This window comes from Maylandia zebra, linkage group LG14 (genome assembly GCF_041146795.1).
Source record: "Maylandia zebra isolate NMK-2024a linkage group LG14, Mzebra_GT3a, whole genome shotgun sequence".
NCBI classification, from domain to species: Eukaryota; Metazoa; Chordata; class Actinopteri; order Cichliformes; family Cichlidae; genus Maylandia; species Maylandia zebra.
Window position 1 is genome coordinate 14,375,916 of NC_135180.1, and position 144,179 is coordinate 14,520,094.

Here is a 144,179-nt window from a genome sequence, read left to right on the forward strand (position 1 = left end):
GTTTTTAGAGGTTTTTTGGCTTGTATATAGAGTTCAAAAGCATATTTATTCCACTCTGGATTGGGATTAACTGTTTTACGGAAGAGTGCTTCATTGGCATTATTTAAACATTTTAAAATATAGATCATTATTATGGCTGGTTCTTACCATTAAAGTTTTCACACATAATATCTAATATCTATCTAATATCTAATGGTATATTGCTATTACTTAAGCTCTTATCAATCAGTAAATTGTAAAGCCATAGATCATTTTCTTGTAGAGATTTAATCTCTGGATGCCTTCATATTCTCTGTCTTTTTCTCTTTGCATGTACATATGTGCATGTGTGTGCCATCTGCCCTAAGGAGTTACACTCAAAGAAGGAATTTCATGTTTCCATCCTTTCTCAAAGCACCCGCTCACACTTGGTTGACAGTTGCTTTGAGGTATTTGCCGCTTCACACAAGCTCACAAGCCAGACCAGACCGATTTCCAGACCTCACACACATGAACACACGAATACACAAATGCACACAAATAGATGCCAACACACACTAATCCTAGCTGGGATGTTGAAATTGCAGTAATACAATTCTATAGAATTGCTCAAGATGGCAAAATTGCATAAATGCAACTTGGGAGAAAACCTTTTCACCGTTCCGGGGATTAAATCTTCCCTCTAAGCCCAGATCAAATATCTGATTGTTCAGCCTGCTGCTGCTTCAAGGTGAAGCCCAATACACATACACACATAAATGCATACACACATTTTGATGATATAGATTAATCCATTAGATTTTTTTTGGCCTCATATTCCATATTCTCAACTTCCATTGCAATATATTTCTCTCACTGCAACAAGAAAGCTTTAATTGCACCTGCAATTAAACGTAAGCCAATATCTCTGAACAAAATCCTCTTTAGTTGGTATAATACAGGTATCTTAATGCCTGTATAGAGGAGGAGGAGGAGGTGGAGAAAAGTAGGATTTAATGAGGCAGAGATGATTAGAGTTATTTCTCATGAAAAAACCTCATAGATTTAACACTTGTCTCTTTGTCCGTCTCTCCAAGTCTCCCTTTGGCAGCAGTCTTCCTGTTCCATATTTTATTACCCTGAGAAGTTAATGCACTAACATACATGTGCCCTCCATAATAATGTTAAGTGTTCAGTTAATTCTACAAGACTAAGAAGAAGAAGAGTTCTGGCTAAGAAGGCTAGACAGCAATTTCCAATTCTGTAACTCTCATTATTCAGGCTTAATAGAAATATATATATATTTTTCCCATTTTCATATCAGCACCAAGCTAAATTACACCACAGATTAAACCCAGAACAGAGTATGAGGTCATAAGAAATAGGTCAGCTCTGTTTACCCTATTAAACCAATAGGCAATTGCATCATTGATTTTAGATTTTTAACTTCTGCTGGGGGGGATGTGACTGTCACAGGGCAATAAACTACTGTACTCAAAAAGGGACTAAATTAAATATTAGACAAAAATAACGCAAGTAAACACACAAAAAAAAAAACAGTTTCTAAGTGAAGGTGTTTTTCTTATTAAGGGGGAAAAATCCAACCCTACATGTCCCTGTGTGAAAAAGCAATTGCCCTCTGGACCAACTGACTGGTTGGACCACCCTTAGCAGCAACAACTGCAATCAAGTATTTGCAATAACTGGCAATGATAAAAAATAAAAAAAAATAAAAAAACAGCAGTACTGGAAGAGATTCAGGGTCCAGTAAAGCAGAAATTGGTGAAATGTAAATTAGTTACATGCAGAGGCGGAGCCAGACATTTGAAACACCCGGGGCTTAGCCCTAAAGGGTAGTATGCATGTGGGATTTTTTTTTCTTTTTTTTTGGGGGGGGGGGGGGGGGGGGGGGGGGGTAGTAGAAATGACTGAAAGATTAATAGGCTCTGTTTTGAGTTTTGTTCAAAAAAGAGTAACTTCATATAGGGAAAAATATATATCACATGTGCAGGACACCTTAAACTAGTTTTTTAATTAAGCGGCAAGGCAGAACAAAACCGGGGCTGTATCAAGACATGAGGACTAAGCCCCAATTCAACCAGACCCTCTGTTCTGTCCTCATTCTCCATCTCCCTCTCTGTTCCTCTCTCTCCCTCTCTGTGCTGACAATCATCAAATATACAGTTGAAACCAGATATTTACAAACTCTTCAGATCAAAACACAAACACTTTTTTAATTGTAACATCAAATCAGACTAAATGTTTATTTTTTTAGATTGATAAATATAAAAAACATATTTGTTAACTCTAAGAGTAAAGAGAGAAACTATCTGTATTTCTTAATTGCAAATGGCACCAAATTGTATTCAAAATTGAGCCACACTTATGGAGCTCCACGATTCTTTTCCTGGTGTTTTGGTTGATGTCTCTTGATTTTCCCATATTTTCAATATTTATCTAAAACAAAAGTTTACTCTAAATTGATGTCGTAGAGTAAAAATGTTTTATGTTTTCTCCCTAAAGTGTATGTAAATATCTGGTTACAAATGTGAATATCCTGCTGTGTACTGAAATCCCTCTTGTTTTGCATAGAAATATACTGAACAACATACAAAGCATAATATATAAAATAACATTTACCTGAGTTTTTTCTTTGAAAGAACCCTCTAATGTCCATTCTTATATTTCAGTACATAACTGAAACCGATTTAGTCGGGGAGGGTAAGAACTGAAAATATGAAATAAACACACGTAAGCTAAGATTCTAAAAAAAATAGCATTTGTTCGGCTTTTCATTTCGCCATTTGTTGATTCACTTGAAGAGCAAGTAAGGTAATATTGGTCAAGTGATCAGTTTGATATCAATCTTTCGTGATGCACCGTCATATTTACATTATTTGTACGGTGTGAATGATTTGCTTTGGTACCTGGTCAAACTTAAGCTCTCCTTAGTATGGCTGGCTCCGTTTCTCCAACAGCGCACTCACAGGCAGCAGCTGCCCCGCCCCCTCGCTCAGTCGCTTAGTGCCTGAGCTCGGATCATACCAATATCAGGGGGGATTCACGCACAGTCCTAAATTCCCACAGTGTGCACTATGTGCTTCGAATATTGTGTGTACTTTTTGTTTTATACAGTTGTCAGCCAGGCATCTAACTATGAAAAAATTACACTCCAAAAGACCCCGGGCTTCTGACAAAACAACCCGGGCTTAAGCCCAGTAAGCCACCCCCACGCTCCGCCCCTGGTTACATGTAGTTACAATATGGGTGTCTAAAGGAGTCTATGCATTCAAAATCAATACAACTAAGTCTTACTAACAGCACGTATCCTCTAAGGTACACTTGTACTTGCACATATTTTTTCAAGTCATTAGCAGTTAGGTTTTTCAGAAATCTAAGAGAAGTTGCCTCTTTCTCTTTTTTTCTACAGGACTGAATTTGTCTCAGTCTTAATGTAAATCCACATCAATTTAGGTGAAGTCAAGTCTTTTTTTTTATCTCTTTCTAGACTAGTAATTCTCTTTTTCTCTGAAGATAGTTCTTCGAGTCCCTAGTTATATGTTTTGGGTCGGTGACTTTTTTGGGGAATGACTGGACATCATCTGCTTGTCAAACGATGCCATGTTGATAAGCTCCTATAGTGTGCATTAATCCTGTTGTATTTTTAAAGTGTCACATTGCTGTGTATCTTGTTTTATTTCATATAAACAATCCCCTAAAATCCCCTAAAACTGATCATTATTGTATTCTCTATCTTTTTATTACCACTATTCCTCTGCAGCACACCTTTAAGCTTAGTTCTTAAATTCTTACAGTGTAGCTACAGCCCATGGGTTCATGGTTTGCCAGAAACCAAATATTTGAAAGGTTTAGAAAAGAGTCACTCCAAGGCTAACTAAGATCTCAATGGTAACATGAAGCTTGGGATCTGGAATTTCTTAAATTGAGTCATCCAAACCACAAAGCAGCATATTAATGACTAACCTTGTGTTTTGGATGAATCATCTCAGATTTCTCTTGATTGATGTTAAGTCCGTTGTCAGTGTCCTTTCCCTGCCATATGACTACATTTGTTTCTGCCCAGTCTCGTGTTGACTTTTATTAAGAGGAAAAAAGTTTATCCTTATCCTCCATCTTCGCTCTGCTAAAGTCTTTATATTAACCTAACCATAGCTCTGTAGGTAGCCATGGGGTTCCACACCATTATATGCCTACTGATCGTCTTTACCATGTTTCATTATTGTCCACAGACCACTTATTGTTGTTAATACATTACCTTCCTTAAAGGGCAACCTGGATTTTATTCTGTTTTTTTTTTTTATTCATATATAATATATATATAATATTTCTTGGAAATGAATGTTTGAAAAGCTGATGGATGATTTATGTTTAAGAGAAGAAGGCTAAAATTCAGATGACAAATTGAATTGCGACTCTCTTAAAAACACAATACACATCACACTGTGTTAAGTAACTGAGAAGACTCTATGCTCTGTCTCTGTCCAGTAGTAGATGGTAGTGAGTTTGAGTCCTGTTTTCTTTTTTTTTCAAGTATCTGTAAGTAATTGTGAGTAATAATTCATCACAATGAATTACTGTGTGTCCCAGTAGCACAAACTTGGGCCTTACAGAGCATTAAGTCTACAGCTTTTCATGACAGGAAGAAGAAGTTTTTTTTTTCATGCCCGGGTGAATTTTGTGCATGTGAGGTGATGGGACACTGTTGCATCTGCCACAAACAAAACATGCGTGGTGCTCATTTTAGAAAGAAGGATTATGTTAGAGATATGATTGAGTTCTGGATGGGATCTCGGAGCAAGGACTGTGCAGCATTGATAGCTGGTGCTGTTTCTTCTCCTTCACTCATAATTGTAAAGCTGTGTGTCGTATGCATACTGATTTTTCAATCATCTTCAAGGTCAAAGCTACTGTTTGCCTCTATATTTCTACTATGTAACATTGACCTTGCACAGTTTCACTTTCTTTATGTAACCAGGTTCTAGGTTTTTGAGCAGGGGCTTTAACTTTGTCAGAAATACAGCTTTTATCTTGTTTAGATTAGATTAAAAAGAAAAACTTAATTGAGGAAAATTCACTTAGGATCTAACTAACTAAGATCTAAATAACTCCAGATTTTGAATTTTCAGTCCAAAGCAGCTGGTCCCATTTTCCACAACACGATTTGTGTGTGTTTCTTGGTTTTGCTGCCGTTGGTTATTAGGCTGCACAAAAGTCCTTTGTTAACCTCACTTCTCCAGACTTTATATAGTCCTAAATTGGATTTCCACAATTTACCCAACTCCAAGGACCGCTATCTAGCAAGTGGCCTGTTATCTTGCTGCTTCTTCAACAACAGAGCATATTTCACGATTTGCAAACAACAGTGCAATCCAAAATATTTTTGCTTACTGACAGAAAAGGTATGCAAATAACACACATATAGCAACAAATTTAAATACATCTACACAGCCATGATGCACAGTACGAATGTGGGTGTAACAACATGGAGAGTGGCAGGAAACTAAGTTCCCTACTGAGAGAAATAATGAACAGGTGTCCAGTGTACAAGCTTCAATTAGTGTGTGTGCATGCGTGTTGGCATGTCTGCTTGTGTCTCTTCATATGGATGCTTTTTTAGTGTCCCAGCATTTGCTAACAAATTCTCCTCTCAAGTCTGAGGGAGTGCAGGCCTGTTGTATTGTTCTTGACAATGAGGCAGGGTGACCTAAACTTCCCATTCACATTCCAAACATGATTAGTATGCAGTCAAAACAAAGGCAAATAGACTATAAAGACTGTCACAGAGTCAGAATTAACAACCAGTATGACAGAGCAGTCACCTAACAGTGGAAAGATTGACAGCCTTTGATTACATTATTATGCATCAATCACATATTCATCTCCATACACAACTTATTCCAATGAAAAAGAGAGATATACATTCATACAAACACAAATGCTACACAACCTGGCACATGCACATACAATAAAAAGGACACTAAGCATCCACGTAACGTCAAATGCAAACACAATTATGCAGACTCAGTTGCTTTCATACTTCTGTGTCTCTGCCTTCTGCCTCTTGTACCTCCACCTATATTCTGTGATCAGCTAAGTTCTGATGCCAGAGTACTAGTAGTGGATTGGCAAAGTTCCCCAGTGCATCAGGCTAGAATTTAGCCAAATACTGACACCTGACAAATTGTTGTTGGCACTGGTACCAAGAGACTAAAAGAGAAAACTAATAGTGTCTGTAAATCAGTTTTTTGTGGGCCATTTTTGTGTATACACTTCAGTTTCTGTTAAATCTGCCAATATATGGTCTTTGAGTTTATATCTAAAGGTAAAAAACATGGAGGTGTATTTATGTAAGCCGTATAGGATGCAGGCATCATTATTACTGCTTCAGTCTGTATCTCTATAGCAATACATTTTTAATACCTATCCAGCTCTCAACAGGGATAAGATATGTAGGAAAGAGGATTATGAAATGGTGGTAAATTATAAATCAGGGATGTTCAAAGTCATCACATTACATTTTGTAATTACCTCTTTAATTATTTATTAAATCCAAGATTGTCCACACACACATGGACGAAACTGAACATGGGGGCGTTTTTGAAGTACTTAGCAAAGGGACAAATTGAGGTGACACGTTTTAAAAACACACTCAAACAGGCACATGGAGGCTCCTCTGGTCAAATTGAGATGTTGAACTATCTTGACAGAGAAAATAAATTGAAGAAGACTCAGAAATTATTTTGGAAAAAGTTTGTTGCAGGTCTCCATTTAATTACTCTCCCTTGGGATAATCTTGATAACCCATAACAAAATTAAATTACTTTTTCCAATTGACTTTGCCAGTTTGGATCTGGGGACTGATGTCCAGCAGTGAAAATGCATATTTAGTACAGAGTCTATTCAGTACCAGCTTAGGGGACTTCCTTGGTCTTGCTAAACTCCTGCAGTCGGCAGGTCTTCTTATATTAAAGGAAAGTTAATGTATGACTCTTTGCAACTGTGTGAACAGCTGTTCAGAGAGATTGCTTTTTTTGGCCTATATTGGACCTCGTGAAAAAATTCACTGAATTCCGATATAAAATGTATTATGATCCAAGTTACCGTGTACTCTGTGTCTGCTTCCCATTAAACCCACAAGTTTTATTCTTTTAACCACCAGGATCCGACATTTTACACATTTCACTGGTTTACTCCTCTCATTAAGTTTTATAGCAATCATTTCAGTTAATAAGCTGTAAATCATGAAGCAATTTTCTGCTCCAATAGAAGAAAAAACAGAAAAAGGAGTGTGTTCCTCTCGTATCACAATGACGTTATGGGTGATGTCAAATTATCCGCATTATGTAGGTGTGTTGGAACAGACTTGATGGACTTTCATGAACTTTTGATTAAGAGCTTGAAAGTTCAGGTTACTGTATCTCCTTTTCTGAGCTATAGAGCATATCACTAATTCAGATTTTCCAGATACATATAAGGCATGGAATAAATTAAGACATGGGTCGTTAAAGAGGTGGATGTACTGTAGTTGGAAAGAGTCAAAGGTTTAATGGGTAAAGCGCTTAAGAAATGATAAAGTAAACCCAGGCTGGCTTTAATACATCCCAAAATGGAAGGCATCAAAAATGATAAAAATGTCACTTAATCAAGGTTTTCAGATGTTGCTCACCTTTAAGTTTTTCTTAAATCTTACTCCATTTATGGGGAATTAAAGAGTAAAAGTAACTGAGTATGTTAAAAGAGAAAAAAAAACTGTATGAAACCATTTGGATTTCTAAAGGAAGCTGCACAAATTCCAACAAATTGCCGGCCCCTAGGGAGTCACGGTTGGTTGAGACTGAAGAATACAAGTTGAAAAATGAATGAGAAATTTGGATGTGGAGTGAGAAAGAGGTGAGCTTACAAGCACACTCCAGCCTACTCCTCGTCTCTGCTTGAGGCCAACAGCTTCAGGCAACATTAGCCGCTACAAGCAGAAAAGCCCCAAATCTCTGACTCAAGTAGGATTGTGGGTAATGTACGTGGGATGTTTAGACAAGAAAAAATAATTAATGGTATGAAAAGAATTTTTATTTTATTTTGTCAGTCAGTTTTGATTTTTTATGCACAGTGTCACTGCTTCTTACACTACATCTGGCACTGATATAGAGCAATGCAAAATATTTTGTAATACACTGAATGAAATAGTTACAAAAGCACAATACAAAAACAATTCTGATTTCCAGTCTACTTAGTAAAGGTCTATATCTCCTATTTATTGATAACAACAGCATCACTAGTAGATGTACATTTACGTTTAAATAAAAAACAGGCATTACTTCTGCACACACAAAATAGTACTTTTGTTGTTGGAGGGCAAATAGAGAAAAAACCCTAATAAGGAAAAAATACTATATGTTTTGCTATTGCAGCTAAAGTAGAATTACTAAAACAAGTCCAGAAGGACTTGAACAGCACTTTTCTTTTTTGTTGTTTTTAATACCAATTCCTAATGCAGTGCAGTACATTATTAGTTGGGCTATCATATTATCATGTTATGGGCGATCTGGCAGCATCCAAAATCCCATTTAATTTAATGAATTATGAGACAGATAACAACGTAACCAGTAGCTTCAAAACATCGTTAAAAATACCCTCAAATCAGTTATTATTCAAAACAGTCTCTAACATATTTATTCATCTTCCTCTCTTGCCTCCTTTTTTACTGTCAATTTCTAGGAGTGAAATTATCTTTCCCATGTTGCTGTCTGTGTTTATTGTGCTATGGTGTGTTGATATCTGTGCATTCCCGTATTATCCTTCTGTGTTACACATTTCGATGTTTGTTTTTTTTCCTCGCTAGCCTGACCTGTCTCCCCAATGTGATGTTTGTGTATTGTATGTACGGTCGGCAAGGTCTGTCATCTCGGTTGTGGGCAAAAGACCTGCAACTGACAAATAAAGGCTATCTCATCTCATCTCATCTCATCATCCATTAACACATTCAATAATATACTCTACAGAAATACTGTACTTTGAAATGGCATCAGGTAAGCAGAAGTGTAGCACATGTTGGCACATGAAACCTAAACAAGAGCGTGAAGAATCTGCAACCGATGTCTCGAAGCATTCACTTCCAGAGAATAGACCCAGTTATTACTATCTTACAGTCTGAGGCTCATTTTCACCTCATTTTGTTTCAGCTTGTCACTCCACATGTACAGTCAAAACATAGGGTTTTCGGAGCTCATAATTTGTGGCAGATAACAGCTAGTGGCAGGTGGCTATTAGTCCTAATAAATTATGAATCAGCTTTATCACACTTACTGTCTGTCTCCCGCAGGAAATATTTCATTCTTGGGTGGCTGCGCCTTTAGACTGTACACATTTGTGTATGTAAAAGGTAATTTTTTATTCACTGAGTGATGGTATAATTGTGCATGTTTTTCCTGTCTGTTTGAATTCCTTTAAATCTTAAAGTGTGTTTGAAAAGTTGTCATTGTGAATGTTGGTGTTACACGTGTCATGAATCTAAACTGAAGGTTGCAGCTCGACCCGGCTGAAATTGCACGTGTATATCTGCATGCCTTTGTTAGGCTGAGAACCTAGACGGCAATGGCTGTCTCCTTGAGGGAAATTCTGATTGTGTATGATAAAGACAAATGAGCTGACAGCAAAGAGCTTTTCTCAAACCACTAGACAATATACACGCCTCCATCTATTCTCTAATACAGACACACACATTATATATACACAAACACACACAAATGACACATTTACCTTGTGCTAACCAGAGTCCATGAGAGAAGAGCAAGGTGGGCTCATATAAAGGTCTAATTAGAAGACACAGTTAAAAGCACGGGGGGAAAGTACTAGCACTGAATGTTAAACTTGTTTTCCACTGAGACCTTACTCCGTTTACTTTGTTTTTTTCCCTCAATGCCATTTTCATTTTTAATCAAAGTCAAAACAATATTTGTGGCATTGTAAATGCAGTGAAATGGTCTGTACAGATGTTTGTGCCTGCTGCATTTAATCTCAGAGACCTGACTTTGATATGTTCCATCAAATTTCATTTCGATGATCTGATACTTGCTCACATTCAGAAAACCACAGATGAACACACAGGACAAGAAATATAATAACCAAAATGGGCATCAGCATGTTGGCATACACAGTGGAATTGCTGTATTATTAGAACAAAGTCAAAAGCATTAGTCAGATTCAAACACTGGCATAGGTGCCTCTACCTTTTTCTCCTCGATTCTACAATTTAATTTTTGAATAGATGTATTCTTTTCACCATCAAAGGTATTCTGGGGGTCCACAGGCCCACAGCTGTATTTTCACAGCTACAGTAGTTGGATAGAGGCTATTATGAGCTGAGAAAGAGGCAAATGGGAATTATGGAGATACATAAGAGTTCCCTCATGTAGGATGGAGCACATATGATGGCAGCAACAAAAAAAAGGCAATAGTGAAAGAGAGACAATGGCATCCCAGTCTTCTAAATATGCAGTCAGATTTTCTCTGGTACTGACTACGCTCAGCAGCGCTCAAACCTATGTCCATCACTCCTCTGTCCATTTGCCCGTTTGCCATTCTGTTTATTTTCTGATACACTGTGGGGAAAAATGTAGGTATCGAGTGGCATCAGATGATAATTCTACAGTTCAATGGCAAATGCTATCTGTCGGCTAAATTGATATCATCACTGGGGGGAAATTGCTATGGGAAGGTAGATACAGCTGCACAAAAATCGCCTCACAGAAATACGCACACACACATGGATTGAAGTGATTGCTCACTCAGCTCAACCCTGACCTCCGCAGTAATATCTGGTCCTCCTGCCGCCCACTTTCTCACCATGGAGACGTCAATCACAGGGTTGCATGGCGAGAAGGTTAGAGACTGTCTGTCAGTTCCACAACTTTAACTGCCTACAGGCACCAAGCGTGTACAGACATGCAATGTCGCTCACACCACCCAGCATGCTCACGTTGGCTTTTCCAGGGCCCAAATGCAAAATGTGCAGATTCCCAACTAAGACAGTGTATACAGTGCATGATTTTAACTCGCTACACCACCGTAGTGGCTTTCACATTAAACATTTATTGTATGGTTGAGTGCAGATTTTCAGCTTTAATTCAAGGGCTTTAACAAAAACATTTTATTTTGCTGTTTAGGAGTTAAAGCAGCAGGTTCAAAATTAATAAAACGAATAATATAATTTTATTGTATGGTTAAGTATGGTTTTTAATACATGGATGAAAATCCTTTGCAGTCAACGATTGCCTGAATATCACATTTCTTTATCTTGAGAAATTCTTGGGTTGCTTTTGCTGTATCCTTTGGGTCATTAACCCAATTGTGCAGCATTTGCCTGAATCTGAAAAGAGAGTATAGCCCTGTGTACATCAGATTTCTATCTGGAGCCACGTCATGAGTAAACACTAATGATTCAGTTCCTCAGGCTATTCATGCCACAACATTGTCTCCATTTTTGACAGATAATGTTTTGTCTGTCATGAGCTGTTCCTTTCTATCTCCCTATTTTGTTTCCCTCACCAATCTGTTAATCTTGTTACAGTTACTCTTTTCATCTATCCAAAAATTTTATTTTAAACTGGACACACTCCTTAGATGTTTTCTGACTTTTGGTAATGATATGCCTTCCTTCTTGAGAGTTTTCTTGACTTGGCTTTGTGTTGCGGAGGGTTTTTATTAAATACTTCTCAGTTATCCGTGCTAATTGTCTTGTATGGTCTTTGGTGCATTTTGGTGCTGCTGAGCTGCACAATGCATTGTTTCTTCTGACTTAAAAGAACTATATGTATACTTAGAACTAAGGATAATTAGTCTACCCGAGTATGAGCATTCTCATATTGCACGCTCTTCTGGTATAAATACCAGTTTATGTGTATAATGAATTCAGGCTTTTTGAGTGCACACATTATTTTTCTGTCTGGTGCTTGGTGTCCATGGTATGATTTTTCTGTCAGAAACAATTACAGAACTTCATAAAAAACTACATTACATACAAATAGCACTGAAACTACAAAACACTAAACTAAAGCTAAACATTTTCAAACTAAAAAAAAAGCTAAATTGAAACACGAAACTCCACTCTGGAAACCAACTGAAACTAAACTAAATTAACAACGTGCAAAAAAAGTCCAAAATAAAAAAAAAAAAATAATTACAAAATACAAAACTCTAAATACCCATACAAACAAATGGAGATATTTCCTAATGTACAGAAAACGTTTGGGGCATTAAAAACAATTTTTAACTTTGAGTAATAAAGATTTTTTGTTTTTGCTTATTAAAAAGACATTGCAGTAACAATAAATATCTCATATCACACTTTGGAGACAGTATGGGTTCTTCTAGGTACACTTGAGGTACTCTTGCACACAGGTTTTCAACTTAGTTTGGTAGGTGCTATAACCCCCCCCCCCCCCCCCCCCCCATATCCCTTTCTGGTATTAGGCCCTTGAGTTTACCTCTTTCCCTTCATAGAATCCCACACTGACTTCACAATGTTGAAATCAAGGCTTTTTGGAGACAGTATTTTACTTGTTTTGTTATGTTTTTTGCTGAACTCACTGACATGAGCTATATGACTCACCTCCCTCACTGTATTGCTGACTGATAAGAATTTAAACACCGACAAGGACAAATTCAACACAGCTGCATAAATACTTGAAATCATGCACACAGAGTTTTTTTAACCATTTTTTTTAAAAAACTATTAGCATTTCTCTCAACCCCTCTGATATTTACATGACTAACTAGTTATCCTCCCTCCACTTGTTCATTGTATCATGAGGATAATGGTGTTGTTATTATCTGCATCTTCACATCCTCTCATTTACTATGGACAGTCTTCTCTGTAGTTTGCACAGGAAAGTACTAAAATGGAAGAGAGCTTGCCAGAGGCAGTGTAGCTTTTGCAATTAACCCCCAGAACTGCAAAGTAAGTGAAATGAGACTTTACTTCAGCTTTAATTACAAAACAGCAGGAACTTCTGCATGCACGTGCTGATAATACACACATATTATACAAACAATGTGCACACATGGACAGGAAACACAAACGCTAATGCATTTATGCTGTGTTCATGTTGGCAAAAAAATAGTATGGCAAATATCCTATAAATAATTAAGCAGCTTTAATGCACAACATAGAAACACATTCCACCAAATCACTGTAATGTTTAATTTAAAATAATTTCTAATTTTTTTTTCAACAAATTACTCAAAAATGGTGCTTCGGTGTAATTTGTCAAGTCATAAGTCCCAGATAAATTTGCACAGATACATAATATATTCATTCTGAAATATTTCAGCTCCAAATGAGACACTGCAGTTTTAACAAATATTGGTATGCATATTTCATGTTTTGATTAAGGTCTTGGCAAGCTATATCTCAGCATCTTTCAAAGTCCTAAAATGCATAAATATTAATAAATGTAAGCCCACTGTCTTCGCTTTGCTCTTTTTGCATTGTGAATGACATCACATAACATTAGGTTGCTGGGTAATGATAAGAGAACAGCGGTGCTGGTTTGATGAGTTATGCATGAAAGGACTTCTTTCAACCCTCCCTAGTTTCAGTCTCAGCAAAGCTCGTTTGCTTAAAGCTATTTTGATGTGTGCCTTTGTGAGACCTTTGTGTGGGCCTTTTTGACTTTCCAAACTTCAATCTCACAAATTTGGAATGCATTTACTTAGAGCTTATTTTTGCTTGTGCCACGTCACTTCTGCTTAAGGATGCCATTCAGTGGTTTTGCATAGTACAGTGTTTTGCTTTGTTTGTTCGTTTGTTATGAATCTGTGAATTGGCACTCACTATCTTACTACTTTATATACGAATACATTCATATGGTAATGCTGAAGATGCTGAACACAAAGAATAGGACAATGTGGCTGTTTATACTAAAAGCACGTGGTGATGTGTGTGGTTGTTTGCCGACAGTTTTATTTTTGGCAGTGTGAAAAAGAAAGGGTCTGAGGAAGCATTCAGTTCACCACATAAACACTACAATTAAAGCCTTATGCCTAAATGCATTGGCAAACCCATCATATTATCAATCAATAAAACTAATTCTGATATAATGCCATGTTCTCTACATGACAGTGCAATGATTCAAATTTTCAAATATGAATATTTGTGCCAAGAAACTATGAATGCTAAAATCTTAGCACAGAAGGTCTATTACAGTCCCCGCATTTGCAAGGCTGGCATCAGTGATTACTACTACTAAATTAGTATCTAAACTCATGTGGAATCCATTCACAAGATATTTCTGAATAAAGGTCCAAATTACATTATAAAACATTATGATAGTGCAGTAAAGATCATTTTTAACCTTTTAAATATAATCATGAATTTATTCTGTTAGACATTTCCATGATTATAAGGGCCTAGCATGCCTGTAACATGTTTTTCTTACAGAGAAAACAGCTACCTCGACGCTTGACTGCATGTTTGAATCCATAGGTGAATGTTGGTTTCAGCTGTATTACAGTATATTACCTTCAATTACGAGGGTAATTGTACTGTCAAAGTGTCAGGAATACACAGTAAATTGCAAAGCAAATGCAATATCTATAATGGAAGAATAAGCAGAAATAAAATATTCATTCAATTTTAGTAATATTTTAGTCATTTAATCTGTTCTCTGATTTGCTTCCCCCTGCTGTGTGCCATGTCTGAATTTGTTCTTCTTCACTCCAAGTTAGTTAACTTCCTTTCAATACCCTAATTGATTTGATATACGCCACCATGAGTCATGAGGTAGTGATTCTGGATAAATGATATTCGTGGGGGAATCCATTTAAAGTGCCTGCATGTTTAGATAAATATTCTATCAATAACTGGTGCCAGTTTACCAATAATGTGTTACAAAAGGAAGCTCGCATGATATATTGTTGTGTTGATATTTCGCACCACCTGTAATCACAAAGAGTCGTTTCTCCAATTTCTTCATCAACAGAGGCCTTAATTCACATCCTTTTGACTAATTATTATGATAAAATTACTCTCCTGCGTTTATTAATTGAGTCACAAATTAGAAAACTGATGGCAGAGAAAAAAAGTGCCTGATCACAATGTAACAAAATGAACATGCAAACAAAGAACATCTAATAGTGTGTTAGAATGTTTTTGTCTTTTATATATTGACAAGGATTTGACAAAGTTCATTATTCTGAGACAAAAATGCCATATCCTGAATTTGACATATCCTTCTTTAACCCTGTTTTAATTAAATTTGTATTATTATTATAGCAGTAGTAGCAGTCGTAGTAATACCAGTAGTGGTATCCTAGTAAAATAGTAATAATAATGGAAAGGCGGACTTTCTTGTGTCTATGAAATGCTGGTCCTCAGTCTCATGACCTTTAGATCACAATTTATTTCTGCCACCACAATAAGGGTCAACGTAGAGATTCTCTGTCTTCTCTAATTCACTCCTCTCTGTCTTCCTTCCTTCATTTACTACGACCTCAAATCCCAGACAGCTTATTCTATCCCTTTCTCTCTGTGTGCATCCGTCTGTCCTTCTCTTCTTCAGCCTTTCTTTCTGACCTCTGACCCTGACTTCTCAAAAGTTGTTAGAAGTTTCAACTCTCCACTTCCCTTGTCTTGTCAAAGAGAAGGACTCGGTGTAATTTTCTCTTAATCTCTTCATCCCATCCTCTCCGGAAAAGAGCTCTGTTACCTGCAGACGAAGAAGGAGAGGGGATGGAGGGAGTAGGAGGGGTGGGGGACGCGGAGAAGAAGGCAGGTAGAGGGACAGGAGGGTGGCCTGTGACTGCCCCTAATCAGGTTTCCCTTTCCGTTCTGTCTTTATGTTCTTTTTTCCATCCTTTGCTCTTTTGCTCCATCTTTCTCTTTTTATCTTGTTCACTGGATTTGGAGACTTTGCTTGGTCTTTGATTTGAAGTGCAGGGAAGATGCATTAGACATAAGAAACAGAAATTAAATGACATAAAACAGCCGCGGTTCATTAACGAGAGTCCTAGAAAGATTGATCTTCACCTTTTTAACTACATGTCAAATTAACTCCACTCTTTTCTTCTTCTTTTAACTTCAGATTAGCAACACTACCAAGTCTGACGAGGAGAAAATGAATATATATATAAGAACTGAGAGAGAAGAGAGAGTCAATATGATGGACATTAGCTGAAAAGTCTGGCCTTTCAGTAATTGTGCCTGCTGCGGAGCAGAGGTTAGAGGTAAATGCCACACATGAGTATGTCCTACTATAATGAGTGGAAGAGGGTATGACACATTCACAAACACATTACAGACACACACTCACACACGTGTCATTTTGTAGAGGTATTAGCATGCAAATGTATTCAACTACAAGCGCACAAACATATTTTGCAACACACAGGACTGCCGAGGTTATTTTAGAGGTGCACACTATCACGGATACTAGTTACCTTATCAGGGCTGTAATCATTAATTTCCTCCAACACTGATAATATATTTTGATATCTGCCAGATATATATTGTGTATATTTGACTTTCTCTAATAAGTTCAAGTTATTGACTTACCTGAGCAATATGAAAGAGCAGTTTGTTATTAAAGACGGGATTTTTCTCAAATAGAGTAAACATGACAAAAGCAGGAATAGTTGTTCGTCTATGCGTATATGTTCTCATAAATTATCAGCACAGGTTCAAAAATGGAAAAAGAAAACAAAAAGTCGCAGGAATTATATCACTGGTTTACACAGAGCATTCATTTCTGCCAGATTTTCTAAATTGATCAGCTCATAAGCTTAAAGAATGAGTAATTCTTGGTTTTGTCTTTGTCTATCATTTTACTATGTTACTCCAGTCATTCTTAGTTGACCTTTATGTTGCAGAAATACATTGTACAGAAATAAAAGTCAATTTCTCTTCAAAATAAAGTATATATTGTGACTGTGCAGGTCTAGGATATGATAAAGCCCAAAATCAACATGTTGTATTGGATTTTTAAGTATGGGACCAACAGCATATGCTTTAAATGTTTTCTCTCACACACGTCATGTGTTTACACATGCAGATTTTTTTTTTTACTTCACATGATCACATTCCCAATTTCTCTGTATTTTTGTCTGTAATGATTAGAACAGAACACATTTTTTTTATTTGTTTGCTTTGCAGAACAAATAAATAAACATATAATGAAAAGCTGCATTCAGAGCACAGCAAGCATTACAGTGATGCAGAGTGATGCCTAATAATCTCTGACTTCCAAATGCAGCTGCACTTACTGCTACAGTATGTATATTATTCCATATTAATGAAGGTCAGATGAAAAAAATAATGCTGCTTACTGTCGATATTCATGCTGCACCACACATTCACCAACAATAAAGCTGGGAAATAACAGCAGACAAAATAAGGAAATTGTGTCTTTGACCACCAGACTGTTTAATAATGCATCCTGTCAATAGTAAGTCATATACATGCACTGATTCTTTATTTATGTGAGGAAGAATAATGTCAAAGAGGGTTAGCAGTGTTTATATACACACACACACACACACACACACACACACACACACACACACACACACACACACACACACACACACACACACACACTCGAGGGTGAAAAACAACTTTTTTGTATGAAAGTTAATCAAATAGAATATAGCAAGTGTTTATTTATTGTATTAATACCCCTGCCAGTGGAGAAGCAGTGTACATTTGCAGGTAAACATACTTTAAGTGTAAGTATCTAGGCAGCAAAAGGACACATGTTGGGTTATTCAATTCAGCTGAAAGACCCCAGAGACAAAGGCAGGTTTGCAAATTTTATTATCTGCAGCAAGGAACTCGAACACAAGAGCTTTGAGGCAGGCAAGTATTACTGTTGTAAGAGTGTCTTTTCAGGGACTGGGCAGCATTTCACCAGAGGACTGCCAGAGTGGAGAGGACAGGTTAGTAAAGAACTAATGTGATTTGCCGCTGTTATACAATTTGAGAGCAGATTTGTGTTCTTACTTGAATCTCTTCATGTAGCTGCTGATGGGGGAGACACGCAAGGATTTCCAGAGGGTGAGATTGGTGAAGAGTGGACTTGCAAGTAAGTAAAAGATTTCTTTGTTTGCAGGGTCCAACCAGGAATCAAGCCAGAAGAATAACTAGGAGATAGGCTGAGAGAACAGTCAGGGAACTGCAAAAGAGTGATGAGATCATAGTAACTGAGCCTGATTACTCCCACACAGGCGTCAACAATCTGGAGGAGAATGGAGGTTCCAGCCGGTCCTTAAATCCAGAGAAGTAATGAGTAGAGAGGAACAGGTGTACCCACTGGACCCATGAGGCAGGAGCAGCCTCACCCACTGTAAACCAGAGCCAGAGCCTCTCCCAAATGCCAACTGAAAAAAAGATAAAAAGTGAAAGAGACAGAGACAGAAAGATAAAAAAAACAAGCGCAAGAGGGAGAGAGAAGCAACATCTGCCAGGACCATGACATGCTGACACGTTTTTTGATGAGGAAAAGCTAAATCACATCAGCAGTCTCTCTAGCCATGACTTTATTTTCAATTCCTCCTAATGCAAAATAACCGTCTTACAGTTCCTGTCGTCAACTCTGGTTGATGTAAACACTACTAGTATACAAACACATAGATGTAAACACAAATACCAGTTTAAACTGCAGCTGCAAAAGTCAGTAAGCTTAATCAGCATTTTGTTAGCTTGTCTGGCAAGCCACTGGCTGTAACAGACATTTATTGATATTTTTAAAAATTTCTTCAGTGCAGCGTAATAAAAAAAAAGAACTCGCACAGCAGTGACATGAACTGTTTGTCCACCCTCCAACTCTGAGTTTTTAGCTGACAGTCAAAAGCCCTCTCACTCTCTTTTCATGCTTTCTGCCTTTTATTGTGAAAATGCCAACTAGACTCAGGAGGTAGAGGTTGATGGGTCGAGTGACCCCAGTGGAAATGGCAGTTTCACAGATGCCAATGTGTTGTGGCAGGTTTAAAAATATGCATATTAGCATGCATGCGTGCCTGTCCACAGCATGTTTAGGGTTGCTTTGCCCCATTTTTGTTGTACCTATATAACTTCATATACAAATTTTAAAATCAGGTGCCAACATGAGCATTCATCTGTGCTTGGACTTTGTGTGTGGTCCAAACCCCCTGTTATTTTGCCAGATGCTACCTCCTCTTTATCCAATATGTTTCCTCCTTGGTGTCTTTTTTGTCACTCAGCTGCTACTTGTCATTTTTGTCTTTATATATATATGAAGACATTTATGAAAGCGATATATATATATATAGGCAACCGTTCTACCCACTGAACATGATTGACATATAGTATGGTTATTTTCCGGGTTTGTTTTATTTGTGATGCTCCCTGCACATTGTGTAATGTAAAGGATGGATGGGTGTGTGCTATAATCAATCAATCCATGAACCATGGTTTATATTGCAAACCCTCCTGTTTCTGTGTGTTTTCATGTCAGAGCTCAGTGTTGCATATCCCGATGTTAGTAATTTAATTATACCCTGTGCACAGTTCATTCAGCAAATATTTAATTCAGCAGCAAGTATATAGAAGCTGAAAGATTCATTTATGCAGGTCACAGCAAGTATATGTCATCTTTCTTCCGTTTCTTCAAATTAACATTTAATTCCTAAATGTTGGTTCTAGTCTGTATAAAGTAATTATAATTTTGTCACACTTATATCTATAAAATGTAGACTTCTCAGCTTGTAAAATATGGGCACATATGCACACAGACACACCTCCGTTACAGACTTTGGTCAGAACAGCAATTATTGTCTCACCATACCATTTCATAGTTGTAATGATTATGTAGTACCAACTGTTCTCTGGCCCACACGGACTGAATCTTTGTTGCTATCAGACACAAAATGGCTACTCTCATATGGAGGTCAACTGATATGAGGGTAAGCATTCAGGCACAAAATGACCACTGTTGAAATGTGGATAAGTAGGCTGACCTTAGATAAATTTGCTCCCGGGCACTAGCTTTCTTAGAATATTTATCTGAGGATTGTGGAGGACACAAAACCATGGTACAAAAACTCAGAGGCACCCAGCATAAGTGAAAACATTCAAATACCCATCCTACTAAATGTGTATAGGATGTATTACAACTGCTATTGTTATTCTGCCTGGCTCAGTTGGTATTTTTCAGTCATCCGTGGCAGCAATAGTTGGGGTTGGTACCCCACTGAGGACAACCTCAGTTCTCCAACCTGAATGACAAAATAAGCTGTCATTTCCTTCCAAAATGACCCATATGACCCATAATAACCAGTGCTGTCAAGTTTATTGTGTCCTCACCTGGGGAGTTAAATTGTAACCTTACTAAACAAGTGTCAACAGCTGCAGTTTGACTCAGGGGGATTGCAAATAAGTGCACTGATATACACTGGCAGGGAATTTATCCCCAGAACTAACTTGATCTGAGTCTGCATTTTTGTGCTGGCACACTTTTCCTGAAGTACTTCTTAGATTATGGTCCCGGAAGTCCACTTTTACTGAAATGACCTGAAATATGATGTCTTATTAGATGCCAAACCACTGCGGAATAAAGTTCACGTTACAAATATAACACAAGTGGTAGTTATATTTGATTGACCAACACAGCATGTTGGCAGATTACAGTGAATTTTGCAATGCACTGCTGCATGACAGACCAGATTCTACACAGCCAATGTGGTGGCTAATGAGAGGGCTGTGTCATGCAGTGCTGTTGTGTGAATCTAGCAAAAAACTGTTTTATTTATTTGGGTGTCAAAATAGTTTTTCTTGCCCTGGTGACAACAGTAGCTGGAGACATGTTTTTAGTTGGGTTGAGTCAGTGCTTCGAAGATTTCAGATTTTACTTTGAAAGTTGGGCGCTTGTTCAGTCAGTATTGCTACAGCTACTTTTCTTTTGGTTCACTGATGAAAGGCGGAAGGATACTGTTTTGTGAAAGTATGGGAATGTTTTGGTAAGTGACCATGCAGACAGGTGATAAAATTATAATAGTCGGCCATTAATTGTCAGGATATGCTGAAGTTTAAGGGTAAAAGCTAAAATGCTGTGCACCAGTTTTACTGCCAAAGGAAATACAAGCCTGGTTCCTGCAAAGATAAGACTGTGTCTGTCTTTGGTTCACCTTCATTACTACATAGTGAACCTAAACAGTAAAGGTTACTAATGAGCTAATGAGCAAGGCTAAGGAAGATTATGCAGAATTATGAAGTGTTGAAGAATTTTAGAAAGGTTACTGTAAATGCAAACTCTGTGAAGAAGTAGTAGATTATGATTCAACAACAACAAATAACAAATATTGAAAATTACTGAAAATGTGTAAGTTGAACAAAAAGTTTTTGAGAATTGTACGAATCTCAGCTGATTTTTTAAAATTATTATTATATTATTTTTTAGCCTTTATCGAGAGAGGACAGTGTAGAAAGGAGAGTGAGAGAGAACAACAGGGGGAAGACATGCAGTAAAAAGCCTCAGGGCTGACTCAAACCCAGAACTTGTAATACAATATCCTACTCAATCCAGTACACTATACCATCACATTAGTGAAACTAACTTTCACATATATCAGCCCACATGCACTAAAGCGAGCCATGCTGTGTAGAGTTTGCATGTTCTCCCCATGTATGCATGGATTGTCTCCAGCTACTCCAGCTTCTTAACCCAGTCCAAATACATGCATGGGGTTAGATTAATAGCTGATTTTAAATTGGGTGTGAATTTGAGCATGAACCATTGTCACTTTGTGTTAGCACAATGATAGACTGGTAACCTGTCCAGGGTGGCCTGTGACTGATGGGATAGGTTCCAGCCCCCCTGCGACCTTGAGTTAGATAAGTGGATGAAGATGGTTGGATGAAAACGTGATATATGTGGTGTATACTACTGTATTGTGATCCACTGTGGAATTCCTACACCAGTTTATGAATTTGTTTCCCCCATGGTCATTAAAGTTGTTACATAAAGTGTAGAAATGAATCCTTGCTTTTTGAAATTTTTTTTAGATCTTACACTGATAATCTGTTAAACCTGTTTTACAACCTTTCATTCAGTTTCATCACTTAGTGAATGAGTCTTTCTGTATTCTCTCTTTTTGTTGGTTGGTTGATTGTTTGGCTGGTTTGCAGGAATGGAAAATAACTGGCATACATGTTGACGAAATGTGAGATAGATAGCATTTAATTTAATCTTCATCCGTTTTCTTCCGGTTAATTTTATCGATGCAATAAAATATCAGTTTCATCTAATTCCTAAGTTATCACTTGCGTCCAAATTAACCATTAAGCCTTATAAGTAAATATTTCATTTTTAGGCACGTGTATCGCCTTTGTTTGCAACATGATCAGATAAACTAACTGTGAAAAGAAGCAGACTTATTGATGTGAAAGAGTAATAAAGACTCTAAATGCCAATCATAGCTACAGATTACATCAACATCTGTTGTCTTTGGTCTGCTCTATAGTTGCACTCAATATAAGAAAAAACCTTCTGTTGCAACACTCTGAATGACCATTTCGTGTCATGTTCATAATCCAGTGAATTAGATTTAGCAAAAAGTATGTAAGATCAACCGGATAAAAGAGAAATATAAGATTAGAGTTTGGCTCAATAAATCAATTAAACAATAATAATAATAAATTGATCACTGATAAATCACAAATTGAATTTATAAATGTTACATGTTTTGTGTCACGTGTCAACAAATTTCCCACGTGTGGGACTAATAAAGGTTATCTTATCTTATCTTATCTTATCCACAACAGGACCTCACTGTCACTCATGTGTATAGGAAAATAACGTCTACAATATCATCAATCCCATGTGCATTTTTTTCCCCGTTACTTTCAAGAAAAACAAAAGGAAGCACGTCTCTGACTTTCAATCAAATCAACTTTTAATGAAACTGTAAAGTTCAAAAGAAACAAGGGATTTTTTTTAAAGAGCAACTACATATCCATATCGTCTCGGAGCCGACTTAAACTCTATGCATGACTGCTCTTCTAAAATCTCAGAGGAGATATGGGTGAATGGGAACAAGTCTGGCTGACAGAATGGCGCAGTGTAAAGGAAAAGTGAAGTGTGTGTGTGTGTGACAGGGTAATGTAATTTGCTTTTGTTTAACCCTGAGCTGTAGGGTCTCTTGTTTTAATAGAGTAGTAGATTAGTTTTGCAAACTCACATAATTAGGTAAGTGATAAAGCATACTCTGGTATTTCTGTTCTGCCATTATAGTGCTGTCTCCCTCTCTCTGTCTTTCTCTCTCTCCCTCTCTCTGGCAGAAACACACAGATATTCATACTCTCGAAACACGTATATATTATATATATTCAGGAGATTATGGGAATAAATATATATTGTTCTTGCTTTGAGCCAAAATATCATCCTTTATCTCCCCCAGTATCCCATGATAAAGGCTGGGTGTTGTTTCTTGCTCATTAGTTTTCTTTGCTTCTTCCTGTACGTCCTTCTGCTCCATTCCTACATCAGTAAACAGTCTGGGCATAAATCCATCGTCCACAATGTCTACCGTTCACAGGCAGACAAATTCACATCTGCTTTTTTTAAAAGGAAATTGCAATTCTGAGAACATGCAAGTCTGTCACACTTAAATTAAATACACATGCTATGCCTTGCATTAAATTCATTGAGGAGTAATGAGATTTGCCAAGTAATCAAATAAATGCTTATGTTGCAAATTTACCATAAGAAATGCACTCAAACAGACACAAATATGCTGTATGAGAGCGTTTAAGCATTTTATTCTACATTATTCATAGTACTGAAAAAGGTAATCACTTTAGAGAGAAAAGAAAATAAAAGAAAATGAAAGAGAGAGAGAAACAGAGATAACATTGCTATGGTTATTGCTGGTATTGCCCACAAGCACCATCTGCTAGAACACAGGGTCACAGCACACCTCCGCTTAGGTAGGCTCCCAAGGTGAAGTGTGTGTGTGTGTTCCCTTATATATTCACCTTGTGCATGTTTGGGCATCAGGGTTTACTTTACAAATCACTATGAAATTCATAAATATTGAGTTATTTAGTGCAGTGTTTCTCCATAATAAACAAAAATTAGCCAATGTAACTCTTCTAAAAAGAAGACAGGTTAAGGTAAGGTTAATTTCCCTAAATAGACCCAGATAGACATTAGTTTGATAACAATCAGGGATAACTTCAGAACTTACATTTACCAGTACCACAGAAGAAATTTCACTTGAATTTGTTTCAGATACCAGTATGGCAAGGTCATTTGCTAGTGTCATTGGCCATGTCATTTCCAGGCTTGCAATGTTGTCTGAAGTCCAACATAGTATTGGTAGTTATGTGGCTGCATCCATGTACGGAGAACGGGTACCGAGTAGGAACAGTTATGAGTAGCACAAACGGTTAATACCATAAGAGGCAGACAGTGAGAAAAGAAGAAAAAACAAAAGAACACAGTTTTGTCTTGTTAATACATAACTGACCTCTTTTCTTCCTGTTTGTGGCTCCATGCAGAACGAGGGTAGAGGGAAAATAACGGAAGAGAAGCAATGTATGATTAAAAATGGAAGTACGATTTTTTTTTTTAAAACAGTGAAAAAAAGAACTGAGTGTGAAAAAGGGAGACCAACCAGGCTGGCAATCAGATAAAATGATGCAGGCTGCAAAATGACCGGTTTCAGATATATTCATAGTTCATCCAGTATATGGCATGCTTTCCAAGTTAAGTATAAACACAGCTGCAGAGATACGTATGTGTGCGCTTGTGTCTACATTTTTATGTGTCTGCGTGTCGCGTCGATGTGACAAGGTAAGCTGGGACATGAGAGACATGAGAGTCAGCAAGCTCAGCGGGGGTGTGTCAAGACATCCCTTCTCAAAAATCAAACCTGTGTTTTAAAGGCATCAAGTACAAATGAGTTTGATGGAGGGGTCACAGCTGCATGAGCACATATGCATTCCTATACATGCCAGCACACAAAAACTGCACATTGATACAAACACACACATAGAGCTCATCTGCTGAAAGCTCGTGCAGCTGCACTCCAGACAGCAGTTTGCTGGAGAACAAGACTTTATCTTATGTAAGTTGTCTGTGTTACTACACATTCATGGGCACACAAACCCTCGAGCTGAACTTGAAAATCATAAAATGCACTTGAAATGCTGTCAGTGTTAACAAAACAACATAATATCATAAAAAAGTTGGCTTTGGAAATTTGGCTTCAGAAAATCCCTAATCCATACTCTGCTGGCATTCTTTTCAAGTCATTTTAGAAGAGATATGCACCAGTGTGCCATGCCAACACATAGAAACGCAAGGACTTGGGGAAAAAAGCAACAACAAAGGAAAACAACCAATCCTATTTCTCACCTCATTTCTCACTATAATGCACCATGAAGATAACCTTGCAAGTTGCAAGCAATTGATGTTCATGTGAATAAGAGTGCCGTTCAAAGAGCAATTAATTTTCTCATGAGAAAATGGTTCTTAATTAGACTAGCAGTGTGTAGGCTTGGGTTATATAAAATTAACTTCACAAATATATTTCACTTTGCTAAAATAAAGTACTTTTAGCTAAACTATTGCTGAAGTATACTAAAGTAGGCCAGTATTTCTTAGTCTACTTCTTGTCTCTTTTAGCCTCTAACTAGCTGTCTACCCATTTCTTATAAGGCTGTTATGTAGTTTTTCATTCTGGTTTCATTTCTTTCTCAGTTTGCTGAAGTAGCTAAAAAAAAGCACTTAAAGTTTTCACTGAGTGAAAATAGCCACTTATTGACAATTTCATCCAGCTAGCTGCTGCCTCGTGTCTTTCACATCCTTTTTAACAAATCCATGTTATTTTATTTCTGCTTCTCCTTAATGCATAGCCCCCAGTTGTCACTTTTAATTTTGTCTTTTATCCTACTTTTGTCTTTTTCTTTTCTTTCACCGTCCGCATTGAACAGGAAACATGACTGTCCAGTGTTTCCAGAATTTCTTTCACGGTATTACAAGAGCGGCGTACCCTGACTTCAGTGTTAAATCCAGCTGAAAAAGAAGCGTAATCATATCAGTGCTGAGCAGCAAAGTGGGTTATTTGACAGCAGAAAGAGAGACTGAAAGGGACAAGAGCCAGTCTCATTGCTGCTACAGGGAAAAGCTAATTCTGCTCTTTCAAAGGGCATGAAAAGAACGACACAGGAGAAGAGAAGAGAGTCGGTGAACAGATCTGTTCAATTCCATCTTACAGTCTACACCGGACATGTGCAAGAGGGATTAACCAGGATAATAAAGGGTTGTAATGGTGGAAATTTTAGAGAATCAAAGCATGGGGCTGAGTGTGCCACAGAGGACAAATAGACTGAAAGGACAGGGAAGACAGACGGTTAAGAGTTTGACTATCCAGCTCGATCTTCTCTGCAACTCTTATTAAAAAGCTTGAGTAGGAAAGATTCTGGAGAGTAGAGCCCATTCTTCATTTTGCTGCAGTCTCAACTGAACGGCCTTCAGTACAACTGTGCCTCTAAGCCCTGATCCTTTGGTGAATAGACTGAATTTACAACAGCAGACATAATTAATACCCAGTTGAACTGACAGGAAAAAAATATTCTTGAAAGAAAAATAATAAAGGTAAGTAGAACGACATGAAGGATATAAGGTTGAAAAGTTGCATTCCAGTATGTTCTGCTGAGTTGCACACAGTCAGTGCAGTCTATTGATGGAAGGAGGAACGCTAACTAGCTCCATATCATCACTTTTTTAAATTTGAGGTCAGATACCTAGAGTTTGGGAAAATTGAGAAAAAAAAGTTGAACTACTGATTAGTGAGTCATATGTATAATTGAAAAAAAAAAACATGAGAATCCCAGTTCTAATTAATAGCATTAGCTGAAAATGTAAATAGATAGAACTAATCAATGGACAGAAAAATAGTTTAAAACAGCCTTGCATTGCGAATTTGGGAGCACAGATTGTTTATAAAAAATGGATGTTGCCTCAGGGCTAGGGCTGGGCGATATGACCCAAAATTCATATCTCGATATTTTTTAGCTGGATGGCGATATAAGATATATATCTCGATTTTTCTTTTTAAAGCCATAAGTTAAGAACAAAAAGAGAGTTCTTAGTCACACTGTGTCCCAGATGTCACACGGGCACTTTTATTTACATACAGCGTAGATATTACTCAAAAATAAATTATCAGCATATATTAAATAATCATGGTCCATAAATAAAAGAAAATAATGTTGTTTTTGTGCATAACAAAAAGCTCACAATTGTGCAGTCAAAATGTAAACTAAAAGACGCTGAGCATAATAACAAAGAGACAGATTTCACAGCTGCTCCACGTCTCTGAACAGGTGCCATTTGTGGTCCTTATACACACACTGTACGTATCACTCCGCGAGGCTCCTCCTCTGTAGCCGTAATTCTCCGACAATCCATCAAGCGGTGCAGCTCCGTAGCTTAGCAAAGTCATATTAAAACATTTTTTGACAGATTGCTGAGCGCTGTGTACCACATAAAATCGGTTCGCGGTCAGTAAGCACAACCAGAATTCATACATAAGGCGCACTGTCGATTTTTGAGAAAAGGAAAGGATTTTAGGCCGTGCAGCCCCTCTGGGCTGCATGTCGTTAGCGTGGTTAGCTCGCTAACACGTTGACGCCATCCAGCCCCACGCACGGTAACTCGCTAACGGAGATTTTCCGCTTTCATCTTGTCATTGCCTGCAGGTGACGCTATGGGGGAGGCGGAGTTGTGTTCAGTGCAGGAGAGGCGAGGCCGAGTAACGTTGCGTAGAGACAAAAGTGGACGAAAGAGAGGCAAACCTGCGGCTCCACAAGTATAATTATAACGTAACATAGACTATATCGATATAAACGATATTGTCACATCTTATATCTCGTATGAAAATATATCGATATTTTTAAAAAACTCGATATATCGCCCAGCCCTACTCAGGGCCTTGGAAGTAAAGCCAATGTGAAAAGTGTTGAATTGTATAAAACCCTATGAGAAAATTACTCTACTATTCAATTGATCTATGGCCCAGGTAACTTTTTGCTGATAAGTTTCAATTTTTTGTTTACTAGTTTGAACACAACTTGATCCTTTGTTCACTTATAAATTATCCCAATTGGAGTAAATTAGATAACAAAGCAGGAAATGATTATGACTGACAACCTTTTGGCATCCTGTTGTAACAGTAAAACAGGTGACACTCCAGACCTGTCACACACAAACACTGTGTCAACAGATTTTTAAAAAATTAATATGCACCTTTTTTTCTGTTTTACTGTAGTAAGAAACACTACAAGAAGATATTTGACACCGTCAAAATTATTTTTTAATCACTTTTAACCTTTGTTTTAACAACATTTCACCAAATTTACCTGTAAAGTAAGCACTCCTTAGATAATATATATCGTGTAATTGGATTCAGCGCTGTTAAATTTTCTGCCCCAACAGAACCCCTGAGCTGGGAAGAACTTGATGGGAAAGGCTGGAAGGGTTTCAGGGTTTGATATAATAAATCTACCACAAATTATCATTAGGGCTGGAAGGTTTTGCTTCAACACATGTTTTATTTACAAACACAGATGATGTAAATGAGCACATCTGCCAATGAATTAATTTGACTGACTGCAGACTGCCAATTAAGTCCTGATGGTGGACTATGTAAAACATTGCACATGTCTGGAAAGCCAAAGACTTCTTGGGATATATATATTTTTTTACTTGTTTTGTGGTTCTGTGTAGCTAAACTGTAAAGAGCATGTTTAATTCTTGCTCTCTGTGGTTTTAGTGTCATAACACTACAGAGGTTTCTTAAATTTCAGTGCCTGAACTCTAACTCTTGCCTTCTCTGTCTTTTTGTCTGATATAATGAAACAGTTATGTATACACAAACAGCTCCCCCCCCACCCCCCACTAAAATCTCTTGGATTTCTGTCAGATAGTGTTGGCAACCCTAACTCCACCACACTAACAATGTCTGCTATGAATAGAAATAATTGCCATGCCTACAACAGTGCCACAAATTCTACACCTGCTTCTCCCACACCTTAAATCACAGATGCAATTACCTGTGCTACGGTGGTCGGTCAGCAAAGATATATCACTTTTAGCAGCCATGCATGCAAGTTTTGGTTTTCTTCTTCTATTTTTCACACAGGCACATCTAAAGCTAAAATGTTATGCATCTTTTGTTGGTTGTCTGTCATTTTTGGGTAATGTTTAACTTCACTATTAGGCTGCTATTTAATCAGATTTTATCATTTTATAGCTAGGCCTGAATCTACAGCAAAAAGAGATCAATAGATTTTTTTTTCATCTTCAAAGCAGGCAGGAGAATCTTTACAATGGTGTATCATCAACTTTTCAAAATATGACTATATGAAACTTGCATCATTTCATACTCATTACTGTTGAAAGAAGATATGAGAAGATGGATAGACTAAATTGTACAGGACACAAAGAAGATGTGATTTTTAACTATATTAGAAGTGACTTCAGAATAAATCTGAAACAAAAGGGGGAACTAATGCTATTTCTCAAAGAAGTCAACAGCGGGATGGATATTTCAGTAGTAATTATTTTACACATCTTTGCAGCTGATTCAGACACACAGAACAGAACACCATTACTGCACAAAATCTTTCACAAACCTGGGACAGAAGTTAATGACTTGCTTCTGGAAGAAGAGAGGGTTGGGTCTTTTCCTGAGACGGAGACATAAAGTGAGGAATGAGAATTATTAGGAAGGACAGATTGAGCGAAACTGAAATGGCAGCAAGAAGGTGAAGCAGGGACACGAAAAAAGAAGAGGAACAGTGATAAACACATGAATTGTGGGAAAGAGACAGGAGAGACAGTCAAAGAGAATGATTATATATAGATGCAGTGAAGGGGCAGACAGGTTGGCAAAGGAAAAGACAAGAAAAGGAGACACAGTGAATGAGCGGTATGCCTTCTCCATGACAGAAACAAATATGTGGTGAAGAAAGCAGATGAACAGCAGACATCAAAAAGCTAGTTATGCAGGTGAAGATCTCTACTAATCATTAGAGTGCAGTCACTCTCACACACACAAAACAGCATCTCTATAACAAGCCCTGTATCTACAAATCATTAGCATGTGTAAAATGGAAGAGAACGGGCGTTTAGGACAGAGAGAAAATACAGACGTGCATGTCAGGTCAGCTGTTTCATCATGCTCAGTGTTTAGTTTGAAAGCAAAAGAAACTAAAACTAAAACATTTGTTTTTATTACAGACAAAAGGACTGTACAGTAGCAGTCCCAATCTCACATGCTAGAACTTACTATTATTTATTTTTCATTTTGTTTTGTAGGCTTATATTTTCTTTGAATGTTGAACATTTAACTCGTAAAAAAATGACAAGGCTAATGCAGTGCTTATGTTATACTTTTGTGAGCTGTTTGCAATGTTGTCCTTTCTGTTCTATTAGGTTCTCTGTTAAGCTCACGTGGAAAGTGCCCCCTAGTGTTACCAGTCAGTTTTCAGAGAACCATTTTGAGGACGCTCCTCATTTGGTTAAATCAAATAAATGAATAGATGAATAAATAGGGTCTATAGAACAAACTATTTTATCTTTCCTATGGGATTGTTAAAAAAGAGTGGGACATAACTTTAATTTTAAGGAATGGAGGCAGTATGTTTTCATATTTATATCCTGTATATGATAGTTGATTAGCATTCTGCAGTTTAATTATCCATTATCATTTATGTAATACATCAGACATCAATTCAATTCAGTTCAGTTCAATTTTATTTATATAGCACCAAGTCACAACAACAGTTGCCAAAAAGTGCACATCAATACACACAGACATATTTGCCACAAGACAAATGAGTACAGCATGTCTCAAAGCCATATGAATCTTGTCTTTTGACCATGAGACAAGGCCTTGGCACTTGTTCACAAAAGTTAATGAGCTTTAACCCACACTTCGTCAGGGCTTCATCAGCTAAATTTGTCTGTATTTTCAGGCTGTTTTTCTTCTCTAGCACCAAGGCTGACCTGTTCAAATAATTACTTAAGTGGTCATAGCACACCGACAGTCCAAAGACAATTCCCTTTTCAATTGTAAGAACAAAAGCTACAGGGACACACCAGAAAAAGTGTACAGTCTGGAATAGCCAAGCAATATAATCTTGTGATTAGTTTGATAATGTACTGTAGATGAATGAATTTTAAACTTTCCTAACAGTCCAATTCTGCAACAGAAACATATGTGAAATAGAAATAATTTCATTTTATATTAAAAAACAAATGATTAAAATTTAACTAAAACAGTTCGCATGAAATTCTCTCCAGTACTTGTCAGAGTTAGTACATGCACTACTCTTGCGGATGTTTGCATCAGACTGTATATGACTGTTTAATCAACATATTCCTACTGGTTTGCTTTCTAGACATGAATCATAATGTTTTTAAGTGACCTGGATTAAGGATTTTAGTTAGAAGGAATGATTTTAATTAATGCTAGTAAGAACTTCTGAACTTCTATAACAAGTGATAAGATTGATGAAGATCCTAAAAGAGTATGAATGTTGAAAATCCGGTTGCAACTACAACTAAGGAGAAACAAATATACAAATAGCTCAAACTGAGTGTTCATTCCAGTACCACTATTTCAGCCTCACTGTCTTGCCTGATTGTAACTCCATGCTCTACTTACCCATACAATTAAATCAGGATCAGTTCTCACCATTAAAAGCAAATAAACCTAAACCTAATTTAGTTTATCCTGCACAGACAGTCTCCAGCAATTTAAATGTAACTGTACTGGACTGAAGCAGTGTGCAGGTTTAAAAATGTCACTGTAAAATATATCTACATTGTTAAGGCTCAAGGTCATTGCACAGACTCCCACGTGTCTATTTTGCAATCTAATTATTCTGTGTAACCTGTTGCCTCAATTGACGCCTGTACTTGTCCTTCACCCTGAATTTCACCCCTGGATTGCTCCTCCTTTGCCCCACCGTTAGATACAATCAGTTGGACACATCTCCAGTTGTTTGCACCAACCAGCGTGCAACATTTTTTACCACAGCTGTTATGGTGATGAATGTCAATTTATTATTTTTAGAATGACCAGCTCCCTGCTGTTTCTCTTCCTTGTGTTTTTCTGCCTAAAAGAAATAGCATTAATTGTGTTTGGCCTGTGACCTGGCTGGTTCACTCATGTTCATTTATTTAGACTTTGGTATTCTAATCGTGTAACAAACCTGTGACAAACAAGAGGTGCTTGTCTAAGTCTGGAGGCAAGTATAACTCACTGCACACACCGACTTTTGCAAAAACTTTAGGCTGTGACTAGATTAGTAGCGCTACTCTTCTTTTCTTTGTTTTCTTTTTTTCTTATTTTCATGAAACATCAAAAAGTAATATTTCTAACTCTAATGGCATGTTTTATGTAATGTGTTTACTGGCTATGACTTCCAAAAAATAATCAGCATCCGCCCTTGACATGTGAAGTAAAAGTTCTTGTATTTATAACATATTTATTAATGTGGTGTAGCTACAAATCCCCTGGGGGTTGCTTTAGGATGGACATTCATTGAAAAAAGCTACCAAATCAAACATACAGAGCTACCCACTGTGGGGACGCTTTTGGAATAAGTGACCAGCTAAAAGCACCTTACTTTTTTCATTTAAGTTTTGTTAAGTTTTACAATTGTTCAGTTTCTGTTATTTTACATGATTACTAACTAAATGCTTGCACGATCTATACTGTTTCAAAATAGTCAATTTACATGAAGTCAAAACGAGTGAGCTCTCCCATCTACTTTACATTTGTACAAACTACACATTAATTAGTATGAGGAACCAAACCCTTTAAATGCTTTTAGATTCTACATACAGGGGCTACATTCATTAAGTTTCATAAGAAACAGTAAATCATAATTAATGTCAGGCTTATTTTGACTGCTTTATAACATATTCCTTAGTTCTGTTGGCAATATGCTGCACTAGGGATGGCACAAACGGTAGTAACCAGACCGAAAAGCAGCGCACATTTCGGTGCTTTATTTCGGTGCTTTTTTTTCCTGAGCTGTGATACACTTTAGATTCTAGCCAATCATTTTACGTTTCCGAGGATAGTAGGCGGGTCCAGGTACGTACGTTCTTTTAGAGCAGAGCTACAGATTAAAATGCCCCAGGCGAAGCGGTCAAAAGTCTGGCTGTACTTCACAGCAAAATATGCAAACTCAGCAGCCTGCAACAAGTGCTTTAAGCTGATACTGTGATTGTCACGGTTTGCCGGGGCAAGCCGTGTGGAGGTGGAGAAAGGATCCAAAAGGCGGCAGCTCTGGTGCAGGTGAGTATTTATTTACAGGAGTGGGTACAAACAGCAACGGGGTGTGAACATGAAACCGAAAACCTAAACTGGGTAAACTAACAACACAAACCAGGAATGACGGTGCAGGGAGATCTGGGGAAATACACATGAAGAGACGCAGGGAGACCGAGGGGAAACAACACAGACGAACCAGCAACTACCATGACAGAAGACAAACTTAAATACACTCAGAGAACACAGGGAGATTACACACAGGTGAGGAACACAGCTGAGAGTGATTACGTGACGAGAGTAGGGAGACAAACTGAAAACACTCACATAAGACGCAGACCTTCACAATAAAACAGGAAACACATACTAGCAATGACATAACACACCAACTTAACACAGACTGGGGGACACAGAACATATGAACATGAACTATGAAACAGAAGAGTATAAACACCCAAGGTGACCAAAACCACAGAATACTAATAAACTAAACATAAACACGGAGTCGCAGACTCCGGATCATGACAGTGATACTGTCAAAGGAGGTAACACCTCAAATCCGATGAAACACCTGGCGACGTATAGCATTTTTTTTAAAAGCCAAGAAATGCGCCGTATTTGATAGCTTGCTGTGAGACCTCACACCGAGCGCATCTACTGCGGGTGGGTTGCCTGTTATCGGACAGGAAAGAAAAAGAAAAAGTGGAAAACAGTTAAACATGAGAGGTTTTTGGACAAAGTTTGTGTTTTTTCCATTGTTGTGTTTTTCCAGCCAAGAGTGATACCATATATGCCCCATAGCGGCAGAAAAGGCTAACATTGTTATCTTTTTACAAAAAAACAGCTGAACATGAGAGGTTTTTGGACCAATTTTGTGTTCTCCATTCTTTAATCACCGGTTTGAGCACCGTTTAAGCACCGGCACCGTTTCAAAAGTACCGGTTTGGCACCGGTATCGGATAAAACCTAAACGATACCCATCCCTATGCTGCACTGATTACAATGAGAGAAAAACTGAAACAGTATCCCAGTACTGTGCTTTAATCAGTGCTAACTGCTCCAAATCTGACCCTGTTGACACTAAAACAATTCATCAACTTATTAACAGATGTATTTATAACCAGTAAGAAGGAAAATACAGTTTTCTCACATGACCTTAAAAACATACCATTATACAATATATGCTACCTCTAGTCCTCCTTTAAAACTGATTGTCAGTTGATCCGTGATGGACTGGCGACCTGCTTAGTGTGTCCTCTGCCTTTGGCCCGCTGTCAGTCCCCATGTAACTTTAACTGGATAAGCAGAAAATCCAGTTCAGAAAAGAAATTGATGGATGGGCGACTACTACTCTCAATATATGTATAGTATGTGTGGGTGTGTGAAGGTTCATGTGCATACGGACGATTCTAGAAGTATTTTATGGGCTTCATCCAACACAGCGAGTTCACTGTATAGGTTACTGAGGTTCAAGCTTATATCCTTGTTAAATGTTTTATGAGAAAGGCCGAGAAGTCACGCGTATCACCTTCACAATTCTGTGAGTAAGAAAGACTGAGCCATCTATTCAGCTGAAGATGGGTTCCAGTTTCTCTGGCTGCTTCTTCATTAGCCAGAATAACCTAAAAGACTATGCATTATTTGACTTTGCTTGTATCCATATTTTTTCATGTTTCAATTAATTGATAGGTTTGATAAAAAAAACAAAACAATCTTTTTATACCATTTTATCTACAGTTTCTACCGTAACAGAAAATACTGCACAAATGCATCAGCTGTAATGTTGGTAGTCCATCCATCCAGCCATCGTCCAGTATTCTGAATGCATAAATATAATGAATGTACTTGTTACTTTTTTAATTTTTTTAATTTAATTTTTTGTAAAACTTTTTTTGGGTTAGGGTGCTTTCTGTTCCATTAGCCCTGTGGGAGCCTAAGAGTTCAAATGCTTCTTTTATGTCCTGAAGAGTATAAATTTATTTTATTTCAAATTAAGGAAAAGTTGGAAAAAAGAAATTTTATTTTGATATTTTATTTAAAATGTATGAATTTTACTTTATTGTTTACAGAGACCCCAAGGTCCAGCAGGAGTTATACTGATCATGCCTCAAGTCTGCTGCAATTAAAATACCACCAAACCATTTACACAGTGAACATCACATGACTGCCCGTGCGCTTCTGCTAGTGACTCTGCTTACTCTTAAAGCACAGTGAGTGTTTTAGTATGCCAGATGCAGCCTATAGTCAGGCCACAGCCCTACAAACCTTTAAAACAAGTGAATGGCAAAAGAGCAAAAAGGAAATGGTTTTGTGAACAGTGAAATAGACCCGTATGAACAGAGTACTTGTCCCTCTCCCTGAAAGCTAACAAACACTGGTGTTGCTGTGTACCCAAACAGAGTCGAGTATACAGACATCAGTGCTCTTTTCCAAATCAGAAGAAATGTGATGCATCTCTTTGTGCAATTTTGACAGAAACTTAGTGAATCCTGATGAAGTTGGATTAAATAGATATCAAACAGCATTTACTGACTGTAACTAACATTACTGCCTTGCATGAAACTGAAAAAAACATTCAGAACCAACTAAGTCTAAACAGAGAAAATGTACACAAAAAATTAAAGACTTGTACATATTATACTTCGTTTAGAAAAGAAATCAAGAATCAATATCCCTTGGATATATTGATTTGTGTGTTTTCACTGCATTCTGCTACCAAGCTGGCCATTTACACTTGTTGTGGTCTACAGTGCACCATTTAGTAACACTCCTGGAGAGGTGCACGTCAGGCTAATTTGATTGGCACAGAATCAAATACATCTGAGACTGATTGATCTGCCACCGGTCATGGCCAATCACCTGAAAGCTGTCGGAGTGCAGTCACAAGCCAATTGATCTATATATGTCAATTTTATTTATTTATTTATTAGCATGGCTTCAATCCAGCTAACCCCGCAAAACATAAGCTAAACGATTATAAACACAAAGTAACATTATATAAAATAAGAATAAAATGATGACAATAAAAGTTAATGTATATGGATACATCCACAATGAAATGGAGAAAATGATGTGAAACATTTAAAGCGGAACATAAGAGAGAGTGAGACGGCTAGATTTTTTTTTTTTTTTTTTGCAATAAGACCCATATGAGAAATTTCTTTTCTTGCCCTGTGTCCTTGGCTCATTAAAACATATCACTACTCTTGTCGTGGCGACCCAGTAGGAACACGTCTGTGGCCTATTCAGGTTAGTGACCATTAAAAATATTAAGCTAGAAGAAACGGGGGGATAAAGATTAGATGGATCAGAAAGGACAGAAGAGGCAGAAGGGATGTTGAGGCAGACATGCATTGGATGAGAAAGAAGTCTGCATTTTATTGCCGAGCCTCATCTATCTGCCTCCTTCAGTCTCCTCGATTCTTCTCCTCGTTTGCTGCCATAGGGGGTAATGTAGCATGAAATATGTACTTAAAGCCAAGCTCAGGTGCTGCCATAAAAAGAATAAGAGACTGTCTGGGTCCACGTGTCTGTGTCTGTGTGCGTGTGTGTGTGTGTAAGCAACTCTACTGTGTGTGTATATGCATATGTGTAAGCACTGTAGCATGTATCTAATTTCCTCACATGATTTGCATAAAGCCTGTGTGAACGTACTGCAGAGGATTCAGATGTAAGAAACAGCAGCAGTAGTTTTGCGTCTGTGTTTGCATATGCGCATGTATGTGTCCGAAAGCATATGAGAAAAAGACTCCCCCACCATTTCTCATCCACACGTTACTCCTCTGTGTTAACGAAAGATGTGAAGCCATTAACATAAACTGAAACACACATACTCGGGTGTGAAATTACCTGTTTTTATTGCAATTCAGTGAGGAAGGTGAAGACAGGCATTGGCACAAATTTATGTTCTGTCACCTTCTGTGAATAAATTGAATAAAGGTTTTTGCACTGCAATTGCAGCAAGTGTCAACCTTCTAAAATTAAGCCAAAATGGGTGTGCCAAAAACTGTAGTTCCTCAAACGGCCACTTGAGGCTGAGTGTAAAAGTGAGCAATCTACAAAGACACCAGTGTTAAAATGTAGTCATTATTTGGTACAAAAAGGTCTCTACATCTATTTTTTTTCTATTGTTAACTCTACTACCTTATTTTGTTTTTCTTTCTGAATACTTCTTCTTTCAGCGACTCCCTTTAGGGGATGCCACAGAGGATCAACTGTCTCCATCTTTCTATCCTTAGCATCCTCATCTGTCACACCGCCCCTGTACATGTGTTCTCTGTGGTCTTCATGTTTTCCTCCTGCTTGGTAGCTCCATATTCAACACCTTTTGTCCAATATATCCTCTGCAAGTGTTCAAATAATCTAAGCCTTTCCTTTCCAACTTTGTCTCCAAGCTGCTCAACCTGAGCTATCTCGCTGATGAACTTTTTTCTAATGCTGTCCCTCTTGGTCACTCCCGATGAAATTCTTACCGTCTTCACCTCTTCCTACTCTTTTTGTTAGTGCCACTTTCTCTAAACCATGTATAACCATCTTATAAACGTTCCTTTTCACTCTTGATGCTATCCTTCAGTCTACAATAACTCCTAACACTTGTCTCCACCTGCTTCACCTGTCCTCTCTTTGTCACTGCACTGCACTGTCCGCTGTCTTGGATGATCCCAGGTATTTAAATTTATTTGTTTTTAACTAACTCACCTATTTAAGGTTTGCATTATTATATTCATTGACACTTTGACTGACAAACAGATGCTGACATAGGCAGTTATAGCCAGGATATCTCTGTTAAGGGGCGTCCACAGAGGAAGTGATTCCCTCAGATGTATTTATTTACACCACTGTAATGTATCAGCACCTTTCACTCTCATTGATCACATTCCTTCCTGTTGAGAATAGTGTAACTCGGGACCTACCCACTTTGCATCGCCAGTCTGTCGTCACTTGAAATTGCTGAATGTTATTGACTTTCTAGACTTTGCCTCAAGCTTACTGGAGCCACTAAACTGAACCTTTTAACTTTTGGAGAATCCATCCATCTAGGGAGTTTAGAAACCATTGAATCTTACAACACGCCTTTGAAGTGCAGGAAAAAGTCAGATTACCTGAAGGAAGGAGACACGGAGAGAACAAATTCTACACAGAAAGGCCTTTGGTATGAGGTGACAGCACTCTATTTTTGGTACATTCATCTTTACTTTATATTTGAACAAATATTTGCAGCTATCTGTGTCTGCCCATGCACACATAGAGTCTATATATCTGCCTTGTTAACCAAGCATGCTAACGTTAGCTGATAATTTGACAATCCACCCCTTTGTCCAGATTCAGTTATTTCTACTGTACATTACAAAAAAAGATGGCAGTGGTTAAAATGATGATGGTTTGAGGCTTCAAAAACACACCATTACAAACGTGTGGGTGATGTCACGGCGACACACTAAACCTGAATGATCACTTTTAGCATCTTAACATTCACTCTGGATTGTGTTCCAATTTATATTTGACTTAAACAGATTTGTGAAAACAAAATTTTACCTTTTGTGGGGGGTTACATGTAACTATTATTGCTTGGCAACTACACTGTAATGACAAGATTTCCTAGTATTTCTGTTGGTTGCCTGGCAACTTCATAGAGGTAACTAGCTCCAGGATGTCAGTAGACATAGAGTGAAGAAAATATAGCACATAACTCCAGATAAAACCACAACATGTCATTTTCAGAGGTTTAGAGCTGCATGCAGGCATATTTTTTTAGCTCTGCTGTGAGCCAGACTAGTTGTTTGTAACTGCTTTAAGACTGAAGCAAACTTAAGCTAATGATCTGCTAGTTCCACAAACATAACAGCGGTAAGCTTATTTATGTTCTCGTCTGTCTGGGCCAAAACAAGAAAGACTTATTGCCAAAAAAATATCAAAGTTTACTTCACAAAAGAGTGTTCAGATACCTATACATAATCTAAAATAATCTTAGACGTGACAAATGTTTTTTTTTTTAATGTCCTCCTTTGGAAAGGCAAACAACCCATTCTTATGTAGAAATAACAGCACCTGTTGCAGCAAAACCATGCTCTGTGAAACTTTCTGTGAGAAAGTAAAGACTGACTCAGAATGACCCTAATTGAAGGTCAAATTCTCCAAGACATAGGTACACCTCCAATTCGCCCATCACCTTCCCACACCGCCACCCTACTTTGTCCTCCTCCCACATCCAGTTCCAGGAACTTCCTTTTAATAAACTGCTGCTGTCATTTATCTTTTCAGTTATCCATCCATCTATCCACTAATTTATCCAGTCCTCTTCTCCATCCTTGCCTCGTCTTCTCCATCCTTGCTATCTGATTTCCAGATAGCCTACCTCTTAGATTGCTCAGACTTGACTCATTCCAGCTACAAAGAGAAAAATCCAAATCACTATTGATTCCACTCTCATGAAAAATACATTTTGCGCATTAGGATTCAGTCTCGGCCCCCTCTTTCTGTATGCCCACTGCGTCTGGTCATATCCTAATCTCCACCCTCTATTCCTCCGCCCCTCCTATGCCCTCTTCACAGTAGGTGAGAGGTATATTTTCCTTCCATACATCTGCCGAGACTTCTGTCTTCTGATCGATCTCTAGCTTCAGCTCTCCAGGTCCATTAGGACGAGTGTTTATGCTGGAAATATCAATACTTTTACTCCTCTGTCTCCGTCTCTGTCTATCCCCCTATCCTTTTTATACTCAACTCTTTCCCTCCCACTTCTAAGTTCCCTACCCTCCCTGGTTATACCCCTCACCATCATGATTTAATTTTCCCACTTTGACACTCAGAATTTTATTTCGTCAAAATAGCTTTGCCTCTATTTCCCTATTTTTTCTTAATATTACTGTCTGTTTGTTTTCTCTGCTCTCATTCAGCCTAAATTGTCTAAAACTGTTAGTACTGAAATTGCTTTTCCCCACAAGGGGCTGAAAAAATAGATAGTGTAGCTTTTGTCACAAACTTTAACTCTTTCTATTGTAATCGAAGACTGACCAAACATTCATAAAAACACAAGCACAATACATATGCAGTTTTCTGTATCCCAGCAGCTGTTTAGGATGTATTTAGCCTGTCATTTCCATTGGATAAGCTTGTTTCTGTTTGCTAGCCAATTTGTCCTGGCTTTTGATAGCTACATCCTGTCTCTATATCTTTATGACACTTCAATTTGCAGTGTTTTTCCAATTCCTGCATGACTCCTTCCAGAATACAGTCATACTGACTATTGCCTTTATAAATTCCACCTGCAAGCTCACCTATGACGAAGTAAAATCACATATTAAACATGAGAAGGAAGAGCAGTATAAGGAAAGAATACATATGAGCTCATATTAGAAATCTGCACATCCACACACAAAATTGCTGTCCACCAGTTTTTCATCGTCAGCATGTTCTTCCTCTAACATTCAGCTACTATTGCAGTCTTCAGGGTATAAAAAAGCAGTTTGTTAAGATAAAGATAGCTCCAAAAAAGACACAGAAAAAGAGCTACCAAAAAATTACAATAAATAAATAAAAATGGATGAATAGTACCTGAAAGTAATTTTGTAAAACTGTTCACTGAAGCCTCATCAGATATGGTCTCAGTGGTAGGATGGCTGTCAAGAAGCCATTCTTAAGGAAGGATAACAAAAAAGGCTGAGATGTGCGTAAAAACTGGACTGTCTTGGTTGGGGCTGCATTTCAGCCAGTTATATTGGAGATCTTGTTATAATTGATGGAATTATAAACTCAGAAAACTACTGTCAGATTTTGATCCACCATGCAGTACCATCTAAAAAACATCTGACTGGCAACAGCTTCATTTTTCAGCATGACAATAATTAGAAACACACTCCCAGTGCAGTAAAAGCGTGCCATATACAAACACACGATGGACTAGACTCCCCAGAGCCCGGACCTCAACATTACTGAAGCAGCGTGGCATCATCTTGTGAAATTGTTCCTTTATACGCTTTGTAGATTTATCCAAATTCTGTTTGCACATTTTCAATAAATCACTGCATCCATTTCCCATTTTCCAAGAAAAACATAAAGACATGGGGATGGCTCAAAACTTTTGCACAGTGCTATAAATTGCAGTATGAAAACAATGATTAGTACCGTTTGCTCTAAATGTGGTTTAGGTAATAAATGTGACTTTTATGAAGCGACTATAATATCGCGTAAGAGCCAAGACGGAAAACATTAACAGAAACGTTCCTCAGTGTGTAAAGAGGTTCTTGTGGGATGTACTTGAAAGAAACTTTTGTTTGTTTGTTTGCTTGATTGTTTGTATATTTGTTTCTTTAGTTTGAGCCCTTGTAGCCTGCAATTTAAGGATAAGTGATAAGTGCCACAGATGGTTTAGACATGCACGTATTCTCCCAAACATACAATGGCCAACAACATTTATCTCTGTCAGAGTTTCTAATTGCAGTATTTATCATCTAATCACAGCAGGACATCAGGAAGTGACAGGGCTAGAAGCACAACAAAAAGCCCTCTTCTTTTGGCTCTCTGTGTTTGCAGTCACACGTGATTTTGTTTGTACCGAGTGAGCAAATGCCGTAACAGCGCCTTCATTAAATATAATCGAAATGATCTGAGAACAGATTGAAAAAATTTACATGCAACCATAGGTGCCAAATATCATCTGAATGTAGATCATCTGGAGCTGTGGTGATGGAAAGGTTAAGAAGCCTGCTGGAATATCTAATCCAGCCCTTCCATTTTCTACCTATAAGTTTATGTTTCCAGTGCTTATCATGACATACATAAGGCTCCCCAATCCATCTATCGCTGCTGATATCGGCACACCATTTTACTATACAGAGATAGGATCAAGTCTTTTCTTTATATGTGTCCACATGTGCACAGACATGTGTTTTTGTGTTTTCCTGTTTACAACACATTTGGCTCCTCCAGTGTCAGACCTGTCCTTATCACTGACTGGAAAAACAACTCTACAATCCTTACAGTGTAATAGAAAGACAGACATCAGGCAATGCACAGGGAATAGTAAAGGGAAAAGACAAAGACTGAGAAGTAAAGAGACAAAATGAAGTTATTTCATTATGTCTCTGAAAGATTGCAGGGTATTTTTTTTTCTTGTTTCTTTTCTGTTTTTGTTTTGTTTGCCATTATCCTTTTCCTATCTAGCTCGCTGTGGATATTAAGGGCGGCTCTAAACCCCTGGACATGAATAAGGACATAATGTAACCCTGCTGTGGAAAATACATATTCTGTTGTAAATTGGCTATATATGAACATTTTCATGGAAACATAGCTGCACAGGGAGCAAGTAAGAGAATGTGTGTTCTGCTGGCTGTGTGTGTGTGTGTGTGTGTGTGTGTGTGTGTGCGCGCGCGTGTGTGTGTGTGACTTCAGAAAAAGAGCGAGAGAGAAAAAGAGAGATATAGAGTAGCTTTGTGACAAGGACAAATGCATCTACGTGGACTGACTTTTTTCACCTTTTTCTCGTTCCATTTATGACAATACAATACAATTTTATTTATATAGCACATTTAAAAAAACACAGGTATGCCAAAGTGCTTCACAGAACGCTGTGCATTGCCTGATGTCTGTCTGGTTTATATTGTTGATTGTCATTTATGCTTAGAAATATCTACTCATATATGCTTAGAAGTATATAATCATTTGTAGATTGAAAGAATGTCTCATCCTAGGAGGTCTGTAACAACCCTGTGTAGCATGAAGAGGGGGGTGCGTTCACTCCTCTCCAGAGTGTTCTGGCGTGGATCACACACCTCTTGGGATCATGAGCAAGGTTGTATCTTTTCTTGCTGATATATGGTAAAGCAAACACATCTATATCTATTTTACGCTAAGTGCCATTTGTTTAGATGAACTGCTGGACTCCCCCCCCACACACACACATACTTACACAACGCACAGGCAAGGTACTCTTTGTGTGTATATGTATACGTCATATGTTAATGAACCTATGTATATTCATGTAACCTCAATAAAAGAGCAGTGTTACGGGGGAGCGGACGAGAGCAACTGGGGTCAAGTGAAGGAACGGCGTTTGTCCAGTTCTCTCCCGTGCACGAGAAACATAAAGAACTTTGCCTACTCGTGTCTTGCTTTGCTGTGTTGTTAAATTGTCTTGAACGTTCCAACAAATAGGTTTATGATACAAACCTATCAATAATATTCAATATCTATAAATTTAATGGGAAACGTCATTTTTGTCTCTATTTCCTAAGATCTCACAATCCTCCCCCCAGCTCCCTCCAAGGTTCTCTATCAAAATTCATCACCGACTACCGTCTACCTTTTCTACCTTCTCCCTGTAGATCTCCTTCTCCCTCCCCACAATCTGTTCTTGTGCTCTGTATCCACTCCCCCTCCCCTTCTGTTCTCCCAGTCTATAAGGCATAACCAGCCTCTTGTGTCAGGGTTGGCTTGGCTTTGGTGTTCTGCTACTTGTTTCTCCTCTTCCTTCTCCCACCGCCTGGGTTTTGTTCCCTCAGCCTCTAATCGGCTTTTCTGGGTTTGGGTTTGTCTCTTCCTAACTTTACCCTCTCTCGTTGCCACAGGATTATCCCTGTCAAAGTGGCTGGAGTTCCTGGCTTGACGAGTGAGTCTATCTGCGTGTGAGGGATATTCCTGCATGTGTATGTCCACACGCATATGCATCTTTGTTCTTCTTTTTTGTTGTTCTTGTTTGTGGGGGGATTCCCCCCCCCCCCCCCCCCCCCCTTTTGCAACCCTGATCCTCTGTAATCACTGTGAGACAATCCTGTAATACCCCATAGGTTCAAAGGCTCATCTGTAAGTGTGTGAGAAATAGACTATGTGTGACAGAGATGTTTACTCTTTTAACTCTTTTGACTTTGAAGCACCCTTCAAACATATATTCCATTAAAAAGAAAGTATGCAGCCATGCTAGTGGCATCATGTCATAACCATCCTCATGTGGCGATGCTTTGAGATAAACACTAACGTAAACACCACTAAACTCTGGCAAACTCAGTTTACTAAGTTGGCTTACTATTTCCAAATTAGCACTGAACATAAAGTAAAGCTGGAGAGATAGAATGTCTACAGCCTTGCCGTCATTTAGGCATAAAACACAGCTTTAATTAAAACACTGACTTAGTGATGGCTGTAGATGAGAAGTTGGAGGATCATCAAATTTATTCCAATTAATCATCCAGGGAACAAGGCAACCATGATGCCCCTGCACTGTTGACACCATAATCAAAAGGTAATGCTTAAACTGAACAGACAAAGGGGTGGTCAAATAATTGTAGCAGTTTGATCTATGCAGCTGATCAACCACATGGCACTACAACTCTGAGCCGGAAGAAAACAGAAGGGTTGGCAGCCATTTGGGGACTGGCATTTAGTCTCCGCGTCTCCCTTCTTCTTTTGTTCCTCTCTTTCAGCTCATTTTCATCCCTCCATCCCCTCTTTATTTAACTGGCTGTCTGTAAAGGTCCTGCTGTCAGCCTCCACCTGTCCCTGTCACCATAAACAAAGACAACCAAGAGACACAGCACTCTCCCTGTTCTCTCTGGTGTCTGCTACCTTTTCTTCCCTGTCTTCTTCTCTAACTTTTATTTTCTCCTCTCTTGATTTTCTCTTCCCCTTCTCCCCTTCTTTGCCTTGCACCGCCCCTTACTCTTTATTACTGTCCCCTTGTTTCTCACTCATAAAAATATCATTTTTGGTTTTTCCTTCATCTTGGCCTTATGACAATATATATATATATATATATATATATATATATATATATATATATATATATATATATATATATATATATATATATATATATATATATACACACACACACACACACCCTGTCAACTGGCTGCTTTCAATATATAGGAAAAGCCGTTTCTGTTCACCTCCTTCTGTCCTGTTTATCTGTCTCTATTTGCAGTTACCAGACCCCCTGAATAATTCAACAAGTCCTTTTCTGTCCTTATAAGTTGTGAAACTGACCAAAAATATAATGAGCTTATATGTGCATAAAAGAAGACAACAGTGCATTCATCTCAGTCGTGCCCTTTTTCTACTGTTAAGTCCAGATTTTTATATTCTGGCCTCCTTTACCACGTACAGAGCCTCAGCAGACTGCAAATGTCTGCATTATGCAAATCACTTCCTGCCCGCACAAACAAGCCGGGACCAATCAATGTCAATCCCCATTCCCTCGGCCAATCAATGTCATTCCCTCTCCTACAAAACTGGGTCTAATCGAAAGGCATTGTTCCTCAGGTCCTGCATGCTAAATTAGGAGGGCCAGCGTGTCTAAAATTCTCACATTCCACACTGTACCACATAACTTCAAGAGCCATCAGTGTATAACAGGAGCAGATGAGGGAGAACATGATGCCTTAAGACTCTGAGACAAGAGACAGCAATCCAGTTTTGGAACCTTTTTCAAATACTGGCAAGTAGGAAATTATACAAGGACATCCAGGGGACAACCTTTTTCCCTAGGGTGTTAATGACACTAGCACTGGTGTCAATCAAATCTATACTCCCAGCTCTATTGCATATATCACACAACTTTTGTAGTCAGGTGTTGATTTTGTGTATCAAAGTGCATTACGATTCATTACAGGCAATTCGTGTCTTACTCATCATTGCATCTTCTGTTTAAAGGTGTATCCTTCCAATTGAATCAAAGAGAGAAGACATATATGGTGTCTATTTACAAAACTCTACCACAAAGATTGCTTACTAACTTACAGTGTCAGGTCACCGGACATATTAACATTAGCTGTACCTCGTTATTCACACTCGACTTGAAAAAAACTGTATATAAGTACACTGCTGCCAATGAAAGAGAATGAAAGAGAGATCTCAATGTCAGTGAGATTACCTGTTTAGATTATGGATGTAATGTGATAATAAAAACTAATCATAATAACAAAAACAACCAAACATAATTTCTCCTTAAGCACAGATCCAGAAAATGCTGCTCAGACCCAAAGACACTATCAAAGAAGTAGGGAGAAATTATTAAATAAATTATTTTATGTATTATTGTTTCCCCTTGAACGTCCCATTTTTTTGTTTGTTTGCTTGCTTTGTTGTTAATGCCAGAAGGAAAATACGCAAAGGTTATGACAAACAAGGTCCCCTTTGCTAAAAGTCCAGCAAGGACATCCAAATAATGTTCATAATGAATATCCAGACGTTAAGAAAGTTGGAAATACTTTAATCTTTACTTTTATTTATCATCCGTATCTGTAACCGGAAGGTCGCCGGTTCGATTCCCGGGCTCTCTGTCCTGGTCGTTGTGTCCTTGGGCAAGACACTTTACCCTGCCGCCTACTGGTGTGGGCCAGAGGGGGCCGATATGGCAGCCTCGCTTCTGTCAGTCTGCCCCAGGGCAGCTGTGGCTACAACCGTAGCTGCCTCCACCAGTGTGTGAATGTGAGAGTGAATGAATAGTGGCATTGTAAAGCGCTTTGGGTGACTTGAAAAGCGCTATATAAATGCAATCCATTATTATTATTATTATTATTATTATTATCTTCTTTTCTGCTTTTAATCAAAAAATATAGAACTGGATAAGATGAGTTTTCTTTAGACACTTAACTCTGAGGGTAAGACAGTGTATTAGACCATCCAAAGAGCAGCTACGTATATTAATTTAGAACATCTCTACTGGATTTTTTGACGGGCACAACTTTACTGGGAACACAAGCCATTGCCATGTCACACACATATGTCTTACTAAGGCACTAATATTCCAACAACGGACAACATGGAAGTGACAAACACCGCAGTTCCTTAAATAGTTAGAAACAATCTTGAGAAATACCCACAGGCCCCTGTGCTAAATTGCCCAAATGTACAGCAGGAACATGTTTACAGCTTGGTACAAGAAACAGCTCTGGGCCCCATAGTTAGTTTCATTTGCAGTGCATTGCTTAAGTTTCTGCCTATCTTGTAACAGCATATAATGAAGTATATTGCACAAGAACACTATTATATCCTTTTCCTTTCAATCAACCCAAGCATGGCTTTGCTCTAATTGGCTTCACGTTACGCAGTGTGCACAGACAATACATTATTTTGCAAGAAACATACCACCAAGCATGTACTGTACTCACCCTCAAAGCTCTCTCCCTTCTAAAACCTCATCTCACTTTCCATATTTTCTTTAATAGTCTTGGGGTCCTTTTATCTTGTAAAGTGGTGGAGCTCATGCAGTCTGTGTGGCGTCATTAAAGTCAGTGAAGCTGGTCTTAATTGTTGGTGAATTGGTCTTTTATGACTAATGAAACCTCTAGTATAGGCTGCTTGTACTATTTAATCAGTCATCATGTACTCTGTACCACCTACACACTCTGCACTGAGATAATGGGAGTGAGGGAGAAAGTGTGAACTGAAGTATGGGAAGGGGGATGGAGAGAGAGAAGCAGACAGAAGATAGATAGACAGACATCCTTTGGTACCTCTGACACACAGAGCTGCAGATTCACTCTGTTTCAGTGCAACTTACATTTTTAGCTTCAGAGGCTTATAAAAAGCTACTGAGACTCTCTGGCACCATGTTGTACCAGGTGTTGTGAATAAATAAGTTCCTAATACAGAAGAAAATAAAACAGTGTATATTCTTTTAACTGCATTGCATAGATGATCATTAATGACATAAAAATGTGTCGATCTCCTGGCCCACTGGCATAGTTCTTGTCCGAAAGGGGACTTTTTCCACTAAGGCATTTGTTTGTTTGTGTTTTAACTTATAATAATAATTTGAATTATTTCCTACCAAAGCTGTACATAAAATAACTGTTATTTTTTTTAATTTTATTATTAGGTGATGCAAAACTCACATACTGATTTCTTTTAGTGTAAACTCTCCAGCAAAACAACTAGTAACAATTCACTTCTTGCTTACAGTGTGTGTCGCTTTTTTGTCTTTATTTTCCATATTTTCCATCTCCATCTGCTGCATAATATACAGGAAAATGGAAATGTCATAAAAATGATTTTACAGTTTCAAATGAATAAAATTCAAAACTCTTGGGGCAGACGGTCACCTATATGGCAGTTCAGCATTTGCAGATCACTTCAGTGCACTTTATTGTTCTTATGGGAAGATACGATTACAGCAGTAATATAACTTCTGATTTTATAATTGCCTAACAAAAGTCAGGTCTTATTTGTTGAAAGTGTATCTCACATATTTTATAGTGAATGAAAAGTAGTCTGTTTTCACTCCTTGTGCACCCTAATTTGGTTTTGTTAAAGTCAATGGTGTCCTTTAGGCTGAGTTCTGTAATGGCCTGTATGCCACAGTAAGTCACTCCCAGCTCATCATATAAAAGTATGAAGACCTTTTTCAGCCGGCTGCTTTGCCAGCCGTGGACAGCTGGCAAGCTTCTACTGCAGTTTGCCTACAAACATTTGTGTACACACTACATTTTAATGTATTTGAACACTCAACAATAAATAAGGCATAAAAAATTGATATGTGGCTGCTTATTTCGCAGTATTTTACCTTCTTATCTCTGAGTCACCTCATCTATCCTAAGTGTAAACTGTCAGTCTGCTGTTTACCTCACCTGTCAAAGTGCCAGATGTGAAGCATCCATGTGTATTTATTCTTGAAGAGGCTGTAAAAATTTGTGAAAGGGGTCTCATAGAGGTTGTTGAGTCAATGAAGCTCACTTCTGCCTGCTGACGGTGATCGTAATGTGACTTGTTGAGGATATCCTGAACTTTTCTGTCAATAAGCAGTGTTGTTTTTACAAGCAGACAATGGCGCACATTAAACCATGTGATAGTTCATGCTGACAAAGTGATGACGATTATTCCGACATAGGAAGTGCTTTGATTAGCTGATTAAGTTGACGAAGCATGTGTCTGGATTATAACGTTTTTGTTGTTGCATGTGCTTTGTACATGACTTCTGCAAACCCTTTACTGAAAGGAAACTGCGGACTGGGACCTGTTCAATACATTATATGCAAGTGGATCTCCTTCTTTGCAAAACTAATTATTGATATAAGTTATTAGGTTGCAATCCTACAGGGATTTAAAAACACAAACTGCAAAGGGACTGCATTCAGGCCTAGTTGGATGAATATTAGAAATATCCTGTCTCAGAGTGACGCTGAAAAACTAGTTCATGCATTTATTACTTCCAGGCTGGACTACTGTAATTCATTATTATCAGGATGTCCAAAAAACTCACTGAAAAGCCTTCAGCTAATCCAAAATGCTGCAGCAAGAGTACTGACAGGGACTAGAAAGAGAGAGCATATTTCTCCTGTTTTGGCTTCCCTTCATTGGCTTCCTGTTAAATCCAGAATTGAATTCAAAATCCTGCTCCTCACATACAAGGTCTTAAATAATCAGGCCCCATCTTATCTCAATGACCTTGTAGTACCATATCACCCTATTAGAGCACTTCGCTCTCGCACTGCATGCCTACTTGTTGTTCCTAGAGTATTTAAAAGTAGAATGGGAGGGAGACCCTTCAGTTTTCAGGCCCCTCTTCTGTGGAACCAGCTTCCAGTTTGGATTCGGGAGACAGACACTATCTCTACTTTTAAGATTAGGCTTAAAACTTTCCTTTTTGCTAAAGCATATAGTTAGGGCTGGACCAGGTGACCCTGAATCCTCCCTTAGTTATGCTGCAATAGACATAGGCTGCCGGGGGATTCCCATGATGCATTGAGTTTTTCCTTTCCAGTCACCTTTCTCACTCACTATGTATTAACAGACCTCTCTGCATTGAATCATATCTGTTATTAACCTGTCTCTCTTCCACAGCATGTCTTTTATCCTGTCTTCCCAACCGGTCGCAGCAGATGGCCGCCCCTCCCTGAGCCTGGTTCTGCCAGAGGTTTCCTCCTGTTAAAAGGGAGTTTTTCCTTCCCACTGTTGCCAAAGTGCTTGCTCATAGGGGGTCATATGATTGTTGGGTTTTTTTCTCTGTATCTATGAAGCGCCTTGAGGCGACTTATGTTGTGATTTGGCGCTATATAAATAAAATTGAATTGACTATGGACTATTTTGGATTTGGATTCAGAGTCATACAGCACTACCTGTACATCCATCCATTATTCCAGACCTTCCCAAAGTGTGGTGCCCGCCCCCATTGCAGGGGGGCGTGGTATGAAAAAGGGGGGGGGGGGGGGGGGGGGGGGACAAAACGTTTGGACACTGCTAGCACAGGGCGCCCACAGAAATGCAAAGCAGGAGATGAAGCATAGCTGAATATGTTTCCAAACCAACTTCATTCTAAGCCAAAGACTAGAAAATATGGTGAAGCATATCTTCCCTTTGGCTTCACCTGCACAAGTGCCAAGGTAGGTCTCCCCTGCAGAATTGGTTTTCGCTGGGCTCTTCAAATCACGGACAAACAGTATCCCACATTCTTGATTTTTAGTTCAAACACTTGTTTAATGACTAACTACTCCTGACATTTTGGAGATGTTAGCTCTTTATACAGTAAAGTTACAGTGGGATACAAATAACATCAGGCTGATCCTGCCATGATTTGTTCCCCCTGTCTAAATCACGGACTAACAGTATCTCACAGTTGTTTATGTTTTTAAACCTATTTTGCACAGAGAGGCATTTTTTGAAAATGAATTGATAGCAATGCTGAATATTATTACACAGGAAAAAAAAAAACAACTACACGTAAAATAATCGCACCGTGACGCCTCAGCCTTTCTAGAGGGACAGTAGCTGCGTGTGTGTATGTAAGCCTGTAAAAACCGTAGATAGTCAGATTAACAGTATTTTGTCTCTATCTGCCATTCTGCAATTCATCTCATGTAAACAATAATGTGGCAGACAGCGTGACATGGAAAAAGGCACATACCTTTGACGTTGCATGACGAACTCTGTATTCCTCGTCCACACGTAAACGTAAAAAAGGAGTTTTAAAAAATCTCTGTTTTTGGTGATTCGAAACACCGTTTACGTGTGGACGAAACAGCTGCGTTGTCAAAAATACTTGTGTAGATGTGGATGTAGCATAAAAGAGTTAGTAGTTTATTTTATTACTACCTGTAATTTATTGCAGATTACTTGCATTTGCTTAATTGTATACTAAATGTTTGAGTTGTGAAATAAACAGCAATGGAGCAAAATAAGGGTGTGTGTGGTTGGAGGATGTGTTTGTGCGTGTGCATGTGTGCGTGCACGTGCGGGGGGGGGGGGCATTTTTCTTGTAAAACAAAGGGGGCCTAGCAAAAAAAGTTTGGGAACCACTGCATTAATCCATCTTCTATTGCTTATCCAGGGCCGAGTTGCTGGAGCAGTGGCCTAAACAGAGAAGCCCAGCCCTCCCTCTCCCTAACCAATTACTTCAGCTCATACACGAGAATACAGAGGTATTCCCAGTCAGCTGAGAGACATAATCTCTCTAGCGTGTACAGGGTTTACCCTAGGGCCTCCTCCTAGTAGGATATGCTCAGAACACCTTGCCCAGGAGGCTCCCTAATCAGATTCCTGAACCCTGTCAACTGGCTGCTTTCAATGCAGGAGAGTAGCAGCTCTACTCTGAGTCCCTCTGAATGACTGAACTTCTCATTGTGTATTGAGGCTGTCCTTCTCCCTGGAGTGGGCACTCCACCCTTTTCCTACTAAGAACCATTATCTCAGATTTGGAGGTGCTTATTCTCATTCCTGCTGCTTCACACTCATATATGAACCACTTCAGTTCAAGCTGGTGACCACCACCATGTGTAAAAAGCAGAGACAAGATCCTGAGGACACCTACTTACACCACCTGCCTCTAGTTAGAAATTCTGTCCATAAATATTATAAACAGAATTAATGACAGGGAAACTCTTGCGAAATTCAACACAATAAGCCAGATACCCCATGACATTGTAGAGGTGTGTCAACCAAGACAGCCCTACAACTTCTAAAGCAAATCATCCACCCAAGGGGGCCTGTCACTGAGAAGTTTTAAGTACCTGACCTCATTCCCAGTGATGGCCGAGTTATCCCCTTCATCACCAGACTCTGAAAGGCATATAAGTGGGATTGAAGAGATCCTCAAAGTATTGAAGAGATTCCCAAAGGATGTGAGCTTCCCCTACAGTCCCACAAGCTAACCAAGCCCAATAGGACTCCTTCTTCAGCTACATGGCTCCCTTCATTTCCAGTGTCCATCATTCGGTTCGGTGCAACCACCTTGCAGTTCTGTGCAGCTGGTTCAACAATGACGGTGCATAACATGGTCCATTCATCGTCAGCGTCCTCAGAATGCTGTCAAAGACCTACTGGAGGTGGAAATGGATGATCTCACAGACTGGGGCAGCCCACTATCACTATACGTTTGGATGTTCCAGGCCTGTCCAGTGTCTTTCCCACCACCCAATCTAACTACCAGGTAATAGTCAGTGGACTCTTCTTCACCCAAGTATCCAAAACATATGACCAAAGATTTGATGATACAACTACAAAATGGATCAGCTTGCTACATAGGTTGTCTCAGTGCCAGGAGCCCAAAAGAACTCACTTATGCTTGAAGAAGGTGTTCTTTATGGATAGACTGTGGTTGACACAAAAGTCCAAAAACAGAACACCACTCAGATTAAGATCAGGTAGGCCATTCCTACTGATGACGCCACTCCAGGTCTCACTGCCATTGCCCATGTTGAAGTCTCCGACCAGTGACAATGGAGTCACAAGGTGGGGCACCCTCCAGCACCATAAGTAGTGACTCCAAGAAAGCTTAGTACTCTGAACTTTCATCTGGCACAAAAGTGCAGACAACCCTCTTGCCCAGTGGAAGAAACCCCAACATATAGGCAGTGACTGTGGGAATACAACAATCCACAGAAGGGTGGACCCATGTCACTTCTGGTTTGACCCCAGGCTGGCTCCCTCAAGCTAGAGCTCAGCAAACTGACACTCTCCCTCAAGCACTCTCCTGAAGCCAAGTTCAGTGGCAGGGCATAAGTAACTGTCCTGGGCAGAGTAAAAATGGTCTCTAGATGTTTTTCATTTTCCCATACGTGTAATGTGAATTGCCCTTTGTCTGGCTTATCACCACTTTGCCTTGTGAAACCCTACCTGAGGCATAAGCCCCCAGCAACATAACCCCAGGGATTATTGGGACACACACAAAAAAAACATGACAAGGTGGTGATTCACAGAAGGAAGCTCACAGACAGAAGGTGCCAGTTATTAGTTGCCACTTAAAACATCACAGCAAATAATGATGAACATGAGGTGTATCGAGGGCCATTAATGTCAGTAATGTCAAGGGTACATAGAATGGTGAAATGTATGTCTGGGGATTATGAGATTAAACCAAACCAAAGTGCAGAAATATTGATCCCAGGAGGGAGAGAAGGACTTGTCTGACCAGCTTTGCTTAAATTTATAGTAAAGTCATATGTAGGTGTGCACAAATCAAACTAGAAATTCATCTGGACTTATCATCACACAAAACAGCATGCTGTAAGGAGTTAAACCCATTCTTATTTTAACCAATTAAAATATTTCCTTGGAACATTTTATAAATGTCACATGTACAGAACTGCTTAATGAAAGCAAGACTTATAGGCAAGCCCTTTATACAACATTTTATAATTGTATAATGAATACCCTGTATAAATGGCATTTACTTTGAGCTGGTAAGTTAAAGAAAAAAGAAAAAGTTACCATGTTAGTTATAGAGTTTTTTGGCCACTTGGGGCTCAGCACATTACCCCATTACAACAACATATGACACGTGTGTCATCATCAGTTGTCATCATGAAATTACAGTAATCTTCAGGGTAACAAATACAGGTGTTTAATTTGCACTGACCTTTTGTGTATGTGCATACACCATCATCGCCTACCTGTGTTCATACTGCTTCAAAGTACACATTGATGGATTCACCTCTTCTCATAGAAAATCAATCAGTTACTGAGTGGAACCTAAACAAATAGAGCTGTTATGACTGAGTTTCCCATTACGGTCCTGTCTACAAATTCTAGCCTTGCTACACCTTGTTACACCTACACACAAAGTAAACCATGACTGGTGAACCAACTAGGAAGTGGTTTCTACATTTGATAGAATGGGATAATAAAGCAGAGCAAGGTCAAAGGGGAAGCTGAACACTAAAGCTGGTTACAGACCAATATAATTTCAGGTTAATTAACAGTAAGGTGTCACACACACACAGACACGCACACACGCATACTCAAACACTATGATGCTGAACATTAAAGGGAAAAAAAGCCTTAAAAAAGCACAAGTTAATTTTGCTCAGATAGTTAATCTCTTTCTTTCTCCTTCTCTGAGACACACACACACACACAGTAGGCTCTCATACAGAAACCGTAAGACACTCTATCACAAGTCTCTCATCTTAGTAGGTACCGCTGTGTCTTTTTTCCATCTTGGTGTCCCTGCCTGTCTCTGTATTGCTCTCTTTGCCTCCCTTTCTGTTTCTCAGCAATTTCTGCTGTATCCTCTTTCACACCTTCATCCTCTCCCACTCACTCTGCACCTCTTTTTTTGCCTCTCATTCCCTCTAAGCAGTCTTTCCTAAAAACCCCTTTCATGCTTTCACCGCTCTCTCTCTCTGCACATTTTCCTCACTCTCTAAAGCCCGTTTTGATTCCCTCTCTCTCTCCCTCTCTCTCTCCCACCCCCCCCCTATCTCTGTCATATTCTTTTCTCTGCACCTGGCCATGACTCTTCCCCCATCACTGTGGTTTCCCCTCTCCACCTCTCTGACAGCTTCACATTAATCATTCCTATATCCCCAGGAAGACTCGCCTTCTTCAACTCTAGCTCTTTCTCTCCTTTTTCTTCTGCATGTATCTTTGTCTCACTCGCTCTCCCGCTGTCACGTTTTCCCTACAAACTGCTTCTTTCATTCTTTTTTATCACTTCTCATCAAATCCCTATTTATGTACGTGCAACAAAAACGCTAGCACCCATCTCCCAGTTGTATTAACTTATCACATGTGGAATACGCTTCCCAAGTTTTGCATTCGCTGAAGCAGCAGCGGAATGGCAGTGTGTGTGTGGCAGAATGATTTATTCGAAGTAAGAGAATATTATGGGAAAGTCTTCAGACCAAAAATAGCACTGAGTTTAAAAAAAACAAAAAGAGAACACAAGTGGCTGCTTTGGTGTGGGTGTGTTGCCTCAAGTATTGGTGAGACAATGAAATATTATCCTTTTTAACTGGTGTGAGTGAAACATCCACAAGTTTTATGGCTCTTTGAGATGGCAGGACACTACACAGCTCTTTTTAAGACTCTGAAGACATAACAAGAGAACTTGTTACTGCGTTTCAAGATGGCACCTCATTAATTTCCAGTAAAAGTTGCTCAGCCAGCACATGCTGGCTTTCAGGCATTTTAACCCACTTAGCATGTGCAATGTTGTTCCTCTCCACCTGAGACAGTTGAGAACTGGTGTTTGGCATTCATGTGTTTTTAAGAAAAGTGTATCATTTGACTTTGCCAGTACCAAGTTGGGCTACTGTGCAAAAAACATTTGAAACATTTTTTCGTGAATGCATTTTAAAGACTATACTCAATCATTCTTGTTGCAAAGTAATTCACTGGAAATTTTCACTTGCTTGTAGCTGATTGACCGTTGCAGTTGGTTGCTTTACTACAATTTCATGTACACTACTTTTTTGACTTTAAACTGTGCTCTCATAAAAATGGATACAGCAGCCATACTGATAAAACAGCAGATACCATTCTCTGAAGCCAGTTCTCAATGCTGTGAACCCATTTATTGAATCAGTCGCTCCCTTTGGCAAACCTTGACAGCTTTCATCTAGTTAGATGCAATTTGCAGATCTAATTTACTCTTTCTGCAAAACTTTAAACAAAGTCTCACTCGCTAAAACACATTTTCACTGTGCCACACTTGTGATGCACATTGGTAACCACAGGTGGCATAAGTTAAACACAATTACAGCACAGCTGTCACTGCTTACACAAAATGATGCAAAAGTGTTCACACCTGTTGGCAATGATGCAATTAAACCAATATATACTAGTTCAGAGTGCACAGGCAGCACCAGAAAGTTGAAGTTTAGTACAAAAATGGATGGAAACCATCTGGGGGACAGGAGGATGATGAGATTAATATAAGCATGTAGGAGTGCATGTGAATTTTGATGAGGAGAAAGAGGGCAACAAGAAGAGCAAGACCAATAATAGTAATTGCAGATAAAATTCAAGCAACTGTGATAGATAACGATCTCATCCATGGAATGGCAATGAGGTAAGAAGGACAAAGAGTACAACCCAGTCACAGCACACTCTCTGCGGCTACCATAATCAGAAGATTGAGAGAGAAAAAAACCTTTCTGTGTTCTTCTAACAGCAAATCAGTTGATGAAATAGTTACTGAGGACAATGTTAGTTTTGGAGGACTCGACAGTTCACTACGCAACAACACTGACTACCCTTGAGGAAGAGTCAAATAAAAGTTTACGTTATCCATTTAAATCAATTGAGGTAAATGCTTTTCATTTGCATTATATCTGTGCAATGCGTTATTTCTTACAATAATTAAAGTGTGCATTGTCTAATTGCCACTGTCAGTTTTTCAAGCAGTCTCTAATAAATGGCAGTATTGTTTTTCTTTAAGTTTCTTTGATCTGATGACATTGTTTGATGTTCATAAACATGTAGTTTAAAAAAAGGTGAGAGTTATCAAAAAAATTCTTTGCTTTACTATTTTCTTTTTCGTTTGTTTCAAAACACTTATGCAACGTTTCTGATGGTCACTGGCTGAAACGAATAGTCAAAATGGAAATGAAACTCGTAATAACTGAGAAATTGCAGGAAATCAAACACTGGCACTATCAAATGCCTAAGACAAAACATCAGACAGCCATTCATTTCCTTTCCTCATCGGCGTTTTCAACAGTCTCTTTCACACACTCATTTGTTTTATGGTTCTCTCTTATGCTCTTTAACACTGTCTAATCCCTGATTAGTAGAGGAAGAGGGCGTTTAATGCTTGTCTCCACTTGTCTGCTGCTGAACTGTGACACATAAAAATGCTTACAACTGCACAGGCATACACTCGACACACAGACTTGCTCTTGCACAAAAGGAAAACCAGGTTCACACGCACACAAACCTACTCTGCTCCTCACTAATGTTTCACGTCTCTTTCTCTCTTTTTGCCAAAACAGGTACTTGAAAAGAATTTAACAGTATCCAGTGAGTGCAACCCAACATTCAAACAATGCGTTTACCCAAGAGAGAAAACGCATGTTAAAAGAGAAGTCATCCCAACATAATTGTACTAATTCTTCCAGGGATGCTTTTGTCAAAGTTAAAATACGCTATAAACAAGCAGTGTAATTATGTTTAGTAGAATTACTGTGATGTGGAAATTCCCTCACCATGGGAGAAAATGGGATGAAGAAAAGCAGGGAGCAAGGCTATTGCCCAGAGCCTGAATTTGGCAAGGGATCATGCTTATAGAGTAGTGGCGCTTACGTTTTTTTTGTCCAACCTCACAGTCTTGCTTCACTTCCTAAAAATGTTCAAAAATTTGCAGCTGATCTTTCCTGAGAGGAGCGATAGAGTTCTTCCCAACTTGCTGGGGAAGAGCCAAGTCTAAAACAATCTGCTGGTAAATGGTCTACCATCAGGGAAGACAGAACAGAGACAGTGCCAGTTGGACTCACTTAAGGGTTGTTTTCACTGAGGAGGCCAACTATTTAGAGGAAAAGTGGGGGATTAACCCATGAAAAATCACTTCTCTCATCATTTAGTCTGTTCTGAAACTGCATGACAGGCAGGCAGAACACATTAGCAATAAACGTGGTACATATACAGCAAAAACAGAAAAACGGATTGTTGAGAAGTACCAAACTGACATACAAAAAAAAGTTACACGTATTGAGCAAAGTAAAAACAGCGCTTGAAATGTCACTTGATGAGCAGTGATATTTTTCATTTCCCATATTGAATAAAGTAATTACAGTGGCGTCCAATCAGCAGAAGTGGTGGAGCACTGGAGAGCTGACAGATTGCTATCTGTTTGACAGAGGCAAGTCAACAACACCTCTATCTTCACTCACATTTCCCCTGATGCCACAACACTTTATCTCTTCATTAACAACTGATAGGAGATGGGCCATGACAGTTAATTGCATCACTGGGATATGTGAGTGTGCACGCGTATGTGTGTGAGTGTGTGTGCTTTAACAGGTCATCACCATCAACTGCTGTGGCGTGCAATTTTGTGCTACTGTATACATTTGGGATTTAGGATCAGATGTGCACGTTGCATGTGCAGGGCTTACCTGTGAGGATGAAATGTTTCTACCGGACTGTCTCCTCTCTTTTTCCTTTTATCAGTCCTCTTCCTCCCCTCATTATATCATTTCCACACCTCTCTCCTCCCCTCCAGTCCCTTTCGTCACTGCTATCGTAACCTGAGGGTGTCTACGTCCCACGATGCATTGCAATCCGTCGGCTCGCCTGGTGGGTGATGGAACTGCAGTGACATCTACTGAGAGGAGAGAAGAGGAGAGGAGAAAAGAGGAGAGGTAAAAATGGACAGATGAGCCACTGTATTATTGAAAATCCAAGAGAAGTCACAACTAAGCAACTCCCCCTTGAACCTTTACTGCCAAGTATTCAACTCGGTTATTTAATATCAGCACCTTTCTAAAAAAGGGGGGGGAAACCAATTGAAATTTCCCCTCCTTTTTCCAGATTTTTGTTCCTCAGCCTACTTTTGTGTGCAGATAATTGCTTCTCTTTAGTAACAGCAGCTCAGAGATGATTTTTATTCTAGTCAGCACGCTTTGATACAGGCTGTCTGTGTGTTGTGTAATTATTGTCTTAGCCACTGGCTGTCAAACCCCATTACGTGAGGTCAAGCTTAAATGACTATCCTGAGCTGATGACAATAATTTGATGACAGACACACACACATTAGTGAGCAATGTACTTACCAAAGCACGCACAGATATGTTTATGCACAAAAACACACACTGACCAAATTCACGCTGAGCAACACAGACAAATGAACATGTACTCATGTGTGCTCGTTAATACAAATGAATGCACAGTGGGAAATTTACCTTTTGACAGGAACCTATACCATGAATAATTCAAGATGTAGTTTAAATAAACTATTTTATTGTCTACTGAGTCATACGTGAATTTGAAATACATTTCTATGTGCAGGCAGCCATCATGTAATTATAAGGGCAGAGTGCTATCCATACAAAGATACAGCTTGGGTGAAGTCTGTTTTAATTCTCATCCCCTTTTTGCAGATTAAATCCCAAAGGTTTTATGCAGTTTAAAACACGAAGTCAAAGGAGCTTGCAAAGAAAAGCGTCTGGACTTCTTTAAGTTACTTGAAGATGTTTCACCTCTCATTCGAGAAGCTTCTTCAGTTCTAAGGTCAAATGGTGGAGAGTCCCAGATATAAACCTAGTGGGAGTATCCCCCCACAGAGGGACAAAAGGACCCCCTGATGATCCTCTAATCGCCTGAGCCAAGGTGTGAAACTGGGTGTGGGTCCCAATCAGCCACAGTTTCGGGTGTGTTCATTGTGAAACCTGGCCCCACCTTATCATGCGAATTCCTGAGATCAGATGGTCCAGGATGTGAGTGGGCGTTAAGGCGTCTGGGAAGGGATCTCAAAACTGGATTATAGATGGCAGAGAGTTGGTGTCGTAAACCACCGCCTCTGTTCAAAGATGGTCGCTCACAGTGGAGATAGATGGCTTCTTTCACTCCTCTTTCAAACCATCTGTCCTCTCTGTCCAAAATGTGAACATTGGCATCCTCGAAAGAGTGTCCTTTATCCTTAAGATGCAGATGGACTGCTGAGTCTTGTCCTGTGGAGGTGGCTCTTCTGTGTTGTGCCATGCACTTGTGAAGTGGCTGTTTGGTCTCTCCAATGTAGAGGTCTGGGCATTCCTCGCTGCACTGTACAGGATACACTGTACAGCATACACCACATTGTTAAGTCTGTGTTTTGGCGTTTTGTCTTTCGGGTGAACCAGTTTTTGTCTGAGCGTGTTGCTGGGTCTGAAATGCACCGGGATGTCATGCTTGGAGAAGCTTCTCGGATGAGAGGTGAAACGTCTTCAAGTAACTTAAAGAAGTCCAGACGCTTTTCTTTGCAAGCTCCTTTAACTACGATGACCTGGATGACTGAGAACCTTCACAGACATATTTAAAACACGAAACACTTTCTTGTCACTGTCTTGTCCTTTTGTGTGGCATGTGAGACTCTTAACTCCGTATTCAAGAGCAATCAGAAACATAAATGGTGAGAAGAAAAATGAAACAAAAATGTGTACTAATAGGTTAAAGATAAAAAAAAAAAAAAAGCAAATTGTCGAAGACATCAGCGGGAAGTACTGAATCTTGTGAATTCAACTATTTAAACTAACAGGTTTAGCGTAGTGAGACATATTAAATAAATACAAATCACAGTCAGTATAAAATGATCTGGCAATGAGCACTTAACATCAGAAAACACACACATCCTGAAAGAGACAGAAGTCGCCAGAATAGTCAACAGGTTTTGAAATTTTGATTTTTTTTTTTCCCCCAAAACTGCTTTGTTAAAAAATTTCATATGCAAAGCAAAAATTCCATATGAGTCTCACAAATAATTTCTTTGCTGATTAACTGAATGTATAAAGAAGTGTAACATACATCCAGGTCCATTTCTGGACAATGACCATTTTCATATATTGCCTTAGTGGATCCACATGAGTGGATTTTAAATTACCCAAGATGTGATGTCAAGCACAGACTTTAAGATTTAATTCAAGGAGGTTAACAAAAATACTGCATTAAGATTTTAGGAATTAAAGCCATTCTTATTCATAGTCCCACATTTCCAGAGCCTTAATTTTTATTGAAAAATTGACTACACCACCAGGTATTATAGGAAAAACCATAAAGCCTTTGAACTAAAACAAACGCTGTTGTGACAGTGACGTACACTGGCTTTATGGTATATATGTATGATTTGTATTACCTTCATGTTTCCTTCTCACCTCATATCCAAACCGATATCATGAGCAGCAGCTTTTACAGCTGTGGCTCCAGCAAACATCAGCTGATACTAGAAATTAATTTTAAATAAATTATAACAACAGCTTATCAAGCTTAAACGTGCTGCTGTTGTTTAGCGCAACATCCACTGGTTTCCTCTTTCTGGCACAAAGTGGGCGATAAACAAACAAGAGAGATGATCAGCTGATCATTGATCAGTTTCATGATTGAAGTAGCAACAGGAGAGAGAGGGAGAGAAAGAGAAGAAGAGGCAGCTGTGCAGCAAAGACAGAATAACTCCAGTTTTGTGTCTTTTTCATTGTAGCTGAAGTACAGGACTAATCGCATTCCTTTCCCCCTCAATACGGATGTATTGTAATTGCAAGGCCAGGTAAGGTCTGTTCATTCACTATTCCACTTGGGAATAAGCAGAGAAAAGATCTGTAGATGTGTTAAACTGGCATTTGGTAGCTGTTTACTGGAACTCTCAATATGAGGTCTAAAGAGAAGTCAGTGCAAGCGAAGGAGGCCATCATTAGGCTGACAAACCAAAATAAACCTATCAGAGGGAGAAAGTGAAAATACAGTACTTTCGGAGGGGCCAAATCAACAATCTGGTAAATTCTTAAAAAAAGAGGAATGCACTGGGCAACTCAGCAACACTAAAAGGTCTAAAAGACCACAGAAAACAACCGAAGTGGATCATTACAAATTCATAACAAGAACACTTGAGGAGGTTGTCAGAATGTACAATCAAGAGCCACCTTCATGAAAAAGAGTAAGTAGGCCAGATTACACTTTAGCAGTAAACAATGAATCTGCAGTATTCTTTAAAACATATATTTTGACAAATTTAACCACGATTAATTTGCACTAGATTGATGGGAAGAGAAAAGTATTGAAAGGAGAGAAACAGCTTATGACCTGTATCACAGCACCACATCATCTGTCAAACATAGTGCAGGCAATGTGCAGGCAATGGGGATGCATGGTTGTCAGTAGAATCGGGTCAACATATTTATTGATGATGTGACAGCTGATAGAAGCAGCAGGATGGATTTTGGCGTTTACAAGGCTGTTCTCTCTGTTTAGTGAAATACTGCAAAATTGATTAGACAGCAATTCACTGTGCAAATTGATAATTACCCAAAGCCAACTGCGAAAAGCACTCAAGAGTTTCTCAAGGCAAATAAATGCATATTCTTTAATGGGCAACCAATTTACCTGACCTAAACCCGACAGACCATGCTTTTCAGATACTGCAAAAAAAACTGAATGCAGAGAGACCCATAAACAAGCAGCAATAGAAGGAAGCTCCAGTAAAGGGCTTGCAGAGTATCTCAAGGGAGAAAACACAGCATTTGGTGATGGCATTGGTTCTTGACTTCAGGCAGGCATTGACTGCAATCCCTAAACAGTTAATGAAATATTTAAAAAAACAAAACAAAAAACTAAATAACAGCCAAAGAAAAAGGGAAAATTCAAAAGCTTTACTAGGAGGTGAATCTCCAAAATGCTATACTAATCCTCATTAACAATATTAATATGTAAACATTGAAGCAGAAAGAATGCAGTTTTGCCATGATTTTCACGCAGTCTAAGTTATAGCTAGCATGCCTATTCAATCTCGCATTTGCCACCAGGTTAAGATCCATAGAAACCTTAGCTGTGGTGAGTAACATTTCCATAGTACAAATGCTATTCTGAGTGCATCCACACCTATAGTACTCTGTGCATTAGGAGTTTATAGCATGCAATATAACAACAGTCTGATCTATATGTTAATATCTATTTCCGTCCTGAGGGGCCTGTTCATTTTACAAAGTGTCTGTAGCAGGTGTAGCCCTGTCTATCTGTGACCAATGACACCAGGACACATGTCAAATAAAACTATATTACCTTTGATATATTGGCAGGATTATAAGACACGGAGCAGAGATGGACAACCATGTCAGAGGTGGAATAAAAGGTAGGAAAGAGAGAGTCAGAGAGGAACATGTTGGTGTTGCACTGAGAAGGGAACAAAAAGGCATGACAGGAGAGGGGCAAACACAACAGTGGCAGTTGTAAAAGGGGAATGTCTTAATTTAAAAAGAATTCTGATGGATAATAGAGGACAATGTTGAGGTAGAATGAGAAGCAAAAAATTACATAGGAGATGTGAGAGAAAAACAACTTAGAAAGGGAAGAGTGTTTTTCATATAACAGAGAAGAGTGGACAGTAGCTGTTGGACCAGAATAGTCCATCATGTTGCCTTTTTATTCAGATACACACACACACACACACACACACACACACACACACACACACACAGGAAAACACCCTGAGTACTTAAGGTCAAAGACTAAGTTAGACTTCTTGCATATACAATTATTTATGATTATGTCTTTAAAGAAAAGAAAAAAAAGGTATTGTCCAGCAATATATTAATTCCAATTTCAGAAAGTCGGAAGGAAAAACTCCTTTTTAACAGGAAGAAACCTACAGCAGAACCAGGCTCAGGGAGGGGCACCCATTTGCATATTATATTCATTATATTCAGCAAAATGAGTGTCAGAAAAAGTAAATCTATTCTCTCAGTGGTCTTCAGTCTTTTTTTCCAAGTAACGAGTAAAGTAAGGGGTTGCAAAAACGGTAATTAGATTACCGTTACTTTCCCGTAAGCACACTGCGTTACCGCGTTACTAAAACCGTGAATTTTTTTGCGAGAATGTCTCACGACAGTGACGTAAGCGAGTGCGATTTTAGTGACAAGAGCTGTGTGCAGATCAACAATGGATCAACAATATCGAGTGCGGGAGAGAGTATGAGCCTGCAGCGTTTAAAGCGTGGAAGTACTGACCTTACTTTGAGTTTGATTCCATAAAAAGTGACAAAAACATTAGTGTCCGTTGTGCGTGGGAAGAAAACTTCTTTTTACAGCAAAAAAACCCCTAAACTTCCAAGCAAGCACCGAGTGCGCTATGACCTAATGGAAAATTCACCTAGAAACTCCCGGATTCTTCCACTGACCACTGCGGCACACCTGCACCAGGGCAAACCTCCTATGGCGTTATTTTTGTGCCACTATTCTGAGCGCACGTAAAGAAAAATTGAGCGCACGTAAAAATAATTTGCAGTTGCAAGTGTTGCATTTTGAGGCGAAATTTATTTTGAGCAAAGAAAAGCTAAATTTGAGTGAACAAACTTCATTGCTGCGTGCAAAAAATGTATTTCAGTGTTTGCTATTATCCATACACACGCACAATAGCAGCCCCACTCGCTCAGTTTTTGCATTTGCGCTTGCTGGCAATGTGTTGCTTGCGCTCTCAACATTTCTGCCCGTGAGCGCTCAACTCTTTCTCTACACCGTTATATTTGTGCCACAAAACCAGCCAATCACAGACTTGGATTCAAAAAAATCTGATTGGCTGTTTTGGTCTCCAATCAGCTCGAAGTGACGAAATGCAATATTGCAGAATCTATTTCGTCCAAAACTCAAATGAGGCAGTGGCAGAGGAACACAGAGTGGCGGAGTTTGAAATATTACTCTTTCTGGGTCACAAAATAAACTTTTAAGATATTTTCATGCGTGAATGTTGCTTTGTAGTGATGGCCAAATGAAGCTTTCTGAAGCATTGAAGCTTGTATTGAAAAACGGTTCATTACTTGAAGCTTTTCAACACAGTCTTCTCTGGTGACATCTGGTGGCCAAAAATAAGAAGAGCAGCTTGAATCCACAATTAAAACCAACTGCTTCGTAATGATTGCCCACTCTACAGAATGGAATTCTGTCTGATATTGGGCCACCGTTGTGTTGCTTTAAACGTGTATTTTTTGGGGTGACAAAAATGTTATTTATTTCTTTAATAAATAATTTTGACCAGTAAACTTTCCTTGTTTAAACATGCACCATGGTGTGGTCTTTCTTTGCTTGTGACGTCTTGATGTTGGTAAATACAATAAATGAAAAATACCACGTTACATATAATATACATATAATAATGTACAACACATTGGTCGTGTCCAAATTCATGGGCTGCATCCTACTGAGTCCGCATTTGTAGACCGATTACGTCACAGCAACGCGCCGAAGGCTGTCCAAATTTGTAGACTCCTCTGAATGCAGCCGACAAATGCGTCCTCCTTTTCCCCGAATTTGAAGGATGGGTTGGGTGTGTCCTTCGTGGCCTACCATATCCCAGAATTCATAGCGCGGCCCAGCCAAACTCCAGTTTCCAACAATGGCGGCCGCTACTAAGTTTTAAAATTACTCATACTAATTTTTCTGGGTCACAAAATAAACTTTTAACATATTTTCAGGCGAGAAAGTAGTTGTGTAAACATCAAATATCTGCTCGGTTTATCAAGATATCGCATATTTGCAAAAGTGCTTCGACGTTTTCGGAGACGTCTGCTACCCACCAGCTCCATAGCTAGCCGGGAGCTCGAGGATTACTGATGCGGCCAAGAACGGCACAACTCCCGGCACATCATTTTCAGATCACCGCGGACTGAGTTTATTAAACTCCACCGAGACAGCGGTGACGCTAATCAGAAGGCTAGACCGTCCAATTTCACGGTCGTTTACTTCCGGCCTACCCGACCTTCTGAGGTCCCGGCCCACGTAGACCGTGAAGGCCGGGTCCTCAGGAGGATGCAGCTCATGAATTTGGACACAACCATTATGGAGTATGCTTCTGCTGTGAGGTCCCGCCTCCATGTAGTTATGCAGTTAATCGCTAGATGGGTATTTTTATAAATAATATTACATTAGGGAAATTTTCCTATACATATTTTTGACCTGGGGGTAGAATTGATTGTGAACTGGAAAGGGAAAATGTTTATGAACTTGCAAATTAAAAACATGCATTTAAGGTAACCCTTTTCCATTTGTATTTAACAAGAAAATTTGTTCCACTGTGCGATGGCCGAACCTGTTCCTTTTATATTTAGATAATTTCTCCTGCCTTAAGGAAAATCCCTTCACATGGAACAGAAGAGGCTGGAGTGCAGAGAAACTGGTAGAGATGCAGTTATACAGTTTAACTGGGCCCCACAAACTATCAGCTAAAGAGAATAAATAAATTAAATTGCTGCACATTTTGCAGACTAACAGTTTAAGATTATTTAAAACATAAAATGTATCTTTTTATAACATTAAATGTAAAGAGTCAAATAGAAGTCTTTCTAAAGTTATTTAATGATATTTATATTATGAAAAGCAGATTTTTGACATTTTAAGTTTTTCCCGTTGTCAGATAAAATAAACACGCACAAAACAAAAGCAAACAACAAGAACACAAAGCTGGAAAACCAAGCCGATTGACCAAAATCAACTCAAAATACTTCCACACAGCAGAAACTCCTCTATTCCTCGCTTGCTCCAAATCTCTTAGTAAAAATATCAGTAGTTTGCTATCTGTCACCATCAAACACTCCACAAATCCCGCGAATGATTCGCTTCCTTATAAACCATTGAATCAGATACCAAAGCAGTTAGGTTCTAAATGAAGCTTCGGACGTCACTGATCACCTGACTCTGGCCAAACGAATCAAGCTTCGACACAGTGCTTCTGAAGCAGTGTGTTGATTTTTTTGACACACGCACCAGAGCGTCAGCTTCAAGCAGGCCATCACTATTGCTGTGTAAACTTCAAATATCTGCTTGATTCATCAAGACATCACATGTTTGCACAAGTGCTCTAAACATTTTCAGAGATGCCCGTTACCCACCAGCTGACCGGGTGGTCACTCGGGTTAAACATAATATATAGTATATAATATATATAAGGCTGAACTGACAAAAGATCACCGACTACACCACCAGGTATTATAGGAAAAACCATAAAGCCTTTGAACTAAAACAAACGCTGTTGTGACAGTGACGTACACTGGCTTTATGGTATATATGTATGATTTGTATTACCTTCATGTTTCCTTCTCACCTCATATCCAAACCGATATCATGAGCAGCAGCTTTTACAGCTGTGGCTCCAGCAAACATCAGCTGATACTAGAAATTAATTTTAAATAAATTATAACAACAGCTTATCAAGCTTAAACGTGCTGCTGTTGTTTAGCGCAACATCCACTGGTTTCCTCTTTCTGGCACAAAGTGGGCGATAAACAAACAAGAGAGATGATCAGCTGATCATTGATCAGTTTCATGATTGAAGTAGCAACAGGAGAGAGAGGGAGAGAAAGAGAAGAAGAGGCAGCTGTGCAGCAAAGACAGAATAACTCCAGTTTTGTGTCTTTTTCATTGTAGCTGAAGTACAGGACTAATCGCATTCCTTTCCCCCTCAATACGGATGTATTGTAATTGGTCCAGCCCACAGTTGATCATGACCAATTGGCTAATCCACCACCTTTCATTGTTTATACCGTTGCAAAATCCAAAACACGTACAAAATTCAAAACACGTACAAAATCCAAAACCCATTCAAACTCCAAAACACGTACAAACTCCAAAACACGTACAAAATCCAAAACACATGCAAACTCCAAAACACATGAAAAATCCAAAACACGTACAAACTCCAAAACACATGCAAACTCCAAAACACATGCAAATTCCAAAACACATGCAAAATCCAAACACGTACAAAATCCAAAACACATGCAAACTCCAAAACACGTGCAGAATCCAAAACACATGCAAACTCCAAAACACATGCAAACTCCAAATCACAACGGAAGTGCTCCAGGACGCTAGGGGCAGTGTTGAGCTCGATTTGCAAAATAAACGGCAAGTTTGTTGCAAACACATGGGCTGTATGGGACAGTCTAGTCTCCATCGCGCTTCCCAGGTTGCCTAGCAACCATGATACTAACCGCTGGAAACGTGTCATACAACTTTGTTTGACAGAAATGAAGAAGAACATATTTTGTTCATTTGTTTGTTTGTTTCTACAAGAGCTTTGTGAGATTTAATAAGTATCTGAGGCTGAGACCACAGGACAGTAAAACATGATTGTTGGGCTTCATTTCTGTACTGAACAGTCATTTAAGATTAGCTAGTAAATAACAATTAGCTAATGTTTTTCATGAGACTAAAGTCATATCACTTTGGTAATGTAATGTAATGTAATGTAATGCTTCTTCCCGCAGGCGATACGGTCTCTCAATCACACCACCACACAGTACTGACCCACACATACAGTTCTTACACACACTGGACATTCTGGACATTGTTTTCACTTCATTACTTAAATCACGCTGCTGTTATTGTGTATATGCTGCTGTTATTGTGTATATATTTATTTATATTTCTTCATACATTCTTATATAGTTCTATATTGTATATTTTGTTGTAGTTATTTTATTTTCAACTTTAATTTATATATTTTACCTTATTCTCCCAGTCAAATTTACCCTTCATTCTAATTTGTGTTGTACAGTTATTTCATTTTTAACCTTAATTTATATTTTATTCCTTCCTAGTTAAATTTACCCTTTTTAATTTTTCATATTTATTTCCTATCTTATTCATAGCCTTTTCCTTTTTTTGTTTTCTTTAGGTCACGAGCAGTTGTCCAAGCATTTCACTACATATCGTACTGTGTATGACTGTGTACGTGACAAATAAAATTTGAATTTGAATTTTTAAATATAATATGGCCAATATTATAGTTAATACATGAACATGAACTCTGTGTCAAATACTGAGCCTCAGTACAGATTCAAGTTGCAGTTATTTACATGTCTTCTCACCTAATTAAGTGTGCCTCTTGGCAGAGGCGCACTTAGTTAACTTTTGGCCCCCTAAAAACAGATTTCAAACTTCATTTGTGGTGTGTTGGCTCTCTCTAGTGGTATGTCGGGAGTGGTATGGCCTGTCTACCCGTATTTGGATTACCGTAATGACGAGAATATCAACGGCGCGCACAGCGTCGCTGCTTTAAGGAACCATTGGAATTTTTAAGGTTGCGCGAACCGTTGAATAGTTACGGTAACCGCAAGGGTGTATGCTTGGTGGAACACTCCATATCCCACAAGTCATGGCACGCCTCTACCGACTCAAACAATGGCGGCCACCATTTCGTTTTAATATGTATTTTATTAGTGTTTCTAGGTCGCAAAATAAACTTTTAAGATATTTTCAGGCGAGGATGTAGGTGTGTAAACTTCAAATATCTGCTCGTTTTATCAAGAGATCCCATATTAGCAACAGTTCTCAATTGTGGATCAGGGAAACAAAAGGCAGGAGAAGCAGGCGGCTGCCGGTCGGAGCGTGAGGTGAACTGAATTTCAGGTAAGAAGTTATGAACTGCGCACTCTATTTGTGTCAGATATAAACCGAGTTTAGGTGTAGTTTATTTTCGTTGTGTTGACTTTTTACAATAACTCGTACTGCGTGCTAGCTAGCACGACGGAGTTTCTATACAGCTGTGTGCGCGCTAAGTTACTGATGTTGAACTTTATGACATGCTCCCATGTCATTCTCTCGCCTGTTGAAACTTCAATCATGAAACTGATCAATGATCGGCTTTTCTCTCGTTTGTTTATTGTGCTAAACAACAGCAGCACATTTAAGCTTGATCAGCTGTTGTTAGAATTCATTTGATTTTAATTTCTAGTATCAGCTGATGTTTGCTGGAGCCACAGCTGTAAAAAAGGGCTGGTCGAAACCAGGAGATGTCCTTACTGAATCATCAGAGCTGAACTGGTGATGGAGAAACAGGTTTACCTTTTAGGTGACATGAATGAGTTGAAGGGAAGTTATGAACTGTTTCTGAGAGACAAATAACACCAAGCTCCTTTTTTTGTGTAGCTGACAGCTGGTAACTGTGCAGGGGCGGATCTAGCAAAGCTTTTGCCAGGGGGCCAGGTAGGGCATTAACAGGGAAAGGGGGACACGAAGATATACTTTTCTTTCTTGCTCTCATATAAAATATTTAGCTTTTATTAAATAGTTATCTGAATCTTACAACCAAAGCTTGTATAATAATACACAAGATTGGCTGTAGACCATTGTTAATCATTCAGAACACTGTGTAAAATAACAAAAAACAAAAAGTGAATATAAAAGTGCATAAATATTTATTTTACCTGTTTGATGTGTGTGGCAGGGCGTGGTCTGCAGTGCTGCTGCAGGGGAGGTGGACCCACGGGCGTAAAGTCTGTGCTCTCTCGGCTGTTTTTTTGGTGTGTGTTGGGCTGTGCGTTGAAAAGCTACAGCTGGCTGTGTGGGTACACCAACCATGTGTGAAAAGTGGTCCATAACGTAATGCTTCAAAGCATGTTCATGCAAACATTGTCGGGTCTGCCGTGGTACAATGCGACTTCTGCTCATGAACCTCTGTGCACAGCGTTTGCAAATCGGGGCTGTACGAAGTCCCCTCATCGTTACACAAAACTGTAAGCTGTCATCTGTGAGGCGCGAGCGGTGTTTGTTTTTAACCATAGTTCATGGTGGAGAATGGCTGCTCTGCTGAGTTTTGCTCTCTGTAGCCGTATGAAAGGCAAACTACACTGATTAGCAGCGGCATAGGCACAAGTGATGGGTCGTTCGCGAACGAAATGGCTCTTAGAGCCGACTCTTTGACGTGAACGACGCGAGCCGGCTCCTTATCGCGAGCCGTCACGTGGGGTTTTTTTTCTTTTTCTTTCTCTCACCCTCTCTCTCTCGCCTGCACGTGAGCCTTGTGCTTTACGCTGGGCAGAGGGGGGAGGGGCGGTAGTTACACTCGGTAGCAGGAACAGAGCCAGAGGGAGAGAGAGAGAAAGAGAGCCAGGGACAAAAACATGACATTAGAAAGGTATAGTAATCATCCACAACTATTTTCGGTTGCAGATGATAAAGGATTCAGAAAGTTTATTCATCCAGGCCCATATGACAGAGAATATGCATGTTCTTTTTGTTTTGATATTTTAATTTATATTTAATTGGGTTGTGGTTTGCAGTGTTTTGTGTTGTTTTCACTTTAAATTTGTAAAAGGAAAAAGCTGAAAATTTAAATAGTTAAAAGTTGAAATGTGAATAGTTGATTTTTGTATTATATGATTTATTTATTACATTTTATGTGGAGTGAATAAATAAAAGTATATTTACGGTGGCCCCTACAGACAAAGCACATACAAACTTCAAATCACGTACGAACTCTGATGCATGTGCAAACTCCAAAACACGTACAAACTCCGAAGCATGTAAAAACTCAGAAGCACATAAAAACTCAAAACACGTACAAAAGACAACAGAAGTGCTCCAGGATGCTGGGCGCAGTGTGGAGCTTTTGGTATCTTGTGGCTACACAAGCCAGCAAGTACCAACAACCGGATTTGGTGTGTGGTAGTAACAGGTAAATGAACTTTTTTTTAAATTATTTGAATATATATGAGTGCCTGTGTATAAATACACAAACAATACACACATGCTTTCAATTGTGTAATTTAAGTGATCTAGTAGCTCTGCTTTGGAAGTTCAGTTCATGCTAGAAATGTTTTTCGGAGTTTGTACGTGTTTTGTCTCTAGGGGCCACCGCATATATTTATATATAAACATACCGGTATATAAATAAAACCACTTTGTTTTACGTTAGTAATTCTTTTTGTGCATAATTTTATATTATTGTTAATACTAAATTAATTAAAGCAACAAAACAACCTGAAGAGCCGGTTCGGAGCCGAAAGAGCCGGCTCTTTTTAGTGAGCCGAACCGAAAGAGCCGGATCTCTAAAAAGAGCCGGAAATCCCATCACTAATAGGCACACTTGAAATTTCTTCTGAAATTTTCGCTTTCTAGTATATATATATACACACACAATTTAACACATATTATACATGATTCTTTAAGAAAGGAAATAAAGGCCGTGTGCCCTGTGCTTCTGTCAGGGCTCTGTGTGCGGGCAGGCGGAGAGGAGGATCCAAACGCAGGACTCAGACACTAACGTGAAACTCAAAAACCTCAGCTTTATTGCTGGTATGAAAACAAAACATGAAGTGACCACTGAAATCGGAGAACAGGAACACAGGCATAATCTGAGGGTACGACGCGACACCGAGCATGGGAAAACACAGGGCTTATATACACAGGGTAGTAACGGGGGAATCGGCAATAGCAGTTTCACGTACTTTGATAACGAGTCGGCATGCAAAGTAGAACAGTGCAACCACCCTGCCCCAGTTAAATATTCCATCTGAAAAGATCTCAGAGGCCACTCTCATAAAAACCTTTCTTGTGGGACAAAGCGAAGAGTTATTTATCATTCTAGGGAAAAAGATTGAATAATGGTAAGCAAATAATTTAGTTATTACAGTTATAGTTGAACAAACATGCATATCATAATACTCCACGCCTTTAAAGTTGCCTGAAGAGGCACACAGACAAGTTACCAACCTTTGGAGCTCTACATTTCCATCCAGCTCGTCTCCAATATGCTGCAGGCACTGAGCAAGCTTCTTATGTTTTGGGTCAGTCAGCTGGCTTCCATCAAGCTGTTCTCTCGTCACTGCACTATTGCCATCTCTTTGCCTCTGAACTCGCTCATAGATGAAACTATACAGCACAAATACACAACAGTAAGCCATCTTACACTTTCTCTAGTTCAACAGCAAGAAACCAAAGTGAAGGGGTTAAGATGACCTGGTTACCTAAGCTGGTTGTCATCATTGAACCTTGGCACATTAGCACTTTCAAAATGGACTGTTACTTGTATATAGCACTTTACTACTCTCTTTGAGTGTCGAATGTGTTTTCTTACAACAAGCCTCGTTCACATATGATACATATTTTCTCTGTGCCAAAGCACTTTTAACCCAGCATTAGGACACTAGCACTCTGACGGATGTGCCAAGGTCAACATGAGATTCACTATTTATGTTGACATGCAACCTAGAAGATCAAACAAACAGCTTTGCAATTGGTAGGTGATCAGCTCTTCCTTCTGAAACAAGTCAACAAAGGCACTCAAACTCCTTACACCCAACCCCTTATATCAAGTTGATTTCCTTCACAAAAATGATATATTCCACATATAACTGCTACCCAAGAGTGTAGTGTGTACTCACTCCTGTAACAAAATAGTTCCGACTTCCAGTATCTGATCTCCGGAATTCCATGAAAGACAAAGGTAGACACTCATTAGATGACTCAAATGCTGATAAATAAGCATTGCGCCAAATTATTATGAGATCACTTTAGATGACAGAAAAATTATACGTCAATTCTCAGTTTCATCGTACGTATTTTTTTTTCGTAACAATTAGTTTAAACACGTTTTTAAAACTATTGTTTTTGTAAATTATTTATATCTCCTGTTGAACTCAACTCTAGACACCTGTTTGTCCGTAACATATACAAAGGCAATACATCAAATCTGGTGTTAGTTATTTAGTTGATAGTATTAATTTAAGTTAATTCACGTTAAAAACTGCCGTAACTGCCCAGTCAACACACATATGTGGGGCCCAAATAGGGAGCAGCAGGGCTAATATTTGGGGCCCACTTGGGAAACCCAACTGGGGTCCAGCTACTTTTTCCTCAGTTTTCATGGTGGCCCCAAGTGTGTTTGCCCAGATGGGTTAATGATGGGCCCCGGATGGGTCCCAAATCAGGCCCAGCCAACAAACGAGTGTGAGGCCCAGATGGGTAGAAGCGGGTCTGATATTTGGGGCCCACCTGGGTTACCCACCTGGGACCCAGCTACTTTTGTCCTCAGTTTCCATGGCGGCCCCAAGTGTGTTCGCCCAGATGGGTTAATGGCGGGCCCTGGATGGGCCCCAAATCAGGCCCAGCCAATAAACAAGTGTGGGACCCAGATGGGTAGAAGCGGGTCTGATATTTGGGGCCCACCTGGGTTACCCACCTGGGACCCAGCTACTTTTTCCTCAGTTTCCATGGTGGCCCCAAATGTGTTTGCCCAGATGGGTTAATGATGGGCCCCAAATCAGATCCAACCAAAAAAACATGTGTGGGGCCCATATGCATAGAAGCGGGTCTGATATTTGGGGCCCACCTGGGACCCAGCTACCTTTGTCCTCAGCTTCCATGGTGGCCCCAAATGTGTTTGCCCAGATGGGTTAATGATGGGCCCCAAATCAGATCCAACCAAAAAAACGTGTGGGGCCCATATGCATAGAAGCGGGTCTGATATTTGGGGCCCCCCTGGGTTACCCACCTGGGACCCAGCTACTTTTGTCCTCAGTTTCCATGGTGACCCCAAATGTGTTTGCCCAGATGGGTTAATAATGGGCCCCAAACCAGATCCAATCAAAAAAACATGTGTGGGGCCCATATGCATAGAAGCGGGTCTGATATTTGGGGCCCACACGGGTTACCCACCTGGGACCCAGCTATTTTTGTCCTCCATTTCCATGGTGGCCCCAAGTGTGCTTGCCCAGATGGGATTTTGGATAATACAGTAAGCTAAAATTTAAATCACCTGTACAACAAAGTCAGTTTATCTTTTTTATTAATACTGATTAATATGAAATTTTAAAACAGTATGCAGTATAACAGTAATTTTTTATATACTATACAAATATTTTTTTTTGTTTAGAGAACATGTTGACAAAAAAGGTCCCTAGTATACACAAAACAATAACAAATCAATGTTATACAGTTTAAAAGAAAAAGAAATGCACTGAAACACAGCTTCTCACTCATTCACTGATCCATTGGTCCTGAAAAAAAGTGCACTTTTTCACAAATAACATCAGATTTGCAATACTACTGGAGTTGTTTTGAAAGTTGTGCTGAACAAGTTGTTTGACCTCCTACATTGAACTCTTTGAAGACCATGAGTATCCATGGTAACAGAAAAGCTATTTACAAAAGGATTAACCAAGTAGGCACTCAAAAATCAAATTAAAAGACATCTACATAGTTACATTGATAAGTGTTGTGGGGTGTCTCAGTGATGGACAAAGCTTAGAACAGGCACGTGGTTAACCAGTTGCATGGTGCAGAAACAATCACCTCATAGTAAACACAAAACAGAATGGATGATTGTGGATTTCAGGGGGAACAGGAGTAAACAAAGCACGGTTTACATGCTGAGAGACGAGGGAGAAGACTGGAAATGTAACAACGACTACATCTACCAAGGAGAGAACAGATTCTACTTCTTGAGGTGTGTGCTGGATGGGCACCGAAGATTTTCATGTAAAACAAAAATAGGGCCATCAGATAAAGTTTGGGAACTACTACTTTAATGTCTGCACCAAGATGTGGAATATCTTCTACAAGTCTCTTGTGGAAATTCCAATCTGCTTCCCAGCCATTTGTTAGGGCAGCAGTATCAGAGTCTGTGAGTTTGAAGTCACACTGGTGACACACTGGTAAAGAAGGCTGGCGCTGGAGTTCCTGGAGCTGATTGTGCAAAGAAGAATATTGCACAAACTGCTAAACATAACTGGAAATTGTTCACATACCGTAACACAGTGAGGAACCAAAAAATGGTTTAGTGAGAGCCGTCTTCAAGTATGCTGCAAACCAGAGAGAAATATGTGGTCATTCCTGGCAGCAGCCATCACCCTCCAGAACAACCTGAGCTGATGAGCCCCCCCCCCCCCAAAAAAAACCAACCCAAACATAATTTCCCTCAATAATAAAGTATTTCTAATTAATTTCATCTCCACAGTCTATCTAAACCGAGTCACTAAGGTATACCTCTCTTGCACGCGACACTGTGCCCTTGCTAGGGCTGCTCGATTATGGCAAAAATGATAATCACGATTATTTTCACTGGAATTGAGATCTCGATTATTTGACGATATTTATTTAACCCTTTAAGACCTACTATAGAACCAAGTCCGCCAGAGCTTATATTATTTTTTTACATGTTGTAGTGCCATTTGTGGGAGCATTTTAATTTGCTATGCAACTGTTATAGCCCATATTTTAATAATATGTATGCATTAAGTCCATAGTAACTACATTAATTGCAAAAAAGTGCAATAAACTACAAAAAAAATTGAAAATCATTTTTGTTTTTTTTACATATATTTCTACTTGGAGAAATTTAAGAGGCTTATCCCTCAAAACTTTAAATACAAAAAAGTTGCAAAAAATAGTTTACAACAACAGGAAATTTATTTTGAGTGTCTTCATAGTTTTATTTTGGAGATACAGCAATTTTTATATACTGCAGGAAAAACGAAAAAACAATCCTATGATGCAAATTTGCAAAGAAAACAGCATGTGCATCAAAATAAACTATTTCCAGCAGTGCAATTCGAGTTCTAAGCATCTCAGAAACTATTCAGAAAAGTCAAACATGACCAGTATAGGCTTTTAAGGCCTACGAGTAAAAAATGACGTCACTTCCGGTTTCGGGCAGGAAATGGCGGATATGCGGTAGTTCGCGCTGACCTCTGTTTCAATGTGGGAAGTGTTACGAATAGCTGATCGGATCGGCAAAGCGTGTTTCTGGAATATTGTGTTTTTGTTGCTGCAAGCGCTTTTTATGCAGTTTTTGCAAAGCTTTATGTGGAAGGAAACCGTGACCGAGGACAAGCTGATGGCATCAGATGTAAGTACAACTCCTCCGGGTTATTGCGCTAGCTTACACGGTTCCGGTTCTACAGGGATTTAAAAATAGTTACACAAAACGGAGCGTGCTGCTCGACCGGCTTTAAAGGGTTAACAATGACTTTAAAAAATAATATAAAATAGTGTGCAACACCACTTTAGTTTTTTTTTTACCTCTCTTTTCAGCCAACGGCAGTCACTCTCTCCTCTCCAAATAACTTCTGCTTAGCTTTCCGAGCTTCCCTCGGGTCCTCTTAATCAGCGGTCTCCAACCTTTTTTGCACCACGGACCAGTTTATGCCCGACAATATTTTCACGGACCGGCCTTTAAGGTGTCGCGGATAAATGAGGGAGGGGCTAATAATCGGCTCCGTCATTTTTAATGATCGTTGAAAGCCCAGATCGTAATCGTGATTAAAATTCGATTAATTGAGCAGCCCGAGCCCTTGCCATGCGATTTCCTCCTCTATCTCTTGTACCAATAAACCACTTAGATGCTGCCTTTTCTGCCTCTTTTCTGGTAATCTGGCTTGTAAGAGCATTTTTTTTCAAGCTGCCTGTAAAGCACAGATATTGACCACAAGAAAGTGAGACTTTATTACTGAATCTAGACACAGCTGTAATTCTCTTTTTTTTGTTACATACTTATATTTATACTGTGACACAGCATAAGATGTCACATAAATGTTGAACCAAAGTATAAAAACCTTAAGTCAGTGATTAAATTGATTGGAAGACTGACTACAGCTGAAGTGAGCATCTGTTATTCAAACATCAACAAAATATCTTACAAACTAATGAGCTTACCATATAGCACTTCAAAAATTTTAAGCCCTCGAAATTCCCGCTTTCCATGGTGCCCAACGAAGTTATATTGCCTGGATAGAGCATTGTCCATAATGAAAGCCATCATTCTTCTGGTGGCTTCATCAACAGTGCTCCCTCCGATCTCTGCCACAACAGCAACCTTAGGACACACAAGGACAATAATTTTACTGACAGTAGTACCATCAGTCACACCTAAAAGAAAACCTGCATAGCTACACAGTAATTAGGCTTAAATGCAAAGAGCTAAATGACTGATCCACCAAAAGTATTTTCTTAAGGTTTGGCGTGGCACAACTTGTAAAGTACAACTTATTTTATTTTCAAAAACAGCAACTTTTGTGAAGCTCACCTTCCACTACTTCATTGAACTGACCATGTTTGAACAAACACCAACTTTCCTTGATCATGGTAAATGGCCTGTATTTATATAGCGCTTTACTAGTCCCTAAGGACCCCAAAGCGCTTTACATATCCAGTCATCCACCCATTCACACACGCATTCACACACTGGTGATGGCAAGCTACATTGTAGCCACAGCCACCCTGGGGCGCACTGACAGAGGCGAGGCTGCCGGACACTGGCGCCACTGGGCCCTCTGACCACCACCAGTAGGCAACGGGTTAAGTGTCTTACCCAAGGACACAATGACCGAGACTGTCCAAGACGGGGCTCGAACCGGCAACCTTCCGATTACAAGGCGAACTCCCAACTCTTGAGCCACGATCGCCCGTCATAACTGCTAGCATAAAACGCAGATTGAGGCATTAATCAATGACTATTGTTATTACATCATTATTATTTACCACTTCTTTCAGGAAGACAGGGTCTATCAGTTTTTGCTCCACTACTTCCACGTCTGCGACTGTCCGGAGAGGAAAAACAGCACCCTCGGGTAATACTGCAGCAACTGGTCCATCACGTTGTTTGAGGAGAGACTGTAGCATTCGACTTTGGATCCTCTGAGTCTCCTTAATGTCTTCCAGGAGGGTTAGAACACGTACAAACATGCTGGTATTGGTGGCTTGTACAAGTTGTCTTGGAACTGGTTGTGAAACCACAGGTGAAGGAGTTGAGGGTGGTGGTAGCTGAACAAATGGATGAGTGATGTTCTGGTGGGGAGTTTCACTTGAATGTCTATTCTCCATTGCTGATGGTGATGAGGTCTCTGGCTGTTCCGCAGCGTTGTCCCAATCCTCATCCGAGCTTGACTGGATCACTGGCCTTAAAATGAATTTTAAAAAATATTAAAAAACCCCACAAACAATTTAGTTACTGGTTAGTCCTACAAACTAAAAACATTAATGTATAGTCCGGCATCAAAAGGAGTCTAAAACTGATTTTTAAAAGTCAAAAAGTTACAAAGTGCTATTTTAAGATCATATCTAAATCTGGTGAGCAGCAATGGTCTGCTAAAGACACTGTCAATTTTTTTTTGTTTTTCTTATAATCACCACGATAAATTGTTGCTTTTAAGGCGTTTTTAAGAAACATAATTACCTCCTTTTCCGCTTCCCTTTTCCCAATCTGCTTCCAGAATCCGACTCAGTCTGCAGATCAGAGGTTGCTTCAGACCTCCGCAGTTTCACCCTGGCATTTTCATAGTTTTCTGTAAATTTTTGACATACATCAACAAAATGTTGTTAGTGAAATTACAGGGAAATTTTTTGTTCTGTCTTTAATGACAGAATATTTGGTAGCAATAAATAAAAATGCTTCTTACCAGCTTTCCCCAAGATGTGAACTCTGTACTGTGACCAGTTTGTATCTGGAGTAACTCCATCCTTTACAGCCTTATTGATATTGACTCTCCCTGGTGGCCAGAAACAAGAATCTTCCGCTGGTCCTGTAAACCACTTGCAAGGAATTATGGATACACCTCCACCATCCAGAAAATCAACAACTGCAAATGGTAGCATGCTGGTGAGAAAGCAAAAAGAAGCCAACTAGTACAGCAGTGGCAATGCCATATATCCAGACTTCACTGGCAAAAACACCATTTTCTGTTTTAATTCATCAAGTAATACAAGATGCATTTGTTTAGACAGATTTGAAACAAAGTAAATTCCAAGGCATGTTGAGTCCAATGGATAGCTGAAAAAGGCATTACAGTTTTCAAAGATAGATATTTTTCTTTAGATATTTAGAAGTCAATGTGGGCAAAGATCTACTTCTATATAATAAGCTCTAGTACATCAATCTTTATTATTTTCAGCTCATGATTTATTTCCATTTTTCAGCAAAGCAGCCTTTGAACTATACACAGCACCTGCAAAGGGAGTTTTTCCTTCCCATTGTCACCAAAGTGCTTGCTCATAGGGGGTCATATGATTGTTGGATTTTTCTCTGTATGTATTATTGTAGGGTCTACCTTACAGTATAAAACACCTTGAGGCGACTGATGTTGTGATTTAGTGCCGTATAAATAAAACTGAATTGAATTGAACCATCTCACAAGCTTACTCACAATTAGGGGTAGGTTTCAATAACTGATTTTCCGATTAAAATCGATTTTAGTTTGAATTAAGTGCTATGGATTCATTAAAATCCTGAATTGACTTTTAAATTTAAATGTACTTTGCCAGAAACGCCAGAATCTCAGGCTACGTCCACACGAACACGGGTATTTTTGAAAACGCAGATAGTTTCTATGCGTTTGGGCCTTTCCTCCACATGTAAACGGCGTTTTGGGTCACTGAAAACAGAGATTTTTAAAAACTCCTGCCAGGGTGGAGATTTTCGAAAACTCAGTTTTTGTGTTTAAGTATGGATGAGGAAAACGCAGATTTAGTCACGCAACGTCAAAGATGTGTGCCGTTTTTGACGTCACGCTGTGCGCCACGTTATTGTTTACATGAGATTAATTTCTACAATAAATAAATACTGTTGCTGTTAATCTTACCATCTGCAGTGTTTACACGCTTACATATACACATGCAGTTACTGTCCCTGCATTTAGAAAGACAGAGGCGTCAGAGTGAACTTCTACATTGAACAAAGACGCTCTCACAACCCAAAATCCCGACATCAGTTTTGAATAAATGTTTTTTTTTTTTTTATTAAACTACTTATGCTGTATGCATTTTGTTCATTCCTAAGTTGCGAGTCTACATCAGCCAAAATATTGTCTTTAGCTAATAACATTTGAAATGATGAAGGCACTTGAAAAGTAACACAAAATTAGCTGCCTTTTCAGAAAAATACAAAAACTTTTCAGAAGTACTTAAAGTTTTGTGAGGGCACAAAACCCTGTTTACTCTTTCCCTCCTAGGCTTCTAGACTTCTGATTGGCCAACATTTAGTTTTTAGCGTTTACATGTGGACGGAGATATTTGTTCAAAACTGCACGTGTGGACTGGACTTTTTGTTTGTTTGTTTTTAAACAAAAAGGTAAAATCTCTGTTTTCAAAAAGACCCCTGTACGTGTGGACATACAGTGGGGTAAAAAAGTATTTAGTCATCCACCGATTGTGCAAGTTCCCCCACTTAAAATGATGACAGAGGTCAGTAATTTGCACCAGAGGTACACTTCAACTGTGAGAGACAGAATGTGGGAAAAAAAATCCATGAATCCACATGGTAGGATTTGTAAAGAATTTATTCGTAAATCAGGGTGGAAAATAAGTATTTGGTCAATAATAAAAATACAACTCAATACTTTGTAACATAACCTTTGTTGGCAATAACAGAGGTCAAATGTTTACTATAGGTCTTTACCAGGTTTGCACACACAGTAGCTGGTATTTTGGCCCATTCCTCCATGCAGATCTTCCCGAGAGCAGTGATGTTTTGGGGCTGTCGCCGAGCAACACGGACTTTCAACTCCCACCACAGATTTTCTATGGGGTTGAGGTCTGGAGACTGGCTAGGCCACTCCAGGACTTTCAAATGCTTCTTATGGAGCCACTCCTTTGTTGCCTGGGCGGTGTGTTTTGGATCATTGTCATGTTGGAAGACCCAGCCTCGTTTCATCTTCAAAGTTCTCACTGATGGAAGGAGGTTTTGGCTCAAAATCTCACGATACATGGCCCCATTCATTCTGTCCTTAACACGGATCAGTCGTCCTGTCCCCTTGGCAGAAAAACAGCCCCATAGCATGATGTTTCCACCCCCATGCTTCACAGTAGGTATGGTGTTCTTGGGATGCAACTCAGTATTCTTCTTCCTCCAAACACGACGAGTTGAGTTTATACCAAAAAGTTCTACTTTGGTTTCATCTGACCACATGACATTCTCCCAATCCTCTGCTGTATCATCCATGTGCTCTCTGGCAAACTTCAGACGGGCCTGGACATGCACTGGCTTCAGCAGCGGAACACGTCTGGCACTGCGGGATTTGATTCCCTGCCGTTGTAGTGTGTTACTGATGGTGACCTTTGTTACTTTGGTCCCAGCTCTCTGCAGGTCATTCACCAGGTCCCCCCGTGTGGTTCTGGGATCTTTGCTCACCGTTCTCATGATCATTTTGACCCCACGGGATGAGATCTTGCGTGGAGCCCCAGATCGAGGGAGATTATCAGTGGTCTTTCTGATGATTGCTCCCACAGTTGATTTTTTCACACCAAGCTGCTTGCCTATTGTAGATTCACTCTTCCCAGTCTGGAACAAATCAACAACACCTCAAATCAAGAACACCTATATTTTATTTGCTTTTTCTGGAAAAATGAGAACAATGGCAAGAAAAATGATGATGTCTTCTACAGAAATAGAGTGCTCACTGATCTGCCTCTCTGACTGCTGTGCATGCTCCTAACACAGGGACAAAAGCTGAGGAATGAAGCTAATAAAGACAACACCAAAGCAGTTTTGGTTGCTCTGATAGTGAAAATACCCTCCCGTATTCCTCTTAAAAAATTAGAACTTCGTTAATTTGGTCTAATACAGTCCTTTATTAATACTAATCATAGAGAAAAACCAAGATAATGTTTAAGTACAACTTGATGTTAAGTACACGCAGTAATTAATTTTGGTGCTAGTTAAGCAGTATACAGGACACCAGACAATGCTTTCAAACTGTGAAAATTGGCTAAATCCAACATTACGTAAAAATTTCAACTAGCTTAGCCTTGCTTGAGTGCTAGGAAAAAGTTCGCCAGCACTTGTGCCATACATTACTTTGCAGCATCATAACTTTGTAAACATTTCATTTATACTCATTCAAATTAAGTCAAAAAAGTTCTTACCCTTAGTGCAGATAAGTCCGTAGCTCAAAGATTAGTGATGTGCGATACCACTGATTTCCTTTCCGATCCGATACCAAGTAATATTCAGGGTGGTATCGACGATACTGATCCGATACCGAAATTATAGCATCATAATGATTACAGGACATCAGATTACTTGTTCTCATCACTTAATACATTCATAATACATTCATAATCTTCATACATTCTTATATATTTCTATACTGTGTATTTTGTTGTACAGTTATTTTATTTTCAACTTTAATTTATATATTTTATCTTGTTCTTTCCCAGTTAAATTTACCCTTCATTCTAATTTGTTGTTGTACAGTTATTTCATTTTTAACTTTCATTTTCATTTTTATATTTTATTTTATTCCTTCCTAGTTAAATTGACCCTTTTTAATTTTCATATTTATTTCCTATCTTATTCATAGCCTTTTTTTTTTCTTTAGGTCACGAGCAGTTGTGTAAGCATTTCACTGCATATCATACTGTGTATGACTGTGTATGTGACAAATAAAATTTGAATTTGAATTTAATAATGTAGGGTTCATCATATAGAAATAAAAAAAAAATGAAGTTGTGCGCTATTTGAAATGTTGCCTGCCTGCAGCACTAAAGGACCCGTAAGAGACGTCTGTCTCGCCCTAGCAGCACCTGTCCCTCTCCTCCTCTTCAGTTCATCTCAACATACTGTAACAGCCGTTATGGTGTGGTGTCCCTTTAAGACACCCAAGTCGAGGGTTGATGGTGTCATCAGTGTGTGCCACTGCTCTCTCGCTCTCTCTCTCTGTGATTATGAGGACACGTGCCTTCACGCTCGTGCTTAACGAGGGACGGACTTATGTTTTCTTTTCGAGACCCTTTTTTTTGTTTTGTTTGCAGCGCTTGGGTTGTATGAACGCTGGGCATTTTGTTGTTGAGCCGCAGCCGTTCAGCCGGGCTTTTATACGGTTGTTGAAGAATGCGTATTAAAGAACCACCGTAGATTACTGATACCAGTGTGGGTGTGTATCCTTCCGCCTAGCCTGCTAGGTGTTTTGCCGCCTCTTCTCAACCACACAACACAACCCAACGTTACAATACGCTCGTCATATTCTGTGATATGGTTTACTCTGAGGTGTTTGACAAGGTTAGTGATTTTGCCACAATTGTGGCATACATGCCAACCCTCCCAATTTTTCCGGGAGAATCCCAAATTTCAGTGCCCCTCCCGAAAATCTCCCTTAGCCACCATTCTCCCGGATTTCTCCCGATTTTCCACCCGGACAACAAAATTGAAAAACCATATCGCAGAATTCATAGCGCGGCCCAGCCAATTCCAGTTTCCAACAACGGCGGCAGCGACTTAGTTTTAATATTACTCTTATTTGTCTTTCTGGGTCGCAAAAAAACTTTTAACATGTTTTCAGGTGAGAATGTAGCTGTGTAAACTTCAAATATCTGAGCTGACTCACACATTGTTTTCAAACCCCCGCGGTCTTTCACTACTCGGGTTAAACATAAGTCACTTTGATAACTTAAAAATGTTATTGTTTGGCGTTTTCAGTGTTTTATTTGTTCGTGAGTAAATCGGTTTGGATGAGATTAAAGTTATTAGATTAGATTAAATAAAATTTAACTTTATTAATCCCTCGGGAGGGTTCCTCCGGGGTTTTCACACAGCTGAATAAACGCCAAACAGAAAACTAATTAAACAAAGTGAAACGGTCGAGAGTTTACGTCAGTGCCCAGTTATATTTTAGATAGCAAGGAGCAGACGGCAGAGTTTCACTCCACCGAGGGAGCTCGTGACCTACTACCCAGCTTTCTTTAGACCGCGAAGGCCGGGTCCTCAGGTAGAAGCAGCATCTGAATTTGGACACCCCGCTGTTTCCGGTCATTTAACGTATTTTATCCGATAAATAAACACTGTAAAATGTATTTATCCCCCCCCAACAGCCCTTTTGAATATCTCCATAGTGTGGTCACAACACCTCATGTTTTTGCCACATGTATCGCAAACCACGTCTCAGCTTTTGTGGAGGTAAAATACGTTCGCACATGACTCCAATTATGCTCAGCCATTGTTGTGAGTGCGCGCGCCAAGGGGCTGCGAGACATTTATACAGCCGTATTACGCACATGACTATGAAAGGCGGAAGAGAAAGTAGTTCTTTTGAATGTAGACAATCCGAATGTTATAGTTTCTTTCCACTGTGTTCCTGTTCATGATAAACTACAAATTTACTCTAAATTACTAAAATATCGATATTCTAATGTGAGAATCGATTCTAGAACATAAATGATTGGTATCGGAGGAATCGATATTTCAGGATCGATCCGCACATCACTATCAAAGATGCACTTAATCCAAAAATTGCCAGCTTAACTGTCAGCTTTGTCCAAGGGCGCGAAATGAAGAATGTTCCAGAATGGGGGTGACGGGTTTAAGAAAACCTCGTGATATTTCATTAAATAACGCGAGATTTCGAAAAGCACTCCTACATAGAGTGATTTTTTTTTCCCATTTAAATGTAAAACCATTTATTTTATTTTATTAAGCGTCTTTATTAAGTCACATCTGTTCTTTGTGTTTCACTTATATTAATATGTTTTATATGTATATTTTGTTATTAATTAAATATACATATGCTGCCTCTGGCATAATTTATTATCAGTTATTTCATCTTAATTCATGTTTATATTTACACATGACTAATAATTATACTTACCTAAGGTCGTTAAACTCAGTTGCCTGTTCATGCAACTTCCCATATATTACCCATATGGTGCCCATAGAACATAGCCCATCTGGGCTGTCTCAGATGGGTCCTACTTGGTTAACCCAGGTGGGTCCCAGATGGATGCCCATTGTAAGCCCATCCCCACTTGGAACCCCCATAGCCCATGTGGGGCCCACATACTGGTGTTTACTGGGTGAGGAAATTTGCCATTTTTTTAATGTCAAACGGATGCTGTTTCCAAATGTGTACCTTTCGCTTTTGGTCAAACGCGTTTGCTTACTCTTTGTAACGCGAACATCTACACAACGCAGTGCTAACGCAAAGCTAACGTTTAGCTACTTTTGCTAAGCTAAGCCCTATCCATGTTAACGATACACTTAGCAAGCAATAAAGCAGCAAACTGAATGTTAACTGTTAAAGCGCCACATTATCTGTGTCTATTGGACTCCCACCGACTCTGTCAGAGTCGAAATATATGTATTTTATTTGTTGACGATAGCTGCTACTACCTTGATCGCATCCTCCTGGGTGTGATGCCATCTTGTTTTCTGTTTGGGTCGTTTCTGGTTCCCGTGCAATCACGTGATAACAGTTATTTGTTCGTACCAGTGGGCGGCACTTGTCACCCTCACTTTTTCACCCTCTAGTTTAATTTACAAATATACAAATAGAACTATAGGCAACAGAAATAGGGAAAAACTATAATGTCCCCTACCGAACGTAAAGTGGTACGATAACTCTGTAATTTTAGTCCAAAAAAAGTCTGTTATATCTTTTTTTAGCCTCGCCTAAATGAACGTCATTTCCCGTACCTCGGTGTCTTCCGTCCGTCGCGCGCATACACAGGCCTCTTTACGACTCGGCTGGCAAAGATGGCGGATGCACAAGTATGTTCGGCAAAACGGCGTGGTGACTTTAAATCGACATATTTACACTTTAATAAACCTTTTACTCATCTAGAATTAAGTATATGTCATTATAGTGTTCTTATATTTGTTCCTGAGTCACTTCAAACTACATTTACGCGCTTATAGTCAACATTTTTTGCTCCTCTGTACTCCCTCGTGCAGCACTCAAGTAGCCGGAATGGTAGCTTGGTTAGCTTAGCGTGCTATTACTTACCATTCCCTGTTGATACGGCTTCCACTCTTTGCATGTTGTGCGTGTTAAGTCTTAGCGTGTAGGCATGTCTTCTGTAACTTGTTAGGCTGCATGTCATATTAACCACATATATTTATATATAAACATATATAAATAAAACCACTTTTTTTTTACGTTAGTAATTCCTTTTGTGCATAATTTTATATTACTGTTAATAATAAATTAATTAAAGCAACAAAACAACCTGAAGAGCCGGTTCGGAGCAGAAAGAGCCAGCTCTTTTTAGTGAGCCGAACCGAAAGAGCCGGATCTCTAAAAAGAGCCGGAAATCCCATCACTAGTCCTAAGCATCCCAGAAACGATACAGAAAGTCATAAAGTCAAACATAACTTTTATAAACACCAGTGTAGGCTCATGAGGCCCTGATGGTAAAAAACTACATTTCCACGAAAATGACGTCACTTCCGGTTTCGGGCAGGTCATGGTGGACATGCGAGAGTTCGCGCTGACGTCTATTCCAACGTAGGAAGTGTTATGAACAGCTGATCGGATCGGCAAAGCGTGTTTCTGGAATATTATGTTTTTGTTATTTTTGAAATACACCAATTTTTATATACTGCAGGAAAAACGAAAATAAATATTATAATGCAAATTTGCAAAAAAAACAACATATGCATCAAAATAAACTATTTCCAGCAGTGCAATATGAGTCCTAAGCATCCCAGAAACGACATAGAAAGTCATAAACTCAAACATAACTTTTAAAAACACCACTATAGGCTCATAAGGCCCTGATGGTAAAATACTATATTTCCGCAAAATGACGTCACTTCCGGTTTCGGGCAGGACATGGAGGACATGCGATAGTTCGCGCTGATGGACGTAGGAAGTGTTACAAACAGCTGATCGGATCGGCAAAGCGCGTTTCTGGAATATTATGTTTTTGTTGCTGCAAGTGCTTTTTATCCAGTTTTTGCAAAGCTATATGTGGAAGGAAACTGTGACTTAGGACAAGCTGATGGCATAAGATGTAAGTACAACTCCTCCGGTTTCATATGCAAAAAAAATTATTGCGCTAGCTTACGTGGTTGCAGTGCTACCGGGATTTAAAAATAGTTGCGCAAAACAGAGCGTGCCTGCTCCCACCGGCTTTAAAGGGTTAAAGTCCGTTTGGCTCGACACCACCGAACAGAGGCAGCAATATAACATATCTAACATTAACAGTGCAGTGAATCCTGCTTGTGCCGTGATATTCAGGACTGCAAACCGAGCAGCATCACTGACTTTCAGTTTGTTGTGTTTGTGAAATATATGACTGACTTTAATTATTCACAAAATCATCACATTCTCTGTAAGATTAAAGTCAACTATTGAACGGGCATATATTTTGAAGTAAAGGCCTTAAAACCAAGTTAGTACAAACATCACTAATGTCACATAACTTTCCCGACATGTGGCCAACAGTAATGTTTTAATATTCTTCATTATAAAAACATTTGCGCATAAATAAGTGACATAATATTCAGTACTTACTTCTGAAAGTTTACTCTTCGTCCGCTCCACTTCCGCCGTTTTTTTGGGGTTTTTTTCGACAAAATTATCCACACCACTGCCGCGCTATGAAGTCTGGGATATGTCGGGCCATGAAGGCTACACCGACCCATCCTTAAAATTCAGGGAAATTAAGGACGCATTTGAGGGACGCATTTCGAGCAGCCTTTGAATTGGGACAGCCTTTGTTGTATCGCTGTGACGTAATCGGCTTAAAATGAAGACCCCAAATCCGGTCATTGGTACTTCCTGGCTTGTGTAGTTACTGGGTAACAAAAGCTCAACACTGCCCCTAGTGTCCTGGAGCACTTCTGTTGTGTTTTGGAATTTGCATGTGTTTCGGATTTTGCACGTGTTTTGGAGTTTGCATGTGTTTTGGAATTTGCACGTGTTTTGGGGTTTGCACGTGTTTTGGATTTTGCACGTGTTTTGGAGTTTGCACGTGTTTTGGATTTTGTACGTGTTTTGGATTTTGCATGTGTTTTGGAGTTTGTACGTGCTTTGTCTCTAGGGGCCACCGTAAATATGTGACGTCTTGATGAATCGAGCAGATATTTGAAGTTTACACAGCACCATTCACGCATGAAAATATCTTAAAAGTTTATTTTGTGACCCAGAAAGAGTAATATTTCAAACTCCGCCACTCTGTGTTCCTCCACCACTGCCTCCTTTAGTGATGCGCGAATCATGAACGAATCGTTCAATACTCGAGAATCACTTTACTGAATCATGAATCACGATTCACGAGCCCAACTGACTCACTGACTCATCCCTGTTGATAATATATCTAGCTAATAATTAAAATTGTGGAGAAAAACACAACATCCAGTATCTTAACAAAAACATTTCTGCTCTGAACTGGAAGAAAAAACCCTGAGTAGAAGCTCACATCAAGACAATAGCTCCTCAGTTCACAGTAGCATCGATCTGCTAACATGCTAACAGCACATTTCAGACCACTAGTCTTTGATTTTATTTATTTTCTGCTGTGTTTTACTTGCATCTATTTGAAGGAGTGAGTGTAAACACAAAATATTTTTTTATTTTATGTGCTGGAATGTGCAGGTTTAAATAGGTTTAAATGTTAAACAAATTTCTTCCAGTCAGAGAATGTTGCATATAATTACATTTTTTAAAAGATTAAAACTAATAAAACAAGTTTTATCACCTATTCAGGTTGTAATTCGTGTTTGTAAAAAGTAACTAAGTAATTAATTACTTTTGAAAATAAGTAATCAGTAAAGTAACTGGATTACTTTTTGGGGGAAGTAATTAGTTACTGATTACTTTTTTCAAGTAACTTGATCAACACTGGTGGTCTTAATGCATCATACACAAGTATAGATGAAAGTATACTTTGGAACTGACAGAAGAACAGACGTTGATCTTATAAGCACAAGAACATTTGTGGCTGGAACTTTGTACATGTCTGATGCTAGTTTACAGACATTAAAGAAAATCGTATTTTCACATTTTTATCCAAGTGGATTGATAAGTAAGCATGAAGGAAATAATACATTGAATCCATTTGCTTTGTTTTCAGTTGTGAAAAAATAGCCTGAAGTGCAGCTGCTGAGACACTCCTTCATATCAAAGCCTTGCCAAGTTCACATTTGGCTATTTTGACCCCATTTAGCCTATACATTGATTATTTTCTTCCCAAGGATAGATAATCCCAGAATCAATTCACTGCACCTTCACTAAGAAGAATACTGTATACCTTAAGAGGTCACATGCATTAAAAAATAAACTAAGAATGCATTATCCTTCTAGCATGTAAATGTTATTAATTCCCATAGCCTTGCCCCTTGGAGTGATTGAGGTGTTTACTCCGGTGCATATGTTTTATAAATCAGCAGTGGGTGAGCACCTGCTTAGTGTCCCATTCTTCCTTATTATGCCTGGCAGGGTGATAGAGCACATAGCAATAGATCAATATTCACCCTCACACACGCACACACACACCAAACAGGACACTCAGGCTCAAACAATGTGGATGCCACACCTTCCCACAGCTATGCATGGGGGGATGCACGTGAACATTAATAAACATGCACAAATAAATGCACAAGCACATTTGCATAAGGGGTTGTGCCTATTTGCCCATTTTCCAGGTTATGAGATGATTACCATCCCATTAACAACAGTTTTCCTGCCCTGCACAAACCCTCTTTATGCCATAGGTGCTATGGGGATGATGAAGCATTGTTATCAGGGGCCATGAATCATCCTCTTCCACAAATTAAACATGCAACGTCATAAACACATTATGGCAAACCTGCAGTTCAGGATAGATGTGTAGACAGGATTATGTGTGAAGGTGTCTGGGTGTATGTGTGAGTGTGGGTGTGTTTGACTGAGTGCCTAGTGTCCCAGTTAAGTGTAATAAAGCACAGGGCTAAAATAATGTGATGAGTTAAATGAGCAGACCATCCATGCATTCAAATCCCTCAATTCCCCACCCGCCATCCACTGTCTCCCTCTGTCTCTGGCTCACGGACCCCTCTCTCTCGCTCTCACTTTCTCTCACACATGTATGTGTGTGTTGGGCGGGGAGTTTGGAGTTGGGCTTGGAGGTAATGTGATTCGACTGGAACGATTAATCTTGCTCAGGTGAGAGTGCGTTGGGAGAAACGGAGGGCAATAGGGAAAAGAGAGATGGGCAGCGATGGTAGTTTAAATATAAGTGGGGAAAGAAAAGAGAAGAGAGGGAAGCAGATGACGTATGGCTGGTGATTTCTTGTCTCCCACTCCCTTTCTGCCTCTATCTTTCTTCATAAGTTTACTACTCTTTTTTTACTCAGATCTAATCATTTCCTCCATCCTTTGATTCCATGTTACCTTTTTTCATATGCTTTTGTACAAAGGCCTGCAGTAATCAGTAGACCAACCAAATGGCAGCAACAAAATCATTTCACCTGGTAGACCTGCATACAATGCGCAGGCTTGTGCAAATACTGTAAAAGCACATTCAGGTGCACTTTATTCAAACTTTGAAGAATTTATGTGTTCAAATGCACAAAGACGCGCCATACATAGGTTTGTAAAGGCCACACTAATGTAGGGAAAGTAGAGATGTTTCAATAGGTTTAACAATGAAATCAAAAAGAGGCATTTTTATTGCTTTTCTGATTTTATTCAAGGGCAGTTTCAGTCTGTGATTTTAATTCATTTTCAGTCAAACAAGAACTTTAATTATGGCTGCTGCAAGCATTGCAAGTCCATCACTATGCATTCACCCTTTATTATTAAAGCAGGACTTCCAAAACAATTAGTATTTGAGGTTGAATAGAGAGGGGGGGAAATTAGAACACAAAAGGGAAGAGGCACTGACACACTGACCAGTTTAACAAGATTCTTTAGGTAAAAGTTCTTTTTTTTTTTTTTATTTAATCAAAACTTAAGAGTTTACTTACATTTGGCAAAGTTAAGGTAATCCATAAGTATTAGAATCCCTGAGCTTAGTGGATGGAATGAAGATGAAATCTAAACTAAGAGCTAATGGTATTACTGGCTAGGGTACAGTGTTGGATCTGTGCTAATTTCTTAATTTGATTTCCCTCCTCAAATAGAGCGAGTAATTTGTTTAGGCGACCAGAATTTGCCTAATTTAGCTGGTAAGCTCCTTGGCAGCAGTAATGGGGATAAACAGCTAGAAGAAACTGCAGCCTAATCATAGTGCGTCTGTCTAAATCTTTCATTTGCACACACACATACACACACCGACACACACAAATAAACTCATGTATATTTTTTTAGTTCCTCCCCTGTCTCTACATTCCACCATAATTATCTAGTTTAAAAATTACAGCTTCATAAGGCTCAATAGCTTGCCAACTAACCTGTTAGCCAAGTCAATTTGTACAGACAAACTCACACTATGGAATTATTGGCTTTTCAAGTTTTGCAACCCATACCAATACGATATCAGTTTGATATAATGAAATCATGTAGTAGTGCTCAATCAGCCAGATAGAGTTCTTCTAGAAAAGTACAGAAAAAAAAATCTCTTTCCTCACATAAGACAATGGCCGTTATCCAACAGCTATAATAACTTTGGTGTGTCAAGAGATAATCTCTATTAATACTGTAGCCGATGCTTTCTAAGAGGGCAAGTACACAGAGTGCACGGCATCCAATTTCGGAGCAAAGCCAGGCGATTTGAAATTGAAAGAGAAGCGGTATGTACTTTATAATGGAATACAAATGAAGGCGAATGGAAACAAGCTACAGATATAGTCCTCATAGTGATTTTATAGTTGGTATAGTACAAACACACACACACACACACCTATACGCCCACATCACTTACTCGTGTGTGGATTGATTATACACTTACAATGGGTGAAAACATATGTAGCTATATGATGAGGCAGTTTAATGTGAGTGCAGAAACATTTAATGCATTCCAGCCTCATAAACACACAAGGGTTTCTAACTGGTTGCTTGGACTCTACACACAAACACACACAGACACACAAACTCTTTCCTGTACTGCACCAGAATGTTTCTGAGCATGTTTCCCAAGATAGAGATGTGTTATATAAATACAGGCATGCTGCTAAAATCAACATTCAATAGCGCACACACGCATGCACACACTCCAACCTGCTCTCCACATTTGTGTACACATTTGCACAAACAATCAATCCCTGTATCCAGGGAGAGGAAATGCGTGTATTAAATTTAGAGATCTCCCATATGGAAAAGAAATAGTAAAAACTTATATGTGATTACTCATGAAAGTGGCCACTTTCGCATTACTTTCATACATTGTTTTAGTAAGTATCCAAAACATACAAGTTTCATTATATAATTTTTCAAGGGATCTTATATCTGTTTTCACTCTTATATGCTTTTCATACAAGTTTCACACAAGACAGATACAAACTTTATAAGATTTATATATATCTTTTCCATATGGGCTGCATCAAGGCAGTATATGGTTAATAAGCTAGTTCCCCATTACAATGTGTAAGTAAAGCACTTTGAGGCATCTCTTGTTGTAATTTGGTACTGTATAAAATAAAACTTGATTGAATTGCATTGAACTGATTGTCTAAATGTGTGTTTATACTCGCTCTGCTCTGTGCTCAGGTGCTTATGTTTTCTTAGGGGAATGCCGAGCTTTCTCTCAATTACCATCCTATATCTTTCTCATCCCTCTGCTCTTCTCTGCTTCCTACCCCAATGGATTCTCCCTTTTCCTGAAGCTCCTCCATCCTTCTCTCTAGCTCCTAATACTTTTCAATAAGTGCGCTATTTTAGCTGTTAGCACGCTGATTCACCTTCATCTATACAAGCAACATGCCCAGCAGGATGTTCACACACGTATGTGGCACTTCGTGTTTTGCATCTCACAGACAAAAAGTGTGGGCGGGATGACTGACATCTAAGTTTGATTGACATATACTGTAGCCCCAAGACAGAGCAAGCCAAAGAATCCTGTCATCCTTGGTAGGCCATTCTCAGAGTTTCTGCTTTTTATCTCCATGTTCACTCTGTGCTTTCATCAAATAATGAACTCTTTCACGTTCCCTTCACTTCTCTCTCAACTGCCTGTTATTTATAGCCTTTTGTTATCTGACTTGGTGCTCTCATTTACTCTCACATATGATTTTGCTCTACACAAACTTTTCCGTCACTGTTTTAGCCTCAACACCCCCCCCCCACACACACACACACACACACTCACACACACTTTCCCTCCTACGCCAGGTTCACGACCATACTGTTCCTCTCGAACGTTCCCTCTGTCATCTATTCATCATTATCACAAGTGATGGGTAAGCTGCAGCGGTACAATTCATAGTTGCAGAGCTGAGTGACAGCGTGTTGGCACTATTTGTGACATTCACGCGTGCAAGCGGTTGATAACACGTTGCCTACCCCTTTATTTAACTGGCCACGGTTGAATGAGAAGTGGGGTTTCATTTTCACAGCGGTAACACTAAGTGGAGTTGTGGAGGAGGGAGGGCGTGTACACAAACACACACACATTACACACACGTGCGCAAACATAAATGCATGCATGAGCGAAAACTCACACATTCAATTAAACTTACATGTGCACATTTCTGGGGAGCTGTGACGCACCTGTCTTCTAGTGAGTGTATTAGTGCACACTACCTCAAAGTTAAAGGAGAGATTGCTGCTGAAAAGAATGAAACTGAACAAAGCTGGGATTTTAACAGCATTGTTCTTGTCTGAACCCCCCTAAAGAAACCTCTGGCTCTTCCTGACATGGATTTTGCTTAAAGCAAAAAGTCAAATGTTTTTGAACTCCGGTTGAACTTTGGAACTGAGTTTCCCTTAGCTTCCGTAACCCCAAAGGTAAGGAAAATAGCTCTGTGTTGCTTTAATGTCATAAATATTCAATTAGTCTTTTTTTTTCCTTCATCTGCAGATCTCTGACTTTCATGTGACTTTTTCCTTTGTGTATTTCACAGGGGAGAGTTTTCAATTCTCAGCCAAAACCCGTTTGCTAAGGACATTTCTAGTGTAGAGGAAGATCAGCACCATGGATAGTTCCACACTCGCAAACAACTACAAGTACTCGATTTGCTTCATGGTTTGCGACTCGTTTCTGGCACCTGACATATTGGGAATGAAAGAATTTTGCATCACATGGATTTCATTTTTTTAGATCTCTTACAGGTGATTATTTGAAGTGAGTTTGTCTGCATACTTTGTTTTATTGGTCATATATTTTCTCCTGCTGTCTTTTGTTTTCATGCCCCTTTTTCAGACCTCTCCTGCCTATTAATTTACCTTCCAGCATTTGAGCTCAATGTTGCCCCTGTGTTTCATCACTGATTTGATTAAAGTTTTTAGGCAGGTATAAAGAAGAGCTTATGCTTCAGTCACACTGAGTAAAAACAGGACGGCACCTCTTTGCAGCTAGGAAAAACCAGCGGTTGCTCCGTGATTACACTGATTTTTTTCATGCTTGATGACAAATTGCAAGTAGCTGCGACATCCAGTTCGTCACCCAGAGGTTGAGCATGCAAACACTATCTACCTCTGGGTGAACATTTTCAGTCGCAAGGGAACTGCACAGGTTGCCTGGTGGGAGGCAACGTGTCTCCAACAATCTCCTACTTGGACTGACTGAAGTCACTCTCAGACAGAACCTGCCCACGGTGTGTCCCTTTGCAGCTCAGCTGTTTGGTATCTGGCTGTGTTCTGGTTATATTCCTGCATAAAAGCAGAGCTGGCGAGCCCCTATGTTACAGTATGTTAAACTGTCATCCTACAGCAATTACGTGACTGTTTATGGGGGTCAGAATTTCTAATTCAAACCTATGAGGTTCTGACTGGAGTCTGGTCCCCATCTTCGAAGCAATAAAGGGAATGAGATCGCAAATTCAGTGCACACGGTTGCTGTCTCCAACCACTGTTTTCCCTAGTGAGACTGTAGCTTTATACAAACCTTTGTGCATGTGCATGACTAGCACAGCTGTGTGTGTTCGTGTGTAAATGTGACACCAGAAGAGTTTTTATGGCTTCAAATGATTAATTTGAAAAGCCCCCACCCACCCCCACCCTCCATCAATTCAGAGCCCATGTCACAAGTGAAAATGATACAAATTAACGGATGAAAAGGACCTTGACAAAAGCGCTACAGTTGGTGGCCATATTTTTCTATGCGTGATGTAGACTGATTGAGGTGAAAAAGAGCAACAGCGATTGATGAGGGATGACAAGAAATGACAGATGTTGAGCTACTTGTTTATTTTTGTCATTTTATTTTGGGGCTTAATTTAAAGGTCTGTGTCAATGCAGCATTATAATATTTGGGGGTTTTTTTTTCTTTTCAAAAGACGAAGTTTTACCCAACTCCTAAAACATCACACGATGTGTTTTAGGACTAATGTTACTTGGGTGCACAAACTCACTGCCATCTGATTCACTGAGCACCCGACGGATATGTTTATGTGTGTAAGAGTAAGAAGCTAAGCAGTTTCAGTATGATTTATGATAAGGCAGGGACTTGAGTTTCCCCTGATTTGTTTACTTTCTAACATGCCCGATCTGCCAAAACACACACACACGGTCGGACACACATGCAAATTAACACTGTCACTTTCAGAAATGAGATTGATGCGCAAGTAAACTTATTCTGAGTTGCCAACTAAATACTCTCACTGAGGATTTCAGTTAGTCTGTGGAGAAACGGAATTTATGGCTTCTTGTTAAATGCTACATGTATGAACACATGCACACTATGATAGGCACCCTCTAACTGTAATCTTTCACCCTTTAACCTTTGAACTCAGCCAAAGTTCTCATTAGACTCAGGCAATGTTACTTTTATTAGCTCCTCTTTTCCACATATCCTCGTGAGTCATGGTGAATGCACATGAATTCTAAGAGTGAAAAAAGATCAGCGGCGAGGAAACACACACACAGCGAGACATCATGTTTAAAGCCATCTGGTTGCGCCAGCAGGACACAGAAGCCGCTCCTGTGTTTTCTCTCAAAGACAGACTATCTGTTTACAAGATAATATCTCTGTGTGTCCCCGTGCTATACATGCAATTCATGTACAATGGTTTAGTCTGTTTTTAAACCAGGCAATTGCCAGTCATTCTTGACAACTGCGTTATATCTTTCTAGTGTGTCTCAAATTCTCAGTAGGCATCCTTGTCTTCAATGACTTGCGTTAACCCTTTAAAACATATATGTAAAAAATATTTTAAAAAATACAGAAAAGACTAACAGCAGGAACTAGTAGAATGAGATTTCACTGATGTTTATTCACACTTTTCAAGGTATTTCTGCTTTATTCGTTTCTATAGCTTGAAAGATAGTAAAAACCAGAGGAGAGATGATGGATTGCACAATATTAATTATCGACTGCAACAATAATAGGAGTAATAAACATAAAATGTGGCTACTAAAGTCACAGGTCTTCCTGTAAAATGAAAGATATTGACTTAATTTTTATTGCTTTTCATGCGTGTGCACTATTTTGTTACTAAGCACCACGTATAAGACAGGTTTTAGTTATTCAGCTGCATCTGTATTGGGCCCTAACACTCCTCCTTTACCACCTGCTCGCCTTAATCCAAACTGCTGCTACTCTGCTGCTGAACTGCTCCACATATTGTAAATCATTCTGGATCTGAGCACCTGCTAAATTTCCCCTGTGTTATTGTTAAACAGGTTGTGAAAGACAATGCCAAGTCTTATTTTTGTGCATCTCATATACTTGAAGTTGTGCAGTCGGTGAAAAACTTTGGAGAGTCACTCTGACAGATCTTCTAAAGAAATGATTACATTCGACACCAGAGCCCCTGTAAGATTATTATCATGAATAAATCATTTGAAAATATAAAATATTACACTATGTTAATCATTTTTGGGGGGATAGAAAAGACAGAAAAGCCAGAGTACATGGAACACAAAGGATTTAATGTTACAATCCTTTGTGCAATCATCCAGACACTGCATTCACATACTGAATCCTAATTCAGATTTTCAGGGAATGATGTACTTACTCCCAGATGGTGACTATAGAGGACATCACACAGCCACTATAAATCCACAAGACCATCAGGAAGCCCTATTCACCAGACGTCTTATCTGAATGTTACAGCACTGAGTGTGTTAAGTCCCACACTTAAGCTCCTACACACCAGGGTTATAGGGCTGGCACTTCCCGTCACATGTTGTGTTAAATTAGACCCATGACACCTGCAGGAGGTTCTGCAGTGGCTTCTGGCATCCCAGACCGAAACTTACAGTTAAAGGGTAAAAACTGGTCAGGGTATTTCAGGAAGATTAAATTTTATTTTAAGCCTTAAAATGTTTGTGCTTTATTTTAGGTCTGAATCTACAGTACTAATAATTATAATAAAGAGGTTTATGGATTATATTGCGTGGGTGTGTAAAAATATGAAGATGATTATGACAGGGTAATACTGCTTCAAAGTTAACCTCTTCTGTTAACTCTTTTATATTCCTGTCCCTGTAGATACATCTTGATTTAGATAGCATATATACCAGTGAATAAAAGGTGTCAGAAGATATATAGTGAAAGAGAATGATGAGAAGCAACAGCGGAGCTTTTTATTTCTGGCTTAAATGTTATGTTTATAGTTCTGTCAGGACCACTTTATTCAAAACAGGAGCGTGAGTTCATCTACAGTAATTTTATATTTGACTGTTTAGCTCTGATTTGGGATCTACCAATGCACTAAAAGGCAGCAAGACCCCTTGTACAGAGCAGAGCAGGCCTCAATACAAACTGTGGTAGAGGTAGTTTTGCAGAGGGGCTTGCAGAGTCAGCTGTAGCTGTTCTGAGGCTAGACTGTGCCCCATGCAGCATTTGTCAATAGGATGTGCACAAGGTTATCAGCTGATGTGGCACTGAGATGAGCTTGGATCGACTTTATGGACTGCTTTAACAGTGTGCTCAATTCGTTTAGAGAAATCATACAGTCATGGTCATTGTTTTATGATGTTATGTTAATTCCTCCTTCAAACTTTGCTCTTAAAAGCTAACTTTAAGGTCATGATATCGTCCAGTTGTCTAACAGTATTGGTTCCAAGAAATGCCCCTCTTACCTAAAGGATAATGACAGACAACATAAACATAAGGGAAGCACCCGTCACAATATAACCTTGGAGATATCACCTCTCATCTGGGCATGCTCCATCAGATCCAATTACAGAGACCAGGGATTAGACAGTCGGTGTGTCCTAGCTTAACATATGACGCCGAAAAGGACGCATACAACCTGTGGCAAAGAAAAAAGGGGCAGAGGGTGAAATGTAAGGAAACAACTATTAGAAGAAGAACAAGCAGTAGCTCGGCTGAGCAAAGAGCCTCTAAAAGTCGAGTGGGTCACAAAAATAAAGAATAATTTATTTCAAGACATTTAGAGGACATTTGTGTTTAAAAAAAAAACAGTTTTACAAGTTGGATTCAGGTGGGAATGAGAAGCTGAGTGAGTTTTTCTTCAGGTAAGAAATCATAATTAATGGATCTACTCATTGTTGAATTATTCTTAAAATGCTTTATTAATTGTCCTCTCTGCTAAAGACAAAAATAATTTAAAATAAATCAACTATGGTTTTATTTAAGTTCCATTTTTTATGAATCATTCTTCGTCAGGAGTTAGCTTCTTTGATGTCCCCAGATGGCCCGACTGTATTAATATTACACTGGTCTCAACTAAAAATCTGAGGACAGGCTGTGCAGCTTGTTTCCACTCTCATTCCACTCCAGTCACAGTTACGTTCATACTCGAGTATGATTGTGGCAACTGAGATTGTGACAAATAGCAGGCCCACACTCTCTGAACCAGTTTTCCTTTCTGTGTTTACTTCTCCTTCATGCCATCTTTTTCAACCTCTTTTCATTCACTAAACATCCCTATATTTCTTCAATCTGTCCTCATTCCCTTGCCTCCTTCTTTCCTGCTTTCACATTACCCCCCTTTCTACCATCTAGCCATCCATCTTCCCTCTGCCTTTGCACCTACCTCTATACTTTACACCCCACCCCCCAAAATGTCCTCGGTCTAGCTGTTTACCAAGCATCCACTCTGTCATCTGCACTGTGACTGATGCTGTTCCAGTGCAATCTCTCTGCACAGTGTCACCACTCTGCTTTCAAAATTCAATCATTTAGTGAAACTGCAGTCGTGAACCATCTCTCATCTCCACCATTCTGGCTCTGACTGAGAGGCACCATTGGCAGTGCCCACTGATGCCCTGCCTAGATATTAAACTCTTTGGACACTTCAAGCATTTTAACTCTGATGTGTTTTGATGGCTTCCACTGGTCTCTTGGGGATGATAGCAGTCACAGTCCTATTTTGGGATATGGTGGGGGGAAGTTTTCCGTTGGGCCAAACTCAAGCAGATCTAGGCCAAGCTGTGACACCTGCGACTAGACATTTACTACTTCCTGAGCTGTTGAATGGATAATGGTATGAACAGATCGCACTATATTTAAAGGGGATTTGGCCAGTGGCAGATACACATAACACACAAACTCAAGGTCTAGAATTGACAGCAAAGACATGGTAAAGTCTGGGAGGTCTGGGCCTCTTTGCTTAGGCTGCTGCCCCCGCGACCCGGCCCCGGACAAAGCGGATGAAGATGGATGGATGGACATGGTAAAGTCTTCACTGTCTAAAATGTACATGTTGGCATTTATGATTACTTTATGAATACTGGTCAATTATTTATCTAAGGTAAACTCATTTATAGTTAACAGATTTCTTTCTTTCCTGCTGCATGAGGATTCACGCTCCAGATCCTGCATGCCTATTTTCCTACTAAACTTACCTGCTGGTGTTTCTTCCCCTCCTGGTGATCGGTCAGTCCTCACATTCCTTCCTAATTTTTATCATTTTCTCTCTGAATTTTTCAAACCCACCTGCCAACCAGATTCTCTCATTTTCCTTTCCTCAACTTTTACCATCGGCATTGGGTAACACTTCAGTTGTCTTCTTTTTCTTTTTTTAGGATGATTGTGTTTTATGCCAGAGCACATTAGCAAATCCCTGGACTCAAGCAAGCCAGCCCACATGCGAGATGATCCACCCTGGCTAATACTGGGCTCAGATGTTCATTTGGGCGTAGTGCAGACAAACCGCTTGTTTCATCGGCAAAGCCCCACTCCAGAGTTTAATCCAGACTTTTTTGCATCAACAGTGTCAGATGCAGATTCCTTTTTTAAATGATAAGAGACACCATAAAAACATAGTTTTTCTTTTCTGTAGTGGTTGACAAGCTTTTCTGAAACCTCTCTCTTCCTTTCTTTCTTTGCCTTATTCTAGACATCTTAGATCCAGATCACAAGAGACCAGACAGGAACAGTTCGTCTGTGTTTGTATAGTCTGGCCTCCTGCTATCTCTGTGCTTTATATTGATATTCTAATTTGAGACTTTCCTCTTTCGGGATGTGTGCTAACCTTTAGTTACATTTTAAAGCTAAGGGACCTCAGCACCACAGTAAAGCAGTTTTTAAAGCGGCTTTCATGGGTAATTTTAGATGGTAGAAACAAATTTCCAATGTGATCATTTCCTTAGAGCACTTCTTGTTGTGACTCTTCCCTAATTTGGACAGCCTTCCTGAACTGTACATCAGACCTGCTTGGAGATGGATGAAGCTCAGGGGCACAGTTAGAAGGGTAAGGATTTTAGAAGTCATTTTACTCTCAATCCATCCAGTAGATTTCATGTAAACCTCTTACAGTCAGTTTAACAAAGAGAATGCATTATAGCCAAAAGTTCAAGCACAACTGAGTTAACTGAGCTGTATTTGTAAAAGCCGTCAGATATACCAGTTTATCAGTTTACAAGTTACTTAAAGTCAATCTCATTCTGTCTTTCGCACATCAGATTTTTTTATCATGCTCTGATTAAATCCATCCATCCTCATCTATCGTCTTTGCCCCTTTAGCCCTACCTCTCTGCATGCCTATGTCAAGACTGCACAGTACAACAACCTGACATTGCTTATACACTGCTATCCAAGCAAAGCAAAGCAAATCATATTGCCTCCTCGAGCATTTGTCCCATAGCTCTCTCTAATGTAGATAGCGGCAAACACAGATAGCAGCAATCTGCAGAAAGCACTGGGTTCCCCCCCTCCACTTCTCTAATCCACAATCTGTCAATAATAGGCTGATGCCTGACAAGATGTGGCGGAAAGAAAGGGAAGCCCATTGAAATGTTACAAAGGTTTGATGTGTGATGTCAGGTAGTCCCCCCCCTTAAACATGACACCCTCTTCAAGCTCGGACTGCCGAGCGGGGAAATGCAATCTCTTATCTTGTCACTCTTATTGCGGGTGAGGTGGGGGCCGTGGGAGCCTAGTAAAACGAGAGAGAAGGGGAGCAGACACAGGAGGACAGAATGCATGAAGATGGAGTTTTATAAGATAAGTGTATTGTGGAAGCAGAAATAAAGGCAAGAAGGATGGCAAAACTAGGAGAGATGAAGTCAAGAAAGGTGGAAGGTGAAGGAAGTGAAGAGCGATTTTTTTAGTAAATCTGACAGGAGCAAAAATCCTATTCTACACAGTTCAGTGTGAACATCTAGAGCACTGGAGCAGGACGAGAAGGAAGGCGGTCGAGATGATGCATAATATAGAAGGATGGGGAGGAGAAGGGGTGTAGGTTTAGGAGAGGGATGAAAGCAGTGAATAGGAGCCCATACAGACTGAGGTGGAAATAAATGAAGAGGGGGGGAAAAAAACACAAGCGCTTGACATACACAAGTTTTGCTTCCTGGCCAGAAAGGCTTCTTGTCACAGACAAGAAAAAATGAGAGAGAAAGAGAGAGAGAGGGAGATAATATAGGGAATTTAATCCTAAACCCGCACCGTGCCGCATCTCATAACTCATAATGTGCTACACATTCAATGCTGGCCTGGCTGATGCTGCTCCAGGTCTAGATCCAAATTGGGAAACAGGCAAGAAAAGCAATATGTTTTAATGAGCTTGGGAAACTACAGGGAGAGACTACATTTCAGTCCCCAGCTGAAAATATTTACAAACCCCTGCTAACAGCCCTCGTCTGACACTTGTATTACATGGAGCCCTCAGAAATTAATGCGCTAAGCAAACAGACACCGTGTTACCTATTGCTCAGTATTTCCATGGTGGGAAGCTGCGGCGCGAACATAAAGCCTTTGGCAGGCAGCTCCGAATGATGCACTGCCTTGTAATGAATTTGATTTCATCCTGCCATTTCAGGCAATAAACATACAAGCTTAAGATGCACGGGGTTGTAAATTTTAGCTGGAACACTCTTTTTTTGTTTGGGGTGTGAAGATTGGTTAGCGAGCAGTCTGACAGGGTTGGACAAGAGGTTTGCTGTATATTAACATAAGGCAATGCATATTTGAAATTATAAAATGGGAGAGGATCTCTTAAAAACCTAAAGGCTAACTTACAGACTTGAGGTGAAGGGCTTATATTATGACGCTAAACTGAATTTCTTTAATGAACAGGCGTTTGGTATAGTAGAGATGTTAGCAAATTGAAAAGGAGGAAGGAAGATGACAAAATAGAGAAGAAGACGAAGGTGTAGCGCGGAGAAAAGTGGATTAACGATGTCACTCACTGGAACAGGTTCTGAAGAAAGGCAAATGTGCACGTGAGCGTGTGTGGAGGTTCGTTACGTAGGGCGCAGCAACAGAAGCTAACCTGTCCTGTCAATTCCGAAATTAGCAGCACTCTTCTTGGGTCTCAAAGAGTCGGCGGGAAGATTTTCCAATCAAATTCAATAATTTCTACGTCAAATAATAAAATCCTTTTTCATGCAGCATTTTATAACTTTGGTGGATTTTCCAGCATCTATAAATTATTCACACACAGCAGTTGCACTAAGCCAGACTTTTACGACTCCAATTCAAAAGAAATCCATATTAGTCTCACTGCACTGCACACATTTTTTTTCTATTTTAGTGAATAACCATAAAACAAAGGCGCAAACTAAATTGCTGCTGATCCCTGGTCTTGTTTCACTGTTTCAGAATTTAAAAATCACTTAGCAGACCTGTTACGGCAGATGATACATAAAAGCCCAAAAGCTGGCTGTAGATCTTCTACTGATGCAGATGAGAGTGAACATGAACAAGAGACAACATCATAAATTAGCAGGATAGATTATAGATCAGTATAAATGCGATGCCTATTTGTGTTGTTTTATTTTTTTTAACATAGCTATATAGAGGAAACAACAACACAGCTTTAAGCGATGCCGTGTGCCAGTTGTCCACATATACTGCAGCTACAACACTGCTAGGGGTGTGTATGTATCTGTTCAACAGAAGACTAAATCTGCTCTCTTTTTGTACTTGCTTGCCAGCTGAAGGTGTTATGAGTTGATAAGATTAGGATTTCACTCAAGGATTCTTACTTTAACTCTCTAGCCAAGGTTAACATGTGCACCTGAATGTGTGTTTCCCACAGACAAGTGTATTAGTGTGTGTTTAGCTCCTTGTAATTGCCAGTAAGTTGAAACGTGCATGTGAATTTTGAGCATCTCTGCACAACTGTGTGTATTTTCTACAGTGTCTACTACAATTTTCTAGTAGATGTGTTTTAAATTTTCATAGCCTCGGGGTCCTTGCTCTCTGATTAAATGTCTGTCCTTCGTATCCGTTAATGCTTTGCTCTGTGTTCACTTAAACACATACAGGGAGAGCAGAATTATTAGGCAAGTTGTATTTTTGAGGAATAATTTTATTATTGAACAACAACCATGTTCTCAATGAACCCAAAAAACTCATTAATATCAAAGCTGAATGTTTTTGGAAGTAGTTTTTAGTTTGTTTTTAGTTTTAGCTATTTTAGGGGGATATATGTGTGTGCAGGTGACTATTACTGTGCATAATTATTAGGTAACTTAACAAAAAACAAATATATACCCATTTCAATTATTTATTTTTACCAGTGAAACCAATATAACATCTCCACATTCACAAATATACATTTCTGACATTCAAAAACAAAACAAAAACAAATCAGCGACCAATATAGCCACCTTTCTTTGCAAGGACACTCAAAAGCCTGCCATCCATGGATTCTGTCAGTGTTTTGATCTGTTCACCATCAACATTGCGTGCAGCAGCAACCACAGCCTCCCAGACACTGTTCAGAGAGGTGTACTGTTTTCCCTCCTTGTAAATCTCACATTTGATGATGGACCACAGGTTCTCAATGGGGTTCAGATCAGGTGAACAAGGTGGCCATGTCATTAGTTTTTCTTCTTTTATACCCTTTCTTGCCAGCCACACTGTGGAGTACTTGGACGCGTGTGATGGAGCATTGTCCTGCATGAAAATCATGTTTTTCTTGAAGGATGCAGACTTCTTCCTGTACCACTGCTTGAAGAAGGTGTCTTCCAGAAACTGGCAGTAGGACTGGGAGTTGAGCTTGACTCCATCCTCAACCCGAAAAGGCCCCACAAGCTCATCTTTGATGATACCAGCCCAAACCAGTACTCCACCTCCACCTTGCTGGCGTCTGAGTCGGACTGGAGCTCTCTGCCCTTTACCAATCCAGCCACGGGCCCATCCATCTGGCCCATCAAGACTCACTCTCATTTCATCAGTCCATAAAACCTTAGAAAAATCAGTCTTGAGATATTTCTTGGCCCAGTCTTGACGTTTCAGCTTGTGTGTCTTGTTCAGTGGTGGTCGTCTTTCAGCCTTTCTTACCTTGGCCATGTTTTTCCACACGCTTCTTGCGACCCTGTTGACTATTTTGAATGAAACGCTTGATTGTTCGATGATCACGCTTCAGAAGCTTTGCAATTTTGAGACTGCTGCATCCCTCTGCAAGATATCTCACTATTTTTGACTTTTCTGAGCCTGTCAAGTCCTTCTTTTGACCCATTTTGCCAAAGGAAAGGACGTTGCCTAATAATTATGCACACCTGATATAGGGTGTTGATGTCATTAGACCACACCCCTTCTCATTACAGAGATGCACATCACCTAATATGCTTAATTGGTAGTAGGCTTTCGAGCCTATACAGCTTGGAGTAAGACAACATGCATGAAGAGGATGATGTGGACAAAATACTCATTTGCCTAATAATTCTGCACTCCCTGTACTGTATTACAGGAGCAGCCATAATCAAATCTGCATGAAGGCACTAGAATATATACAAATGTGCTATCACACACCAGCATCTGAGCTCACTGATGCACATCCCTATGTGCAAATGCATCTCCACTCAGAGAGACACATACAAACACGTTCAAAATTAAAAAAAACAAACAAACAAAAAATTACCCATCCAGACCGAGTGAGCTAAATCCAAAAGGAACTTTACTATGTAATTTTGGTTGAATAGCAGCAAGCCTCTGTGGTATAATGGCCACAATTCGGCTGAAGGCTGCTTCATTTCAGTATCAAAGTGGCTGTAATGAAGGCTGAATGACACTGGGGAAGGGCAGATATTGCTTCCAATTAATGTAGCTGATGTTAGAAGAAACATGAATTAGATCTTTCTAAGCTGAGCAATAGATGTAATTAAGTCCAATGACTGCTACATACTCTGTTTCTTTCCTTTTTAACCTGTCTTTCTTTGCACATTTCTGTTTTATGCCATCTGTTATTATATATCTCTGTGTCATCTACCCTCATCTTGCCATCTCCCCATACAGATAATACCACAGTATCTGTCTTGTTATGAGGATTTTAATATTCTGCTCATTTTCCTCTCCCTAGTTCAATCCGTGCCTTTGCCCATCACTTGGCATGCCTCTCTAACGATGAGCATAATGATCTACCTGTCTATCTTTGCTTCTTGTGAGGAAGTCTGTCCATCTGACTCGCTCCTTCTTGTCTCCTCTTGACTTCAGAAAATAAAAGCTTAGCCTGTTTGACACCAACAGGATTACCTAAGCAGACATGATCCTCTCACCTTTGTTCTCTGCAGCACCAACACTCCATATTAACATTCCAAAGGAAGTGGAGGAAGGCCTCTGATTTATGAACTAGGCTGTGTGTAAAAAAAGAAGGAAAGAAAAACAGTGGAACAGCAGGCACATATTAATTCTGCCTGCCAGAAGCAAAACCTACCACTGTCCAAAGGTACCCGCAGCTTTGTTCTTAATATGCTCTTCTGCATGTGCCATTTGTTTAAAAATGAAAGAATCAAAAGTCTAAAATAAACACACATTTTATGGACGGCTACATGCCTGGGAGCAATGACTTCCTGTGGTCTCTTTTTGTTGCTTGGCAACCTCATGACGACAAAGGTCAAGAAGTTACAGTAAAACGACCTGTACTTCATTCTGGGTGAGAGAAATTCTAATATTTTCATTTCTGTGTTAACTCTAAGTATCTGTGTGTGAGTGTTACACCCAAGCAGTGTGTGGATGCACCTTGCTGACCTTGCTTACTATGATTAGCTGTGTTTATTTTATTTTAATGGTTAGCCACAGTTCTGTGTTCTCGAATAGTCCAGAACACAACACCTTTTTTGTATTTGCTTTTGTTGCAATTAGAAACAAGAAATACAATACAATAAAATATAACTTTATTTATATAGCACATTTAAAAACCAACAGTATACCAAAGTGCTTCACAATAAAACAGCAGGTTAAAACATGAATAATATAAGACCATTAACAAACTACTGAATATGCTAACAGGTCAATGGCACTAATTACACAAAAATAAAAGTGAATATCAAATCAAGCTTGCTAAAAACAAAGGTTTTAAGTAGAAGATATATAATAAAGGCGTTAACTAACCGGGAAAGAAAGATTAAATAAGTGAGTTTTTAATCGTGATTTAAATAATTGGATGGAGTCACGCGATTAGTAATGGGAAGGTTGTTCCACGGGTTGGGTGCAACCAGGTCAAACGCACAGTCACCTCTGGTCTTAAGCCGAGATCTAGGCTGCACCAAGAGTAACTGGTCTGAAAAAACAAAAACAGAATAATCCTTCTGACTTAAATACATAAAACAAATTCCTATTTCCTCCGAAGAAAGTCATTTTTATAGTGTAGCATCTATGTGCCAACACAGAGGGTTGTAGCTGAAGTGCAGACTTTAATTTAAGGGATTTAGCTGCTGAAAATCGATTACCAGCAGGGGGAGATAATATATTTAAAGCCACAAAGTCAGTAGTGAGCAAAAACCGCATTGAGTACATTCCAGGGTCCTTAATCGCCGGAAACGATTAAGTTGGCGGATAATATTTATATACATGTAAATGTGTTAATAATGTCTGTTTAAACACTTTCCCGTGATTATTTTCATGTTAGCTTGAAATAAAATATCTGCTCCCTCTGTTGTTAATGCAGCTTACTGCAACTTCGGTGTACATTTTTTTTTGGAGAAGCAAAGTGTGAAATGGACACGGTGCACCGGCGTGTTCATTACAAGCTTTGCCGTGATATTGGGTTGCTAGAAACTATAGGCATTCCTATATAGTGCATTTTCTTTGAGGCTTTTGGACAAATCTTTCAGAAGAAGCTTCAAACTGATCAGGAGTCTGAGGGACTATTGGGATATTGATTGGATTGAACTCAGTTACTCTGCCATCTATTTTTATCTTCGTTGCTTGTGGGCATGCTCCATGGTCACGGTCAAGAACATACAGGCTCATTTTTGTACTAAAAACTTGGCCTTCTCAAATGAACATAAACAGATGGTATTTGCTGTTGCAAATGTAATATATCTTTGATACGAATTGATGGCCATAATGTGTAGTTTGTAAGCTCCTGTGAGAACCTCCCTGGAAAAATTGCCTTAAATATTTAAAATTTCGCCAAAGTAATGTTTTACTTTCAGAAGCAGTCTAAATTATTGAACATATATGATACACAAACTGAAATGTGATGGAGTACCAGTTTATCAGTTCCTGGAACCAGGAGCTCAGAAAAATCACTTTTTATTGTTTTAACACATTCACATTATATTTATTTGAATGAAGTTTTGGATCAGTTTTTACCTAATGTATGATACTATATTAACAGTTTCAAAAAATACACATCCAGTATTTGGTCAGACAATGTTAAATGTTTTCAGTTGACTTTGCTGTGCTTCAACAGTTTTATAAGCATCTTCTTTAATAAGTCAGTAAGCCTGCACTCCCTCCCCCCTTTAACTAACTAGGTGGTATATTGCCAGCACATACGCTGCAACAAATCTAGATAAATTGCTGTGTTCAGTAACATTATTTACATATTTGTTGGGTAATGAGAATTTCTATCATCGTGGACATCATGGTGTGTTCCAGTAAACAATATAGTGCAGAGAAACAAACGAAGGAAGCCATTTGGAGCTCTTGAATTTCATCATATCATCTGATAATTAGATTTCTTAATATAGTTTTTACCTTTAATTACTTGTTTACTGCCATGGGTGGTAGTTTCTACATATAGTGTATGGCAATAGGGCGAGTAATAGTCATAGAAGCCTGTTAAAACTAATTTAATATTTTATGATGCAATTTGGTGTGTGCTTGTATTTTATGCATGGGAAGAGTGCTTGTTCCAAGCCACATTGTTCTTTTTAAAATAAAAGTGTACTTTGAACAAAGGTAAAGGAGTACTTTTCAAAAAACACAAAAGTCTGGGTTACTGTATTTGGTACCCCAAAAAGTTGATTCTGTTCACTTGGACGTAGCATTTTCAGTGGTAGAAACATTTTGTCGCTCACCTGAGTGACTTCTACAGAATTCATGACATACAGTTATGATCCCCCACTACTCCCACACCAACATTCACAACACTGAAACTAAGAATCTGAAGTTGATTAAATGTTAATATTATACAGATGAACACAACATTTGAACACCCCATTCACTATTGCAAGTGATGATAAGCCAATTTATGCATTCAATTTGTTAATAAGCCATAGTCAAGTTTGTCTGACTATGGCTTATTAACAACATCTGTTTTGCTCTTAATAACACATAATGCTGCTCAGTAGTGCGTGGTCCAGTGAGTTGTGATCCAGAGAGAAAAGCTAGAAATGAAGAAATACGTGTGACAGGTCAAACAGAAAAGCTTCCAACATGAGATAGGACATCAAAAACAAGCCATGTGAATTGAATGAGGGGATTAAAGTTGTTTACCAGGGATGCATACATGTCATGGTGCTAAGTGCAATGCTGAAGGTCAACAGTGACCCCTGATGCATGCCCCCTCGCCAGATAGTCTTATCATGGCCAGCACCATGTTTTCACAGCCATCTTTGTGGACGACTTCTTCGCTAGCCCGGAGACGGTAACCGCAAGGTACATGGGAATAGCCAGGCACGTGAGAATACGCCAACTTCTACTCAGAAGTCACAAATGATGATTGGACAAAATACTAATTCTACCAGTTCTGCTATGAAACCAAGAGGAAGGTTCAAGTGAGCTGCCCTCTTGTCATCAGGTTGTTTCTCCTACAGTCTAATTTACTTTATGTTTATTAATGATGTCACAGTGGGATTTAATGATGTACTAAACTGCATTAAAGTTGTTCCTATTTTGTCAGACCACTGAAATTCACGAGGGAGCAGAGTATTAGAAGTTTTCAGATATTTAAATGTACAAAGCACAATGACCTCAGGGTTAAAGATAAGTAGCACTGTCATCATTTTGACAATGCCAAAAACAACAGAAAATGTAGCAGCTTTGTAAAGCAAAAATCGACAAGAAAGCTCTATTAGGTTTCACAAGTACTGGATTAGATTTAACACAGCACATCAAGCGGTATATACTGATTTTAATACATGAGACAAAATGGGAAATCTGCCCTCATTTTCTTGTTCTTACATCACAACTGTCTGCATAGTTTCCGTACAAAAATACAGACTTTATTAGCAGAAAGTATCATTTGTTTCAGTGTTTTCTTCAAAGCATCCACCCACTTGTTGTTCTGTAGTCATGTCTAGTTCTGTTTGAAATCTTTTAATCAGCAGGCAGCACATGTACCCGTGCTTGACTATTTAGAGGACAAATTGAAAGGACACAGCTCTGCAAAGGCAAATCTGAATATCATGAGCTCATCATGCCATTTTGGTATTAAAAATGAATCATGAAAGCATTTTTAAAATGATCAATAGATACCGATTTGGGTGTGCATGGTTAAGATTTAATGGAAATAAGTTTGCCGTGGCAAACGTAGGCATAGTTTTTAGAATATTTCAGTTTATTGTGAAATAAAACACTTTATACATTGATTCAGATACCAGCTAAGGGAAGGTGCAAAGACAATAACACTGTTAATATAACTCATCACAAAACTTAATATTGAATATTGAGGTTTTGCCATATTTTCCATTCTTGTTTATAGTCATAGACATGTGACATATGATTTTACCAGGTTTCTGGTCTCATACTCAAGTTAGAAAGAGAAAAATATATACGCAACGTAAATCGACTTGCACATATACTGAAACGTAGCTTGTGTTTTGTCCAAAGGTAAAAGCACTGCTTAATGGATGATTGCATGAATGTCGTGGTACGCACTTCTTTCACATACACTGATGTTTAAATAAAGGAAGGATCAGACAGGTCACTTACAGAAACCACTCCATCCATTAGTGCTATTGTTTATGCTCTTAAGGGGTTTAGGCAGCTGCAATTGAATCCACTGGGGAAGAGATCTACACCCTGAAACAGTCAAATACACGGTGGACACAGAGAGCGATAACCATTAATGCTGACATTCATAATTAGGAAAGTTAACCTCTCCTGCATGTCTTCAGATGGTGCAAAGAAACCTGATATAGCATAACAAAACAAGGTCTGCTCCATTGCAGGAGGGGGGTGTGGCGCCATTGCTGTTCCTGGCTGCTGCAATGTTTAATATCCAGTTCATTATCTTAATCGGGTGTGTTGGAGCAGGGATTTAAGTCCCCAGGAGAACCTGTATAGATTAACATTTCAAGACCACTGACTGCTGGGGTATTAGATAAACAGAAAAGGATGGATGGAATATATAAATAATCAAACCTTCCACTCACGTGAACTTGTACTAACTTCCAGGAAATGGACAAAAAACTTTTAGGAAGAAAGAACATGATTGGACCATAAGGATGTTCTGTTTTTGCCCAGAATCTGGTCCGAGGAACATTTAGGAGTCAAGAGGTCAGTTCAGGGTCAAAAATATTGGATATGTGTTTATGTAAGTGTTCATATCTGTCCACGTGCATGCTTGTGTGCATGTATCTCGGGAGCATGGAGAGTACTTTGAGACATTCTAATGGAGTAACCGGATGAAATAGCAGTCCAAAATTTGAATGCCAGAAATGTGATGTCCTCCTCTGTTTCACATTCATGTTAGAACTGTACACACCTTGTTTCTACCTTGCATATTGTATTTCCATGTATGTTTGCACATGCTTCAATAAATCACTGCATTTCGCATTTTCTGAGCAAAACATGCAGCAGGGCAGTGGTTCATAACATTTTCACAGAAAATCATGTAATTTTGGTATTCTTGTAGCACATTGTTGACTTGAGGCAACAATCCCATTTCTGGTGGTGATGTTGGTGTTGGTGAGGGTTCACTGCTGACAGGGAGGTCCAAACTCCAACGCTGCCGGGTGATTTTTTTTTTTTTTCAAAAACTAAAAATTCATGTCCCTGAGGACTCTCAGTAAGAAATGAAACAGTCATCAGAGGCTTCCAGCAAAGAATATGGGACAAAGGGAAAATACTAATACTAGCCCTAAAAGAGGTACATTAGGTGGGTTGAGAGAAAGTGAGACAAAAGACAAACAAACCGGTGGAATAAAAGTGTAAAACAAAAACAGCTGGTGAAAAAGGTGGACCTAGTGAAGTTTAGTCGGCACTGCTGAAATAGAAAGGGTATCATAAAGAAGTACAGTGAGATGAGGAAATATGAGAGGAGACAAAGTGACAAAGTGAAAGAGAATTGTGGCCGTAAAAATGTTTTTATATCTGTCTTCACTAGTATAGGAAGATGAATAAAATACCTTAAAAACATTTTTCCAAGGTTGATTGATTTAAAAGACAGTGGTTGGGCTGGAGCATGAGATCAAATGAGGCTTAGGAAAGAATAGGATGTATTGGTTCTACACATAGGTGACCTGCAAGAAGATGCCGATTGCCTCTTTCATCATATTAGTTAATTTTCAGTATATGTCTATGTGGCGGGCAGTGTTGGGGAGTAACGGAATACATGGACCGCCGTTACGTATTTAAAATACAAAATATGAATAACTGTATTCCGTTACAGTTACCGTTTAAAAAGGTGGTGTTCAGAATACAGTTACTTTGTTGAAATAAACGGATTACACGGCGGTCTTTTCCCAAGGTTCAAGGTTCTTTATTTGTCACATGCATAGTTATACAAGTATAACATACAGTGAAATGTAGCCGTTTCATATGTTAGGCTATGCCCTCTCTATTTTTGGTAATTCCACGCCGATGGAAACCCAAACAAAACATGCATTAAGAGGCTAAATGCCCGTGTCTCAATCTCATGTCTCATAATGATGTGAAGAAATATGTTTAAAAATGATTTCATATGAAGGCAATAGGCAGAGTGTTACAGGTATCGCCCTAAAGAATGTAGCCTCATGGGCAGTGTAGTCTGTGCTGCAGAGAGAATGGACTGCCATACCCGTTATGTGTCTGTGAGCGACAGGGAGGGAGAAAAAGGAGAGTCAAAGTACAAAGCAAAGTATGAGCTGTCACCGAGCAGAAACGGGAGCTGGAAGCATGTAAATATAATAATAACCACTGCAGCCAAAAAGAGTGCCTGACGAGCCCAGTTGTAAGTAAGCTATTAAGACTCGACTGTTGGAGCAGCCTTTCAACGCCTCTCTCTGTCTCTCACTAGCAAAGTTGACCCAGACAACAAAGTAAAGCTAGTTTTCGGCTACCAGCCCGACACAGAACATAACATATTGGCCAGAGGTCCCTTTACTACAGTTCGGAGCCGCGGACCTGTTTTATATACGCGCGGAATAGTTTTCTATATGAGATCGCTGCAAAAAGTGCAGCCTAATGTCTACCCTACCTACTGTTACTCATTTTATATTAAGATGTAAACATCTAGTTGGTATTGGCATGGCGAGTAGCCTTCAGTAATACTAATAAATCACACAGCATTAGTACATTCATGTAGTTGTAAAAAGCATGATAATATATTAAGTAATCCAAAGTATTCAGAATACGTTACTGTCACTGAGTAACGTAACGGAATACGTTCCAAAATACATTTTGGGGCATGTATTCTGTAATCTGTAGTGGAATACATTTTAAAAGTAACCTTCCCAACGCTGGTGGCGGGTGTGGTTGGTGACCCGGGGCTCACTGGTGGCTGGACAGGCGCCTGCCGTCCAGGACCACGCAGCACTTCAACGCTCTGTTACAAGGCTGGTTGGAGGCCGGTTTGGCCAGCACGCCGACCTCCGGCTTCACAGTACTGTCGCACGCCTCCTCCTCCCCCTCCGATTGGCGAGGTGCCTCGCACCCCATAGCCTACAGCTCCACCTCCGGGTGGCGAATTCCCTCAGGCGCCTCCACACCCACCTCCGGCTGGTGAGTTCTGTTGCGCGCCTAAATCTCCAGCAATGGCATGGCAGGTTCCTCCCACGTACTCTGCGCACTGACCTCCGGCTCGAGCTGAGCAGGTGAGTGGGCTGGTGGTGGGCCTGGCATTTGCTCCGCGGCCCTCCTTTGGGGAGCAGCACAGTCAGCACAGACAGACTTTTGATTGCGGTTGCCGCTCAGGTGCGTCGGCCTTCTCTGCAGTGGCACCGCAAACCATGCCCCTCTGCAGTGTCTCTACATGGATATTTAAGGGTTAGCACAGCAACAGCGCCTGAAATTTTAATCACTGCCATAGTTTCATTTTTTACATGAATCAGTTTGACTTTAAGTGAAGCTTTTCAGTTTGGTTTAATTCATAGTTCCAGTCATTCATTAATGTGACAGCTTTACAAGCTAAATTTATACCTGCTTGATAAGACATACATGATGATAAATCAGTGACGAGTACTCACATGTGAAATATAAGTTACTGTCCTTCTAGTAAATGGGGGGTAAAAGGAACACTTTCCACTTTCATTATACTGGCAGGGGTCTAAGCCATCAGACGTACGACAGGACTGTTGAAAGAAAGAATGAAATGAACTGAGTGGAGAGATAAGTGCAGAGAGATAGAGGTTAACCTTTTTAAATCTTCTCTTGCTCATTTCATGGTCTCGGCTCGCCGAATCTGCCTCATCCTTAAAATAAGGTTTCGGTTCTTGCTGATTTTCTTTTTGGCTGTCTTTTCCAAAAGCATTCTAAGAAAAAAAGTAGACAGAGCTTTGACCTTTACATTTTCAAAATGTTTATTAGTGAAAACAAAATAGATGAGTTTTCTGCAGCATCTGCAAAGCTAGAGCACACAAAAAAACATACTTGCAGCCTCACTGTAAGCTTCACTTATTATTTTAGGAAATTATTATTGTTCATAATGATTTTTCATTTATTGCCCAGTGATTTGGACCCAACAGTAAAAGCTGTCACCCTTAAATCTACAGAAAGCTAATGTATAAAAACTTTGCACATATAAAGAGAGCTGTAGGAAATTGTTTAAGTCCTGCTCTAAACAGAAATTAGAACATTTCCTCGTTGTGTGTGTCTGCATGTGTGCCAGTGTTTAGTGGATGCCTTTTTGACAGCTCGAACAGCTTTTGGCCTTTTGGCTGACCACTGCAATCTGACCTCAGTGGCAGTTAATCAAAGCCTCATGCATGCTACCATTCATCATACTAACACACACAAATTATCTGGATTACATCTGCAGTGACATGTTTGCAACAGCCTACACACATATAAAAAAATAAAAAATAAAACCAGATCGACTGTGCCTTTGGGTGTGCCTAACAGCAAAGCCCAGCCTCAGTGTACTAGGAGATTTATTAGAGGCTCCAAAACTACAGTATGTGGGGGTTACAGATATACATGAGTCAGCATATCTGTGTGTGTGTGTGTGTGTGTGTGTGTGTGTGTGTGTGTGTGTGTGTGTGTGTGTGTGTGTGTGTGTGTGTGTGTTATTTTTTTAATGGCTCAGTCACACAAGAGTGAAAATAGGATGGCAACCTGCTTGCAAGTAGGAAGGATCAGTGTTTCAATGTTTTGTTGTTGTTGTTGTCAGAGCAACTGCAAGTAGTTGTAGTAGTTGTGATACTCAACTGTTCAGCCAGAGGCTGAGTATACAACATCCTCAACCTCTGGGCATCCAACTTCATTTGTGGGGCACTCGCAACATGCAGTTTCCACAGATTTATCACAGTTAATCACTGTATTGTCACAAACAGATTGCATGTTATGGCCAACTCAGTTATGAATGCACAAATTGCTGATTATTTTCAGCGTGGTTTCACAAATGATGAAATCCTTGTGTTATTAGCTGAATCACATGGCCCTACTATCAGCAAACGTACTCTCGAAAGCGCCAATTGCTTAATGCCGTTTTGATGCATCAAAGTTGCTTTGAAAGTGACAGTCACAGACCTGGACCCCATCTTTGAAGCAATGATTACAAAGGCAGCAAGATCACAAGCTCATTGCATATGGTCATAGTATTTTTTTTTTCTGTGGTCTCCAGCTAGTAGTTCCGGTAGACAGTTTATTTAGTATGCATATATAGCTTGGAGTTTAAAACTTTAAAGTTTGAGAGGTGAAACGATAGAAGCAGGATGCACACTAGAGCATGGTCATATGTGTTCTGTGCAAGAATTTTGCTGTATTTTTGAAATGAACAGTAAATCAATTTGAAACATATTTTACTAACAGGTAAATCCATACCCCGCTTTCATTTACTCCTTTGTGCCATAAGGCTTCACTGGTGAAAAAACATATATACATCAATGAACCACACTGTTGCACAGGTTATACAGCTATACAGACTAATAGAGGATATCACTTGTAACAGTCTCTGGAGAGACTTTCCTGCGAGGGCCAGGTTTATGGTCCCTCAGAAGTAGTTCCTAAGATGTTGTGCAGACATCAAAAATCAAACGTGTTTATAGTTGTTTCAAAGAGCCACACAGGAAGGGAGCCACAGAGGAAAAGGGGACGATAAGTTCTTTAAAAAAAAAAAAGGGATAACTGCACACATTTTCAGTAATTTCTTTAGGGAGTCACTGATAGTTTCACTTTGGATTATACACATGAAAAGTGTAGTTGAAAAACTATTGCAAGAAAGATATAGAAAGAGGACTAGAATTTCTTACAACCACCTTAACTCTGTAGAGCCAGCCAATCACAGCATGGAGTCTGTGCAAATGCCAGATCATATGTCTTTAAAAAAAAAGTTAATACTCCTTAGCAGCACCATAACATTGTAGATCTGTATCTGTAACTATTTTTATCTCAGATTGTGGTTTAAAAATATGATATCCGTGACATTTTTGTACACACTTTGTTTAATTCCCTGATGTAACAGATTCAGACCTCCTCGGGGAGAATAACCTTTGAAAATGGTCACGTTTTTAGATGCATATTATGCTGTCATAGATAATAGTGGAACACTACTTAATATATTTAGATTATTAAAAGAGATCAAAATTATTGATAGTTATAAGTTATATTTGAATAATATTACAGGGCACAATGCAGAACCTTGCAGACTATGCAGCACTATGGGAGACACTATTTTATACTGAAAACAGTCTTATAGTCTATTTATCAACCTGGCATTATATCTTACTGTAAAAACAAGTAAAATAGATTTTCTTATAGTAATTCTGCACCATGTTGGCCTAACTGGAAAAGGTGTGGTTAAAAATACAAAGTGTATCACCACAAATGAATCTTTGGCAATTAAGATTAACAGCAAGCATGAAAGTCACCAAAAGTCACTGGCACTGGGATGATAACAAGCAGGAATCATGACAGAGGTGTTTGTATACATGTTAATCCTTTCTTCATCATGGTGTGGTTCGCTGATATTTTACTAATACTTTTGGGACAACAGCAAATATTCTAAACTGGTCTTTGGATACTCCAATTGTGACAGCGTGAGAATCACAGTGCTGTTATTTGAATTTAGGACAGGTGTTTGTTAGTTTACTCGTCTGTGGACAGATTTAGTCCAAATGATAGAATCACAACCACGAAGTAACAAAATTCAAAGAGAAGCAACTGACATCAAAGTGAAAAGATTAAAGGCAGTTGTGCTCTCTACAACTGCTCATCTGTTGAGTGTGCACTGAAATGTCTTTGGACAGCTTTAGCCCCTCTGTCGCTTGAAGGCAAAATCTCACCTGCACCATCGAAAAGCATCATGAACATTATTTATTTTTATTCAGTCAAATTTATTTCTTCCATTCATTAATTTTGGATTTCATTTTCATTCATTTGCTGTTGTATTTTATTATTGTTATCAAGTGATAACCAAAACCCAAGCATCTGGTAACAGGAAGAGACCTCTGGTAGAATCAAGCTTAGGGAAGGCCATGGATCTATTGTGATAATCTGGGGGAGGGGAAAGAGAAGAATTAAAAGGAATAAAAGGCGTAGAAAGATAAAAATAAAACACAAAATGTGGAGGAAAGAAGAACCACAGGTTAGCTTTCACTCTCAGAGCAAAATATGACAATATGATTGCAAAAATTTGTCGAAATTGGAGGTCCTAAATTTGTTATAACATAGTAGAGAGGCTCCTTTGCTGTCCACATTTAAAACACATCTTAAAACTCATGTTTATTCTTTGGCTTTTGGCCTAAATGAGACTCAGTTTTCTTTTAGTATTTCTCTTAGTTTTTATAAAAACATACTTTTTTGTTTTATTTGGTTTTTATTTATATTTTATGTGTTTTTATTATTTAATTCCAATGCACAGCACTTTGTGTCAGCTGTGGTTGTTTTAAAGTGCTTTATAAATAAAGATGATGATGATGATGATGATAGTTGGGAACTTAAGAGCCTAGAAAAACACTAATTTTCAAGGGGATAGGAGGGGGGCAATATTATTGTATTTTTTAAATGTTGCTGCAATTTAAAATGCAGTGTAAAAAATGACTAAACCCTTGTAGAGTTAATTTGCATTTTGCAGTGTGGGAAGTCACTTAATGATTCAACTCATGCACCTTGCATGAGTTGAAAATAAAGATTTGAAAATAAAGACACCAATAAAGAAAAAGTTTGTCATTAAAGTGAAATTGTATTGGAACATGCTGGGAGCTCATAGTGGCAATCACTGAGGCAGAGAGATGATCATGGGTTCCAATGCAATTTCCTGTGTACAACACAGTTCTAAGAAATGATGCTGAGCAGCAACAAAGTACACAGGAAAATGCTATGTCTCCAAGGAGGGTTACTAACATAACTTTACTCTTACAGTGCAACATGCCTTCTTTCAGAAATATTGAATCATGACAGTGGATATCTGTGATGATCAAGAAAATTATTGACCTATTAAACCTATGTAAAAAGATACATAATGTACCTACATGCAAAATGTGGCCCTTGTATTCAATACAGGTATTACAATTAATTCATTAAATAAAATAACAACATAACTAACAATGTCAACGCCACTGCAATTTCAATACATCTTTATCAAAGAACACATCTAAAAGTTACGTCGGAATATTAACCATTCTACAGTGTCAGCAATAAGGGGTGATTACGTCACAATTAATGAAATTTGAGCAAGGACAAAAAAGAACATAAATACAGTGGGGCAAAAAAGTATTTAGTCAGCCACCGATTGTGCAAGTTCCCCCACCTAAAATGATGACAGAGGTCAGTAATTTGCACCAGAGGTACACTTCAACTGTGAGAGACAGAATGTGAAAAAAAAAATCCATGAATCCACATGGTAGGATTTGTAAAGAATTTATTCGTAAATCAGGGTGGAAAATAAGTATTTGGTCAATAACAAAAATACAACTCAATACTTTGTAACATAACCTTTGTTGGCAATAACAGAGGTCAAACGTTTACTATAGGTCTTTACCAGGTTTGCACACACAGTAGCTGTGTTTTGGCTCAAAATCTCACGATACATGGCCCCATTCATTCTGTCCTTAACACGGATCAGTCGTCCTGTCCCCTTGGCAGAAAAACAGCCCCATAGCATGATGTTTCCACCCCCATGCTTCACAGTAGGTATGGTGTTCTTGGGATGCAACTCAGTATTCTTCTTCCTCCAAACACGACGAGTTGAGTTTATACCAAAAAGTTCTACTTTGGTTTCATCTGACCACATGACATTCTCCCAATCCTCTGCTGTATCATCCATGTGCTCTCTGGCAAACTTCAGACGGGCCTGGACATGCACTGGCTTCAGCAGCGGAACACGTCTGGCACTGCGGGATTTGATTCCCTGCCGTTGTAGTGTGTTACTGATGGTGACCTTTGTTACTTTGGTCCCAGCTCTCTGCAGGTCATTCACCAGGTCCCCCCGTGTGGTTCTGGGATCTTTGCTCACCGTTCTCATGATCATTTTGACCCCACGGGATGAGATCTTGCGTGGAGCCCCAGATCGAGGGAGATTATCAGTGGTCTTGTATGTCTTCCATTTTCTGATGATTGCTCCCACAGTTGATTTTTTCACACCAAGCTGCTTGCCTATTGTAGATTCACTCTTCCCAGTCTGGTGCAGGTCTACAATACTTTTCCTGGTGTCCTTCGAAAGCTCTTTGGTCTTGGCCATGGCGGAGTTTGGAGTCTGACTGTTTGAGGCTGTGGACAGGTGTCTTTTATACAGATGATGAGTTCAAACAGGTGCCATTCATACAGGTAACGAGTGGGGGACAGAAAAGCTTCTTACAGAAGACGTTACAGGTCTGTGAGAGCCAGAGATTTTCCTTGTTTGAGGTGACCAAATACTTATTTTCCACCCTAATTTACGAATAAATTCTTTACAAATCCTACCATGTGGATTCATGGATTTTTTTTTCACATTCTGTCTCTCACAGTTGAAGTGTACCTCTGGTGCAAATTACTGACCTCTGTCATCATTTTAAGTGGGGGAACTTGCACAATCGGTGGCTGACTAAATACTTTTTTGCCCCACTGTATACTTAACAGAAATCATGCAAAATTTCAGGCCCCTAATAGCTTGAACCAAAATTTGAAGGTAAAGATAGAGGAAAAAAATGTCATCTAACTATTTGCCAGATATAACACCATGTACCCAATCTGACTTACTTTTAGGAAGAACAGGCTGCTGTTAATATATCCAAATGTTGTTTTAGTGTTCCCTCTTATTTTCCAAATATGACTTTTGAAATACTTAGCCAAAGATTGTTTTGGATAGCAAGATGTTTTAATTTAGTTCATGCACCCTCATGAGCCAGGAGGATGTTTTTTTTAGACAAAAACAGACAATGTCTGCTGGGTGCAATTATACCACACACCCTTTGAAACCAAATTCTTTTAAAAGAGATTGGACATCCAGATAGTTTAGGGCCACTTTCTCATTACTTTCATACATTGTTTTAGTAAGTATCCAAAACATACAAGTTTCATTATACACTCAACAAAAATATAAACGCAACACCTTTGTTACTGCTCCCATTCCCCATGGGATGGACGTAGAGGCCTAAAATTCATTCCAGATACACAATATAACCATCCCTCCCAAACAGTGGTCACAAATCAGTCCAAATGTGTGGTAGTGGGCACATCTGCTATATTGAGATAATCCATCCCACCTCACAGGTGTGCCACATCAGGATGCTGATCTGACATCATGAGTAGTGCACAGGTGTACCTCAGACTGCCCACAACAAAAGGCCACCCTGGAATGTGCAGTTTTGTCTCACAGCAAAATGCCACAGATGCCACAAGCAATGAGGGAGCGTGCAATTGGCATGCTGACAGCAGGAATGTCAACCAAATCTGTCGCCCGTGCATTGAATGTTCATTTCTCAACCATAAGCCGTCTCCACAGGCGTTTCAGAGAATATGGCAGCACATCCAACCGGCCTCACAACCGCAGACCTCGTGTAACCACACCAGCCCAGGACCTCCACATCCAGCAGGTTCACCTCCAAGATCGTCTGAGACCAGCCACCCAGACAACTGCTGGAACAATTGGTTTGCACAACCAAACAATTTCTGCACAAACTGTCAGAAACCGTCTCAGGGACGCTCAACTGCATGCCCGTCGTCCTCATCGGGGTCTTGACCTGACTCCAGCTCGTCGCCGTAACAGACTTGTGTGGGCAAATGCTCACATTCGATGGTGTCTGGCACGTTGGAGAGGTGTGCGCTTCACGGATGAATCATGGTTCACATTGTTCAGGGCAGATGGCAGCTGAGAATGTCCCAGTTCTTGCATGGCCAGCATACTCACCGGACATGTCACCCATTGAGCATGTTCGGGATGTGCTTGACCGGCGTATACGACAGCGTGTACCAGTTCCCACGAATATCCAACAACCTCGCACAGCCATTGAAGTGGAGTGGACCAACATTCCACAGGCCACAATTGACAATCTGATAGACTCCATGCGACGATGTGTTGCACTGCATGAGGCAAATGGTGGTCACACCAGATACTGACCGGTTCTGGGTCCCCAGACCCCCAATAGCGCAAAAAACTGCACATTCCAGGGTGGCCTTTTGTTGTGGGCAGTCTGAGGTACACCTGTGCACTACTCATGATGTCAGATCAGCATCCTGATGTGGCACACCTGTGAGGTGGGATGGATTATCTCAATATAGCAGATGTGCCCACTACCACACATTTGGACTGATTTGTGACCACTGTTTGGGAGGGATGGTTATATTGTGTATCTGGAATGAATTTTAGGTCTCTACGTCCATCCCATGGGGAATGGGAGCAGTAACAAAGGTGTTGCGTTTATATTTTTGTTGAGTGTATAATTTTTCAAGGGATCTTATATCTGTTTTCACTCTTATATGCTTTTCATACAAGTTTCACAAAAGACAGATACAAAATTTATAAGATTTATATATATCTTTTCCATATGGATATATTTATATAGACATAATATATATTACACCCTAAAAAACTTGGATCGCGCAAGTGTTTTGTTTGTATGTGTGTGTATATAAGAAACACCCACCAGCTTCTCATTGTTACAGCTGTAACTACTTTGGTGCACGAAAATCAATCTTTTAACACTAGCAACAAACCTGTACACGTTGCTTTTTTGTACTCGTGCTCTATTTTAGTCCAGTTTGGTTTAACAGCTGTAGTGTTACAGCGATGTTCAAGTTTTTGTATAAGAGACTAAAACAAAATAGCAGATAATCCATCAGCAATTTGTTCCTACCAGACCCAGCCAGGCTCCACCATCAGCCAGCAGGCCACAGCCAGGCTCCACCATCAGCCAGCAGGCCACAGCCAGGCTCCACCATCAGCCAGCAGGCCACAGCCAGGCTCAGCAGGCCACAGCCAGGCTCCACCATCAGCCAGCAGGCCACAGCCAGGCTCTACCATCAGCCAGCAGACCCAGCCAGGCTCCACCATCAGCCAGCAGGCCACAGCCAGGCTCCACCATCAGCCAGCAGGCCACAGCCAGGCTCAGCAGGCCACAGCCAGGCTCCACCATCAGCCAGCAGGCCACAGCCAGGCTCCACCATCAGCCAGTAGGCCACAGCCAGGCTCCACCATCAGCCAGCAGGCCACAGCCAGCAGACCCAGCCAGGCTCCACCATCAGCCAGGAGGCCACAGCCAGGCTCCACCATCAGCCAGCAGGCCTAGCCAGGCGCCATCATCAGAAATTCCACTTCCGGGTCCTTCGTGGTGGCCGCCTCGTGCTCTCGCTTCAGTATGCCACCCAAGAAAGGCCCAACACCAGAGGAGGTTGAGGACATTAAAACCTCCCTCGGAGCGCTGTGCGGAGACGTGGCCGCAGTCAGGGCACAGCAGGAGCTGCTTCTGGGGCTTCTGGAGGAGGTAAAACAGCTACGCCTCCAAAATGCCGAGAAGGACAGACGGATCATGGATCTCGAGCGGCGGGTGGATGAGCTGGAGCAGTACACCCGTACGAACGACGTGGTCATCAGCGGTATTAAAATCAAGCCGCGCTCGTACGTGCGCGCGGTGGCCGGGAACGTCGGGGAGCCCAGCGACGAGGAGACCCGCTCGGTGGAGCAACAGGTGGCGTCCTTCCTCCAAAGCAAGGGGATAGAGATGGACCTGGAGCACATAGAAGCATGTCACTCACTGCCCAGGAGGAGTGACAGACCGCCGGCCGTCGTTATGAGATTTGTCAATCGGAAGAACAAGGTCGCACTGCTGAAACAAGGACGCAAACTGAAAGGCACGGACGTTTTCATTAATGAGCATCTGACACGAAAAAACGCAGACATCGCGAGGAAGGCAAGGCAACAAACTGTAAGATTTTCATTAAGCTAAACGGGACACCAGAAGAGGCAAAAGTACTGATAGTGAGGAACATGGAGGATCTGGACAAGTATAACTGACACCAATGTATCAATTACACCAGGAAATGACATGGACACGTTGAAATTAGTTCTTCAACAGAAAGTAATTGATCTAGATTGTGAATATAAGGAGCATAATATAATAGATCCAGAAATAGATTCTGAAAGTAACTTTCTCTCTTCTTTTGTTAAAAATTGTAATTATTTCACTCAGGAACAATATGAAAAAGAAATTAACCTAGACGGGAAGCTCTCATTAATTCACTTTAACAGCAGAAGTTTGTACTCTAATTTTGATTTCATTAAGGACTATTTGCAACAATTTTCTCGCCCCTTTAGTATTATAGCCATCACTGAAACTTGGTTCAATGTCGATAAAGGAATAGATTTTTGTTTGAATGGATATGATTTAAAATACATGAATAGATTAAATAAGGCGGGCGGCGGGGTTGCTATATATGTTCATAACTCTATAAAATATAATGTTGTAACAACTATGTCTATGGCTATTGATGGAATTTTGGAATGTTTGACTATTGAGATTATGAATGAAAAAAAGAGAAATGTTATAATAAGTTGCATATATCGGACACCCAGTTCAAGTATTGACACTTTTAATGAATGGATAGAAAAAACGTTTGCTTCGGTGAACCAAAAATTACTATTTATCTGTGGTGATTTTAACATTGATTTGCTAAATCCAACAAGGTTAAAAGCCATTGATGACTTTACTGACACAATGTACAGCTTATCACTATATCCAACAATAACAAAGCCAAGCAGAATAACATCACATAGCGCCACTATTATTGACAATATTTTTACTAATGTCATGGATTTCCAAATTAATAGTGGTCTGCTTGTCTGTGATATAACTGACCACTTACCAGTTTTTACTTTGTGTGACTGTGATTTAAAAAAAATAGATACCAAGATCATGATAGCAAAGCGAACAATAAATGAAGAAGCAATTCATGCCTTCAATTTCGATTTAGCACAACAAGATTGGAGTTCGGTGTATGAAGAGTCAGATGTGGACAAGGCTTATGATAATTTTCTAGATATTTTTACTATGTGGTACAATAAACATTGTCCTGTAAACGAACACATGACAAAGAAAAAAAAGATAAAAAGTCCTTGGCTCACAAAAGGAATTATTAATGCTTGCAAAAAGAAAAACAATCTGTATAAACAGTTTATCAAAGTAAAAACAAAAGAAGTGGAACAAAGATATAAAGCATATAGAAATAAATTGACTGATATTATAAGAACGAGCAAACAACTTTATTATAGAAGAAGATTATATGAAAATAAAAACAATATAAAAGGAACTTGGGATGTGTTAAACAACTTAATTAAACAAGGATCTTCTGGAACATCATATCCTGAATATTTTACTGATGCAAATGGTGAAAATCACAACATGAGTAATATTGTCGATGGGTTCAATAAATTCTTCATAAATGTTGGCCCAGAACTAGCAGCGGACATCCCGTGTCATAAAAATGAAAATATCAGTAATATAAAATCAAATCCCTTTTCACTGTTCCTCTCAGCTACAAATGAGCAAGAAGTAATAAATATCACATTAAAATGTAAAAGTAAGTCTTCAATGGATTATCATGACATAAATATGTCTGTAGTTAAACAGGTTATTCTGAATATTGCTAGTCCCTTAACATATATCTGTAATTTATCATTTCAGTCCGGTTGTTTTCCAAAAAAAATGAAAATTGCGAAAGTAATACCACTATATAAAAGTAATGACAAACACAGTTTTACCAATTATAGGCCTATTTCTCTACTGCCTCAATTCTCAAAAGTTCTAGAAAAACTTTTTAATTCAAGATTAGAAAAATTCCTTGAAAAACATCAAATAATAAATGTTGGTCAGTATGGTTTCAGAACGCAAAGAACCACTTCAATGGCGATAATTGAGGCAGTAGAAGAAATTACTGATACACTGGATAAAAATAAATATGCAATTGGTATTTTTGTTGATCTCAAAAAGGCCTTCGACACAATCAATCACTCAATTTTACTGGATAAATTGGAAAGATATGGTATTCGAGGGAAAGCTGGTAACAGGTTAAAAAGTTACCTAACGGGTCGGGAACAATATGTTAGCATAGGGCATTACCATTCAGAGAAACTTGGTATTACATGTGGTGTTCCCCAAGGGTCAGTGTTGGGACCAAAACTTTTCAATGTATACATAAATGATATTTTTGATGTTTCTCAAGTACTTAAACTCATACTGTTCGCAGATGACACCAACATATTTTTCAGTAGCGATGATTATACTGATCTTGTAATGACCGTAAACAGGGAGCTACAATTAATAAAAAAATGGATGGACATAAATAAATTATCATTAAATATAAATAAAACTAAAGCAATGTTTTTTGGTAATTTAAAATATAATATAGAATTACCAATTATCATTGAAGGTGTACCAGTTGATAATGTGAGTGAAAACAAATTTTTGGGAGTTATAATTGATAACAAAATTTCATGGAAACCCCACGTCAGACACATAAAAACCAAAATTTCTAGAAGCCTCGCAGTTTTGAACAAAGTGAAACAATTCCTTGATAAAGATGCACTTCGTACTCTGTACTGTACCCTGGTTCTTCCATATCTTACATATTGTGTGGAAGTGTGGGGAAATACATATAAAAATACAACTAATCCATTAGTCACAGTACAGAAACGAGCACTGCGTATTATTCACAAGGCTGGTTATCTAGATCATACTCACAAATTCTTTCTTCAGGCAAAGTTACTTAAATTCCAGGATCTGGTTAATTACAATACATCCATAATTTTTTATAAAGCTTTTACTAAACTTTTACTGGCAAATTTACAAACTAGATTTGAAATTCGAGAAAAGGTTTATAATGTGAGAGGCTTTGGAGAATTCAAATTACCCAGAACTCGAACAACCCGTAAAGGCTTTTGCGTGTCTGTATGTGGTGTGAAAATCTGGAACAGTCTGAGTTTACAATTGAAACAATGCAAAAATATTCATAGATTTAAATTTCTCTACAAACAGTTGGTCTGGTCACAGTATACTCAATGATGGGTTTTAGTGTGCTCTGTAATGTCTGTTCTCTTACCATTGCTGGTATGGATTCCAAAATAAAAAATAAATAAATAAAGTGTGCGTATGTATGTACATATATGTACTTGTGTGTGTAGATATATATGTATGTGTGTTTGTTACTTGTAGTTATTACTGCCTGTTACCTGTGGTAATGCAATTTATAATTTATATATTCTGTATTCAGTTATGAAGGCTCTAATTGTTGGTTGCGAGCTGCCGCTTAGATGCTTGTATGTGCCCGGAGCTGTTGATGGGTCTGTATGCAATGATGGGCGTAGCTGCGGGAAGTTTATTGTTTTTTTTGTTGATGAGTGAGTATAGGGGTGGGATTTAATAAGTTTTCTTCGTCCCACTCCTTTTTCAGGCAATTTTTGTTTTTTGTTTTGTGTATTTTATGTTCAATATAGGTATTTGTTGTGCCTGAAAATGAATAAATAAGGCTACGTTCACACTGCAGGCGAAAGCGCATCAAATCCGACTTTTTTGACCCTATGCGACCCATATCCGATCATGGTATGACAGTGTGAACGGCACAAATCCGATATTTTCAAATCCGATCTGGGTCACTTTCGTATGTGGTACTGAATCCGATACATATCCGATGTTTTAGAAAGCGACTGCAGTTTGAACGGTCATGTCGCATTAAAGCACCGCTCCTCTCTAAAACAGCAATAAGGATAATTATTAGGTTATTTATGTAAATAACAAAATAACTTAAAGCAAAAATTGGGAAACGTAAAGTCCGAAGTCTTTATATTAACGGCCATCTGTCAAGCAATACTGTTTGCTCTGGGTCTAAACAGAGCGCGTTGTGTGTGACATCTTCTTTTGCGCATGCGGGCCGCTTTGAGCGTTCACACTAGAGCGCGTTTGCTGTTGCATTTTATTTGTAGTGTGAACGAGCAGACAAAAAAATCGGATTTGATCAAAAAATCGGAATTGAGCATTAAGACCTGCAGTGTGAACGTAGCCTACATAGACATAGACAACATAGACCTGTAGCATAATTCCTATTAAGAAATGTTTATTTTCAGATTCAAATCTGAGATGGTCAGGTATTTATTTGACTGACGTGGAAGGACGCTAATGACCTTTGTCTATCAGGATATGATGCTTTAGTTGCAGCTTTAGTTTCTCAGATGCGAAACTTACATGAATAGTCTTGTTTTGTATTTCATTTCCTTTAGCTAACATGCTGTCCTTAGCTTGTTTCAAGGGATCATTCCCTTAAAACAAGAGAATGATCTGTTATAATATTTTCAAGGTCTCTAAACAAAAAACAATAAAGACTGTATTTTGAATGTGTCACACTGTAAGGACTGCAGGAATATCCATCGGACATTCAATCATAGGTGACACAATCTGATCCCAATATTTTCCGTATACCCTTGCTGGTACTTTTCATTAACACACATATTATTGATACAGATGGAATTGAAGGTGTGAATAATAACATTCAGAACATGCTGGGTATTCAAAATCACTTGATTTTTTTTTTTAAGCCTGAGCGGTGTCCGTCTTCTGTCAATCATCTGAGCTGGTCATGATGAATAATAGATTTTCTCAAAATATCTTAATTTGCCATTTGTGCAGTTTTCTATAATCCAAATTTTGCATTTGTACAAAATTGATCAACACAAAAATGATTACACACACCTACTTAGCTTGCATACAGATTTATATGCGGCACGAAGACATAACTGCAGAAACACACACATTTACTCAGTGTCTCAAATACTGTATATTAGGAAAGTACCAGTTTTTCTCGCCTAAAGGCACACTTCCTCTATTGACTGGGTCTAATTTAGACAGAAACCCCCAGTGTCTTTAAAACAACTTGAGGTAAAAGGGAGTGTGAAGCAGAGAGAGAAAGAGAGAGTGTAAAGCTGTGGAGAAAACAGGAGGGAGAGAGGAAAGAAAGAGACACACCAGGAAGAGAGAAAATTGAGTTAATGATGTTTTCATTTTGTTCAGATTTTATTTGGTGATAGACTGAATACTAAATGTCGTCAAAGAATGAAGTTTTGCAGCTGCTGAATTTTATTTCAAGAGATGGTATTTATTTATATAAAAAACCCAAAGAAATACGCCAAATGAAACAATTAATCATCAGTTTATTAATAGAATTTAGAAAGGTTTTTTTGCTCATTACATTTTTCAGCTAATTGCTTGGGCTACAGGAAGTGCAAAAAAACGGAGTTGTCTACTTAAGGTTTTTTTTGGTTTGTTTTATTTGTTAATATGGTCAGTTTTCACCAGTAGAGCTTTGGTATTTTTAAATATAAACATATTCCTGTTTGTCAGTTGTATTTTCATAAACTTATCAAACAGAGTCGTCAATACTGCAGACCGATCAACACACATCCCATTATCACTTGAACTGCAGTCTGAAAAATAATGTGTTTGCATTAAAAGCAAATAAACAGACATACATCCCCACATCTTTAGTCTGAGAATGGTGTGCTACACTTCACTATAATTTCCAGGCTGAATGAGTTTAAGTGAAATGGGTGTGAAATGGTGGTTAATGGGCTATATTTTGTATTTGGTGAGTGTGTCAGTAGTTTTAAGATGTTAAATTATACATTAGAACCCCATAAAGTGGTCAAATTAAGGTGCATACATTTTTCTCTTTTCAATGTTAAACGATATTAGAAAATTACATAGCAGACTAAATCAGGGCTGTATAAAAAGCACTTTTAAATGAATTTGTTTAGACACCTGTTAGCTGTGCTAACAGGTGTACCTGATACAGAAACATTAATTAACTCAGTCCATCAACACTAATGCGCTTCAGTTTGTAGTTGCACTGTTTAATGTATTATACTTCTATTTATGTGTACGACTTCCTCTTCATGTTTACAAGTTTCAGTAGCCAATTTAAGCCATTTGCCTGACATTTTCAATAATATTTAATGCTACAGTGTGAATGCTTCATCAAATGCATGTAGCCTGTGCCTATTTAAGATAATGCAATTAGGTCAAAAACTTTTTTGTAGTTGCAAATCAGAAAACCAATCAATATGTGAGTAAAAGGTAACTGGACAAACTAATATAACTTTAAATTTATGATTGTTTTTAATACTTGAATAAAACTGCTTTGCAGTAAGTATACAAACCTTCGACATCACCAGATGCTGTGTTTGTTCCCTTGAGAAGCTCTGCTTGGCAGGCCTTTGACAGGGCAGTGACCCCCTGGAAACAACCTGTGGCTAGAGAAAAATATGTATTACTGGCTAGCTAGCAAGTGTTTGCTTTTGATGGTAGCATATTGCTGTGGTGATCATTGAAGTAGTAGTGATGGATGGATTTGTCAACAAACACTGGCCCACTATTCTCTGAGGTCTAGTGAAAACGTCAAAAGGTGTGGTGAAAACTGAAAAATGGAAACCATTTGCCTTCAAAGTAAAAGTTATGCCATTAGAAATGTGTTAGATGCAATTTTTATTTTGAAGGCAAACCTTTTCCATTTCTGCTTTGTGTCACACCTTTTCAGGTCTCACAACCACTTGGTTATAGTAGTTAGCGAGTATTTGCCAATAACCATGAAAAACTACAGGCAATCTCCTAGCAACCAAAGCAATCACAGGAAGGATTTTGTCATTCAACAGCCAGAAACCTCCACGAACCAATGCCAACCAGTCAGGGAAGACACACTTTCCCCTAGCAACTGGTGATTGTGTCGCACCCAATACAATGTTAAGCAATGTGCGCGCAATGTCACATTTGAAACAGAAGTACAAAACAAGCTGACACACATTGCTTTAAAAGGAATGAGGCGATTGAGGAACCAGCAGCTACTAATAATTTCTTAGGTTGGGATTTCAGAGCGCATACAAAGTGTTTCTGCACAGCAGAAAGAAAGCACAATGTAAAAATTGAACAGCATTCTGTAGTAGTGCTGCAACGTTAATGTAGAGATAAAATGACTGAACCTGCTTACAGTGAGCTCAGGCAGTGCTGGGCTGAACGAACAGAGTAGTTTCCCACAGACTGTAAAACAGTTACTGTCTTGACAGCAGGGTTTTCACATTTGTATGCTTCATATTTCCCCCTTTAGTTCCTGCCTCTTTATTCTTTCATCAGGCTTTTCACGGTTTTTATCCTCCCCTTTATGTGTGCATCCTCCCCTGACTCTCTTTTTCTTTCCATCCTTTCTCTCTCTTTGTCCAAATGTTTTGGAGAGTTGTTGTTCGCTGATGAATGTATTAGATTTTTACTATCCCCATCTCTCCCACTCTCTGTTTCCATTTCTCTCTCTCAGCAGGAGAAGAGGGGTACTCTTCTTAATCAAAGCATCTGCCCCTGAGCTAACCCGGCAAGCTACAAAGTCTCATCATCATCATCATCATCATCATCATCCATGGGAACCGATCAATAATTCAGCATGCTGCCCAATGCATCACTATGCATGGAGATTTCAGCTCAGTCCTGGACAGTCAGAGCATTCTCATACATAGGAAATGGAGCTATTCACCGAAGACCAATAACAAGGAGTAAATGGCAAATGCAAGCCTATAATCCCCAGTTAGTATGGCAATAGTTCTAGCCCTAAGGCTTTAGGGCTTGCAGAAGTAGTGTACTTTGTAGAGCAGCATTTGAAATGCACACACAGTAATGGAGGGGATTTAAAAGAGCAATGAAGCAATCACAAAGGTTTTCCCCCAAGGGGCACAAAGTATATTACAGGGGCATATCAAAATAGCGTTAGGTGATTTCTTCCTCTTCTTGTTTTTCCTTCCCTTAGTCGCTGTATTTTATTCCCCTCTGGCCAATTGAAAATATACAGCATTTTTGCTGCTGCTGGGTACGTTAACTGTTTTACTCCCTTCCAAAGCTGTCAAATCATTAGGACTCAATTTTTGAATCTCCAAAAAATAATAAAATGGTTTTCATAGTCCCTAAATCATAAGGCCTTTAGGTATATATCCTGCATGCACTGTTCTAATCCTATATGTCATTCACATTTCTTCAGCAGACAAGCAACACAAAACTTTACCTAACGATTTCAAGACTGTGGACAGTCACAGTCTGCTGCCTCTCACTTCCTCTAATGCTGACAATCATGAGGAGGAGAACCAGGAGAAAGACATGCTGCTGGGCAGCATCTAGGCTGTAATTTATTTACCACCATCTGCTGTCTTTGAAATGCTGTACTAGACCTACAGAAGTAGGTATGGGATTCCTTGACATAATATGGCATTCACTCATGACAAATGTCTGTGCGTGCAAAATATATGATACAGATTCCAAGTCTTGGAAACACAGTGGCCAACATCATATCCAGAGGGAAGCTTCCAGTGAACATGAGGTATCCAGCCAGGGTGAGTCCAATCTGTACACTGTTCAGAAAACATGGTCTGTTTGCCTCAAGGCAGAACAGCTACTGTTGCTCTCTCCATCACCCAGTAAGATTCACTATTTAGAGTTGATGCATTCATGTGCATTCTCAAGCTATGAGGAGCTGTACAAGAGCACAACGGGATTATGACCCAACCTGGAGCAGGTTCATGGTTGAAAGTAAAAGCATAAAAACATTTTCACTTGTGATATAAAGTATATATATAAAGTAGATGAAGAGGACCACTTCTATAAGTTGTAAAAAAAGATTGAAAAGAAAAGTAGGTTGTTTTTTTTTTTTGTTTGGTTTTTTTGTTTTGTTTTTTTGGTTTTTTTTGGGGGGGGGGTTGGAGTTCACATACTACAGTAACCTGTGCATCACAGATACATATATATATATATATATATATATATACTTTGTCAACTGCAAAAGCACAGCTGAAGCTAGAGGACATGACACTTCTGTGAATAAGAAGCACTTGATTCTTAAGTTGAACAACTCTGCAGAGTCTGCTTGTATGGCTTCTGACATGTGGCACTGATGAAATGCAGTGGCAATATTTCACACATCTATTAAACAACTTCTCATGGTAGGTTTTTTTTTCTTCAGAGGAACACAAGAGGATAAGATCAACATGGGGCTTGAAAGAGTATCTTCAGCTGGAAAAATAAAATACCCAGGAAAATATCTGTTACTTTACCAGTGCGTCTTTTGAGCTGTCCTAGGTGGCCAAATGCTTTACTATACTATGTTTTGAATCAGATAATAGTTTTGTGTAGTATGTCCCTTGTACCATAATTACACTTTAAAGTGCAAGTTGCCAACCTTGAGCTAAGGAGCATTTAAGAAAATGGCAACAGCAAAACCTGCTACTACTTGTGAGAAGCATTAGAAAGCTAGCAGTAAAAGGGTATTTCTCTACCATATAGTTTGATTTTATTCTATAATTCTCGGGTGTCATCAGAATTATTGGGGTCACACTGCCCTCCACAGGCTAGGGATGAAGCCACATGTGGAGCCACACACGGAGGAGAAAAAGAAACTACTTTTTGAACCTTTTAGTTACTGACGTATTTTTTCAAGAACACATACTGTCCTTCAACTCTCCTGCTGCTTCATCTCTCACTGCGTGCATCACATGCACAGACACCAAACTGCTGTACACACAGCCCTGCTTGAAAAATGCTGCTCGCACATTCACGTCCGAACACACACATTGAAGCACACACTTGGAAGAAGGGACATTTTAACTCTCAATTCATCGGGGACTCATACCTGTGATATGATAAATGGAGTATGTTCCTTATCAGCGTCACAAGCACAAGGATACAAGCACACCCTTACAGCTGGACAGTGAGGAAAGTGTCAGGGGACCTAATTATGAACAGGAGTATGAGTTGTAACATTAGGATGAGGGAAGAGACAAGAGCTGAGAAGTCCATAAAGTGAAAGGATGAATAACGGGGAGATGCTTAGTAGGGGAGATGTAATGTGAAATTTCTGCTTATCTCTCCGGTTTTCCATTTTTGGTGGGCTTGCACACATCACCACCTATCAGGCAGGTTAATCTGTGAGCGTATCAACTGATATTAAGATATATGTACTCCCGAAAAAAAAGCTCCTGACTCCTCAATGTACAGAACTGTGCAAAAGTCTTGAGCTACCCCTTATTTCTATATATTTTGCTTCCAATGAACCAGATTTTATGGGCATTTTTTGAAAGTGGTCTTAAGCGGTAGTTCTCCAGGCTTTCTAAAGGTCTTCCAAAGTTTTTCTTTAGCTGTCTTTTCACTCATTTTCAGTCCAATCCTTGTACCGGAACATTTTCAGAGTGAGTCAACTTAACAAAGAAGCAATTTTAAAGATTGAATCTTTAAGCAGTTTCTTAATAGACATCTATCAAACACATACTTGGCTGCCATTTCTTTTGTTGATTTTATAAAAATTGCCAAAGATGACACGGTTTGACAGACGGAAAACAGTACTTTTATACAAACAAGGTGATTTACAAAGAGCTATTTGCTGAAAACTTACCATATATTGACATTGTGTGCAGTGTGTAGCTAGATGCATCTCTCAAGCTGCATCTACTGTTCACTGAAGCCTAAACAGAAATGATGTCAGCGAAAGTGTGGTTTTCAAAGAGGAATTCTTATGACATTTTAAACTGGGAGAAAAGGCTGAGGTATGCTAAATTACTCAAGAATCAGACTGAGAATCAGCAGTAACAGGTCTTATGGAGTGATAAATACGGTTTCACATTTTTTGTTTCATATCATTGTCAAGTTGAGGAGGTCAGGAGAGAGTTGCCACGCCATCTGTAAAACACGGTGGATGCTCTGTCATGGTTTGGTGTTGTATTTTAACCAGTGGTGTTCTTCTTGTCAGAAAGGGCCATTATGATCAACCATGCAGTACTATCTGGAAAGCATGTGATTAGCAACAGCTTAATTTTTCACCATGACAATGATCCCAAACACACTGTGAATGCAGTAAAATGGAAGACTATTAGTCATGGATTGGCCTCACCAGAGCCCAGAACATTTCATAGAGAAAAGAAAAAAAGGCAGCAAATGTCTGAAGAAGAGAAACCTGAGGAACTATTGACCCTGTGCACGAGAAAATGCTAACTTCCTGGTTTGAGACCGGATGTGGGGTTGTACATTTCCGGTAGCTTTACTTTGCGGTCAATCGCTACTGCAAAGATATCCTCCAAAATCATGTCCAAAACTCGAAAACGGAAAGATCGCGTTAAGTTACAAAGAGCAGAAGGTGGGAACACTCACCACTGTTGTGTCATAAAAAATCTAATGATCAATTTTGACATTTAAAGAGTTTAGATCGATCAGTTGTTTACATCACTCAACACAAGCAGAACTGCATCACTGCAGCAGAAGACACATCGTCCACATTCAGAAGCACATCTCTGTATAGTGACTGGTCTCATGATTTAAACAGGCAAATGTTCAGCATTCAAACTACAGGTGAAGAATAGTCAAACCAGATGTTTCCCCCATTATGTTGATATCAGCTAGTCAAGTACACACCTACACAGCATGTTAACAAACTGTGAAAAAAGCCACACAAAAAATTAATGATTGCTGGTAAGGGTTTCTATACATTAGTATGTACGAAGGGTATGTTGTGACTTACCTTAAAAATTACAGTGGTCCCTTGCTATAAATGGCCTGTATTTATATAGCGCTTTACTAGTCCCTAAGGACCCCAAAGCGCTTTACATATCCAGTCATCCACCCATTCACACACACATTCACACGCGGTTCACCTTTCACCTCGCTGTTTCGCGGATTTTTTAGTGCAAGTTTGCATGCTTATTTATTTTTTTTACGTCACATTGTGTCCTGCGTCCTCATCGCTAGCAGTGTGACTTTGAAGTGCAGTACTGTATGTCCACGATGTCCACGAAACATTTTGCACCGTCAAAAAATAAAATTGGCTACTTGATTTCACCTATCGCTGGTTATTTTTAGAACATAACACCCGCGATAAACGAGGGACAGCTGAGAAATATAAAGTCGATAAACATCATTTACAGACATATTGGGTAAATGCCCAAGACATCTATAGAAATGTTAATCGCCGCTTGATTCATTCATTTGCTTAACTTGTTTTGGACCGTAAACAGGGCGCGAATAGGACACCGGAAACAAAGCTCCCCACAGGAGTTTCCGCACCGGAAGTAGCATATGCTAACGTGCACACAGTCAATTCCTGAAGACTGATGAAGTCTACTTACTTCTGTTTTTGCCCTATACAGTGTATTTCCATTTCCATGTTTCAGTAAATCTTTTAGTAACTCATTGCAAATTCCCAATTTCCTAGAAAAACAGAAAGTTATGAGTGGTGCTTCAAAACATTTCCAAGGTAATGTTGAATTAACCAAGGTTGACCTTAGCAACCCTGGTAAGAACATTTAGCATTTATGTAACAGAATGTTAGAGCTAAGTTTTGCTCTTCCTCTTTAGACTCAGCAAAAGTATGAGGATAACACTGATACCTAAAAAACAGTATGTCCAGAAGGTAGCAGATAGATATGGATAGAGCAGTGACTATGGGTAAAAAAGATCAAAGTCATCATTTATAACATGACCACTGGAAAGTCTTGCGGCTGTGGGAGTTCAGTTCAAACTCACACAATGATCTTTTCTTCTTTTGTAGTTTTCTCCCTTTAACTTCCGGTAGGGCTGCTCAATTAATCGAATTTTAATCACGATTACGATCTGGGCTTTCAACGATCATTAAAAATGACTGAGCCGATTATTAGCCCCTCCCTCATGCTTTACTCTCGCGCTGCTCCATGTGGCAAATCAAGCGCACTGCTCTGCATTTCGAACACGCGTCACAACAATTAAGAGGACCCGAGGGAAGCTCGGAAAGCTAAGCAGAAGTTATTTGGAGAGGAGTGGACTGCCGTTGGTTGAAAAGAGAGGTAAAAAAAAAAAAACTTAAGTGGTGTGGCAACATTATGGCTTCGCGGAGTCAGACGTGGATCAAGTAGACACAGTGTGTAAACTTTGCTATGGTGTCGTAGCTGCACCACAGAGCAACACTGCAAAGTTCACATTTTTCATTTATTTCTTATATTGCAAACATTTGCACTGTTATCAGTATTTGCACAATTTTATATTATTTTTTAAAGTCATTATTCAATACATTGTTATTGTTAAACCTTTAAAGCCGGTCAGAGCAGCATGCTCGTTCTGTGTAACTATTTTTAAATCCCTGTAGAACCTGAACGCTAAGCTAGCACAATAAATTTTTTTCCATATGAAACCAGAGGAGTTGTACTTACATCTTATGCCATCAGCTTGTCCTCGGTCACGGTTTCCTTCCACATATAGCTTTGCAAAAATTGCATAAAAAGAGCTTGCAGGAACAAAAACATAATATTCCAGAAACACGCTTTGCCGATCCGATCAGCTGTTCTTAACACTTCCCACATTGAAAAAGACGTCAACGTGAACTATCGCAAGTGACGTCATTTTTGCGGAAAATGTAGTTTTTTACTTGTAGGCCTTAGAACTCGAATTGCACTGCTGGAAATAGTTTATTTTGATGCACATGCACATTCTTTGCAAATTTGCATCATAGGATTGTTTTTTTGTTTTTCCTGCAGTATATACAAATTGCTGTATCTCCAAAAATAAAACTATGAAGACACTCAAAATAAATTTCCTGTTGTTGTAAACTATTTTTTGCAACTTTTTTGTATTTAAAGTTTTGAGGGATAAACCTCTTCAATTTCTCCAAGTAGAAATATATGTAAAAACAAAAACGATTTTCAATTTTTTTGTAGTTTATTGCACTTTTTTGCAATTAATGTAGTTACTATGGACTTAATGCATACACATTTTTAAAATATGGGCTATAACAGTTGTATTGATGTATAGCAACTTGAAATGCTCCCACAAATGGCACTACAGCATGTAAAAAAATAATATAAGCTCTGGCGGACGAAATAAATATCGTCAAATAATCGTGATCTCAATTTCAGTGAAAATAATCGTGATTATCATTTTTGCCATAATCGAGCAGCCCTAACTTCCGGTATCCAAAACACTCGCCTAGCTTGGGAGTCACCGCACCTAGTGCTCCGATTACCACTGGGACCACCGTTACCTTCACCCTCCACATCCTCTTGAGCTCTTCGTTGAGCCCTTGGTATTTCTCCAGCTTCTCGTAGACAAACATGAGAAGACGGCCATAGTGATCGATGTAGCGGTTCCGAATGACAGCAACATCAGGAAGAAGGAACACGAGAAGCTGGAGAAATACCAAGGGCTCAGAGAAGAGCTCGAGAAGATGTGGAGGGTGAAGGTGACAGTGGTCCCAGTGGTAATCGGAGCACTAGGTGCGGTGACTCCCAAGCTAGGCGAGTGGCTCCAGCAGATCCCGGGAACAACATCGGAGATCTCTGTCCAGAAGAGCGCAGTCCTGGGAAAAGCTAAGATACTGCGCAGGACCCTCAAGCTCTCAGGCCTCTGGTAGAGGACCCGAGCTTGAAGGATAAACTGCACACAGGGGCGAGTGGGGAATTTTTTTTAAATATATATATATATATATATATATATATATATATATATATGTGTGTGTGTGTGTGTGTGTGTGTGTGTATGTATGTATTCATGTATTTTATACTTAACTCATAGCACGCCGTGACACACTTAAATAAGACTATCCCATATTAAAGTGCTATCTCAGCAGTCAGTGTTGATGCATTTACATGCTAGCAGGACAGAGAATACCCTGTCAGCACAAGTCTAGGTACAGTGATAGCTCACCCCTTTGAACTGCAGTTAATTACCTCAAAGCTTAAATGTCTTCACTCATCTCCTCCACTTCATCTACACCACACTTTTTGGAAAGCATGTTCCATAATTGCAAAGCTGTCAACTGAATTTATTGGAAAACTGTGGACAGCAGATGTTCCTACAATGTCTATTTTTGCCACATACACTTTTTCGGCATCTGATATCTTGCATGCGGGCTTATTATTCCAAAGGAAAATACAGCTCAGGTGAGGTTGGATCCCACAACACCATAGGCTCTGGCAGTGCTGATACACACATACACAGCCTCGCTACCTCAAACAAATAGACTGTAATGCTGTTACTGCAGGCCCAAATATTGCCAGCTCACACAGCTGATGAAATATTCGCTGTTTACTCTCCTCGAAATGTCCTGCTAAACCGCGTGTGTGTATGTGTGTAATGAGTGGATCCTGAAATAACACAACACAACGAAAGCACACACAAACACAGACAAACATGCACGCAGAGGGGAAACTATGACATGATTAATACGATCATCCAGGCTATTGGCTATTTCCTGTAAATATAAAACCAAGGGCACATAGCCTCATTGGAAGCCAGGCTAAACCCATATTTCATGTTAGTTCAAAATAATGCATCAAGGACACAGTTTCCTATAAGTTTGGCTTTATTGCCAAGACCTAGCCCAATCCAAATCAGAAACTTATTTTTAAAATATATGCACATATGTAATTCTCTTTGGACAGCCTCAAAGGTGTCAACCCTGCCAAAAAGTCTGAAAAACTAAGAAACACGGTGCTTTTAATACATTATGCCAACTGAAATTCACCTGTGAAACACAAAAGAAAGCTACAGTAGCTGTTATGTAAAGAACACCACTGTGAAAAAAAAATCACAGAGATAAGTTTTCTGGGAGCAATTAATCATGTCTGGCACAATGGAACCAAACTCAAGAGAGACACTGATTTACATCCAGCCTTTTTAACACAGTCTCAGGATTCAGCAGTCCTAAAGGAGAGCCCTGTCTTGAATGATATCACGTAAGTACTTGCTGAAAGGTTCTGTCAGTTGGCAAACAAAGTCCTCTGACTTCAGGTGGGAGGGTGATGCATACCAGTGCTTTGGGCAAAACGCTAACGTCAGCAAGCTATAGTGCTCAAAATGTCAAGGTTAACATGCTGGTATCTATACTGTAACGCTTACTTTTTGCCCTATCCTGTTTAGCATGTTAGCATGGTAACATCATTAGTTTTTCAGGTACTTGATCATTGTGCAATGCTTGAATATAAAAAGTAGCAATTATCAACCAAAAACCGCAGATGACTTCCAACCTAAAAAGCTCAGAACTAATGGGTTACAGTACTGTGAAGGCTATTAGCTGAGAAATACTGGACGCCTCTGGGGAAAAAGCTGACATTAAAGCTTGCTCTCATAATGAAAGGCACAGCACTCAAGTGTAAGAGAAACACAGTTAGTGGACATAAATTTCTCTCCTTTTTCTTATTAATTTCCTTTTCAATTTACCTGTTTTTATTGCACCTACCGTTTGCATTATCTGATTGCCCTGCTGTGTGATTTTTGAAATGATTATTTGAAATCCTTCTCATACACAGACTCATTACCAATTACCCAAGTTATTGCAGCGTTGTGAGTTTCCTGAATGGGATTCCTCAAGCAAAGCAGGAAATGTGAGTGAAAACATCAAATTGGACTTTAATGAGTTCAATTCTGCTGTGCTTTCTGTTTATGAATTGTATCCCACACGGAATACATTTATTGTGCAGTTTTATGGGAAGTTTTGAAAGAACGTCATACTTTAATCTCTGCTCATTTGCATTTATGTTGAACTAACATACCTGAAGTTGAAAGCTGATATAGACTAGGCCTCAGCAAATAGTTAACTGCCTGGGAAAGCACCAGGTGTTAAAAGTGAGAAGTCATTGAATGGTTCACGAATCCGGCAGGGTGCCGATAGCAATGTGATATTCCCACTCGTTTGTCTGCGCAACCATGAGAGTCTCCTCGGATGAGAAGCAACCAGAGAAAACAAGTATTAGGAATCGATTGGAGGATCTCTACACTTCTACTCTTCATCATACACAGTGGAGCCCAACAGATACTAGATTTTTGAAGGTAGTATCAGATTCAGGAGGTTAAAAAAAAGATATTCTGTGTAAGTGCGTATGTTAACATACAAACTAATTGACTTTCCATCAGCATGTTTCACACGATAGTTAGCAATTTACTGTGCACCACCACCACCTGCTCAGCAGTGATGCTACTCCTCTGCATGTACTCTAGGCAACTGTAGGCAGATTGTAAACAACAGAGTTGAGACCAAAGTGCCAAAAAATAAATAAAAGTTCTCACATTGGACCATATCAAGCCTATGGTATACGAAATCTATACTCAGATACAAATATATTTGCAAAAGGTCAATACAGGCTGATCAGATAACAAACCTATCCATCAGGCTCTGACACACACTCCGTTTCACATGAACATATCCAGACTTTGAACCTCCTGCACAATCTGTGGCTTTCTCACACTTTCCGGAAATCAGTCAGCAAAGCCCATTGCTTTGACAGCAGACATATGAGCTGCAGACACCGAGTGTGCCAGCTTATCAACCATTTAGCAGCCGATGACCTGTAGCACAAATGGTCCTGTCATGATAAAGTGTCTGAACCCTGCAAATTCAATTGCAGGTCAGAGGGCAGCGCGTGCATCAGAATGCAGCATCCATCACCACTGCTATTGATCACCCTGCGATTAGTGTGTATGTTGCAGGCGTGTGCATAGATCTGTCTTGTGTATAAATGTGTCTGATGAGGCGTGCATGCTGTTGGAGGCAATAAGGGGCTGTGCTTCTATGGGGAGAAACATAATTCAACTTGAAAGGCACAAATTTGTTCTGTCCAAACTTAAGTAAAATGGGGTAAAAAAATGAAAACGTAAAATCATAAAACTAAATATGACATAAATGTCTCCCTGTGTTTTTACTACTATGATCCAATTCACTCAAGTCTGCAGATGTCACGTTGATTTTATGTTACGATTGAATTGCACCGGTACCCTTTGTTACGTACAAAAAAGACATTACATGGCTTATAGAATATGAAGCTTTAAAATTCACGACTCTCAATTATTCACCAGGATCCTCCGTGAGATATGAAAATCAGCCAAAAGCTAAGCATAGTGATAGACTGCCCTTTCTGCATGCCTACTAATCCCCTCTCACTCATCAGTCTGCCATTAGAGGGACCAATAATCACTAAAAATAACACCACTGCAATCTATTAATCACAGCGCCCTGCATATTATTATATGTGATAGATTTCATATTGTCAGCCAAATTACAGGCGGCAGCTCATTTACTGGTTATTGATCACCTATTGTTATGAAGGTTGGAGATCCAAATTTCCTGGCACTAATGAAGAAACTCCTAAACTGCCTGGCGTATCTTCTTTATACAACAATAATTTAACAAACCTTGCCTCAGAACATTCAGTTGAGTCTTAATAATGTTTTCAAATGCTCTTAGCAATTCTACACATTGTCAAAATACAGCTTTTCATTAACTGAGTGAATATGTAATCGAGTGAAGTTACTATTTTAGTTGAATAAGTAGGATTAGGAGTACTTTGGTGTGACAAACATGCAAAAAACTAATAAATAAGGAAGGGCACAAATACTTTTTCACAGCACTGTAACTACTGTGACATCATTCACTGCTTTCTAAAGTCCCATTTTGAAGCCTCAAGATAAGCATTGGTTTAAAAAAAAATGGATGTGACAAGGAGGGGCGGATCTGACTGTGAAACTGCTTGCTCATTGACTAATGACTCAAGATTTACAAAACAGCCTTAACGTTTTTTCCATAGGAGTTACGGTGAATACCTGAGCCAATAAATACAATCAGGCAAGTGTTTACCGAGTTTGAGTCAGAATGCCAGTTTCTCATAGACCCAAAACTTTTGTCATCGTCAAACTATCCTTGAAATAGAATGCAGGTTTAAGTTGGCGTCAGTACAGACGACTCATGCTCTAATTTTAGTCTCAGTTCTGTTTGAAAGAAATGACTAAGAATTAAAAAAGATGAATATTTAAATATCCATCCATTCTCTTATCCAATTCAGGATCGCAGAGGACAGACTGGCAACCTGTCCATGGTGTACCCCGCCTCTCTTCCTATGACAGTTGGAATAAATAAACAGGTATAAACTGGGAAAGAAAGAAAAAAAGGTTGCACTCGAGCAAAAAAAAGTATAGAGTTTGTGACATGTCAGCAGTTTTCCACATGGGCAAATGTATATACGTCACTTTTAGCTACACATGGACACAGACATTCACAGCCTCATTGGCCTCTCCCTCTCTATCTCTTTCATTAAAAAGTACTTTCACTCAGCATGTTAGCATAAATAAATAAACTCATGGCTTACCAGATGAAAGAATCCTAAACATGCAAGCCTATATGTGCTTAGACATCTTAAAGGTTTATTCTCAGGCTTTTTCTTCCAAGTCTAACTTCTCTGTATGCGCTCCTGTTTTCTCACTGTAAAACCTGACTGTCGGCACAGTCTCTAACAATCATTTCCAAAATAATGGCTGAGAAATTACACATGAAGATGTGCTTTTTGGTAATGCAAAGCCAATCAATATGCCAATAAATACCCAGACCTAGAAATACGAGTTTTGATGGAAAGAAGAAAAACATAAAAAAGAAGGGAATCTATTGTATTTCCAAATGTGCTTGTGTCAATATGGAATGTAAGAAATACAAGAAAAACAAGTATGTGTGTTTGGTGTGTGCTCATGTGCATGTGTGTGTATCTATGACTATTGCACAGCAGTACTGCCTGAGCTCAGTAGCAGTGGAGCATATATTGGAATCAATAGCACTTCAGCCAGAGAGCAAATCAATGGAAGCTGCACTGTAATGGAATGCACGGTCAAGGGAGAAGGCGAGGGGACGGTTGAGTGGAGAGACAGAGAAGAAATACAAAAAGATGTGAATATAGGCCAAGAGAGAGGAAAGAGGGGTGGGAATATGCGAAAGCCAGAATTATTGGATTAAAGATACATTACCTGAATTAAAGAGGAAAATCTGGAGCCGGAAATAAAGTAATACGAGTTCATGGCGGTAGGTAAACAGCGGAGTGTAAATTTAGGTGCAATGTAGGGAAAAATACAAAGCCATTTATCAGCGTAGGCAAATTTCTGCATAATTGTGCTTCCTTAGTGAGCTTACTTAAACCCCCTGTGAGGCTCAAGAAAAGCAACACAGGGAAATTGGCTCCAATGAGAGGAAAATTAACAATAAAGAGGCAAATACAGACAAAAGAAAAAGAGAGGGAACACCCTTTGAAGCAACTATATTCTGGTGTGGGTTTCTTTGCTAAAAGATTTTAGGGGATGTTTAAAAAAAATTAAAGATCTCAAGATTTTATGTATTAGATTGTGTGTGTGTGTGTGTGTGTGTGTGTGTGTG

At 39.3% G+C, this 144,179-nt stretch overlaps 1 protein-coding gene across 13 annotated transcripts; it reads right to left on the reverse strand.

Moving 5' to 3' along the window:
• Nucleotides 1-17,377: 17,377 nt before the first annotated feature.
• On the reverse strand, nt 17,378-97,711 carry LOC101486720 (uncharacterized). 13 transcript variants are annotated; one of them, XR_013101654.1, is made up of 12 exons: nt 97,624-97,711; nt 79,280-79,476; nt 79,057-79,165; nt 78,363-78,780; nt 77,538-77,697; nt 75,632-75,685; nt 73,268-73,299; nt 72,597-72,755; nt 70,310-70,442; nt 58,548-58,753; nt 24,457-29,683; nt 17,378-18,348 (listed from the first exon to the last, which is right to left on the reverse strand). XR_013101654.1 is itself a non-coding variant. In XM_076892268.1 (8 exons), exons 1-8 carry the CDS (start codon nt 97,677-97,679, stop codon nt 72,744-72,746), a joined length of 1,038 nt encoding a protein of 345 aa, XP_076748383.1. In that variant the 5' UTR covers nt 97,680-97,711; the 3' UTR covers nt 72,596-72,743. The 13 variants fall into 13 exon arrangements, 3 of the variants coding, with proteins under 3 accessions (XP_076748381.1, XP_076748383.1, XP_076748382.1); XR_013101653.1 differs by having other exon boundaries at nt 58,548-58,756; XR_013101647.1 differs by lacking the exons at nt 70,310-70,442; nt 72,597-72,755; nt 73,268-73,299 and having other exon boundaries at nt 24,457-24,477; nt 29,630-29,683; nt 58,548-58,756.
• Between the last annotated feature and the right edge of the window lie 46,468 nt (nt 97,712-144,179).

What these genes read in the sequence shown, in the direction of transcription:
- LOC101486720 (XM_076892266.1), bottom strand. Translation starts at nt 97,679, where the DNA reads ATGGTCTTGTGGATTTATAGTGGCTGTGTGATGTCCTCTATAGTCACC. An exon ending in TCACATCTTGGGGAAAGCTG is followed by an intron (nt 79,166 to 79,279) that starts GTAAGAAGCATT and finishes AAAAATTTACAG; the next exon opens with AAAACTATGAAAATGCCAGG. An exon ending in TGGTTCCTCACTGTGTTACG is followed by an intron (nt 58,757 to 75,631) that starts GTATGTGAACAA and finishes CTCTCCTCTCAG; the next exon opens with TAGATGTCACTGCAGTTCCA.